This window comes from Trichosurus vulpecula, chromosome 2 (genome assembly GCF_011100635.1).
Source record: "Trichosurus vulpecula isolate mTriVul1 chromosome 2, mTriVul1.pri, whole genome shotgun sequence".
Classification (NCBI taxonomy): Eukaryota; Metazoa; Chordata; class Mammalia; order Diprotodontia; family Phalangeridae; genus Trichosurus; species Trichosurus vulpecula.
This window is the reverse complement of record NC_050574.1, coordinates 353,214,028-353,358,206: the sequence shown is the minus strand read 5'-3', so window position 1 is coordinate 353,358,206 and position 144,179 is coordinate 353,214,028. Positions and strand designations below refer to the sequence as shown.

The 144,179-nt window shown below is 37.6% G+C and overlaps 1 protein-coding gene across 1 annotated transcript; it reads right to left on the bottom strand.

Annotated features, from left to right (window-relative positions):
• Positions 1-28,627: 28,627 nt before the first annotated feature.
• On the bottom strand, positions 28,628-100,832 carry IFT57 (intraflagellar transport 57). The gene is made up of 11 exons (XM_036747832.1): positions 100,365-100,832; positions 98,034-98,196; positions 93,409-93,527; positions 92,109-92,199; positions 86,425-86,493; positions 71,705-71,827; positions 39,407-39,478; positions 38,691-38,822; positions 32,274-32,336; positions 29,980-30,046; positions 28,628-29,043 (listed from the first exon to the last, which is right to left on the bottom strand). The coding sequence occupies exons 1-11, from the start codon at positions 100,580-100,582 to the stop codon at positions 28,865-28,867; spliced, it is 1,296 nt and encodes a 431-aa protein (XP_036603727.1). The 5' UTR covers positions 100,583-100,832; the 3' UTR covers positions 28,628-28,864.
• Positions 100,833-144,179: the final 43,347 nt, after the last annotated feature.

Sequence of the window (144,179 nt, the reverse complement as noted above, 5' to 3'; positions counted from 1 at the left end):
AAACAGAGGTTAAGTGACTAGTCCAGGGTCACACAGCTAGTAAGTGTCTGAGGCTGGATTTGAATTCAAGTTTTCCTGACTCTAGGCCCTATCCTCTGCTGCCTCCCCTCCTCCAACATTTAGCAGTGAAGATATGGCAAATCACTGGTAAGACTGACTTTTTAGAAGAGCAGGTCCTAGGCAAAATTGTGGAGTAGGCAAAAATTTGTTTCCTTTAGGTGCCACACCTTCGGGTACCACATAGCCAATGCTTTGTTTTCATCCTCCAGGAACCCAGGGCCTTTCTGCTGCCTGTCACAAGCACCATTTCCCTCCCTGCCTCATACCAAACACGACTACATTGACCCAAAGCAGACCCCTCCCACCACCTTCTACGACTACTAATCTGAGCTATACCCCATTTTCTGAAGGCTCTACTCTCTGCTATTTATATGTTCTAGTGTCTAAATTGCTAACAGCCTTAATGACTGTTAGCGTCCAGTGTGTTGCTATTCTTGGATAGGAAAGTCCTGGGACTTTCAATGGGGGCTATCTCCAGTGGTCCTGATCTATATCTTACCAATGGACCGGGATGGCTCCAGAGGAGAAAATGAGGCTAGTGACCTTGCACAGCCCTCCCTCACTTAAATTCAATTCACTTGCAAGTCATAGCACCACCTTCCTGAAGTCATGGTGCTCTTCAAGAAGGAAGGGCAAACAACAACAACAACAAACAAACATTCATAGGAAATCAATTGCATTTTAACCGGAGGAAATGCACTAACCCAAAGGGATAATGGGATGCATTGATTCTCAGGCCCTGTGGAACGTTGGTAAGGGATCTGAGGATAGACTGGCTTTCTACGTCTCGCCCTGATTGTAAGATCAGAAGATTGCACTTAGATTTCCATAAAGGAAGCAAAGATCCCAGCTGGAACTGACGTTGAGCTTCCTTTTCAGGTTTAACTTATTCCATTCTTAAGATAGAAGACTTAGTCTAGGAGTGTGCTGGCACCAGCTCTAACCTGCTCGTGAGCCTACTGTTAAGTTTTCAGAGTGAGCATTTACCTGTGATAATCATTTAATATCAATTTAGTAACTTCAATAAGGGCCAGAGCCTGAACTAATAATCAACCATAAGAAGAGCCTGGACCTAACAGCTTCTTTGTTCTCTGAGTTTACTCAGAGAATACCTCCTCCTATGTCAACAAGGCCAGATGGGGCTGACTTAAGAGCATTCTTTCCTCTGTCTATGGCCATTAAGGATGAGACCCTTAGGATGAGACACTATCTTGAATAATGTGACTTTTTCTTATCTTAATATTTTATAGACATATACTATGTTATGGTATGTTAATGGTAAATTAGACACAGATCCTGGGTTGTAATTTCAATTGACACTTTGTCAACTCTCTTATCTTAATGTATTTATAACCTATTCAATTTAGAAAAGTTCTTTTCTTGTATCATGGTTAAACATACATGGAGATCATAAATTTGAGTAGCACAGACATACTGAGTGGTGACTGTTCTAAAAATGTACTTGAACCTTCTCATTCTTTTGTTCAGACAGTCAGATTTCATCTGGCTCCATACATGTATGTATGTTTCCAGCTTTAAAGGAATAAACAATAGTTTATTTGCCTCCTTTAACCAAACTTTCAGGTTGACACCTCTCAGAAATGGGCAGATGCTATAAATCAGGGTATGAGAAATTGTTTTGACTTAAGAAGGTGATAGATAAAAATGTTAATAAAGCGGATTATATTTAAAAGTATGTTATGTGTAATTTCACCGCCCTAGAAAGTTGGTCATGTCCAAAAAGATGTCTCAATCTTTATTCTGAGTCCATCACCTCTTTCTCATGAGGTGGGCAGTATATTTCATCATAAATCCTATGGAATTGTAGTTGCCTATATTGATCAGAGTTCTCAAATCTGTCAAAGTTGTTTGTCTTTTCAATATTACTGTTATTGTATAAATTGTTTTCTTGGTTCTGCTCACCTCACTCTGTATCAGTTCATACAAATCTTCCCAGGTTTCTCTGAAATTGTCCCCTTTATCATTTCTTATAGAATAATCATACTCCATCACATTCATATACCATAACATGTTCAAACATTTCTCAATTAATGGGCACCTCTAATTATTTGCCACTGCAAACAGAGCTACTATAAATATCTTTGTATATATGGGTCCTTTTCCTCTTTCTTTGATCTCTTTGTGGGTATAGAACTAATATTTACATTGCAGGGTCAACGGGTTTGAACAGTTGGTTAGTTTTTTTGGTTATAGATAAAAATAGCTTTCCAGAATGGCTAGACCAAAAGGTTCAGAGCTCCACCAACAGTGCATTAATGTACCTGTTTTCCAACGGCCCCTCCAGCACCGTCATTTTCCATTTTTTATTTGGCCATATTTCCCAATCTGACGGGTGTGAGGTAGAACCTCAGTTATTTTAGTTTGCCTTTCTCTAATTGTTAGTGATTCAGAACATTTTTTTTCATATAGGTAATGATAGCTTAGATTGCTTCCTCTGAAAATTGCTTGTTCATATAAATGGATTTCTTCTCCAAAGTCAATGAATTAGCAGGTCTCAGAGGTGAATACTAGCTTGTTTTTGAGAAAGAGGCCAATAGTAATCTAAAAAGTAAATATTTAAACATCACCCCCAGGAGCATTTTTGTCCTTGGATTCCAGAGCTGTTGTCTTGAGGAAAAATAAAAAGGCTGATTATGACTCATTTCAATTGGAAAATCTGAAGTAGTACAGTTTCTTCACAGGTCATCATGGGAAGGTCTCAAGGGTACTACAAATTAATGTAACAGTAAAGTGAGAGAGCATCCTACCTCACCCTCCTTTCCCCATCTTCAAGCTCTCTTGACAACATTAATTAGCCTTTGAAATACACATGGCCTTTCTGTCCCTCTGTCACTGGAAACTTAGGTCAACTTCCATGTCACCATCCACAAGTTAAAAGCAGAGAGTTCTCCCTCAAAGAATACAGCTCTGACCCAGTTTTTCCTTACCCTCCCTTTTCTCTACCCTTCTACTCTGTCCAGAGCACATATCCAGTTACTATAAATATAGTCGTTTTGTCAGTACTGAATAAGATCTTACCTTTGTATAGTACTTTAATGATTATAAAGGAATTCCTTCAAAACAGCCTTTACAAGTATTCTGATCCCCATGTTATTGATGAAGAAACCTCTGAGAAGTTAATCTGTCCTTGATCACATAGCCAGTAATTCTCTGAGGCTGAATTCAAACTCACCTCCAAGTCCAGTGCTCTTTGCAGTTCTTTAAGAATCATGAAAATTGGTAGCAGAATTACAGAATGAATTAGCCCAAGAACTAAAGGCAGAAGTGAAGAGAGAACATTCAAGGCATGGGGGACAGCCAGTACAGCAGTAAAGAAATGGGACCTGGAATGGATTGCAAGAGGAATAACAAATAGGCTAGTGCAGAAAGATCACAGCATGTGAGGAGCGGAGGAAAGTGTAAAAGGATTGTCAAGGAAGGAAGGAGTCAGATTATGAAGAGTTTTATATATTAAACAGAGGACATTAAGGAGTGAGTGTGCATGCGTGTGTGTGTGTGTGTGTGTGTGTGTGTGTGTGTATGTGGTGATATAGTCGAATCTGTGCCTTAGATAAGTTCCTTGGCAACTGAATGAAGTACCTGGGTGGTAAAGGCAGGGAAGCTATTGGAGGCTATTATTATAATAGTGTCAGCAAGAGAGGATGAGGACCTGGACCAAGGTGGGGGTTGTATGAGTGAATGGGGCCCTGTATCGGGGGGCATGTTGCACGAGTGAATGGGGACCTATACAAGAGGTGGGGATTGTATGAGTGAATGGGGACCTATACAAGAGGTGGGGGTTGTATGAGTGAATGGGGCCCTATATGGTGGGGGGTTGTATGAGTGAATGGGGACCTATACAAGAGGTGGTGGTAGTATGAGTGAATGGGGACCTATACAAGAAGTTGTAAAAACAAAATTATGACTTGTCAAGGGATTGGATATGTGAGATGAGTATGAAGTATTGAGGATGACACTTCTTAGCTTGCAAGCATGGATGCCTGCAACAATGCTAGGATCTTCAACAGAAATAGAGAAATGAAGAATAAAGGAGAGTTTTGGCAGGGGAAGATTTGTCAGGGGCAGGCAGGTGGTGCAATGGATAGAGTGCTGGGTCTGGAGTCAGAAACACTCATCTTTCTGAGTTAAAATCTGGCCTCAGACACTTACTAGTTGTGTGACCCTAGACAAGTCACTTAACCCTATTTGCCTCAGTTTCCTCATCTATAAAATAAACTGGAGAAGGAAATGGCGAATCACTCTAGTATCTTCACCAAGAAAACCCAAATGGGGCACAAAGAGTCAGACACAACTGAAACGGCTGAACGACGATAACCAAAAGGCAGTTGGTGATCTAAGACTGTGGCTCAAGAGAGAGGCTGGGTCTGGATACATAGATCTGGGAAGTATCTTCTTAGAAATGATAATTTAACCCATGGGAGCCAATGAGATCACCAAGTGATATAGTATAGAGAGAAATGAGAAGAGCATCCTTGGAGGTCACCTATGTCTAATGACCATAACATGGATAAAGAACCAGTAAAGCAGGCTGAGATGTGGTCAAACACATAGGAGGAAGACTAGGAGAGAGCAGTGTTACAAATACCTAGATAAGAAAGAATATCCAGGGGAAGAAGGAAATCAACAGTAAAGTAGGTTAGTATCTGGCTTGTTTCCAGGTCTTTGATACCAGTTGACATCATTCAAAGGTCATGGAGAAATGTCCTCCTGCTTTCAAAAAAACGACAAAAGGGATGAGGATTGAGAAAATGCTATTAGATTTTCCATTGAAGAGTTCATTTAACTTTGGAGAGAACAGCTTGTTTCTATATGTGGATCAACGAAGACCAAAATCTAATAACATAGGCTATCTTATGAATATCTACTGACATCACTGGTTAATGAATTGGTATGTACCTGTCAGCTTTTTGTTGGGTGAGATGCTGGGACTGCTCTTAGCCAATTTAATACAAAGATAGAAAAAATGTGATGCAATATGATACTATATGATTATGACATGATATGTGACATGATTTGATAGGATATGCTATAATATATGATATGGTGTTATTTATGATACCTCCCATTTATTTAGCCCTTTGAGTTTTAAAGAGCATTTTCACATACATTGTCTCATTTGATTCTCATAATAACCATTTAAAAGTGGGCTATTCAAGCATTATTATTCTTATTTACCAATGAGGGAACTGAGACTCAGAAAGGTCAAGTCACTTAGTTTACAGTACCAGTAAGCAATGGATCAGGAACTTGAACCTGGGTCTTTGGATTTCAAGACAAAGGTTCTTTCTAGTACACTTTAGGCAGCAAGCTTAGTAGTGAGACTTAGTGGTGAGACTCAAGGATGGAGAAATTCCTGCTTGTGTAAATATATCAGTGACAAAAGTAGATTCAGTGTGATTACAGATGGATCTTTTGAAAAGCTGATCCTTCTACTACTTTTTATACTTGGATAAATAAAAAATTAGTTTTACTGATTTTTTTAATAGCAGTAGTTTCCAGATATCCTATCCCCCTCTAACTCTACCTCTCAATGAACCTTCCTCCATAAGAAAGAAAAGGAAGGGTTAACCAAACCAATTGAGGCACTGACTACATGTAACCATGTTTACAAGGTTAGTACCTACAATCTCTGCCTCTTCAAACAAGGGGGAAAGATGCACTTCTGAATTTCTTCTCCAGGGCCAAAATTGATCATTAGAATTACACAGCATTCTGCTTTGTTTTATTGGTGTTTTGTTGTTGTTGCTGACAATGTTGTCATTGTTTATATTGTTTTTCTGCTTCTTTCACTGTTTTTAATAGCTCAATAATATTCCATTACATTCATATGCCACAATTTATTTATCTTTTTCCTGACTAATTAGCATCTACTTTGCTTCAGGTCCCTGATGCCAGGCCGTATTGATTTGAAAAGCATTGGGAAATGTCCCACTCTCAGACATTCCTGTTGCTGGTCCTGGTGGGGCACCTCAAATTTCCACTTAATTCATTCTTTTTGGGCTAAGGTACCGAGGGTAACATAAGCCACTGGATAAGAGGGGTGGGGTGGCTAAATGAACATGTCAACTGCTAGGACTGTGTTCTATATGGGAAGAGGGGAGGCAAAATGGAGGAAATCTATACTACAATTTTATCTGGGGGTGGTCTTGCTTAGATAGAGTGTGAATGTCTTTGCACAGATATGAGATAGGATACTTTTTGGCTTCCTGCTGGTCTTTAAGCCACAGTGGCCTTGTCTTTTAAGCTTCATGTGCAAATGATCCCAGAGGCTATGATGCAATCTCACAGTGAGTCTTATGTAACGAATATGCAAATAGAGAATGCCAGCCTCAAGACCTTTTGGAACAGCACTTTCACTATATGAATATATATATATATGTGTATATATATATATATATATATATATATGAATGCATACATGTTAATATATATGCCTAAGATTTATTCAACCTAAATATTTTTAAGATCTTTGTTAAAATTCCAGGTGGTAATATCTCATCATATGAATACGTATCTCTTATTTGCTTTCGGCTGAGAACAGTCTGGGTTAGAATTCATTTAACATGCCATCTTTGAATATTTCAGTATTGAGAGACTAGACCAAAAGATATTCACATTAGCAAACCATTGCTCAATCAAATGATTATCATTTACTCTGGCTAATCCAAACTTTGCCTCCTCCATCAATTCAACAATACAACAGCACAAATAGAAGACAGAATAATTGCAAGAAGGGCAGACTTTGAATTATGAGAGTCAATCGGTATCAATACTTTGCTTAACAGAATGCTTCAAAAGATTAAAACATGTCATACTTTGGGGTTCAATTTAAATTTGCTTTTAATTATGTTATCTCAGTGTTGGCACACACATACTGCTGTTTTCACTGGAAAACATCAATTTACACCAGATTCCATCATTGTCATTATCATCAAAAAACATTTTTAAGGCATGCATTTTCCTCCAGTCCTGAGCTAAGTTCCTACAAAGCAAGGTGTTAGATAAGAATTCTTGCCCACTGAGAAATTACAATATCAGGATGACAACACTATTGTGAACATATATAAAAAGATATACAGGCGATTGAGCAAATACACATGTTAAATACACAAATAACATATTAACAATTGTAAAGTGCTTCACACAGTGCCTGACACATACTATATAAATGTTAGCTATTATTATTGTTATTATCATTATTATTTTTGTTAAGCAGAAGCAGTGGCATATACTGAGCCACAATAGAAAGCAGAAATTTCATGGAGGAAGTGAGGTTTGAGGAGGATTTGATGGAAGAGAGAAAGCTTGGTGGGTTGGCAAAAAGGATTATAGAGTAATAGATTTATTTTTAGTTGAAAGAGCCTCAAGGCATGGTCTAGCTCCATTTCCTCCTTTTGCTGATGGGAAAACTGAGGTCCAGAAAAATAAAGTGATTCATCCAGAGTCATACAACTAAGTATGAGGGAAAGCTGGGACGAGAATTTAGGTCTCCTGACTCCCAGCCCAGTGCTCATTCCATGACATCCTAATGCCTCAGTCAAGAGTGTTAGAGGTATAGGGTGTAGCCCATCAAAGCTCCATATCCAGTAGAAGTTACCTTTGAACCTGCTGGAATAACCAAGGAAGGGCAAACCAAGCAAACACTGGGGTAACATAGAAGGGTACAGTAGGAATGCAGATGACTGGGAGTCAAGAGTCTTCTTGTCGAGATCCTAGTTCCGATGCTGCGTGGCAAGTTACTTCATTTAACTAGCTAAATGCATTACCACTAAATTTCAGTGAAAAGTCAGCTGTCCAGAGTACAAAGCATTTTACAGGATGACTGTGTATCTAAAGGCCTGCTTATGTTTGAGAAGGGCATGAACTATTAAGATGTAAAGGGATATAGTGGGTAGATCATATGCTCATAGGACTAGGGCTGGAAGGGGCCTTAGAGGCCAACTTGTCCAATGCCCTCATTTTGCAGTGAGGCCCAACGAGGCCGAGTGACCTGCTGGAAGTCATTAGGTTAGAAAACAGCAGAATTGGAACTTAAATTTCGGGTCTTCCTTCTCTAAATACAGAATGCTTTCCATTGCTCTGTCCCTCCTGGCCACTACTTTCATAGGGAAGAAGTTCAAAGAAATAAATCAGGACCTTCTTTTTCAGGATGGTATTGAAAGTTATCCTGACTCAGTGTCAATCTGGGTTGAGGGAGGCTTCATCCAGTCGGCAGCTTTATTTACCTGCTATTCATCACATGCCAAGTCATTCCCTATCATTCTGTGCCTAACAAATTGTCGCACAGTTGCTACCTTGGGGAGGATGCAATGGCCCATCCCCTTTTGCTGACATAGACCTATCTGAATTGTCTTCATCTCCTTACAAAAGTTATCAGTAAAAGCTGGCCCCATCTTGAAACCCTTGCTGATCTCCAGGAATCAGCCTATCAACAAGTTACTACCACGAAGTACTTTTAATCAATTCCTTTAATTCTCTTTATCCTGAGCTTTGCCTCCTTAGCCAAGGTGAAAGCTCAAAGAATTTTCCTTTTAACAATAGGATCAGACTTTATTTTTCCTTCCTCCACCGGCTTCTTCATTCTTCTGCCACATTTTCCTGGACCCAGCTTACACAAGGAGAACTCTGCTTCCCAGACTCAGCATCTCCACTCATGCTTTATATTTCATTTCACCTTCCTTTCCATATCTCTCATGACTCTTTCTTTTCTCTTTGCCCCATATCCCATCAAATAGTGAGAGTATGTAAGTCTTTTTGAGGTGGTTTTAGTCAGGCTTGGAAGGGAATGGCCTATGATATACTTTATTAGAATGGTCTATGATATGCTTGATGAAAATATGAGAAGGCAGATTATCACAACAGACCAGATTCCCACATCACTCACTCATTTGGGTTAAGGCACTGAGGGTAACACATTAAGCCTAGGAGTAATGAGCTTGTGAATCATGGGGTATTCTACATGAGACAAGAGGAAGCAAAATGGAGAAAATCTACACCACAATTTTATGTGGGAGTGGCCTTGTTTAGCAGAGTGATTTTCAAAATCATACAATTGATTGGAGAATACAACATACAGTTGTGCTTATCAGTCATGGATTACCAAAAGGTAAAATGCAGACTTAAAGCCAATAAGGCATATCTCATGCATATATCAAACTCATAAAGGATTCCTTGTAAGATTGTAAGATGTAACCAAAGAGATAACTTTGTTTGGTGACCCCTGATTATTGATCCCAAGCAAGGAATAAAACAGGTAAATTTAAAGGTGTTCATCACTGTCATGGCAGATGTGCTGCACTAAGTCCAAATTGAAGATGGATTCCCTATATCAGGGATTCTTGGTTTGGGCTCTGTGAACTTTTAAAAAAAATAGTATTTCAACATGATTGGCTTTTTATGTATTTAAAAACATTATTTTGAGGAGGGGACTATAGGTTTCACCAGATTGTCAAAAAAAAAGTCCATGATGCAGAAACCAACCTGGAAAGCTTTGAAATTATACACAAAGAAGTTATATGGGCAATTCAATGAGCTAGTCAATTAGTAATGTATCTGACACAGGCACAGTGATTAGACAGTGAGATGGGCCTGGGATTGAATGGGAGAGGAAGCTTGATTGCATTTGGGAAATTGTGTAGGATTTTTAGTGATTCCTAAGCTGTTCTTTGACACAAAAATCTTTCTGTATATTCCCAATATTCCCCCAGGGATCTTGAGTGGCTTGAGTCATGGAATAAATACCAAGATAGCTAAAGAATCAAAATTACAGGTAACTTAAAGGGAGATGGGTGACTCAATAAAATATGTGTGGTGGACATAAGTACCTTGCAGTATATTACCAGTGATGACATATGTCCAAAACATGACATAAAATATCATTAAGGAAATGTTTGATCAGAAAAGGAATTGGGCTGGACATAGAGCAAAAGAGAAATAATAAATAGTTTGAAGCTATATATACTAGTAATTAGTGCTCAAGTAATGTTAAAAGACCTAGTGCATTAGGTAGAACCGGTAAGCAGGATTCCTGGCCAGTCATAAAGAAGAATTGCAAAAGATGAGAAGGCCTGTGATCTGGACTAGTGTGGAGAAGACCCACACAAATGAGATTACGAGTTTCTTCAAAGTAAGGATATTTATAAGAATTGCTAAGGTAATTTAATTTAGTTTGAAAATATAACTAGGTTGAAGATGCATATGCAAGTTACATAAAAGGTTTAAATAGGTTTTGTTTTTGGTCCTGATCTGTTATTTAATTGACCCAGGAAGGAAACTCCCTCTACCAAAGCGGGTTGGCAAAGTATTATTTATAGTCTTAACGAGTTTCCTGAAGCACTGAGAGGTTGTAGTTTGCCCGTGGTCACATGCTACTACAAGTCAGAGGCAGGATTAAAACCCAGCTCTCTCTGACTCCCAGCTGGGCTTATCTTCTATTCACCATGGTACTCTTTTATCTTAGGTTCTACGTATACATATCTCTCCATGGTGGCTCTGTGGTTAAGAGTGCTGGGCTTGTACAGTCAGGAAGTTAGGAAGCCCTGAGCGCAGATACCGCCTGAGGAACTCACTAACTGTATGACTTTGGGCAGATCACTTCTCCCCTCTCAGCCTCAGTTTCCTTATAGGTAAAATGGAGATAACAGTAGTACTAGTTTCACCAGGTTGTTGTGAGGATCAAATGAAATTGTATATGTACAATGCTTTTAAAACCTTAAGATTTACATAAACGCTAGCTATTATGCAATATATATGTATATATGTGTTGTGTGTACATACATACACACATAAGTATATATATATACACACACACACACATATATACACACACACACACACACACACACACACACACACACACACACATACATACACACACCCATAAATAGTTTGGTTTAGGCAAGTTCGTGTATGAGTTCTATAAAAGGTTACTGAAGGAAGGTAGATGGTCCGTATGACCTTTAACAGTCACATCCTCTCACGGGTCATTGAAGGCACAGTCAATGATAGGATCATGAGCTAAATGTGTCACTAATCTGACCTACTATGATATTTCATATACCTTTACACTGTGATAGTGGTGAGGAATAGGAGAGTTGCGAATGTCAGAGGACTATGAGCTATTCTTCAAAGACAGATTATCCACAGCAAGACACAATCAAGAAGGTAGAAAAGGGAGTAGTGACAACATACTTATGCTCAAATTCAGAGTGAAAGATCAGGATTGAATGAACCAAAGCCAGAATGCCCTGCCTAGGGGTGACGGGCGTCACTGTGAAGTCCACTGAGGTAGCTTGTTTTTCATTTTGAGGTTTGGTTTTTAATTACAATTGTACAAGAATACATTTCTGTGTTCCTTGGTCTTTTTCAAATGACATTTATGAACACCCAAGGTCGACGCACAATATTTTCTTTTGTTCCAACTCACTGTCTCATATTCCTTCACTTTGAGAGTGGCCACAGGGCTTTGCTCTTATTATTGGGTGTAACTGTGACACCAGGGGAGTCATGCCGAAATTATAGCATCCTCTTTGGTATCATTGAAGTGTTGCTTCTTGTCGTGAAAAGCAAGGCCAGGATGGAAATGCCAATAGCAAAAAGTCTTGGGTTTGTTACTTAGCATTCCATTACCTCCCACATTCTCATTTGAATCAAGACATTATGGCCCTGATGTTATTGAAGGCATGGTACTGTGTATTGATGAGATAAATTTTGAAATACATTTTGAGTTTGCCAGATGAAAAGTCCTTGACAAATACCAGGTTACAGAATTATTTAGACACATGAGTTGGTGAGTATATATTAAAGTCATGGATATTTCTCATTTTAAAAAAATCTTAAGAAGGACTTTAAAACCGCAGGCCATCTCTGACTTAAGTTCAGGAAATTATCCAACTTTCGCTATAAAATTTATTTTTAATATTCTTTTTTACCTTAGGGATATTAAACATTATTAACTTAAGCATATTAATATGCATATATATTTTATCTCTCTCTCTATATATGTGGTGGTGGGAAGTCACTTAAATCTGTTTGCCTCAGTTTCCTTATCTGTAAAATGAGCTGAAGAAGAAAATGGCAAACAACTCTAATATCTTTGCCAAGAAAACCCCAAATGAGGTTACAAAGAGTCAGACAGGCCTGTAATGACTGAGTAACAAAAGACACACAGACAGAAAGGGGGACAGACAGAGACAGAGACAGAAACAGAGAGAAAGGGGGAGGCAGTGTGGAGAAGGGAAGACAGACAGATAGACAAAGTTGCAGGAAGAAGAGTGGGCTGGAGGTTCTAGATCTGACTCCACCGGTAACTAAAGAACATTGGGAAAATTCCTTAACCTCTTTGAATTTTAGTTCCCTCATCTGTCAAATCAGCCTAACAATATCTACTTATTTAATGACCTTACCAGGGCATTGTGAAGGTCAATAAAATAATAGAGGTGAGAGTGAAAGTATTTAAAAAATATTGGGGGGCCCATTTGGCCTAGTAAATTCATTGGGTAGGGACTCCTTCCACTGATCTATAACTTAAAATTCAGTTGTTGGAAGCATCGAGAGGTAAAGTTAAATCTATCCAAGCCCATCCAGTTAGTATGCTTTAGACTCAAGAGTTCAATCCAGGTCTTCCAGGTTCCAAGGCTGGCCCCTCTTATATACTAGAGTATGCTGATTCTCTTTGAAAATGATTAAGAATATATATACATATATATATATATACACAAATACATATATAATATGTACACACACATACATATGTATATAAATGTGTGCATATATACACATATAACCACATGTATATGATATAAAATTTTACTAATGCCTATGTAAAACATTTTAATTGAATTTTCAAATAAGCAGACTGGAATTAAGATAGTTTAGGGGAAAAAAAATGAGAAGTGAGGATTGAGCTCTTAGGCGGGAGGGAAAAGATTATATTAAGTCATGGATCCATCATAAATCAGAGCAACAAAAATGTATACTCCAGGCTTTTCTTCAAGACAAAGGGGAGTTCTGATCATGCTTATAACGGTAAGTCATATAGGAACCTATGTATAGATCTATGTGTACATGTATGTATAATATGTATTTATGTGAACTAATATATTCTATATGATTATTTTAACACTTTTAACACTCCTGTGAAGTAGGTAGTCCAAAGAATATTATCCTTATTTTGTAGATGAGTAAACAGAAAGTCCTCTTGGGAGGAGGTAGTGCGGCATGATCGATAGAGCACTGGACTGGGCCTTAGAAGGACATTGATTTGAATCAGCCCCAGCTATGTGACCTTGGGCATTTAACTTTTTCATCTGCAAAATGGAGTAATAATTTCTGTATAACTTATCTCACAGAGTTATTTTGAGCAGCTATTATTATTTGCCCAAGGTCAGATGGCTGATAAATGGTGGCTCTGGGACTTGAATCCTGGTCTCCTTACTTCAAGTCAAACTATCTTTCTACAAAGTCTCTGTGCCCATAAGTTCCAGATTAAATTCATGGGCCATATTACATAAATCACTGCAGGCAAAAGTGATTTCATAAGGCCAAGCTAAGAAGTAGTCTCTTTTCATCATGACCAATGGTTACTTCCAAAACACAGAAAAAAAAATAGCTGGACAAGGCTGACCATTTGTGAACTTATGAGGCTGTGGTAATGGAATACTTCTGTGTCAGATTTTGGTATATAAACACGAGGAAAACCAGTTTGCTCCTGAATTTGAAAGAAAGGTACCACCGATAATTCATTGTCAGTATTTCTTGCAGCTTCCCGGTATTTCCTATCTGCTAAAGTAACAGGCAAGAAAATACCTGCTGTGCCACTGACTCCCTGTATGATTTTGGAGAGGGCATTTCAGCTCAGTCAATTTTTGATTTGCACTTAGAAAACATAAATAACTATAAAGAGCTTATAGTAATATGTAGTGAATGCCAGGCCTTAGAAACTAAAACTTATCTAGTTGTATCCCCGGTGTTTAAGATAGTTCTTTGCACAAAGAGCTCAATAAATGCTTTTCAATTCATTCACACACATACCAAATTTATTTTGTCCTCACTATCAAAGCATCATCTATATCTATTAACACATTTCTATTTTGATAATAAAATCAAATGTATTCTCAGGTCATGAGAATAAAATACTTTAATTTTTGAGAAGTCTTTCCCTTATTTTATCCCATATTATCTACTGATTTATTTTTACAGGATTGTGTTGCTTTGCAACAATTTTTTGTTGTTGCTCAGTTGTTTCATTAGGGTTCAATCCTCATGTCCCCATTTGTGGTTTTCTTTTCTTTCTTTCTTTTTTAGTATTTTATTTTTCGCCAATAACATGTAAAAACATTTTTCTACATTCGTTTTTGAAAACTGAGTTCCAAATTCTCTCCCTCCCTCCTCACTCCTTCTTCATTGAGAAGGCAATTTGACATGTTATACATTTGTAATCATTCAAAACATATTTCCAATATTAGTCATGTTGTAAAAGAAAACATAGACCAAAATAAAAACCCAAGAAAAATAAAGTAAAAAAAAATATGCTTCGATCTGTATACAGACTCCATCAGTTCTTTCTCTGAGGATAGATAACATTTTTCATCATAAGCCCTTCAGAGCTGTCTTGGATCATTGTACTGCTGGGAATAGCTAAGTCCTTCTCAGCTGGTCATCTTATAATATTGCTGTTACTGTGTACAATGTTCTCCTGCTTCTACTCATTTCATTTTGCATCAGTTCATTTAGGTCTTTCCAGGTTTTTCTGAGAGCATCTGGCTCATCACTTCTTACAGCAAAACTGTATTCTATCACAATAAGATACATTTGCGTTTTTCTTGGCAAAGATATTGGAGTGGTTTGCCATTTCCTTCTCCGGCTCATTTTACAGATGAGGAAACTGAGGCAAACAGAGTTAAGTGACTTGCTCAGGATCATACAGCTAGGAAATGTCTGAGGCCACATTTGAACATGTGAAGAGAATTCTTCCTCACTCCGGGCCTGGCACTCTTGTGCCACCTTGCTGCCCTTGTAACCCTTAAAATGTAGCATAAATGTGATACTTATTTTACACTGTTAAAAATAAAAGTCAATCCAAATTAAAAGAGGTAGGGAAGGAAAGGAAACTGGGTGGTAAATGATGTATGCTTAGCAATCCAATTTAGCATATTTGATATTTGAAATAGTGAATCCAGTCATGAACATATGAATATGCTAAAATATTCAGTGTCTAAAGAAACCACAGTGGGCTTGGGAAAAATTGGGCAATAAGCAATGAAAATTGGAGAGAGTCTAAAAGGAATTTAGCTCTACCTGCTGTTCTTTCTGTGCCCTTTAAGTTATGCTGGAATACCTGCGATAACATGGGCTTGTGGGCAACTGGCTGTTCTGACATGCAATCTCTGAATCTGTAGAGGCATGGTCAGTCAGTTCAGTTCTTTTGGCATGCTCAATGGGCAGCTGCCACAGAATTAATTAGATCCGCTTTGCTGTTAGCTACTTGGATAGTCAAACAATGCACGAACCAGGCCTAATAGTTATTTCAGTTGCAAGGGCACAGTCTCTGAATATTTGCTGTAGCGGACACTGAGAACTTATTAGCCTGTTGGCACGATAAGAAATAAGTAAAAAGGAAGTGGGAGTGGGTAGCTAGGGAGCTAACAAACACTGGTTGAATGGAGATTAAAATGAGTTGTCCATGCAGACAATGAATTTTTTTTTAAGCCCAGTTACTTTCATAACCGGTCCAATCTAGTCAGTGCAGAAAAGACTTGGTTTTTAGAAACAACAGAAACATCAACAAAAGCAAGAATGGACTGGTAACCCTTTATGTAGCAATCACTTAGTTTCATTCTGGGGCCTTTCAGGAGGCAAGAAAGCATAAACTTATAGAAGATCCCTGCCAGGAAAACCATCTTCCTTCCTCAAAGGGTTCAGACTCACAGTCTTTCTTTCCTCTCCAACTTCTGCCTTCATACTTACTGTTATTCAGCCAGTTCTGACACTCTGTGACCCCGTTTGGGGTTTTCTTGGCAAAGATACTGGAGTGGTTTGCCATTTCCTTCTCCAGTTCATTTTACAGATGAGGAAACTGAGGCAAACAGGGTTAAGTGACTTGTCCAGGGTCATATAACTAGCAAATGTCTGAGGCCAGATTTGAATTCAGGTCTTCCTAACTCCAGGTCAGACTCTATCCGCTGGGCCACCTAGCTTCCCAGCCCTCATACTAGGAGACTTCAAAGTACATATTGATACTCCCTCAAACACCTTTACCTCTGAATTCCTAAACTTGCTCATTTCTCATGACCTAGTCCTCCATTCTACCTTAGCTACTCACAGAGATGGTCTTACCTCTGATCTTGCCATCACCCATAAGTGCTCTGCTTCCATGTTTATAAACTCTGAATTTCCCATATCTGATCACAATCAGTCATTATTCTATGTTATTCCATCTCTCCCTCTGCCTTGCTAACCCTGCTCTTCTTCATTATGACCTCTAACTGCTGAGGCAAATGGGGTTAAGTGACTTGCCCAGGGTCACATGGCTAGGATGTGTCTGAGGCCACATTTGACCTTGGGATGATGAGTCTTCCTGACTCCAGGCCTGGCACTCTATCCACTGTGCCACCTAGTGGCCCCTTCCCAGGTAGTTACCCCTATATTCTCCTCCCCTCCCCATCTTGGACTACCCTTAGAGAACCAGTTCATCTCGATACTGTTTCTCTTCTTGATTCCCTTCCATCATATCCTATATGACCCATCTTGTCCTGCCAAAACAGCCCTGAATTACCCTCACTACCTTCTGCCTTTGCTTCTGCCCATGTGCAGTCAAAAAAGCTGAAAAAAGATCCCCAAACTGTACTGACTGGTGTTATATATATATCAACTGCTGCTTATTGCCGTAAGGTAATCTTTTACATTTCCCTAATTGACTCACCAGACCACTCACCACAGTGGCTTTTCCAAACATTTTTATCCTTTCTCAAACCTCTCATGGTTCCCCTTTCTCCAACCTCTCCACTGAGAACTTTGCCTTATGTTTCACTGGAAAAAACTGAAGTTCCTCACCAAAAGCTTCCTCTTCTCTCCGTTTCCTTCCATTCACACCTTCCAAATTCCCTGTGTCACTACCTACTACTTCCGCTCATTTCTTATCAAGTGGTGACACTTTCTTTCCCTTGCCATGTAAAAGAGAGTCCATTTCATCCTGTCTTCTCCAGCAGACTGCCCCCTCTATCATCATCACTCTCTTACTTAGCCTCAATAGCTACTTGTCCAGTGACTCCTTCCTTACTGCCTACAAATAGGAATCTCTCATCCTCAAAAACCCCTCATCTCGCCTTCCTTTTGTGGTTAAATTGCTTGAGGCCATCTAGGTGCCTCCACTTCCTTTCCTTTCATTCTCTTAAATTTCTGCAGCCTGGCTTCCAACTGCAAGATTCAACCAAAACTGCTTTCCCAAAGTTAACAACCTCTTAAGTGACAAATTAGGTAGCTAGATGGTGCAGTGGATAGAGTACCAGGCTAGAGTCACAAAGACTCAGCTTTGTGAATTCAAATCTGGCCTCTGACATTGCCTAGTTGCGTGGTCCTAGGCATGTCACGAACTGCTTGCCTCAGTTTCGTCATCTGTAAAATGGGCTGGAGAAGGGAACAGCAAACCACTCTGGTATCTTTGCCAAGAAAATCCCAAATGCCTCAAAGTGTGGGATGTGACTGAAAAATGATTGAATAACAAATGATAAATCTAAAAGCATTTTTCTCAATTCTCATCCTTCTTGACATCTTTGTAGTCTCTGAGACTATCAATCACCTTCTTCTTTTCTTTTTTGGTAAACAGTATTTTATTTTTTCCAACGACAAGTAGAGATAGTTTTCAACATTTATTTTTCTGTAAGATTTTGAGTTTGAAATTTTTTCTTCCTCCCTCTCTCCTATCCCCCTCTCCCCAAGAGAGCAAACAATCTGATATAGGTTATATATGTGCAATCATGTAGACATATTTCCACATAAGTCATGTTGTGAAAGAAGAAACAGAACAAACCTCTTCTCCTTTTTCTCTAAGTTTTTGTGACCCTACTCTGGTTGGTTGCTTCTTCTCCCAGGTCATCCCCATTAGCTGTGGATGTCCCACAGGGCTCTCTCTAAGCCTTCTTCTCTTCCCCTCATATTGTTATTTGGTGATCTCATCTGCTCTCATGGATTCAGTTATTTCTATCATATCAGTATGTCTATGTAATATTAATCATCTCTATGTTGTTGATTCTCAAATTGACTTACTTAACCTAACCTCTCTGCTGACCTCCAGTATTGCATCTTCAACTGTTGATTAGACATCTCAAACTGCAATGTCCCAAAGACATCTTTAATACTACATGTCTCAAACTGAACTCATTATTTCCTCTCCCACCAAAATCTCCCTTCTTCCTAATTTCCCAATTACAGTTGAGAATATCACCATCCTCTTATTCAGCCAGGTTGGCAACCTAAGCATCATCCTTGCCTCCTCATTCTCTCTCAAACCCTCCTCCCCCAATCCAATCTATTCTAAGACCTGTTGTTTTGTAACACCTGTTATATACTCCCCCTTCTCTCTTTTGACACTGTCACCACCATGGTCCAGGCCCTCATTACCTCACACCTGGATAATCAAAAGAATCTGTCAGTTGGTCTCCCCGCCACAAATCTGTCCCCACTCCAGTCCATCTTTCACTCGGCTGTCACTGATCTTCCTAAATCACAAGTCTGACAATGTTACTACCCTACTCAATTCCTTATTACATTTAAAATCTGTTTTTTTCAACAAAATTTTCATTTAGATCCCTTCATAACCTGCCCTCTTCTCCCCACTCACCTCCTAGTTTTCTAACATCTTACACATACTTTGTGATCCACTGATAAAGGCCTCTTTGCTATACCTCACACAAGACACTCATCTCCAGACCCTAGGCATTTTCACAAACCTGGAATTCTTTCCCTGACCATCTCTACCTCCTGGCTTCTGTAGCTTCCCTGAAGTCAAAGCTAAAATCCTGTCTTGTAGAGGAATCCTTTCTAGATCCCCCTTAATTCTAGTGCCTTCTCGCAGTAGATTATCTGTTCATCTGCTTGTCTATGACCTAACCCTATCACTTGAGGATTATTCCCATCTCGCAGGGAGGAAGTAATTGGGAGGAGCTGAGGTGACTTTTAACCCACCTCCTTATTAAAATGTATACCAATCAGGATTGCCTTACCTTTGTTAGGGGCAGTCCAAATGATGTATGGTCAGGCCAATCAGAAGAAAAATACATCAGTCTTTGGTCATTGAAGCCATTGACCCAATTTACTGGTTACTATTAGCCTAACTAATAACTTGCTTAGGCTTAGAACCATGTCTCTCACTTTACATTAATTTTAAAAGGTAACAGTAGCTTGATTGTACGTAATTTTTTTGCATGTTGTCTCCCCTATCAGATTATGAGCTTCTAGAGGTCTAGACTGTTTTTTGTTTTTCTTTGTATCCTTAGAGCTTAGCATAATGCCTGGCACATAGAAGGTGCTTAATAAACATTTGTTGATTGACTAACTGGACTTCTTTTCCCTCATACAGAAAATGAGGGAAATAATCATTGTACACAAAATTAAACAGGGTCCTCTTACCTCTTCGGAGGATGTGGCCTGAGGTGAGCCGCAAATTAGGGAATATGAATGCCAGCATCATAAGCACATCTCCCTGGCTGCCAATGCAATTCAATCTAGCAAACAGGTATTAGAGATTCACCATGCAAAGGCTGCATGCTAAATGTTAGGGCTACAAAGACAAAGAAACAAATGGGTTCCTGCCCTTGTGGAATCTGCATGGAGGATTTAATATGAAAACAGACAAGTGTATGTGTAACATAAACAATGAAGAGCATAAGGAAAGGTTTTCCATATGTGATACATGAACTGAGCCCTGAATGAAGTTAGGGATTCTAAGAGGTGGAGGTGAGAAGGGGCATTATAGCTTTGGGGGAGTATATATTTTATCAAAGAGAAAACGGAGTCATGAGCAAGGGAATGACTTGTTTAGCTTTATTCTTTCAGAGGATCATTTTGGCAGCTTGAATGAGGATGACTGGAGTGAGGAGAGACTGGGGTCAGGGAAACCAATTAATTGGCTATTACAACAGTCTAAGCAAAAGGGCATGAACTTCAAGGAAAGCAAATTGTTTTGGGTAACAGAACATGGTAATACAAAGACAGTTTGTCAAAACCATCCACGTGTGTTAACGGTTTTAATGTTTAATACAAATGGACAGCAAGATATTCCTGGTGACTACTACAATAAAATTTCTAAGAAAAATAAAATAAAATTATGTTTGGTACATCTTTGCTAAGGAGAACTTTCAACTTGATAGTTGATTATGGTGCCTAGATTGTCCACTACTATTTTCTAACTCCCAGGGCTATTAATATCATTGATGGAAGAAGAAGTCAAGGCCCAATAGTGGGAAGAGTAGGAACTGCCACAGTGCCAGGAGGGAAGACAGACTGATGCAGGTGTCCAGAGTCCTCCATACTTCATTTGTGTTCCTGTCCTTATCATGTGTTTTCAACCTCTTTTCATACCTTTAGATACCATTCTAATTTTTTTCTTCAATGCCATCAATTTTCTGTTCTTTCTGGATACTTCTTCTAGATGCTCTCTTGGTTTTAGTTTCATTAAATAACTACAGAATACCAAGACTGAAGATAAAACACATTTCTGTAAAGTAATAAACAAATGAAAAATGACAACATTCTAAGTGACAAGAAGAAAGATGCTCATAGCTAGGAGAAACACTGAGACTGGAGAACCATTCTAAGGAAAACAAGTAGGGCTGAGATGCTGGGAATACTAATGATATATTGATAATATATGTAAATTGCTTTGTGAATCTTAAAGCGCTATGTAAATGTTAGCATTTTTATGTTGTCATTATCATCATACCTAGAGCTTGAACAATCCAATTTACTTACCCTACCAGGATCTTCAGGCCCAATTCTCATGAGTCTATATGATAGAGAGACCAGGTGGCTGGCTGTGACCCTCTGAGAGTCTCCTTAAAGAATTCACTTCATTTGAAAAAATAAAGCACAGGATCAAAAAGGCCTTCTCATGTTGTAGCCAGTGCATAATTTGTAAAATTTTAACTTGGATACCAATAGCAGAAGAACAAAATTATGATATTTGATATCTTGAGATTTTTTTAAAAGAAAATGTTGAGTTGTATGCTCAGTTCTTCAGAAATGCCTCCCCTTCAAAGATTCTTGTTCAAAAAGGAGGCTTGCTTTTATAATCAAGACTTGTCAAGAAAACACAAACTGTCTTCAAAGCCAGTTTTATCTTTTAAAATAATATTTTACCATTTTCTATGCTGGATTTTAGGGTTCATGATTTCGTTGTTAGTTCACTGAATTCAGAAAATAGCACAAGTCGATCAAAACGCAGGTTGCTGTTAGACCCTGAAATAGGGCGGTATATCGTATCTACTATAATAATATTGTCATACTTCAATGGAACAATGGGCTAAGTGGTTTGCCCAGGGTCACACAGCTATTAAGTGTCTATGGCTAGATTTGAATTCGGGTCTTCCTGACCCCAGGCCCAGCACTCAATCCACTGTGCCCCCTCGCTTACCTTAAGAGTTTTAATTCTTAATTACATTATTAAATACTGTACTTTGTCTTGAACAGGAGGACCTCCGTAATCTTAGTGCACTGGTACAAATGAGGGTAGCTGATACTACCTCTAATAAATCTTGTTTCATATGAAAACTGAATTATCCAATCCAATTAATTGGATAATTCAGATCTCCAAATCTGCCAAGTTAAAGTATTATGCATGGGGGCACTATTTTAGGGGGGAGGCAGCCAGGTGGCACAATGGATAGAGTTTTGGCCCTGTAGTCAGGAAGACTCCTCCTCCTGAGTTCAAATCCAGCCTCAAACATTTACTAGCCGTGTGACCCTGGGCAAGTCACGGAACCCTGTTTGCCTCAGTTTCCTTATCTGTCAAATAAACTTGAGACGGACATGGCAAACCACTCCAGTATCTTCGCCGAGAACACCCCAAATGGGTTCATGAAGAGTCAGGTACGAAGGAATACTGAGCAACATTCGACGAACGCCTGATTTAACAGATAATCTTTCTATTCTCTCATTTGCCTGCATTAAAAAAAAAATTCTCAAGGGAATCAATACTAACATTGTGCAACTTTAGGGTAGGCCTCCCTTTCCAACCAGGCCCCTATTCTCACCTCTGTAATTATAAGTAGAGAAAAATTCTGGGGCTATTTAATCTACCTGCTATCTCATGGTATATATTTTTTCTTTTCCTCTTCTTCCTGAGAAACAAATTAAATAAAAAGGCTCCCATCCCATTGCATTGATTGTTATCTTCTTGAGTAATGAAGTAATTTATACATAGTGATATATTTTTATCTGTTCTGTTGATCCTCAATGAGAGTTTGGAAGGAAGGTGGAATTCAGTATGCGGGGGAGGGTGAAAAATTAAATAATGAAAATAAAAGGAGAAAAAGGTTAAATAATGTGATAAAGAGGGGGAACCTGATTAATTACACATATTACTCCTACCGACTTGTCACCACCGTTGCTTTTCTCTAAACTTAGGGCATTCTCTACATCCAATAGAGAATCTAACACCCACAATAATATCTACCCATCCTAATACCTTTTATTTTGTTTCAGGGATGGCTGGCCAATTTGTTGCCAGTAGCCCTTCACCTGAAGAGTTTGTCATTTTTTCTTTTCCTTATGCAATTCCTCTTTATTATATATGAGTCAAGTACAAATTATGATAAGATATGGCTATTACCTGCTCCCCTACTTACTCTTGGGAACACCTACCCCTACATTAGGTAAAATGTCAAGTATCTTCTGGTGGCAACAGAAACTAGATGATACCTCTAATAAAATAATTTTCTCCACAAAATCTCATATAGCACTAAACAACTAAACATCAAAATTCAATATAGCTAGGACTTTTAAAAAATTTGTAATTTTAAAAATTTATATTTCTTCAAGAAAAATGAAAGGTAATTTCAGATAACTAGGAAGCAGAGAGAAGAGTCACTTTTTCTTCTTGGAGACAAAACTAATGCAACAGCATCCTCACGACCTCCTCAACTAGCTTTAAATAATAGGACCCTATGCTGATTACAAAGACCTATTCAATGCTCATATTACATTTTTTAAATTTTGACATATACATGGGAGACACATGCTTCTCAAAATCTGACATCTTCAATCTTTTAGCCAATTAATTGTATATCGTCTACTGTAAAATATCTCATTTGTGAAAACCCATCTGTTTCCTTCCAAGATCATAAATAGTAGGATCCCAGATTTAGAGCTCTCAGGGATTTTAGAAGCCATCCTAAAATGCTTTACCCCTTCATTTTTCAGGGAAGAAAACTGAGGCTCAGAGAGATTAAGGGACACGCCTAAGGTCATACAAAGTAGGTTGCACTCAATATATATGTGGATTATTCTCACAAGATTTTTATATGGCCAGGAAAAATGACCTGAAACATTGTAAGAACAGAGATAACACCTTGTTATCAAGAGAGGCTGAAGGGTACTTTTGGCCAAGACAAATGTCTGAATGGGCCTGGTCCCTGACAAAAAGCTGACAGTTGCTTTGGAATGAATAATGATCAAGAAATCCATTGAGAATTTACAGTTACTCCTTCCACCTCAGAACTGCACAAAGTCTGTGAAGGAAGCTAAGCCCACGGACAAAGGAAAGGGAAGCCCTCTGGCCAAGCAAATCGAGTGCATCATGAAGGCATCTGGAGTAAATGAGGTTCCGAGAAAGTCCCAGGGTGGTCTGAAAGCCCCAGTACAGAGACCCTGAAAGTCCTAGGGAGTGGCTGGAGGCAGCGGCACTCACACTTAGACAGAAAGCCTTTCCTGCTCCCCCTTAAATATAGTGCCTTCCCTGCAATGTCTATTTCCAATCTGTGCTCTATAGAGCTTGTTTGTACATAGTTGTTTTCATGCTGTCTCCTCTATTAGACTGTGAGCTCCTTGAGAGCAGAGACTGTTGTTTGCCTTTCTTTGTATCCCTAGAATTTAGCACAATCCTGGCATGTAGTAGACACTTAATGTTTTATTGAGTGACTGAGCTTATTATGCCCATGGTCTCTGAGGTCCCTAACACTCTGTTATGAGACACTGAGAGGGCCCCGAAGTTCCAACACTCTGAACTTCAAAAATAAATGGGCAGGGAGGAAAGGGGTATACTAACCCTGGGAGTTGGTCAGTTCATGATCCCAGGGACCCAGGGTGAGAACAAGCAGGGTGGACCATCTCACCCAAAAGTACAGTTGGCGGGGAGGGGCAGAGGTTTTTCCTGAAACAAAGGTCCAGTTCAGGAACTAAAGTTGGAGAGATGAGTAAATCAGAGAAAATACCAACCAGTATCAAAGATTATTGCAAATTTGGCGATTCCTCAAAAGGAGTAAACAACTCAACAGCTAGGCAGCTAGGTGGGGCAGTGAATCGAGTGCTGGGCCTAGAGTCAAGGAGACCTGAATTTAAAGCCAGCCTCAGACACTTAACCTCTGTGTGTCTCAGTTTCATCTGCTATAAAATGGAGATGATAACACCCAGGGTTGTTGTGAGGATCAAATGAGATAACTGTGAAACTTTGTGTATAGTGCCTGGCACATAGCATTAAATATTAGCTATTTTTATTATTATTAACTGCAAGCAGAGACACAAAAGAAAAATTAATTTTCCATGAGGACTACATAAATAACTACAATAAATTAAGTGAGATTTTAAAAAAATAGAAGCTCTAGAGGAAAGAATTAAAGAATGAGTATCTTAGAAGCCCCAAGAAATGGAATTCCTAAAAACTCAAATAGACCAAACAGAAATCAATGACTCCATGAGATAGCAAGAAATATTAGAACAAAATAAAATGACTGGAAAAAAAGAAAAAAAATATAAAATATCTGATTTAGAAAAGTGACCTGGAAAACAGTTGGAAAGAATTTAAGAAACAATGGGCTCCCTGAAAACCATGATTAAAAATAAAAATCCTGGACACTTTACCTCAAGGAATCATAAATGAAAATCTTCTAGATCTATTAAAACCAGTGGGCCAAATAAAGATAAAATGAATCTACCACCAGCTTCCTGAAAGAAACTCCAAAAGAGAAAAGCTCCAGAATAAACAACTAAAATCCAGAGCTTCCAAGAAAAAGAAAAAAATGTTGCAAATAGCTAAAAAAGAGTTTAAGTATCAAAGATCTAGAGTCAAGATCACATACCATCTGGCAGCTTCTATTAAAAATGAGAGATCTTGGAATATAATATTATAAAAGATACAAGGTAACAGACTTACAACCAAGAATAACTTACCCAGCAAAGCAAAGTATATAGCCTTACAAGGGGAAAAAATTAACTTTTATTAGAACAGAGAACTTTTAAGAGTTTCTGATGAGCTAAATACAAATTCTGAAATATAAACACAAGAATCTAGAGAAACCTAAAAAAGTAAATTTATTTGAACAACTGAAGAAGCACTAGGATGATTCAGTGCTAACAATTTAACAGGGAGAGAGAAGAAACAAACATCCCTTCAGAACCTTAAAGTCTTCAAAGGGTACTGAGGGAGTTAAATGAGATAAGCAAAGGACTTGGGGGGCAGCTGTTTAGTTATTTTTCAGTCATGTTCAATTCTTCATGACCCCATTTGGGGTTTTCTTGGCAGAGACACTGTCATTTCCTTCTCCAGCTCATTTTACAGATAAGGAAAAGGAGGCAAACTGGGTTAAATGACCTGCCCAGGGTCACACAGCTGTAAGTATCTGAGACTAGTTCTGAACTTAGGAAGATGGGATTTCCTGACTCCAGGCCAAGTGCTCTATCTACTGTACCACCTAGCTGCCCTACGTGGGGATAGATTGGTTCTATTCTAAATATCTGAAGATGGGAAAGAAAAGAGAATAAAAAGGACAGAGAAGTGTAGAAAGGAGGATGAAGGGGGTAGAACTTGTTGCTTCACATAAACGTTGTGTATAAGAGTACACACACACATGATGGGGTGAGGGAGTGGGTAGCAGATGCACCTAATACTTATCTGAAATAAAGGTAGGCTTCACACATACATAGACGCACACACAACACACATACACACACACACACACACACACTCCAACAGAAAAATGAACAGGGGAGGGAAGTTTTAAAGGATGGAACAGTCACAAACAAAAGAAATTTTCTGATTCTGAAGCAGGGAATTAAAAGGAGGAATAAAAAGAAAAGCAAAGAACTTGAATCTAAGATAGTGCCTTAGATAACCTCTTAGACAACTGGGAAATAGCTGAATAAATTATGGTATATGAATATAGTAGAATATTATTGCCCTGAAAGGAAAACATGGACAGGAATACTGCAGAGAAACACAACTTTGCGACACTTAACAATTCTGATCAATGCGATGACCAACCATATCTTGAGAAGACCTGCGATGAAGCCTATTTGTTACCTACCTTATGACAGGGGAGTGATGGACAGAAGATGCAGAAACATACATTTTTGGACATGACAACTATGTGGAATCATTTTGCTTGATGATGCTTGTTACATGTTTCTCCTCCTCTTTCAGTTTCCAATGGGTGTGTGTGTGTGTGTGTGTGTGTGTGTGTGTGTGTGTGAGAGAGAGAGAGAGAGAGAGAGAGAGAGGGAGAGAGAGAGAAAGGAATTAAGAAAAATGATAAAAATAAAATCATACCAACATTTTTAAAAACTGCACAGAAGAAAGTTAAGAAGAAACCACAGGAAAATAGGGCAGTTTTGAAAGTAATGTCTAGAATTTTATTATTTATTTTTTACAAAGCAAGCATTCTGAAATAAAGATGAACATACATAAGCTTCTTTTTACGTTCTGTGCATATGGAAATAATCTTTTTTTGGTGGTTAAATTCAGATTAAAAGGAAATTTTTTTAAGGAGAAAGGTTTAAAACAGGGAAAATATGCTTTCTAAATGTGTTTATCATTGTCACTGACAGAATCATTGATGGTGAAGTTCTCTAGACACTCCTATTTGTGGATGACATTGTGTTGACTATATCAAGCCTCAGAATATTGCAAAGTCTACAAAAAGAGATCCACAATAACTCTAGAGTTTGCCTTTCCACCCAGGAAAAACTATGTGGATGAAGAGTGGCTATTGTTCAGATTAAGTGATTTTTCTAAAACACAGGTCTGATCATGGCATCCTCCTACTCAATAAACTCCAGTGGCTCTATATTGCCTCCAGAATCAAACACAAAATGTTCTGTTTGGCATTGAAAGCCCTTCATAATCTAGCCCCCTCTTACTTTTTCAGTCTTTGTATACCTTACTCCCTGAAAAGTATTCTCTGATCCACTGAGATTGGCCCCCTAGCTGTTCATGAACAAGACCCTGCCTCTCTTTGCTCCTAGCATTTTCTCTGGCTCCCCCCAAATACTTCTCCCCCCTCCCCCTCCCCCCACACTTGAAATGTTCTCCCTCCTCTGCTCTAACTACTGACCTCTCTGGCTTTTTTTAAGTACCAACTAAAATCCCACCTTCTACAGGACTCTTTCAGCAACCCCTCTTAATTCCAGTGCCTTCCCACTCTTATTGCCTATATATCTTGTACAGAGTTTGCCTTAAATTTATCTGTTTGCTTGTTGTCTCCCCCATTAGACTGTAAGCTCCTTTTGTCTCTTTTTGTATCCCTAGCATTTAGCACATAGTAGAGGCTTAATAAATGTTTTTGAATTGAATTGAATATACAGTTGGATATGTAACGTACAGCATTTGTCTATATATACAGATATATACACACACATCATATAGATATACACACATATGTATACACACACGTGTATAAATTTCCACAGAAATTGAAAACAGACAATGAGTTGGGCCCAGAATTGAAAAGAGGGAAAAGAACAGGCTTGACTGCCTTTTAGAAACTGCAAAATTATTTTAATGATCTTAAGATTTCCTTTGAAACAAAAGGGCATCTAGATGGCACAATAAGTAGAAAGATGGATTCGGAGTCAGGAAGTCCTCAGACATTTACCAGTTGTGTGATGCTGGCCAAGTCATTTAACTGCTGTTTCAGTTTCATGTTCTGTAAAATAGGGATAATAACAGCGACTACTTCCCTTGCAGCAAATTTATATGATGGGGGTCAAGGGTCACATAGGATAAGTAGGCTGCTTTTTATATCATTGTAAGGAATTCTCGCATCATGAAATCACAGATGCACTGGAGTGTTTGAGTACATTTTGTGTTATAGTTATTTGTGTACCCTTATCTCCACAATTAGAGTTTAAGCTCCATGTAGTCAGAGAGAGATTTTATTTAGTTTTATATCCCTTCTCCTCAACCCCAACATGGTGCTCCCCATGGAACAGGTCTTTAGGAAATGTTCATTTAACTTATTACTTCTATTCCTGCTAAAGGTTTATGAGAAAAGCCCAGAACCAGCCATACCTCTACAGCTTTAGCATATGTTAACAAGAAACAAAGACAAGGCCACTAATAAGAATTTCTAATTATTTTATTAAAATTATATTCCATCTCAAAGTCGAATTCACCATCATACAATGTATGTGAATATATGTGTATATATGCATATATGTATATACACACACAAAAATAAGGTATCTTAGACATTCTGATAATATTCAGTGAAGCATAATAATTATTTTTTAAATTAAGCAATATGAAATATAATTGGACTTAAGAAAAAACGGAGCAGAGAACAAAGTACAATAAATTTTAATAAGAACCTATTGCAGATTCTGGAATGATTGTTGCATGCATATCCCTAGTCATATTTGACTTCTCCTTTAGTTTTGACTGGAGTAATGTGTGTTCCACTACACCAATTCTAATGTCCATTTGGACTGTTTCTTGCTTCAGTTTGGTTAAGCTCTGTTTAATCTTTACCAAAGGAGCTGTAAAACAAAAATAACATGGAATAAAACTGTACTTTTGGGGTGTTGGTCTACTGTTAGGTTTGCATAATAACAATTTAATCTTTGCCTTACACAAAAAAGAGAGATTAAAAAGTATAGCCAACAACTCACTGTTGTCACTTTTGCTGTGGCATTTTGGACATCTGTGACATTTTCCAAATCAGAAAAGACCTTCCTTTTGATGTACTGTGTCTGATCCTTTTTTTTTCTCTTCTAGGGAATAGGCTACTCTTGAGGGGTAAGGATGAATAAATAGGATTTTATGTGCCCCTTTTGAGTTATCACACATGGAAATGGGTGGAAACTAGAAGGAGAAAGCAGTGAAGGGCAGTTACCTTCCATGTAAGGGCAGTAGGGCTGCTATGGTGTGGTACAATGTGGAAAACATATGGGCCCATTTGGGAGAGCTTTGGGCAGTCTTAGGACTAGCTCACTGTGGGGCCTGATTTTTGGTGAATGTTCCCTCCTGCCCTTTCATGTGTACTGTGGGAAGAAGAGCAACGTAAGATCTCATTCCCACTCCTACTTTTGTGTCCATCTGTACAAAGAACCAATAATCTTCTGGCTGTACCTAGAATAAAAATCTATCTTTTACCATATGCTACTATTTTGTTTAATAAACTGCCTATTTATATACTTTTTGCTCTCTCTTTGACTTCATTAAAAAGACTAGAATAAAAAAATCAAAGCGAGTCAGTCAACAAGTTACTAGTGAACTGTGATCAGGAAAACAATGCTCTGAAAATTAGAAATCTCTTTTGTACTATGTATTTCATCTCCAACAAGTTAAACAACTAGTTCATGCAAAAATTATAATCATTATCTTAGTAATACTTTACTAACTCGATTTTTTATTTAGTAATCTTTCTTCTCTTTTATTGACATATTTTTTCCTTAAAATGAGCATATACTTACCACCATCAGTCATGCTGCTGCCCTTTTCTTCCATTTCCTGTTTTACCTTTTCTAATTCTTCTGTAATCTTAAATTGAAGGGAAAAAGGCTTTCATGAGCTCTGTATCTTTAATGACCATTTAAATATTCTGAATGCTTATGGTAGGAGGCAAAAATCGAGTTAGTTTATTAAGAATGAGTAATCTGGTCATGATTCCAGTAATAAAAAAGAACTATGCACATACTCAGCGTGGTGACCTTTGGTTCACCTCCTTTGGGATATCCTGCGTGGGAGTGGTAACAGCCCTAGCCCCATGTCATTTTGGGGATCTTTCCCATTGTACAATCTTGCAGTTGCCTAATTAGCATATCAAGACTGAGTCCTATGCCCTTTTACATCAATCAATGGTATCTCTTAATCCCCTACCTCGGTAGAGATGATTTAGTATCAGGCCCTGGCTACACAGAGAAAGAAGGAACTTTCAGGAGTCCCGTATATTCCTTATAGGAGTCCCTCCACCATCCCTATGGCCGAAACTTTCCACCTGAGGGCAACACATTCTCTGGTGTCCCTTCCCTTGTCTGCGCTACTTCTCTTGGTATATGCTGAACCAACCTGCTTCCTGCCAAGACCCTCACGGAAAATCCCCTGGATATGGCCATCCTTTTGCCCTGTGCTATGCAGTCCCTGTCCAACTCACTCCCCTCCCCCACCTACTTAGTAGAGCCGCTAAAGGACAGGACACACAGTTACACAGATTTTTCATCTTCAAAGAATTTTACATTAGCATTAGCATTCACTAAATTAGTTTCTCATTCACTTTTCCAAGCTACAAGATGGTAGTGTCTATCTACTAAAATTTAGGAACTAGGCGTTCAAGATGTGACTGACATATGTATATCCTATCTAACAATCAGTTATTAATTTAAACAGTATAAACATCTAAGGAGGTCTGGGATTCCTAAAAGCCTCATATTTATCTTTTCAGTGTTGAGATTATGAGAAAAAAGATCTTCTTTTCCCCCTTAGTTTGGTATCGTATGAAAAAAAAAAAACCAAAAAATTTATGTACATTGTGGCAAAATGATAAAAGAAAAGCTTAGCAAAACATTGCCTGCTAAAACAAATACTGTTTAGAATTCTGTAATATTAAAATGAAAAAATATGCTTTTAAGCTGTATCTCGTTTTGAGACCTTATCTACAAGCCTACATCTGGACTGCATTATTTCTGTCTATTATCAGCAGTAACATAAACTTCCATTAGAAAATGTGGCCAATTACTTATTTGTTAATTATGAAAAATGTCTGATATAATCTAGACATAATTATTGCAACTTAATAAGTATTATTTTGTCATATTTTAGGATAAATAAAATACTCCCAAGGCATATAATACTCATTCAAATAATCAAGTTAATTTTTTCATATACCTTAAAGTTACAGTTGGGAAAACTACCTCTTCTAGAAAATTAAATGATTCCCTGGAATCCTTAAATTGTTGATTTCCCTAACATATCTGAGCATTTTTTCCCAGAGAATGTTTTATCTGATTGGGTGCACCACAGAATTAGATTCATAGTGTTTCTAATGCTATATATCAAAATACTCTAAAACCATTAGCAATTTTTTCCTCATTTTTCCCAGAGGTAGGTTTAACCCTATTAAGAAGTATAGTTTATGAAATATCACTGGATTGAGAATAAAGAAAATATGGGGTTTAGTCCCAAGATGTCCACTGATCTTGGTAAATTTAAATTTACTGTTTCGGGTTTTTCACTAAAAAATGGGAAATAGAATCTAGAACCCCCTCAGTTCTAAGAACCTAAAAATGAATTAAACAATAGGTGTGAATGGCATAAAACCCTCCGAAGGAAGTTACTATATTAATATCTCTCTTCTCTACTTTATGGATGGTGAAACAGATGAAAATAGATTAAGTAAAAATCCTAGATCGCAGAAGGAATGAATGGCTATTAAAAACATTGCTTACATGGTATAGAATTCTAGACTAGTGTTCTACTTCTTATGCTATATATTTCTCCTAGTTCTGATGTAGTATGTTATGATTTATGCAATTAGAGAGTTAACCAGATAATGAGCAAGAATTTTCAATTAGAAAATTAAAGGTTTTTCTTCTATAGAAGATTATTAAAAGTCACAGGACATTTATATAATTAAAAATGGCTGCAGAAACATTAACCAATGCAGAAAGCAAGTATTTATGCCCATGGCATGACTTTCACACAACTTCAAACAGCATCTGAAAGCCTAGGTAACTGTAGGATCAATATATTAGGAGCGCTGTCTATGTACCTCAGAAAGAATTCTAGTTCTTTCGGTTACTCCTCCATTTCCTTGCTGGTATCTTTCCCTCGCCTGAAAAAGAAGACATTTAATTTAGTCACACGTCCAAAATAGAAGCACAAGATTACTTAAATACGGCCACTTTGCAGTTGCCATTTCTGCATATCATTACATGACAAAAGCCCCTTTTTTTGGTGGAAATGTTTGTGAAAAGCAATAATTAAGTGCAGCTATTTTACATGGTTGATGAACACTACGTCCATTAGACATACATCCGAACTACATACAGTACGATAAGATTACAACATCATTATTTCAGGATTTTGACTGTACAACTCGCAAAAGCATTGTTCAATGTAAAAACCATTTCCTATAATTCTTAAGCAGTATGGGAGAATGGTTTGTGTTCACTCTGATCTGCACAGCAAGCAGGGAGAGCTAGTTCTAAAAATCAATTAGAATAGATCATCATGATCAGCATTTTACCAGCTTTAACTAACAGGACGACTGTAATCAGTTTGTATATAATTTTAGGGAAGAAATGTTAAGAAAAATAGTTAATATTAATGTTTGACAGTTACAGAATGGTTTTAATCTATTTCCAAAGCATTTTTGAAGAAATAACAATACACTTAAGTATACAACATGTGGTTAATCAGGTAGCAAGAACATGGAAATTGTCTCAAGTAAAAAGCACTATCTGCTTTGTCTTTATGTGGGGAACTCCTGAAGATGACCGCAGTGGCTTTGTTTTTTTCCTATTTAACAAAATTCCTTACCTTTTCTCCCTTCTCTACTTTCACTGGGTACAAGTACCTGCTAAAGTTGGAAATATACATTTTATTTATTTATGTATTTACCATCATTCTACTCCAGTTTCAGCAAAGCAGAGAGATAAGCCCCACACTGAACCCTTTTCACCCCAACTTTTAGAAGAACTGCTACTACAAAATTCTGCCAATCTTCTTTAAACTGCGGACTTTAAAATAATTTTTATTTAATTAACTGATGTGTCTTGGATTTGTTTTGTTTGGTCATTTTTTAGTCGTGCCTGACTATTTGTGACCCCTTTTGGTGTTTTCTTGGGAAAGATACTGGAGTGGTTTACCATTTCATTCTCTAGTTCATTTAACAGATGAGAAAAACTGAGGCAAAGAGGGTTATAAGTGACTTGTCCAGGGTCACAGAGCTAAGTAAGCATCTTGAGGCTGGATTTGAACTCAGGTCTTCCTGACTCCAGGCCCAGCACTCTATCCATTACACCACCCTACCACCCACCTGGCTGCCCCTAGCTGTTTTGGATTTAGTCTTGCTTTTGTGCCATTTATTTTGTTGTTGTAAGGTATTAAGGTAAAAAGTGTCTTCGTCCTTTTCTTCAACCCTTCTTCAGTGGCTCTAAGACCTCACTGGTATAGATACTCATCTCACTGGGGCAGATTCAAACATCTCCATGTCTTCTCATTCTTCCCAATTTTTTCCACTGCTTTCTGTAAACCTTCTATACAGTGTCTATCCAATGTTTTAGATACCAATGTAGCACTCAGGTCTGTCCATCTGTTATCTGTCACTCTTAATACATAACCAACCCATTTTCTCTTCTAGTAATACATATTCTTGACAATGACTATTACGCTGCCTTTATTCTGAGCCAAATGCCTCTCCATTTAATACCTTTTTGTGACTGTCACATAACATCACTGCATCATATTGAGCTTGCAACTCATTAAAACCCTCAGGTCTTTTTCAAACAAACTGTTGCCTGGCTGAGCCTCCCTTATATTTGTGAAGTGGATATTCTGAATCCAATATAGGCTCTACTAAATTTCAACTAATAATAAGATTTATCTAATTGTCCTAATTTCTTAATTGCTTTTTAGTTCCTGATTCTATGATACAATGCACTAGTGACCTCTCCCATTTTGTGTCTTCTGAAAATATAATAAACATGTCATCTAAGCCTTCATTTAAGGCACTGGTAAAAATGTTGAAAAGCAGAGGGCCAAAGACAGGTATTCTAACAAGCTGTCATGAACCCACTACTCTTTGAGTTCAGTCATTCAGTTAAGTTCTGACTCATCTCCCCAAGGAGAGTATGACAAGACTTTGTTGAATGCTTTGCTGAAATCTAGGTAAACTATATCTATATCTTACATTCCCCTGATCTACCAGTATAGAAACTCTCAAAAAAGGAAATGACAGTAGTCTACCACAACCTGTCACGGATAAAAATATGTTGCTTTTTCTTTCTAAATGCTTACAAACCATTTCTTTAATAATAAGTTGTAGAATCTAGCGAGGAAATCAGTCCAATTTACTGGCCAGAAGTTAACAGACTCTGATATCTTCACTTTTTAAATAACAAGGACAATCACCAGTCCTTCTCCAGCCCTATGGTACCTTTCCTACTCTCAAAAGTCCTTTAAAGGTCACTGATAGAGGCTCATTAATGGCATCCTCTAATTCTTTCAATAACTAATCATCTGGCTTTGTATATTTTGATTGCCAGACACTGCCCACTTACCTTGGGGTTTACTGGATTCCTTCCTTCCTTCCTTCCTTCCTTCCTTCCTTCCTTCCTTCCTTCCTTCCTCCTTCCCTCCCTCCCTCTCTCTCTTTCTTTCTTTCTTCTTTCACAAAACCTTAAACCCAATTCACTCTGAAGCTCATAGGTTGGACCACAATAGGTCCCTGCCCAAGCTCCACTTAATGGCTGTATTTTGGGCCCTTCTGGCTTACAGTGAATGCCAATGGTAACTTTCTCTTTGGAACAGCAACCCTGAGGGTCTTCCCCTCCCAGCTTAATTTTTTTTTCTTTTTTTCTAATTAAAGGGGCCATCCCTTGACTCACTTCTTAAAGAGGCCTATTAACTGAAGCATAACTCTAAGTGAGTACATGAAAAGGCCTGAGCCTAAAAGGGCCAGGGTCTCCCATTGCATCCTGGGCCACCTCCAGTCATCCTGATGAATACTTGGCCACTGGACCCAGATGGTTTTGGAGGAGAAAGTGAGGCTGATGATCTTGTACGGCCCTTCCTCACTTAAATCAAAGTCAACTGCCAGTCATGTCATCATTTCCCTGATGCCATGGTTGTCTTTGAAAAGGAAGGACAAACACAATCTGGCTTTGGTGACTTGAACTCACCAACAGCAGCTAGATGCTCCTATTCTCTCATCTTTGACCAACTCTCTATTAACTCTTTTATTTTGTACTGCTTGGCCCAAATTTCTTTGGCAGAGAAAACAGAAACAAAGTAAGACCTGAATAGTTCTATTTTTTTCCTTTTAATCTGTTATGTTATTCATGTTAGAAATATTCTATTTCTCCTCATAGGCTTTTTTGTTGCTGTTGTCCTTAACATTCACCATCAACCTCAGCTCATTCTGAGCTTTAGCATTTCTGTTACTATTCTTTTTTTTTTACTATTCTTTTAAGACATGCTATTCTTATGTATTCATCTTCCATTAATTTTCTTGACTCAATCTTTTAGTCAGGTCTTTTAAAAATCTAAATTAGTTGATGAATCCCTTCTGTCTCCTCTTTGGTTTCTTTATGTGGATAACTCTTTTCTTCTTTATTGTAATTGTTTTTATGTCTTCAGAATTCTATTCAAGGGCTTTCCGTCCTATAGAGGATTTACTTCTCTTACAGAATTTTAGGCCATGGGAGCCTAACTACCCACTTCTGAACTTTGAAATCCAGTCTCTCCAAAGCTGGGATGCATGTCAGACCATGTCTGGCTTTCTTCTCCTCCCCTCAACCCAACACAAATAACAAGATGGAATGGTCACTTTCCCAAAAGGTCCCTATTATTTCTACTTCAATAACCAGTTTCTTCTTACTGGTCAAAATCAGGTAACAAAATAGGTCCCTCTATTTTCTCTGTCTTTTGAAGAATATTACCATTAACTTGACTTAGCTGCTCTGATTTGAAGAGAGAAAGCTCTACCAGATGACCAGATAATTTTATCCCCACTTACAGTTTAAAGTCTTTTGAATCAGATTTGCAAGACTCCAGGCAAGAATATTTTTACCAGCCCTCACTAGGTGCCCTCCATCTCTGGCCAAGAGCCTATTGTTTCTGTACTTGAAGACATGGTCCAGAAATCCAAATCCTGTTCTCACATACTATCTTCTTACTCAGCTGTTCACTTTGCAAATCTGTTTTCCTTTCCAAAATCCCTCCCTTCAATTGGCAGGAGTGATAAAAACACCACCTGTGCCCTAAAGGTTTCCAATTTTTTGCCCAGAACTTTGTAATTCCTAGCAAAGCTTACTTCGTTCCTTATGGAGGTATCATCTGTCCTTTTCTGAATCACCAGAAATAGGTAGTGATTGTCAGGTTTAAAACCTCTCAGTTACATGAATGTGAAAATGTGGCATGTTGGAGAAAACTACCCTGCCTGTTCCCTGCTTATGTTTCCTTCAAGGATGCCTTCAATGTATACAAAGATCAGTCTCAGAAAGATTTTATAAAGATGAAAAAAGCAGATATATGGTTCCATAGCTATAGATATTTTTAGTTGCCTTTTTTGGGGTAATATTGCTTGTAATTTTTTCCATTCTTTCAGGTTCTTGTCTTCTTTGGGATAGCTTGAAAATTGATCTCAGTACTTTAAACATTGTATCACTGGTAGGATGAATCTCTTCTGCACTTCTTTATTTAGCAAAGTCTAGCCATTTTTCTTTATCTTAGTAAGTACATTCTTGCTTCCTCTTCTTATACTGGGTAGTAAGATGGTAAAGTCAAATGTGCAAATGTGGTGGTTCTGTTATTATCAATTAGACTAGATTGAGTCTTTGCTTGCTTTAGAAATGCTGGCAGATGTTCCACTTCACATCTCTTTTCTGTCTTTTCAGTTTCATTTATAAATGTTCTCGGTATGATCTGGCTTAGCTGGGTCTCATTCCAAGATCACTCTGGAAGCTCATTTTCCCTTCAAAGACCTTTCACTGTCCTGTAAGGTGTCAGATTTACCATAATATTTCGTAATATTTTATAGATGAGTTTGTGTTCTAAGCCAATGGTGTCAAACTCAAATAGAAATGGGGGCCACTAACCCTACATAAAGATCCCTGTGGGCCGCATATTAAGAATCACATACTAATATTACATGGGTTTTTTCTTATTTTTGTTTTGATATTTCCCAATTATGTTTTAACCTGGTTTGGGCTGCACTTGGGAGTGACGTGGGCCCCACATGGCCAGTAGGCTGCCTGACTGAGACCTCTGCTCTAAACTGCTATTGCCTTTGTTTGCCCTCTATTTCTGCTTGATAAGAAGATCAAAGGCTTGTTAGTTGAAGTGTTTTCTATGGTTTTTTCATGTTCAACTGGCAACCAACTTAGGTTCATTAAACTTTTTTATAAAATTTTAATACTGGTCAAAATCTTTTGTCATTCTCTTCTTCCATAACGTTTTGTAAATGATCTGATACTATACCTTGTCTTTTGCTGCTATATCTCCCACTGTGCTTGTTAGGAGACCTAGTGCTTGTTAGGTGTTCCAAGGTGTTCCAAGTATTTTTGATTTCCTTGTTGTGGTGACTGTTTTGCATGGCTAAACTTTTCTAAGAAATGGTGATAATAATTGTCTAAGAAACGATGATAATTAGTTTTGTCTATTTCCCATTTTTTCTCTCTGGGCCAACAGTTTATTAAACAGGGTGGGTTGTAGGTGCTCTAATTAGGCATACTTGTCTTCTCATCTTTATCATTTCTTTTCATTTACTTTTAATTTTGCTCTATGTAGTTGATGATTTGATTATACCAAAACAGCCAATTCTGAGATGACTTCCTTTTTGGTCCTTAGGTGTTTCTGGTCTATTAAGAGTCAATTTAAATTTTTTATTATGTTGTTTGGCACTGCACATCGTTGGGGCTTAAGACTATATGACGAACTGAACTGAACTAAATGATGCATGGATAGGAGGAGCCTTCTGAATCATCTGTAAGCCTTTAATTTCTTTTGTTTCTTGATTCCTAAGTATATTTCCCAACATTACTTTTGCCATTCTCTACTGTGCACCAACCTTTATGTTACCATCACCCAATATTAAAGGAAAACAAGGAAATGCATTTTATCCTTTTTTCTTCTGTTCACAAAGCAAGTTAATGGAAGACTTGGAACCTGAACAAGAGAGTGCCCTGTCCTGAAGTTTGCTGCTCTAGATCATGTTCTTAGATCTCTATTTCATATGGATATTACTTCAAGGACCTCCAACCAGAAGATGGGTCTTTAAAGAGGAAATTAGCATAACTGACAAACTGGATAATTAGGTCCGCTGCCTATTTAGCTTCCAGGATTACCAATTGAATGAATATGTCGCTACTGTAAAGAACTTCAAGTTTCTTAAGAGAAAGGTGTTAAGCTAATGCCAAGGATCAGGATCATTAACCAGAAGTCCTGAGAGTCATTCTCAAGTTACCTCACTCAGCTGGGCTTGAGCAGCACGATACTCTTGAACCAAGTGCTCAAGCTGATTGTTGATGTATTTTTCTCGGCTGCTGATCTTTTCCAGGGTCCTGCTGATTTCGTTATGGAGTTTGTCCAAAAATCCCTAGAAATTTCATGGGATTTTCAGTAAGAAAGAGCCTTCACAAAAACCTTGTTCAGAAATCCAAATGAAATATGTTTATCATTCCATAATCCTAACGCTGCTCAACTGCTCTAAAGACATGTATGAAAAATATTTCTGAAATTTTTGGTTATGAAAAGTTTAGTAAAGATATTTTAGGCATATTTTGCAGACTGTGAAAAAGCACCTACGTTTATGTATAAGTCAACGCATTTTTCTGTCTCGATGTATGTCTGAAATGTGCATATGTATTATTAACCTTGTATAGAGTTGCAATGGAAATATGTAGAATGAATATGTCCAAACTAGGGCTTAAAGAAAGTTCCCTCAGCGGAGGAGTGATTTTCCATCCCCAGAGCTCCTACTGTTCTATTATTTCTCATCCCCTCCTTTCCCAGCCAAGAGTGTCACTCTGATAACGACACAAAGTCGGCTTTTCCTATATACTATTCAGCTAGATAACACTCCTTACGGGACTGGGTTCTATCTTCTGTTTCATTTATGTCATCACAATGAGAATTTTTGTATGAGAGGAAAGATTTGGTGACTGACAGTAATGTACTTACCTTTGTCTCTTTTAAAGCAGATTCAATTTCACTTTTGTGTTGATGCATTTGGTCAACATGGATTCTCCAGTCCTAGCAACAAAAACACATGAAAACATCAAGTTTAGCAATGGCATAGTGAAAAAAATACTTTTTTTCCCCTAAAACAAAGAGAATTATATAGCATTTCCCTTCATCCCCCTTTTGTTGTTGTTGTATGGTGCTGCCCTATATGTTAATTACTGTACTTAGGATATTTCATCCCAGAAATGGTCCCATTTCAGGTGAGGAAGTTCCTAAATATAGTTTACAATCAGATTACAAAGCAATATGTGTAAAGCATTTTAGGATAAAAGGTTCTAAATAAATGTAAATTATTTTATGTGTTCACAGAGTGATGTCTGACAATTTGAATATAAATTACTATTGCACTGCTGGTGGTTAATATTTATGACTATCCATCAACATAAAAAGTATTATGCAAGAAAAGAAATAATTATTTAAGCAATTAAAATCATATTGCCAGGAACCTCTTTGGACCAAATATCATATATCAAAAGATCACGTGTCCCTTGGGATTAATACTGAGCCCTTGTTTGTAATAAGATACCTTAAATCAATTTTTCTTATGAAGCTCCTGAAGATTGCTATAATTCTTTTTTCTTCTCAATTTCACAAAATTTATCAAGTTTTATGTATGAGATGTATGTACGAGGGCAGCTAGGGGGTACAGTGTGTAGAGTACTGGGCCTGGAGTCAGGAAGACTCATCTTTCTGAGTTCAAATCTGGCCTCAAGACACTTGGTAGCTGTGTGACTCTGGGCAACTCACTTAACCCTATTTGCCTCAGTTCCTTATCTGTAAAATGATCTGGAAAAGGAAGTGTCAAACCACTCTAGTATCTTTGCCAAGAATAGGTTCAGGAAGATTAGGACATGACTTAAAATGACAGTGTGAGTGGTTTTATACATATATACAAAGGTATGAGACACAACAAACCATGGATGCTATTTCTTCTAGACTTCTCAACTTCCTTAAATCTGTTTGGCTAATTGATGTGACGGACAGGTATGCTTGTTGAAATCTACACTGACATTTTAGTTGTACTAATCTAGTATTTTAAAAATCATAGATTTAAGGGGGCAGCTAGGTGGCACAGTGAGTAGAGCACCGGCTCCGGAGTCAGGAGGACCTGAGTTCAAATCTGGCCTCAGATGCTTGACACACTATATTAGCCATGTTACCTTGGGCAAGTCACTTAACTCCAACTGCCCTCCCTTCTCCCCTCCAAAAAAAAAATCATAGATTTAGAACTGAAAAGTTCTATACTAGAGATTATCTAGTATGACCTATTCATTGGAAACTGAGGCCAGAGAAGCAAAAGACTTGCCCAAGCCCATATAGATAGTGAATAGCAAAGTTGGGATTTGAATAGGTCCTTTAATTCCAAAACCAACAACAGTCTCAAATGTTTTATTTTTTCAAGGTTTTTATTATTTAAAAAATCCTAACAGTTTTTACAAAAGGGACTTTAGAAATATCCTCTGATCATGTGCCTATTAAAAAAAGTTAGGTTTCTACCATGTAGACCATCGTATTTTATGCTGTGGTGCTTAGTGGAAAATGATTAAGACCTACAAGCTTAGTCTGAGAGGGGAGATAAGATGTGTATATAAAAAAGGATATAAAAAAGCAAAAGAAAGCAGCATGGGGCAAGTACTAAAAGAGAGTCATAAAATACCAAAGGAGTTCAGGGAAGGGTCAGATTAATTCTGGCTGAGGAGATGAAGGAAGGCTTCAGAGTGGAGGTGGCATCTGTGTTAGGATTTAAAGGATAAGAAAGATTTCACTGGGCATGATGTTGCAGAGCACTGGAGGTGTAAAGAAGAATTTTAGCAAAAGAATGGAGGCAAAAGTGTACAGAGAATTTGTGGGGAATAACAAATAGTACAATTTGGCTAGAATGTGTGACAGGGAATAATGAGAAACAAAGGTGGAAAAACAGATTGGGACCAGATCTGGAGGGCCCTGTAGGCCATGTGATGAAGTTACACACAGACTAGGTAGTAAGTTATTACAGATTACAGTCCAGATTTTGGTAAGACAAGTCTAAACCAATTAAAAAATGTTTTTTATTGAATTCTATGTACAAAGGAGTGAGACTAGGTAAGGCAGAGAAAACAAAAATGAATAAGGAACTTTCAGCCTTGTACAGCAAAGAAAATATTTACATACTGCAAATATAACATAAAACAATGGTGGTAAAGGCGAGAAAAAGGAGGAAACAAATGAGAAAAAACAAACTAATTCATTAGCTCTGGCCAGGGTTACCTGGGGAAAAAGAGCAGGAATCAAAGATAAGCCTGGGGTTTCACGCACCTAGGCATGACCTGGGTGACTAGGAAGATGGTGTCATCACTAATAAAAATAAGGAAACAAGAAGTAATAGGTATGTTGAAGTAATCTAAAGAATATGTATAAAGAATTCTAGAACATGTTTCATATTTACTTGGATAACTTCTTCCCCTAACCCTCCTACATCTATATCATTTTTTAATAAGAAATACACAAAAGCATTTCATGAAAAACTTCTACTCATTTTTTCTTTCTGCTTTGTAAGCATAACTCTGGGTGCGGTCTATGCAATAATTAGGGTCAGTGATGGGCACTTCTCCTTTGGGTTCTCCCGTCTCCCATCCATGGCCCTGGCCTTCCTAGTAGTGGTCTTCACATATGTCCTGAGTCCTCTGTCTTAATGATGCTGCTCCTTGTCTTCTCCCTTTTCCTACCAAGATTGGTGGCCCTTTCTCTATTGCAAAAATTGCTAATCCCAGCTTTGCCTATGGGTGTCAGCAGGGCTACTTGGAAACCTTAAGTATGTCAGCTGGCAACATTCACTTTGTCCCAAATTAAAGGAGCATCAGATACTTTGTATTGACAGGTTATGGAGCAAAGAACGAGTCAGCACTTACATTCTCCATTCATCTCCTTTTTCTACCCAATCTCTGTCTCTCCTTCACCTACGTGGGCCTAGGTTTACTGAGTTTTCAATAAAACAAAAATGGTTTGCAGTGAACTATGGCAAATATGACTGAGCAGATTTGGCCCAGGAATAAGGCCTCACCACTCCTGCCAAGAAACAGGTGCAGTGAGTTGCCTGAATCCTTTCTTTTCCTGTACCAAAGGTACCAAATTCTAAATAAATACTAGCTTTAAGTCATTTTGAAGATCTCCTTTTTTGTCCTGTCTCTCTCTCTCACAGACTGCTAGCTTACTATCACCGGTCAGGTAAGTATTTAACAAAATACTCATTCTTAAATGATTAAAAACAACTACAACCCTGAAGCAGGGCTAAGAAATGGAAAACTGTTTAAAAAAACCCACAAAAGTAAACAACCCCCATAGATTCCAATTAACTTTATCTTGATGGCTGTGTGATTCTAGGTGCATCAATGTTTTTTAAGTAAATGGAAATGTGAATCTCGATGATAAAAGTGGCCAAGGGTGGTACTGGACTATGACATTATGCTTAATTAATTCTACCACCATCATCATTTTGAGACGAAAATACTAAGGGAAAAGATGGGAAATTATGATTGAACATTGTAATGGATGATTTCACACCCTATATGTTTGGCTTCAGCCTAAATCATGCAAAATTTTTTAGCATTTGCCACCATCCGTAAAAATGAAAACTTGGTAAAGAGTCACAATCACAGATTCTAAGTATGTACTATGCTAAAAAAAAAATCCTTATGGAAGGCTACATGGAAAATGGAGAAACTTAAGAAGGGGTTGACTGATAGGGTTATAGTGACAACAACTATTTTAACTATGGCACTTCAGTTTGACTTGAATTCATAACATCTAGATTACAGAAGATTCTAGGAGGAAAGAGAAGGTGTCATAAAACTATAGCACAGGGCCAAATCCAGCCTGCCCTACAGCACTGAGTTAAGAAGGATTTTTACATTTTAAAATACAACAAAACTTTATTTTAAAATGTAAAAATCAATCTTAGCATTTGGGCTACAGCTCATCAAGCCCAGCTTTAGAAGAACATCACCACGGTCTACATTATCAAAAGGTTTATAAGAATTTTTGCAGTAAGAACAGGAAAGAAAGTATGGATTTCGGAGATGTGCCAGGACTTGAAAATAATTTGGATTTGTGATCAGGGTTTTCTGCAATGCCTCTGAGTCATGAGGAATGGAGTTTAAAATAATGACTATATCACTTTTGTATTTGTATCACCAGCACTTAGTAGGCACTTAGTAAATGTTTGACTGACAGCAAACTGATATACAAGATGAAGAGATTATGATTTATATTTGTACCATGCTGATTTTGTAGTGATCAGATAAAAGGGGCTATTTGAAAGACAGGGAATGGATCTCAGTGTATTACTCCTATTAGAGGTCTAAGCATCCTTGGTCCATATTTTTTAGAAGATTTTATGATATCCTACTTCTTTGCCCCTAAATGAATGGAGGATGACTAAGACTACTAACATACCTTACATTTGTCCAGGCTTCATACTTTTTAAAATTACCTTCATACACACGATCTATTATGATCCTCAAAACAACCCTAAGAGACAGGGCCCAACTGTGTACTAAAAAGAAAACTAGGCCTGATTTTGGGTCCTGGCTCTATTATCGCCTCCTTTGGTAACCTTAGGCAAGTCACAGTGTCTCCCTGGATTAATCTAATCATCTGTACAAAGAAATATTTGATTTATCTAGTTTGAAGTGTTGTTATAAGAATTATGATACCATCAATGTAATGTGCTCTATAAACCTTAAAATGCAAAATGAGTCAGCTAATGATAACAGCTAACATTTATATAGATAGCACTTTAAGGCCTGTAAAGAGCGATATATATTATTTCAATTTGAACTTCATAACAACACAGTGAAGTTGAACTTCTATAATTCATATCCCCAGTTTAGAGAAGAAACTGAGGCTTGGAGATTAAATGACTTGCCTAGAGTTATCAAGCTGCTACTAAGTGTCTGAGGTAGGATATGACTGAGGGTCTTCTTGACTCCAAGTGCAGTATTCTGGCTACTCTGCCTTTAAGTTACTATGATTATGGTTATGATTGAGAGAAATGATTATTTCTCTCTTGTATTAATAATAAACTAATTGAATCAGGACCAAAGTTTTTCCTTGTTCTACCTCATCCAGAAATCAACCAGTGTGGGAAATCTTGGGCCAAGACTTATCCAGGCTAAGACCAATCAAAGACAGTAAAAGAAACTCTTAAGTTTAGGTGAACGGGTGGAGGATTCTTGCTCATTGTGTTTACTCAGGTCTGGGAAAATGTGCATTTCCCCTTTAGTCAGACAAGTGATATGGAAACTGATATCTCAGATCTGGGTGCACAGTGTCACTTACTTCAAGACCCTCACCGGCATATAACCCACCTCTCATTATAATATTCATCCACTGATTAATTATTAACCAATTAGAGTTGACTGCCACCCTCAGGAACCACCCACTCTTTCGAGGACATATAAACTGTGAGCCCAGGGGCCACCTCCAATAGTCCTGATCTATATCTTGCCACTGGGCTCAGATGGCTCCAAAGGAGAAAGTGAGGCTGGTGACTTTGAAGAGCCCTTCTTCACTCAAATCCAATTCACTTTCAAGTCATGGCATCACCTTCCTAATGTCATGGTCCTCTTCGAGAATGAAGGACACACAACAATAAACTGTAAGCCCACTGCCATGATGGGTCTTTGGCATTCAAGAGTGTCACTGACTTCTTTCATTAGTAAAATGCTAACATTATTAATAAAATGACTAATTACTCAGAAATTATGTCTCTCAAACTTTTGATACCTCACATGATAATTAAAGTGTTTTATAATTCTAAAGGAACATAGATTTGTATCATTATCCCCCCTCCCCCCAGAAGAAACAGGCATATTGAGAGTAAATGATTTGTCAAAGTTTGCAAAATGAGTTAACGAATGAGCCAGGACTAGAAACTAGGTCTTCTTAATACAATGTTTTTTTTTCTTTTTTACCATGACACTGAGCTGCCCCCCTATTTCTCCTTTCTATCTCTATCATTCAATTTCTATGAGAAACAAATTCTAAGTACTTCCATAGCTCAATGTCTCAGTTTCCTTAATTGTAAAATGAGAGGATTAAACTCAATTATGCAGCAAAGCTTGAAGAACATAATGTAAATATCAGCTAGCACTAGTGGTGTGCAAATTACTTGGGGCAAGCCAAGCTATAAGTTTTGTAATGGTTTCATTTTGTGATAGTAATGGTCATATGTGTGAGCTTCTATTAATATTAGACTGAATGAGAATCTGTGACTTTGTACAGATGAAACCAGAAAGAGATGGGTTTCTTGGTTTTTATTCAGTTCTCTGCCAGCAGAGTGCTAGATTTTCATGTCATACAAATATCTCATTGCTCTTTCTTGTTTATTTGTTTTTAATTCTATGGTTTTAAACAATGGATAATATTCCAAAGAAGTGTGTGAATTGTAGATCTTAAAGAGCACACCTCAAGGACAACAGAGATATTGAAACAACTGGCGTGGGGGGGAGAGGCAGTCAAGTGTTTCAAGAATCACTCAAGAGGCTGAAACCAGATCAGTTGCGATGAAGTGCAAAGGATGGTGTCATAAATGGAAGGGGAAACATATCCTCTAAGAACTGAAAAACTATTGATGTCAAACAGCTTAGTTAATCCTTAAAAAGTAAAAAGAGACCTTTTCCAAGGGCTTTGGAAGCTGGAAGGGCAGTGAATGATTCCTTACAGTAAGGATTAGGTTTCTTAGAGTTGGAGGAATAGTGAGAAGACCAGTTTTAGAAAGTTATGAACAAGCAATACCTGTCATTGGCAAGGTAATATAAAGACTGGAGTACTGAAGATTGGGAAAAGGTAATTTTTATGGATGAAACTCACTTTTTCATTTAAAGTTATGCCAAAACAAATGTAAGAAGACCAGGTAATACTGTAAGCCTTGGCCATTGTCATCAGACTATAAAAATAGAGCTAAAATACATTTTGGTGATTTTTTTTTAATGGTGAGTGGACCTAGAAATCTTGTTCTCACATATAGTGAATGATGGACTCTGAGAAATATATTCATATATTGAGAGGCAAAAATTATTCTAAAATTATTGAAATTCTCAAATGGAAACAGAATCCTACAACATGATTTGCAACATGCCACAAGGCATTAAAAGTTAAGAAATTGATCCAAGAAATGGAGATAAATATGCTTGAATGACCTGAGAACTTGCATGATTTAAATTCCACTGAAAATCTGTGAGTTATTATCAATGTTAAATTTGGGAAAATGAACTGTTTGCCAATGATATAGTTAATATTCAAAGTGACCAATATGTATCTTCATGATGAATTAAGTAATATGTAAAAATCTTATGAATTCAATGCCAATTCATGTAAAATAAATAATCAGAGGTAAAAAAAAGAGCATATTATTAAGTTTTTTAAAAATGTAAAAAGTTTGAGGGTTTATTTTATGTCAATGAATTTAATTATTTTCCTTTGTCCTAAGTAATTCACAGGCCAAAACAAGATTACAGATTTATAACTGGGAGGAACCTTTAGAGGTCATCCAGTCTAACCCCCTTATTTTACACATGAGGAAACTGAGGCACTGAATTAAGTGATTTGCCCACTGTCACACAAAGCTAGTGTCTGAAAGAGAATCTGAACCTAGGTTTCCCAACTCTAGGGCCAGTGTCCTAACCACAACACCATCTACATCCTTATATATACGTATGGTGGTTTCTATATCCTCCTTTCTATCTGTCCGTCATCACAATCTGTTTACATGCAAGCTCCCAAGAGGCAAGGACCATACTTCTTTAAGTGTTATTGCATAAAGCCTAGTGTGTAGGTGGATGCTTAATGAATTCTGAAATCTGTCTACTAAATGTACCACTCCATATATTTGGTGTCTTCTGCTAGGGAATGAATCAACTGTAAAAAGCCAAATCACTGAAGCTTATTTTTTTAAGTGCCAAAAGCTTAATTTAAACATTTGTGATAGAAAGCTTTCTGAAATGTATCACCTATTTCCCTGTCTTCTTGAATAATCTTTTTCCTGCTTGTTAAGGTTCATGATTATGAACCTCAATTACTGTCCTCAGAAATAACGCAGTAACTTAAAGGTTGAATGAAGTGTACACAGGTGTTTATCTTGCCCCTTAAATGGCCTCACACTACTGTGCTTTTTAAGTCCTGGGAGCTCCATTTATACTCTTCCTTTGTTGGGATTTAACAAACACTTACTGCTGTTGTCAAAGTACACTTTTGACTTTGCAAACCAGATGAGCAAGTTGATTGAAGGGTATGTATTAAGAGTTAAACAGGCTTTTAAATGAGGGCCTTCTTTCCTTCTCTTCCTTGTGAATAACAGCTCATCTACATAGCATTTTGGGTGTACAAAGAGTTCTGGACATACCTTATTTGAGTCTCACAATCACTCTACAATTTGCAATTTAAATGTTGTTCTGCCTGTTTTATAGGTGGGGAAAGAAGATCAGAGAAGTTAACTGACTTGCCCAAGTAAAGACTCAATGGCAGGGTCTAGCTCTTGTGACTCCAGTTTCGTTTAGTTCCCTTTCTATTATGACACTGCGTAACCTTGAAGTGAAAACATTCTGTGATGTCTATTTTGCTTGCTCAGGAGTTTTTATTTCCTTCTTCTTTGGTTTCCCACAGCCACCCTCTTCCCCACATCAGATCCTTAGAGCTAATCTTGTCCAACTCTGTCATATTTTACAGCTGAGGAAACCAAGGCACAGAGTGGTTAAATGACTTGCCCAGGATCATAACAGGCAGAACAAAGATCTGAGCTGTAGCTCTGATGCCAAATTCACTGTTCTTTCAGCTGTACCATTCCTTTGATTCAACATTATTATATAACCTCAAAATGAGAACATATCCCAGTTTGGCTGTAGCAAATATTTTTGGGGACAAGGCTATTATTCTTTTATTTCCGAGATCATTCATTTATTCAATAGGCATTAATTAAATGCCTACTGTGTATACGAGACACAAACCTTTCCCTTCTCTTCAGACTTCTTTCCCAGATAGAATAATGACCTCTATTTTCTCTTTGTACAAGGGGCCTTAAGAGTCTCTTTTGTTTCTGTTTCTGATCCTTAATAAAAGGAGATTTCAGATTCACTTACTGCGGGATTTTTTTGTTGATATTCAGTTAAAGATCTGTTTCTTATAAGTAAATTATTTAAGGAATGAAAAATTATGCTGATCATGTTATGAAACAATGATTTTTGAATGTAACTTTTCTCAGTTTTTAAACTGGGCACTTTTTTCTTTTTGTCAGTAGTACTAAGCTTCTTGCTGCACACCCCTGAAGCTCATATGCAAGATTTTTACTTTGGACATTTTCAAAAAATTGCTTCAGGAATCATCTGAGCAGGCCCAAGGGGAAGGTTGAAAGAGATTTTGAACTAGTTGAAATATTTCTTTTTCTTTCTTTCTGAATGTTCTTATTTATAAAGCGAGAAGCAAGAAAATGAGGTGAAGGGTATGTAGCGGGGGAATGTATAGTATCAAAATAGTCACTGTCATTTTCAAAGTTGCCTATAATTAACCTGAAGCTAGAGACTCATAATCTCAAAATAAAAATGCTTTATTACTTAAACGATTTTTGTTTCTAATGTAGGTTATGAGTTTGTTATCTTTGTTCAATGCCATCTGTTACCAAGGAAGGGATTTTCATTTTTTGATGAAGATATTCTATACAGCCATCCTGATTCCCATATCTCTTTCTAGAGCTGCGCAGCTTTTTTTTTTTTGCAAGGTTTCCAGTGACATGAAAGGGAATTCCACGTCTGGAGAATCGACTTGGCAATGCAGAAAGGGAGTGAATCAGGCTCAGATAAGGCAAATTAAAATCTGATAATTTTACAAGGTGTGGAATAATTATTTATTGCATATCAAAACCTAAATCACCTTTTAAATGAGAACAACCTATGCAGACATCAGTGGCAATTAAATCTGACAAGGAGCTGAGTGTGGTGCAATGTTATAAAAACTAAAAGCTCTCAATTCTTAGGAAAAGCCAACCACACACACTGGCAGTATTAACTATGAGACTACTGCTGCAAAGAGAAAAATAGTCAAGTCAGTAAACGTACACTATTTTTCTTCGCTTTTTTTTTTAATCTTTTTTTGGTCTTTTTAAAAATTCTGAAGTTAAACACCAAATAAAATGGGCATTTCCATACACACAGTAGAACAGAAAAAGGTTATATGTGAAATCTGCAGATCTCTATTATATCAATCCCATTTTTCTTTTAAATGTGTAACAAATTCAGTTTTAGCTTTCAAAGCTGTCTTGTTTGTCTGGCCTTCCATCTGTTCTCTGTATTTTTTTTTAAAAGACATCTCAATGCCTTATTTTTCTTTTAAAAAATGTACATTCTTTAGGACAATCTGCATAACAAATGGTTCCTGTTTCAATTGCTAATTTGTATTAAACATTTTAAAAAGAAATATTATGTTCCATACTTTGACAATAATAAAATATTCAAGTAGCCTGTAAATATTAGTAAATTAATATTTAATTAGCTAATCTCAAGTATGAATGCCTATTTATATGATGCCGGTAGCTTCCCCTTGAAGCATTTACATAATAGGTACACCCTTTACTGGAGATTTCTTTAAAATCCACCATTGATATTCACTCTCCAGTTACAGATGATGGTAATCTCTAAAGCAAAACACTGGTTCTCCTATTTTCAACTTGGAACTAGTGATAAATGGAACCTTTCCATGAACCATTTGAAACATTTATCAAAATCAGGGTAGATATTCTGGAAGGCATTATCAGGCTATCTTTAAATACCAAGTATCCTGGATATTTGGAGAGGCTGTAACAAAAGCAACTGAAAATATTCTCCAGTTACTCAAGGCTGGTTGGATTTTTCTCCACCCCTTTGCTGTATATTTTTACATGTATAACCTTAATTATAGGATTCCTTCCCACTATCCTGAAATGCTTCTATTGCACAGACTCTGCAAAGAAGGAAAAGGTTTGACCTTGATGAGGCAACTTTAACTTCACTACTGAAGCTTCGTTCAAAAACTCCTTGTTTTGTTTTGTTTTGTTTTTATATGTGTCAAGAAAAGCTTTCTGCAAAATCTATTTTGCAGTCCATGACTGAACGTTTTCCTATGTTCTCAGACAGCACATGTTTGTCAGTTGACTAATCATCCATGCTGTTCAAAAGTATGTGTCTAGTTAATTTAAGCAGTTTATTTTGATAGTGTTCACCTCCTTTTGATTATAGCAGGTGTTTCAAGGATAAATTTGCTGAAAATTGTATTTTGTTTAAACAACAGCATCATGTACATTTATGGCCCTACTATATTAAATAACATTTATTGTCTGGAAGCAATAGATACAATTACAAACATTTGTGACAGTAATTGGTGCTATTACTCCTGCATGAAGTCTCACAGAGACCAGCTTATTGCCACCTGTATTTACATTTCTTTGTTGCTGTGTAATTCTCAGGCTTGAATTTTTTATTTGGCATTTTATTTTTCCTCAAATTATGTGGATATTTCTCAGCAGAAGGTCTGTATACTTATAAATTTACCAGGGATAAAAATGTCATCTTGCCATTATTCAAATTATAGGAGGAATTTTATTTTAATGAATAATGTCCAATTCTATATAATAAGGTTAGTTCCACATCCTGGCAGACAGCTCACACTAACACTACTTTGCTGATATGGATACAAGAATGCAGGTAAAAGAGAATGGGTAAAAAATGAACTCAACAAGCAGTTAGTCAATCTCAGCCTTTACAGGAAGGTTTTTATTTGCATTTCAACACCTGTATGGTGTTAAATATTTTTAAACAAAATTTGGAATGTTTTTTCAAGATGTTGCTAGTGTTTTGGGATTTTTGTTTGTTTCTTAAGAGTGATTCCTGACTGATGATGTTTGGGTGGGTGGGACTGCAAAATGAGAGTGTTCTGTTCAACTTATGGAGGAGACGAGAGGGAATGTGGGTTTCTTTGTAGTGCTCACAAACTTTATAGGATCACACATTTAGAATTGGAAGGGAGCGCAGAGGTGATCCATTCCAACTTCCTGATTTTACAGATGGGGAGATAAGGCCCAAGAAATTTAAGTGACTAGCCCAAATCACAAAGATAATAAGTGTCTGAGTTGGCAATTGAACCAAGGTCATCTGACTCTAGAACCTTTGCCACAACTAGTACCATGAGGCTTGACAGGCAGCAAAGTGCCCAAAGAATGGTTTATTGCCAAATCTGCCAAATGAAATTGTCACAGTCATTGATAACAGAATTTCAGTGCAGAGAGGAACTTGGAGGTCATTTAATACAAAGAAACTGAAAATTACCTCGAAGCTCAGTTAACAGCAAGGCTGGGGGCTCAAATTTCCACCAAGAACTATGAAGTATATCTTGAACTATCATGTAAATTATTTCACTATATTTTATATGAGGTAATTAACAGAACAGTCCTAGTAAAATGTACTGAAGTCAACAGATCTGGCTGTAATCTTAGTTGGGTCAGTACTTCACTGTGTGACCAACAAGACCGAAACTTTCCAGGTCTCAGGGTCCATGTTTGGAATGGATTATCCAACACTAAGCTCCCTACCAATTCAAAGTATAACAATTCACATTCATAAAGAGCCTTAAGTGATTTCCAAAACAGTTTATTCACAACAGTATGGTGAGGTAGGTAACAGTCAATCAATAAACATTTATTAATTCCTTACAACATGCATGGCATAGAGCTAAACATCAGGGATAAAAAGAATAGCAAAAGACAGTCTCCACCCTTAAAATGCTTACAACCTAAGGAGGGATGAAAAGGTCTGGAAGAGTGGTCATGGTGAATTGGATAGTGAGTTAGTTAGGGATGAGTATAAGGATTGCCGTGAAGCTGTGAGTGGACCTGGTCAGAACAGGTTTGTGATTTTCTCCAGCTTCATTCAATAATGCATGTACATATATATATGTATACACATATATGTGTGTGTGTGTGTGTGTGTGTGTGTGTGTGTGTGTGTGTGTGTGTGTGTGTATGTATAGGAGCAAAGGCAGAAGATAGAATGATGCAAGGCTGAGGTTTGGCAAGGCAAGACTGACAATACAATAAGGGGGCAAGAGACTCAAAAGAAGAGGGCAGTATAGAGTTGAACTGGCTTACCAAGGGATCAAAATGGGGAAGAGAAGAGAATAGAACAAGTGTAGGTGTGATGGTATGGGAAATAATTGAGGGATTGGTGGTCATGGCATAGATAAAGAACAGGGATGAGGGTTATAAGGCAGAGGGAAAAGGTGCAATGACAACAAATTGTTATCAGGGAAGGGAATTTGGAGGTGATGAAAAGATCAAGGGTATTAAATCATGTGAAATGAGTAAATTGAGGAACAAATATCCTTATTTTATCGAAAAGGAAACTGAGGATTAGATAAATTTATTGGTGGTCACAGCTTGTATGTCAGTAAGCATTAGAACCAAGACTTAAAGCTAGGTGTGCTGACCAGAATTAGGCCTATAATTTTTACAGTCCCTAGTATTCAAGTACTAACAATTAAAAAGTATTCTTTACTATACTAATACCAACAATTTCTAACACTCCTCAACATTACTCACCCAATGTTTTATAAAATATGTGAAAATAATTATATAAACTATAGTCAAGGATCAAAGACAAAGTGATATTTGCTCTCTTAGTCAATAATCTCTATATATTGACCTTCTTCCCTTCTCACTTGCCCCTTGTGTGCCATCATAACCTCTTACTATTTGAAAATGCAGTGCTATATACTTAACATCTCTTTTAAGTAACTAATACATGAGGGGCTATGTGGTGTCATACATGGAAGGTAAAGAAGAACTGGGTCATAGCATTAGGAAGACTTGTGTTCAAGTCTTATCTCTGTTATATAATAGACACAGAGCTGGAAAAGGTCTGGACCATCTAATACAATTCCTTCATTTTGCAGATGAGAATACTTAGACAAGAAGGTAGGTTGACTTTACCAAGTTCACACATTAGGGATGGGATCTGAACCCAGATCTTCTGACTCCAAAGCCAATGCTCTTTCTACTGTACAATGCTATCTCTCAAGTAGTTGTTTAACCACAGGAAATTCAATTAACCTCTTAGTGCCCCAGAGGACTCTCTAAGACTATAAGTTATAATAAATGCTACACAATTATAACAACCAAGACTCCTGACCCTGGAAAAGAACTGAGAAAATGCACTTCTTTCCTTGCAGAGGTGGGGGTTAGAAGGATGGGATGTTAAGTAGATAGTCAGACTTTGTTAATATGTTGATGGTTTTTCCTTTTCTTTCTTTCTTTTTTTGTACTTTGCTGTAAGGGAAGGGGAGGGAAGGAGAAAGGGATATGAAGGGGATGTAAAAACAAAGGACAGCAATAACTTTTTTTAAAGGGGAAGGAAAAAAAGACTATTATAGGAGAGTTAACAATCTGCTTTGGTAGAGGAAATTTTCACATTGGAAATTCCCTAGATGAATAAAATCACAGGTCCAAACCAAAAAATTGTCAACACTAAAAACATAAACAACACAGTATATTTTTGGTATGGCATCAAAATTGGCTTCCATTTTTATGATCTTTTATATAGTTAAGCAAATCTGATGGCCTTTCAAGTTTATCAAAATGAAATCCTATTTGTAATCCTTTGAAATCTCATTCCCTTTATGTAGTGTCATTTTATGCAGAGCCATAACATCTTTTACAAGTGGAAGGCAGACTACTAGGGCACTGGAAAGAACACTGGCTATCTGGACACAGAAGCCATGGCTTTGAATCTTGGCTCTGTGGCTTCCTGGTGTGACCTCTGCCAAGTTACTTCAGCTCTTGGGCTTCAGTATGCTTCCCTGTAGGTTACACCAGTTAATTTCTAGCTCTCAAGCCTATGAGCCTATGAACTAAGTATCTTATTTGTTTTAATCACTGGTTCCTAGGGAAGAAGCTGTGATACGTGGATGGATTAAAGCATTGGACTTTGAAATCCAAGGAGGTTTTCTTGAGCAGGTTCACATCTTGCTCAATGCAATTTCTTATGTTTAATCAAATGATGGAAAGTATGGCAGTTTTCAAAAGAAATATAACAGCCTTACGCAAGAATGCTTCCTGCAAAGATAGACAAAAATGGTCAAAGCTGGAAGGGCTATGGGGAGACAGGGACACCACTATACTATTAATGGAGCTGTGAATCAGTCCCTCTATGATGGAACCCTACCTCCCTCCCCAACTGGAATACTGGAAAAGTAACTAAATTGTACCCATCCTTTGATCTAGATATACATATTATACAAGGAAGTCAAAGGCAGAGTGAGAGATCTCATACTTACAAAAAAATTTATGGTAGCACTTTTTAGAATACCGAAGAACTAGAATGAAAATAAAAGTAAGCCCCCAGGGAAGTGGCTTAAGAAATTGTGGAATATTAATGTAACAAAAATTATTATTGTGCCATACAAAATGAGATATATGGATAAATATGAGAATTCATATTCATGAACTTAAGAAGACCTCTACGAACCAATACAGAGTGGAGTAAGCAAAAACAGAACAATTTATAATACTTTGACCACAATAATTTAAAGGAAAATAGTATAAAAACTTCAGAACTCTGATCAATGCAATGAACCATCAGACTACTGACAGTGAAGCATGCCTCTTGACTGTTGGCAGCGCAGTACTGATTCAAGAATAAAGTATACATTTCAGATGTGGCCAATATGCTGATTACTATTTTGTTACTGTTCTATTGGGTAGTGGGATATGGAGTCACTAGGGAGTGAAAGTGTCATTAAAAAAGAGTATCAATAAAACATTTCCCCCCAAAAGAATGCTAGATTCAAAAGATCTAGGTTCAATTCTCAGTTCTGCCACTGATGAGCTGTGTATCCTTGGCTAAGTCAAGCAACTCAGCCTCAGTTTCACCATCTGTAAAAGAATCTTCACTTGGTAAAGTGGAAAAAGTCCTGTACCTAAGAGTTAGAGGACCTGGGTCCACAACTCAGTTCTGCCACTGCCTTTCCAACTGTGGACATGTGACAAGTTATCTGTACATCAATTTCTTCATCCATAAATATAAAATGAGGGGTGTGTGAATAAATGACCTTTAATGTTGCTTCTAGCTCTAAACTTAGGATCCTACAATCTTTAATGTTTAAACTATATGATCTTCAAGGTAACTTTTAGCTTTAACATTCTGTGATCTATGATAACTGATACTTCAATAAGGATTTTTTTTTTTTGCCTTCAGGTTTTAGTTGGAAAGCAATGCAAAACTAAAGGCCAAATGAGATTCCAATTGCTCCCTTCTTAACAATATATATTTTCTAAAAAATCTTTTGCAAATAAGATCAAGGAGTATGTGTTTTAAAATTATTTTTAAAATTATCAAATTGTTTGTAGGTTAAGTTTAGAATCCAATATTGTTTTTTTCAAATGTAATTTAGTGGTAGGAAGGAGAGAGAGACCAAGAAAAATATGTAAGCACAGAAAAAATGCAGGGAAAAGGTCTGAAATCATTAGAAACTTTTAAACCTTTTGGGTAAGAATCTCTATATCTAAATTCACCACAATGAACCTAAAGATTTACATAATTAAGAAAGACACTTTTGATGGAATGAAGGAGGTAGCCAACCGTCCTTTTGAGACAACAAAGAAGGAAACGTTTAATTACAATTTGAGGGGAAAAAAAAACTAAGTCATTAATCAAAAATTTTAATTCTCATATCCGTTGGGCATTAAAGCATGTTAAAACATTTGTTCAATGCATCAAATATCCTATATTAAATCATTATAATTTATAATGTTAGAAATTATTTCTGCATAAATGAAGAAAGAGAGTCATGCAGGCATTCACAGAAAGTTACCTCACATTTTCTATTACTCATTATTTCCAATGAGTAGCAGTAGGGTATCAGAATGCTAATTTTCCCCTCATCTCTGGTTAGAGTCCCAACCCTTGTCCAGAAATATCACTATCCAAATAAATGCTAATAAATTTAATCATTTTAAGCAACTATTTTCCCTTACTTCAGTGCATGAAGTAAAATGAAGGTTAGCTTTATCATTAAGGCTAGAAAAGGGAACATAAAATGACTTTGTTGCATTCAAGATACTTCATCAAATATTTAGAGATTCAGAATTAATGAAAAATAAGAAGCTTCCAAATAATCTGAAGATGTATCATCATTCTACTTTTTAAAAGTACACCTTGAAAATAAAGGCTTCTTTGCAAACATTTCCACAACTATTTAAGTGAGCAGCAAAGAGGAAACAGTGTAGGAGTAGAATAATTTAATTTTTAAAAACAGACCATCATCTAGGATGACACTATCCTTCAGGTATCTCCTAAAATTATGAGCTGACATCATGCTAAATCCAGGCAGGTAAATAGCTGCCTGGCTAATATTCCTAACCTGCAGTTTGATTTGATTTCAAACTAATTCTTGTATTTCCTTACAATTTTATACATTTTATGTACTAGCATTTAATGTGTTAGAGATTCATTTTTGACATTTTATGTGACATCTCAACACTTAAAATTATTATTGATCTTTTGTTTATATATCATATTTCCCAATATTTTCTTCCCTATTTCCTTCCCAGAGAGCCATCCCTTTTAATGATGAAGAAAAAAAAAGAGAAGCAAAACATGGTTCAACAAATTCAACAAAATAATCTTCCACATCTACAAACACAGGAGAGGAGAGGTACAATCTCATATCGCTTCCTTGGGGCAAGCATGATCATACATACAATAGACTGTTTACCTTTTTTGAGAGCAAACGTCCTACCACCTTTTAGAGTAAGAATGCCTGTGCCTAAATCCAAGAGTAGCTGACATTCTTTTCTACTTCTCTAACTGAGCCTGGTAGTCTTTTTGAACTGTTAGGAATGTTTGAAGTTTCCTTTTGTTTACCTTCACACGGAAAGCCTGAAGTGGGGGAATTTCAAGTGCTCTTTGGAATAAAGACCCAGATGAAATGTCTGGGCCTCTTAGGACTTCAGAGGATCATCAGCGGGACCCTAGAGAATTCTGGTGTGCCCTGTGTAGAAGGGGACCTTTTTTGTCCAGATCCAGGTGGATAGCTTCATGCATTGAGGAAGTCAGGGAGGAGTTTCCACTGAGGAGAGTTTTCTCATCTGACTAAATTGAACAAGTTGACTTCAAGTCCCAAATCCTTGCGGGAAGAGCTGCATGTAGTTTGGAAAGCCCCATGTGAACTGGGTTTCCATCTGAGAAGGGAAGACAGTTTTCTTTGCCTTACTTTGCTCTTTCTTTTGCTTGTGGGTTGAGAAAGGCCCTGGCAGACAGGCAGGGGTGCACTTTGAACGCAATCCTTTTTCCCATTTTAGGACAGTCATCTGGGGAGGCATAAGCAATGATCTCTCAATTGCTTCCCCAGTGTTATACAAACAGCCAATGTTGCAAGATCATATGCAATACCACATGTACTAGTGAAATATTTCATGAAGTTTACCAAGGTTTTCTTCTTGCTAAATCTTAGCCTTACAAGGCCTTTCTCAATTGAATTATAACCCTAAGCACTGGACTTAGGATACTCTGGTGCTTGGATGGATTGTTAATCTATTATGGCAGTACTCTTGAAATCAGTAATATACCCTTCATCTGGCCTCTCCATTTTAGGTTAGAAACATATTCAGATTGGTCTCTGAGGACTGAAGGGCAAGGTGCCATTTACCTCACACTTTGGACCATTTCGCAGAGAGAACAAACCAATTATTTCATCATCTATGATCAACTCTCAATTATACATGCTAATAGAGGGGACCGGTGATATAGCAAATTCAAGAGGCTATGTAATAAAAAAAAAGTCTTGCCTGTCTGATTCTGGAATATATAATATACATCTTGGTGACAATGGATTTATTTTCCTAACTGTATTTCTCTTAAACCAAAGTTAGGTAGGAATAGCCAAGATGATAGAATAGAGGGAGCGTTCTAGTAGAACTCTCCCAAGAATCCCCTCCAAACAACTTTAAAATAATGGATTGAGGAGCAGTATAACCAACAAAAGGTCAGAGTGAGACACTTTTCTAGCCCAGGACAGCTTAGGGGGTTGAAATTAAGATGTCTGTGGCACCGGAGTAGGGACTGGCTAGGAGTGAAGCAACGACACCAGTTATGGGCCTTGGAAGCAGCAGCAGCAGCAGAAACAATACCAAGAGCTCTCACTGCCAAGAGATGATAAGGGTACACCTGATTAGAATACCTGATCAGAAAGAGATTACAGGGAACACCTGTGCTGGCATTAGGTGCAGGACTAAGTGTTGGTTGGCAACTCCATGGCTCATTACCCAGTCCCGGGTCCCAGTTCCAAGGGGAAAGGAGTGTCACAAGATGTAGGAACCCTAGTTCCAGGTCACAGTTCCAGGGCAGGGAGGGAGCACAAAAAATATACTGAAGAAAATAACTCCCACCAAATCAGAATTGGCCAAATGGAAAAAGGAATACAAAACCTAATTGAAAAAAAATTCCTTAAAAATACGAATTGGGAAGCTAATGATTCCATAAGACATCAAGAAACAATAAAACAAAGCTGAAAGATTGAAGAGAGAAGGAATAGGAGAAAATATGAAATATCTCATTGGAAAAACAATGACCCGGAAAATAGATTGAGGAGAGATAATTTAAGAATATTGGACTACATTAACCTAGACATCATTTTTTGAGAAATTATAAAAGAAAACTACCCAGAACCAGAGGGCAAAACAGAAATTGAAAGATCCCAAAATGAAAACCTCTAGAAATATTATAATCAAATTCCAGAGCTCTCTGGTCAAGGAACAAATATAGTAAGCAGCAAGAAACAATTCAAATATCATTGAGCCACAGTCAGGATCACATGAGATTTAGCAGTTACCATGGCAATGGAGAGGAAGACTTGGAATATAATATTCCACAAGGGAAACTCAATAAAAGGCTTTATAAGCATAGGTTAAAAATTTATTGGAAAACTAAGTAATCTAATCCTAAAGAATCAGTGGGTCAAAGAACAGAAACAATCAATAATTTCATTAAAGATAATGACAACCATGAGACAAAATAACAAAAGGTGTGGGATGCAACCAAAGCAGAACTTAGAGGAAAATTTGCTTCTAAATGCTTGCATCAATAAAAGAAAGAAAAGATCAATGAACTGGGCATACAACTAAAAACACTAGAAAAAGAACAAGTTAAAAAATCCCCAATTAAACACAAAAACAGAAATCCCGAAAATCAAAAATGAGATTAGTAAAACTGAAAGTAAAAAAAAAAAGACAAAAATCCCCAAACCACTGAACTAATAAATAAAGGTAGGATCTAGTTTTATGGGGAAAAAACCTGATAAAATAGATAAACCACGTGTTCAATTTAAAAAAGAAAGAAAAAAACCAAATTACCAGTATCAAAAAGGGTGAATTCACTGCCAATGAAGATGAAATTAAAGTAATTTTTTCAATTTTGCCCAATTATATGCTGCTAAAACTGACAATCTAAGTGAAATGGATAAATATTTACAAAAATATAAATTGCGCAGTTTAACAGAAGAGGAAATAGAATGCTTAAATAATCCTGTCTTAGAAAAAGAAATTGCACAAGCCATAAATGAGCTCCCTAAGAAAAAATCCCTAGGACCAGATGGATTTACAAGCAAATTCTACCAAACATTTAAAGAACAATTCATTCCAGTATTACATAAACTATTTGATACAATAAGTAAAGAAGGAGTCCTACCTAATTCCATTTAAGGTTTATAAAACTGTACCTCTCCTTTGACCCAGAAATACCACTACTAGCTTTGTATACCAAAGAGATCAAAGAAAAAGGAAAAGTGATAATATGTACAAAAACATAGCAACTTTTTTTGTGGCGGCAAAGAATTGGAAATTGAGGGGATACCCCTCAACTGAGGAATAAGTTGTGGTATATGATTGTAATGAAATACTATTTTGCTGTAAGAAATGACAAAAGAGATGGTTTCAGAACAACCAGGGAAGACTTATATGAACTGATGCAAAATGCAGTGAGCAGAACCAGGATACAGTAAAAGCAATAATGTAAAGATAATCAACTGTGAAATACTTTGCTACTCTGATCAGTACAATGATCCATGACAATTCCAAAGGACTCACGATAAAAAAATGCTGTCCACCCCTAGAGAACTGATCTAGTACTGACAGAAGCACATTTTTCTCCCTTATTTTTCTTGCTAATATGGAAATATCCTTTGCATGACTTCACACATATAATGGAGCATCATAGTGCTTGTCTCCTCAATGGATGGGGGAAGGGCTGGAGGGAAGGAGAGAATTTGGAACTGAAAATTAAAAAATGAATGTTAAACTAATGTTAGAATAAGGTTTAATTCTATGAGCACTGGTTGTAGCAAAAGGTGATAGTTTGAATGTGCTAAGCAACAGGAGCTTAGTTTCTGCCAGATTACTTTTCAGTTTTCCCAGGATTAAAACTATGGATAACCCACAAAATGGAGAGTCTGCATGCAGCTAAAAGACTGTCATTAGGTTGCATATGGTCAATGCTTGGGCATTGTAAAATTCAGAGAAGAAATAAAAAGGAGCTTTACCATTCTGTATTTTGTTGCTGGCAAGCAAAGACCAAATCTGAACTATCTGCTAGAAGGCCAAGAAGGTAAAGAGTTTGGTTAGGTGCCAACTAAACATGGGACTAATTTACAACTGATCCAAGGCCACTTAAAAGTTAAATCCATAATGGATTTATATAACTGCTGCCCTTTATTACTTATCTTCCCCATCTCCACGATACTTAAAAATGAATTTAAATGTGAAGAATGAGATACATGGATCCTAAAGAGAATTTAATCCATTCCTGTCTGCATGTGGGCATGTGCACAGGCACACATGCACATGCTTAATGACAAAGTTGTAATTGCTAATCGCTCCAGCAGTTATGTGTAATGTAAGAGAATGTCATTTTAGCCAAAGTTTTTGTTTTAGCCAGGAATTGAACAAGGGTGGAACCTGAGGTAGTATCTAGCTCCTGAAATTCGAAGACGAAAGTGAGTGCTTGAGGAGATAATTACCTAAAAGAAGCCTTAAAAAGGTGTTTTCATAAAAAATTTGTTTATTCGGAGTGTGAAAAGTACAGATAATTTGTATTCATTAGCACCTTGTAAATGGTCTAGTGTATAATTCTATTTTACTATATCAAGTTTAATGGAAGATGTCTGACTTTATTATGGTACTTTTCTAACCAATCTGTAAAATATAAAATTTGATCTTCTAGCTGCATTTGCTCAATCTGAAATGTTCAGAAAGAAAACGTTTTTGCTATCAATTGGAAATAATTGATTTAGGCCAAATTGCCTGAAAACGAGAATTCCTAAAGACTGGTGATTATCTGATAACTTTGAATCATTATATTTTTACTACCCAAATGCAAACTAAAAAGTGATGATGTACTTCAAGAAATAGTAAATAGAAATAGCAAAGAAAAAAATTTTTTTAACTTAACAATATGGCTTTCTTGCCTAAACCCTGAATTTTACTACTTAAAATAAATCTGTTCTATTATGTCTGGTAAGTACAAAGTTTTCAAATTGTCTAATTCTTCCTAAAAACTAGAGTACATGGATCTGCTAAATGTTGAGGTAGAAAAACCTATTTAATATCTTTAGCATATACTTCTTTTGCCTTTCTTTGCATTTCCAGAGCTTAGCACAATACCTAACATATAGTAAGTTCTAAATAAATGCTTGTTAAGGATAATGATTTTTTTTTGCTAGATATAATATTTTTCTGAGTGGTGAAATAATGTATAATGGGTCATGTAGGATTGAAGTTCCATTCAGAGAATACTTGGGGCAGTAAGGGGTAGCTACGTGGTACAGTGGACAGGGCACTAGGCCTGGAATCAGGAAGACTTGCCTTTCTCAGTTCAAATATGGCCTCAGACATTTACTGGCTGTGTGACCCTGGGCAAGTCACTTAACCTATTTGTCTCAGTTTCCTTATCTGGAGAAGGAAATGGCAAACCACTCCAGTATCTTTGCCAACAAAACCCCAAACATGCTCAAAATGAGGAAGACATGATTGAAAGGGAAAAAAAAAAAGACTGAACTTGGGGCAGTGTAACAGAAGGGAGGTCTTTTCACTGGTGTGTCTGGATATCATAAAGGAAGAGGAAAGAACTATTTTAAAAGGAATTTTATCACCAAATGTTCTCCCTTCCTACATTTAGTGATAGAATTCCTTTATCCACACTACAGATGAATAGTAAGTACTATTCTCTGCGTAATTATTAAAACCAAATTCTTACGTGAGGTTTGTAGAACCAAGATGAATATTTTTGCTAGTTAGGTGCGGAAATACTTGTTTATTAAATATTGTTTGAAATGGTTCCTTGGTTGGTTGATTAAAACATATTACAATGGCTACATGATACCACTATACTTACTTCTTTCTTAGACAGCAGCTGCGCACATGGGCAGCTAGGTGGATAGATAGAAACCTGGACCTGGAGTCAGGAAGACCTAAGTTAAAATCTGGCCTCAGAGACTTTCTAGCTGTGTGACCCTGGGCAAGCCATTTAACCCTGTTTGCCTCACTTGCCTCAGCTGTAAAATGAGCTGGGGAAGGAAATGGCAAACCACTCCTGTATCTTTGCCAAGAAAACCCCAAATAGAATCATGAAGAGTCAGACATGACTGAAACGACCTGACAACAAGTAGACATGGTAGCCAGGAAATCACTTGGCAAAGTCTGTTACAATATTCTTTTAGATGAGATGAAGAGATGTGAATTTGGTAATAATACAATTAGGTACATTTAAAATTTTTCTCCAATATACCCCCTTCTCTCCTCTAACACTGCTATGACCCTGGTACAGGCCCTCATTTCCTCATGCCTGGATCACTGCAATAGTTCTCTAGTTGGTCTGCCTGCCTCAAGTCTCTCTCCATTCTAGGCCATCTTCCACTCTAGCTGCTAAAATGATTTTCCAAAAGTACAGGTTTCACCATGTCATTTCCCTACTCAATAAACTTCAATGGCTCCCTACCACCTCTAGGATCAAATATATAAAATATTCTGTTTGGCACTTAAAGCCCTTCATAACCACAACCCCTCTCCCCCGCCCCTTCCCAGTCTTCTTGTTGTTACACATCCTTGTGCACTCTTCAATACTCTGTTCTCGTTGAACAAGGCACTCCATCTCTATAGGCATTTTCATTGGCTGTCATTCATGCCTTCTTTCCTGAATGTTCTCCTTCCTCATCCCCACCTCCTGGCTTCCCACAAGTCCTGGCAAAAAACCCACTTTCCACAGGAAGTCATTTCTAATCCTTCTGAATTTGAGTACCTTCTCCGTGCTGATTATTTCCTATGTATCCTGTATATAGCTTGTTTATACATAATTCTTTGCATGTTATCTCTCCCATTAGACTGTGGACAGGGACTATTCTTGCCTTTATTTGTATCCCGAGCACTTAGCACAGTGCCTGACACATAATAGGTGCCTAATAAATGTTTACTGACTGACTAGACACAAAGAGTACTGATATGAAAAAGACAAAGAAATTTTAGCTGACTAAAAGCTGGGCTTTAAAAAAAATCACCCAAGGTTGCACTAATAGAAATAGAAAAGTACAATTAGGAGGAGAGGGCTCACTCCTCATCCATGCTCTTGTTGGCTTGGATAAAGACAGGTGGTATGAAGTTATTAAGAAGGTAAACTAATATATTAGAAAATAAAAATAAGATCCCCAAAGATCACAATTTGCTAGAACAATGTTAGATTAACTTTATATTACTTTCAAAAGTGTTTAGCTTGTTGGTGCTTCATTCTGAATTTCCTTCAGTTCCCTCTAGATTTTACAATGTTTCCATGGGTTAAATGATGTGCATCTGATGCCTCCTCCCTCCCACCTCTTTCTCCCCATTTTTGTATTCTTCTTCTCACACATCTTAATCTTAAGAAATAGCAAGTTCCACCCTCCTCTTCCTTCTTTCTATGCTCCATATTCTTTTTACCATCTTTTCTTTTTCCTCTCAGAACAGAGCCAATCCACCCCCAAGGTTCTCTGTTTATCTTATTTCACTTTTCCCTCCTGTGAAGATATTAAGCTTCTGAATTTTTTCAAATTCAAAAATTTGTTACTTAAGAACATGAATAAACTTCCTTGTTCTTGTTTCTTCATCCTTACAGCATGTTTAGCATCATGTTATCATAAACCCCTTCCAATCGCTCAAATAAATTTACTTTTCTATGTTTCTCCTGAGCCTCATGCTTGCATTTCAAAATCCCTATTCAGTTCTGGTATTTCCATTAGGCTTGCCTGAAAGTCCTCTTTGTCATTAAAGGTCCATTTTTCTTTGTGGAATTATACTTAGATTTGAGGTTTAAGTAATTCTTGGTTGTAAACCAGTATCTTTCACTTTCTGGAATACTGTATTCAAAGATCTCCTCCCATTCATAATACTATATCATTTATAGTCTTATAGGATTCTAACTGGCTTCTCAGTATTTGAATTCTTTCTTTATGGCTGCTTGATGTATTTTTTTTTCTGTGATATAGAAGAAGCTCTGGATTTGGACTATGTCATTCCCAGGACTTGGTTTTTTCCAAGAAGTTATCAGTGGATTTTTTCTATCTTTACTTTGGCTTCTGCCTCTAATAGATCTGGGTTGTTTTCATTTATGATTTTCTGAAGTATATTATCCAGGCCTTATTTTTTAATCATGGTTTTCAGGATATCCAATGATTCCCAAATTATCTCTCCTGACCTATTTTCTAAGGGAGTTTTTTCTTACATATAAACATATATACATACATATGTATGTATATACATATATATATATATATATATATATATATATATATATAATATCTCAGATATCCACCTTAGAGTTTCTATTTTAAAAATATTTTGATTTCTAACATTATTTTCTGTCTCGTGGGTGCACTGAATTTTGTTCAATCTAATTTTCAGGAAATACGTAAGGTTTACGTCTTTCTCTTCTATTTATTTACTTTCCAATTCTTTCCCATAGAACTTTTATTTCACTTTTGAATTTCTTACTTCATTTCTACTAGGTATTCATGTAATCCTTATGTAAAATCCATTTCTTCCTAACAGTCTCTGCTTCCTTCTGGTTTGGATTTTTTGGCATCTCTGGATCTATAATACTTTTTATAGTGTTTAGTATCTTTTTTGGTTTACTCATCTCTCTAGCCTTAGTTCTTAAACTGGGGTTTTAAGTCAGGAGGAGGCCCCACCCCAGGAGTGCTTTTGGTGGGGTGCTTGACCTACTTGGTCTTCACCTGAGTCACTCAAGTTCCTCAACTGACTTCTGCCTCAACGGGTTAGTCCCTCATGAATCTTCAGGGCCCTCTACGTTGCCTCATGACTGACTGCAGAGCCTTAGAGTGGCCCATAGTACTGACTGGTACACAGTGGTGCTTTTGTTCCCAAGGGCTTCTGAGGTCCATGCTATGGATTTCTGACCATGCTGGGACATTTTCAGGGAAGCCCTCTGCTCCTGCTGTCTCCAGACAGAGAACCTTGCAGGTTATACATCTCTATCTCATCTCTGGTTGCCTCAGAAGGCTGCTAGCTAATTTGCCTTCCCTGGCACTGGCTTTGCTAGAAGGCTTTCTTTCCATGAACAAATAGTTCATGGGCTTCTGGCTGAGGTTTTTGTGCAGTTCTTGGGTGGAAAAGCCATTCATTATAGTGTCTTACTGAATTTCTTGAAGAGTATTTGGTCTGTTGTCATACTTAGGTTTTTGCTTTAGTAGTTATGTGGGATCTGGGGTATCTGTTGCCATTCAAGATAACCATCATGGCTCTAGGTCCCTGGTAGTCTTTAGTCATTCTTATCCAAGTCTTAGATAGATAGCTAGGAAGCTAAAGTATTTATTAAATTCTTGTTATATTCTAGGCAGTGTGCTGGGCACTGGGGATACAACTAAGAAGCAAACAAGGGAGTCCCCAAGGAGCTTACATACAAAAGGGGAACACAAAAAGGGGAGGTGGAAAGGCAGGAAGAGTTGAAGGCAAAGGGTGGGGAAGAAAGCACTAAGAATGAGGATAGGAGATACTAGCCTGTAAGTGCAGAAGAAAACTGGTTCCACACAAGATAAAGTGAAAGGGCACCTATGAGCCCAGAGTGGTTCCAAGGGATAAAGTCCAAAGTTCCCATGGAGATGCTGGATGCTGGCCAGAATGGAGTCAGCATGGACTAGAGTTGTTGGCCAGAAAATGACTTTGTAATATTTTATAATATTTTTTAGGTTCTTTGTGGCTATGAATGCCTAGATGAATCGCCACAAATAGTTAGCAGCCAAGTCTTTTTTTTTTTTTTTAAACAAGGCTTGGGAGATTCTCTGCTATGGCTTGGTTAATATGCCCTGGGAATATGGCAGACCACTCTCTTGTTAACAGATTGACAAATATCTGTCATGCTGCCCCTGATCCAAGAGAGTCACCAACCACTACCATTCTACTTTTCAGACCCTTAAAGGATGATTTCTCACATGAAAGCTCTTGCCATTTTTATGCTAATAAAGGCCTTGGATGACAAATATCTGCTTCTTTTTCAAACAATCCAGAGCTCCTGCCCCTCTTCAGAACTTCTTTGGCTACAAATATAGAGTTGTCCTTTCCTTCCCTTCCTCTTCTGGATGACAGTCTTCTAGGCTCCAAACTCTTGGCACAGGTTAAATTTTCTCTCTAATACTTCAGATACTTTCTCCTCCACCAGGCCTCCACCTTCTAAAGTCAATCTTTGAAGGGTCCCACTAAATATTCAGTAGGTGGCACCAGGTAGTGGTGCTTCCCCAGTCCCTCAAACCCATGCCCCAGGTTGTTTGTATCCGATGCCCACATGGGCAGAATCCTACCCCAGTGGCACCATCCTGCCCCATTCTCATCTAGTCCCAATCAGTACCCACACCTCAGCCTCAGTTCTCTGCACTTTCAAAGTTGTTGCCTTCCTCTGGTGTCCTTTATGGCCCCTTTTGCCTTTAAACACAATCACATCGTCCCATCTTAAAAAACAAAAAACAAAAAAACTTCACCTGACTCTATCCTGTATTTCTTTTTTTCTTTCTCAAACTCCCAGAAAAATCCATCTACACTAATTTCTTCCCCTTCCTCTCTCTCTCACTCACTCCTCACTTAAACCTTTGCAGTGTGGTTTGTGACTTCATCACTCAACTGAAATAGTTCTCTCTAATATTATCAACAAACTATATTAATTGCCAGATCTGACAATCTTCTCACAAACCCTCATTTTTCTTGACCACTGCTCTATTTGACATTGTTGACTGCCTTTTCCTCCTGGTTATATTCTACTCTCTGAATTTTTGTGACTTCATTCTGTCCTTTTCTTGAGTCTGACAACTCTTTCGCTTATTGAGACCTCTAATCATAAGTGTTAACCTTGGCTGTATCCTTTGCCCTTTTCTCTTCTTTCTTTGTGCCTCATGTCTCAAATACTCTCCCTCTGTACTTCTGCTGCACAGAATTCTTTCAAGATTTAGCTCAAGAACCAACTTCTACCTGATTCTCCCAGTTGCTACTGTACCTCTCTCTCTAACTACCTTGAATTTATTTGTATTTATTTTCTTTTTTATTTATACTCTGGTATGCTTACATACGTGTGTGTGTGTGTGTGTGTGTGTGTGTGTGTATGTTCTTGTATCCCCTGATAGAATGTAAGCTCTTTGAGAGTAGCAAATATGTTATTTTTTGTATTTATATCCCCAGTATCTTGCATCTAGTAGATACTTAATAAATGCTTGTTGAGTGACTACAAAATGCTCCTTACTGAGATCATTAAAAAAACTATTTGTGGGTGCTTATACTTTTTAATCTCCCAAGTACCTTTTAAAAATATTTACTAATATCTTTTATTTTTACATCATCTAAATCTTTCTCCATACTCTGTCCTATATATAAAAAAAGAATTTTTAAAGAGGAAAAAGAAAGAAAAAGCAGAAGAGGGGAAAAAAAACATGCAGCAAAACCAATTAATATATCCAAAAATATAAAAATACATGCAATGTTCCTCACCTATCAACCTCCCACTTCTGCAAAGGAGTGTGTGTGTGTGTGTGTGTGTGTGTGTGTGTGAGAGAGAGAAGGGGGTTGGGGAAGGAAATATGGTGACTTCTCACATCTCTTCTTTGTAGTCTTGATTGTTTGCAATTTTGCAATATTCTGCCTTTCATTTTTGCCAGAAGTTCTTATATATTATATAAGTATACATATAACATACTCATATAATAAGGAGTTCTTTCTCAAAGATTTCGGGTTTATCAAACACCGTGTGATGGAATTCCATTATTTCCGATTTTCCCTTGTCCAATTCCCCCCATTCCATGCATCTACTTTTCCATTTTTTAACCAATACTATATAGATTTGATGACTGCTGCTTTAAAATACAGTTTGAGGTCTGAAATTGCTATTCCTCCTTCATCTTTTTCCCTTGATATTCTAGACCTTTTGTTTTGACAAATGGATTTTGTTGTTATTTTATCAATTTCTGCAATTTCTCTCTTTGATAGTTTAATTGGTAAAGCATTAAAACTGTATATTAATTTTGATCATATTGTCAATTTACTGGAGAAGTAAATGGCAAACTACTCCAGTATCTTTGCAAGAAAACTCCATGAACACAGATGTCCATGGGATCACAAATAGTCAGACATGACTGAAATGACTGAACAACAAAACAACAAAATTGTCACTTTGCTAAGCCATAAGCACTAAATATTCTTCCAGTCTGAAGAGGAATTAACAACTTAAGTTGTTCTTTATTTCTTTAGGAACACTTTGTATTCAGTCTACAAGTATATTTTGTATGCTTTGGGAGCTTGATCCCCAAATATTTTAACGTACTGAAACCCCTTTTTAAAGTTCTTAACAGTCTTTATCACCTCTTTATAGCTTGACAGCCACACCAAACTTCCTTCCTCATGTTTCTACAACTTTATAGCCATACACTGCTTCCTTTACCACTAACTTTTTTCCCCACCAATTTGTTTAACTTGACCCATTTCATATTAAGGGCCAAAAGAAATATAAATCCCTAGTTACAAATTCAAATACCTCTGTCACTGAACTTGTTATTCAACTTCATTACTTATAATTTGCTTTCCTTAATACTTTGAGAACATTTATTTTTCATTTACAAAGCTACTGATCACCCACAGAACTCACAATTTAAAATTCTTTATCTAGACTGTCGTTATATCTTATTAATAGAGAACAGTTACTATGGCTTTTTTACTGAGCAGATAAATGGCTTTTAATTTCTCTCTGTATAATAGCACACCTGTCCTAATGCTAAGAGCTAAGGGGAATGTAGCATTCAAAGTTGTCAAAAAGGAACTTAGAGAAAATCTGCTCCAACTGCCACATTTCATGGATGAAGAGACAGAGGCCTAAGGAGGTTAAGTTACTGTGTCCAAAGTCACACAGGTAAAAAGTGGAGCGAAACCTAGTCCTCCGATTATAAATCCAACATTTTGCCACCATATCATTTGGTGTGTTTTCCCTCAAAGCTCTCTAAAACCTTCTCCAAAATGACACTATGGTAAGTACATTTTTCTTGCTTTGTAACTGACTCATTCAGCACCCACCTCCTATGGTCTCATCATTTTATAATCAACTACTGCCAGATACTCCTTGAAGGCAACAAATCTTTTTTTCCTTCTTTGAACATTTCAACACCATTTAACCAAACAGAACATATATAGTTTTTAAATATATTACAAAAACTTAGGTCAAAAAGTCCACACGGTGCTTGAAGGGGATAGAGGAAGTGTGCAGATAAAGGCTAGGCCATCAGACAAGTCCTGGCAAGTCTTCAGTGCAAGTCCATTGTTCCTGAACTTGATCACCAGACACTGACCCTGAAGTAGCATATCTGTTTCAGGTCTCATTTTTTTACCTAGAAGTTTTAGTTAATCCCCTTCAAAGACAGGGTTTACAAAAGCTAGCATTATGAATTTACTTATTTCCTGCTCTATGTCTACAATGTGGATAAGCTGCTACAAGATCAAATACAGGTCAAATCTTATTATGCAAATTCTTTTTAGCATATTGTGATTCTGTCCTATTAAATTATAAGGAGAAGCAGGCATTAATAGGGGTCTAGAAATCCTTTTGTTATACAGAAACTTTTTGTGTAGAAAAATTTGTTGCTACAGGATTTAATCTGTATTTAATTTTCCAAATGCTATTATACCCATTAACATTTGTGATTTATACTATTTATTATCAGTTGTACTATGTAGCATGTTTGATGGAAACAAGAGATATAAATGTCTTTAATACACATATATACATACATTGGTCATATGTTTTAAATATTCATACTTAAGTAATGAAAGAGATCTTTAAGTTTGAGAGTTTGCTTGTAAAATTTTCAAAAATCAAAATTTTCCTTCATGATAATATTATTATTATTGATTTACTAACATGCTAACATTTTACTATATTATAGTACCTGGCATCATAACAAATTAACTTTTAATTTAAGAAGTAAATTTCTTCTGATATAACCAAAGTCTTGGACAAGATTTCTCCCCAAGAGGACTAAGCTCTAAATGAAATTTCAATAAATTAAATTAAGATTTCCAATATGATCTAATAAAAGAAAAATAAATTCCTATTGACATACAGGAGATGTGAGAATACCTCTGGAATAAGCAAATATGAGTCATCTTATAGAATCATTAGATGACTGTTAAAACAATGTACTCCTTTCCTAAACCAAGCTGGTTTAAAGGGAAAGAGGAATAAAACTAAGTCAAGTCCAGGAAACCTCTAGAAATCCTAGGAAATTCTGTAGTCGTCATGGGAGCTAGTTTGGTCAACTCTAAAATGAAACAGATTTGCAGGCCCATTATGGAATAACATTGAGTCAATACCTTAAAAGATCATTTTTCCTTTCAACCAGTTTGGAACTCCAGAACAAATCTGGAACAAATTTCCCAGTGCCATTCTGCTTTGGGTGTACAATGGAGCAAAAGAAAGAAAAGAAGAAAGGAAAGAAAGAAGGAAGAAAAAAGAGACAGAAAGAAAGAGAGAGGAAGGAAGGGAGTGGGGAGGAGGAAGGTGCCTTTGGTTCTTTCACCTAGGCATTTGTCTGGCTTGTTTTGGGAAGGGGAGGCAGAGACACGATCATAGTAGTACTGACAGGAGCAACTAGCTCTGCCATCATGCCTCTTCTGTCTCTCCATACCTTATTATCAGTCCGAATCGTGACTTTCAGTTGTGGTAGTACACGTTCCACTTCTAGACTCCATTCTGCAGCATCTGTTGTAGATTCCAAAATATCTTCTTGTTTGGCAGACTCGTTCATATCCTAAGAAAAGAAAGATATTACAAGATTGAGAGTTTATAAAAAGATATGGTGAAATTTTGAAGCATTTTAGCAGCAGTACACAATTTAAATCAGGCACAGTACTACTGAAATTATAATGGGAACAGAAACTATTCTATCATCCCACCCATATCAAAGGCAAAATTATTCAAAACTCTGTGTAAAGTAGCAAGAGTAAAGGAATCACAGGATCATAGTTTTAAAGGGGGAAATGACCTTGGAGTGTATTCTAGACCAACCTCCTTAGTGAAAAGATAGGGAAACTGAGGGGCAGTGAGTTTAGGTGACTTGCTTAAGATCACCCAGGTAATAACTGGCAGAGTCAGGATTAGAACCCAGGTCCACTTCTTTGAAGGGAGGCAGTATGTTTCAGTGGAAAGAATTCTGAACTTTCCCACTATTCATGCAGTCTTGGGACTAGAGTTTGAATCTCAGTAGGTCTGTTTTGTTGCTGTTCAGTTGTTCAGTCATGTCTGACTCTATGTGACCCTGTGGCCTTTAGTCCATAGGGTTTTCTTGGCAAAGATACAGGAATTGTTTGCCATCTCCTACTCTAGTGTGCCCCCATTTTATGGATGAAGAACTGAGGTGAACAGGGGTGAAGTGACTTGCCCAGGGTCACAGAGCTAGTAAGTATCTGAGGCCACATTTGAACTCAGATCTTCCTGACTCCAAGCCTGGAGCTTGCTGCCCCTGCCCCTAGGTTGGTCTACCTAGTCTTAAGTAGGGGGCTGAACTTAGATGGGAAAGAAGGAAGCATGGCATAGTGGAAAGGGAGCCAAATTTGAACTCTAACACCTGGATTCAGTTCTGGGTTTGTTGCTTTTTATCTATATCACACTGGGTAAATCACTTCCTTTCTCTATGTTCTCATCCATAAAAATAGGCAGATTACCTTGAAGGTCCCTCCTTTCAATCTCTAAATCTTTGACCCTAAAAATGCAAAATAAAATACATTCTGATACTCGAACTGAAAGGGATTTTAGATGTTATCTAACCCTATCACTAAAAACAAACTTGGGCATAGAGTGAGAAGTGACTTGAACAAGCCGCCCCCCCCCCCCAAGTCACAGAGGCAGGATTCAAAAGTCCAGGTCTCTGACTCCACATCTAGCATTCTTTCTGCCCTGACCCTGCAGACTGGCAGTTCAGGATTGTCCGGGTGCTTGAGGTCTTTAATGGCTCAGGGACTAATTCTCACTTTGGAGGCTTAAAACTACACTAAGACTTTTGGGACACCCTGTGTAAAGAAAATATAGGCTCTGGTGAGTGTCTAATGGACAGTTATATACATAATGTCGTTCAGTAAGAATTTCACTTAGTTAGCCCAGTTCATAAGCTGCTCCATGCTCTAAGATGGACACTTTAGGAAGTTGCATTAACCTTTTCAGAACACAGGGGTGTCATTTAGTTCATTTATGTAGTAATTTGCTAATCAGTAAGATACCCTAGTGAGCTGAAAGCCTTTAATGCAGCTGCTCAAATTTCCTAATTCATTTCTAGAAAATAACTTATATATTACCAGAATCTAGCTAATTACTTAATGAGGAAGGGGAGAAAAGAAAAAGGCTAGGGTCTGTAAACCAGCATTAACTCAGGACACTTCACTTACTTCCTGTTTGTCCCATTTATTTGACTACCATTTTCCCCAAGAGAAATTCCTAATGCCTAGTAACTTGATGCATTAACTAAACAAGCCATAAATCTGACAAAATATACATAATTTTCAAAGCCCACACCTTGCACTGGTTATATTATTCCCTTAGAAAATTATACTTCCCAACTCATTTGTTCTCTATTTAGTAAATGTAATTTTATGCAGGGTTCTGAGTAGAAGAGAAACAAGTAGTTGCTTTGGTTTAATCAAAATGATCTATTGTGACGACAAAGCCCTCCTATAAATCAGCATTCACAGGAATAGGTGCTACTCTTGGGAAACAGCCTTTTTTAGGGAAGAGCCGCTGTACGAACAGCTAAGCCTAAAGCCAGATCAAAACTGCCAAGAATCCTTGGACCACAGCATCATTCTTGATGCTGAGTTTTCTTAACTAATTACATCCTTACTTTTAATTATTTCTAATAAAAATACATCACACATTCATTTATTCACTCAAAAAGGATTTATTAAGCATCTAATAAATGCCAGGTATTGGGGATACAAAATAAAAAACAAACATGCTCCTGTCCTCAAGGAGCTTACTGTCTATATAGTGTAAGCTTATATACACAGATAAGAATGCTTACATACACAGAGAAGACAGTAAAAAATAATTTCACAATTTTTTTGTTTCTTCCTTTGCTGCCAGCTGACACTAATTATTCTTGCCCACAGTAGGCTCCATACCTATCCATTTTGCTTCTTGCAATTTTTATGGCCTTGGAAACCAAATAATTAAGTTTATTAAAATTATGTGCATAATAAGTGTCAATGCACTCTGAATAAAGGACTGAGAAACTTTCCTATGAGTAGAATTCACACGCTTTATTTAGTACGAGGATTTTGTGACACCTATTTGGTGATTCAAAGGTCTTCTTAGCTTCCTCCCAAATTTTTTCTTAACTTTATTCTAGATAGGTGAGATAGCCAAGCTCCAGATAGGTGAGGGATTACTACTGGGTGACAGGACTTCTCTCTTCATGTTTCAAGAGCAAATGGAAAGCTAGACTCAGGAACAATAATATGCTACTTGGATTAAAAGGATTTCCCCAGAAGATATAACTATTTTTAAGTAAACCAAAGTTTATGTTGGAAGAATCTTAAAATCTTGCATGTCTTTTTAAGTGCTGTATTTTTCTTTAATTCAGTGAGTTTGATTCATTGCTTTCTTGCTATATTAGGTTTTACATGATTTAACAGTATATTACCATGAAGATAAATGTTTAATAGTACAAGTTAAAATGTATATTCAGATCTGTTCTGAATGATTCAAATTAAATACTAGTTGTAATCTATCAAGGGAAGAAGATGGATAGAAGCTCATGTCTTTAAATACACTTGGTTCATAAAAATTAAAAAACAAAAAACCACCCTCAAGTTTCAATGCTCATAATACAAAATTTTATTCCAAATTGAGTAAACTGATCATTTGAGAAAATCACATTCTCATAACAAGAAATGTTTTTTAAAAAAGGAAAACAAAAAAACCCCAATATAAAACCACCACTTTATTATTTCAATTAGAAATGTTAACTGACCTTTAAAAGGTTTACTTCCAAATTCACCTTTTATTAAGTCAGTTACCGAGTGAGAGTGAGATGCTTTAGATGGTTAGCCTGAACAGGGCAGAGGTACTGAGATAATTAACAAACAACAAGTGGAAAAGGAAAGAAATCCTCTCATGCACTGGGGAGATAATGTGAAGGAGTTTGAGGAAAACATGGGAAAGAACTGAGCAAGAGATGAGATATTCTAGAATAGAGGGAGCATAATCAGCATTAGCTGTAGAAAATAATGGATATAACAAAGTACCAAGGCACAGCATATAGTTAAGAGTTGGTCCTTAGAAATGCCAGGCCCCACATGTATGCACAGCGAGTGGCTTAAATTGTGCAAATATGTGACCAAGCTGCTAGTGTGTTTTTTTTCTCCTATTCTTTCCTGATCATAACCCCCCTAAAGCTGTGACCAGGATATTCAGTATTAGTCTGTTCTGTCTTCTAGGCACTCTGAGACCATACTTATTAGCACATCCTGACCTCAAACTTAACTTTTAAATAGAGCAAATTACTGCTTATTCTGTGATTTAGCAAAAAAAAAGTTTTAACCATATTCTTTGCAAAATAAACAAACCAAAAAAAATAAAGAATTACTATATGGTTAGTAATGCGAGGAAAACAAAATGAGGTCCAGATACATTCAATCAATTAAAAAAAACTACAACATTTTATTAGGCTCCTACAATGTGTCAGACACTGTTCTAAACACAAATACAAACAGAGACATGAGACAGCACTTGCTCTTAAGGAGTTTACAATCTAATGAGGAGGAGGCAGGAACAAAGTGCAAGTAAATATTTATATATATATATATATATATATATATATATAAAATAAGCTATATACAGGATAATAGGAAATAATTAGCAGTGGGAAAACACTGGCATTAAGAGGGGTTAGGGAAGGCTTCCTGTAAAAGGTGGGATTTTACTTGGGACTCAGAAGAAGCCAGGGAGGTCAGTGGTCAGAGTAGAGGAGGGAGAGCTTTCCAAGCATGGGAGAGAGTCAAAAGAAAATGCCCAGAGCTGAGAGATGAAGTATATTGTTACTGGAACAGCCAGGAGGCCCATGTGCCTGGATTGAAGAATGTGTGTTGGAGAGTATGCTATAAGAAGACTACAAAAGTAGGAGGGGTTAAGAGGGGCTTTGAATGCCAAATAGAATATTTTGTATTTGATCCTGGAGGCAATACAGAGCCACTGATGTTTATTGGGGAAGTAAAGGGGGTTGGGGGTGGGCACAATGGAACTGATCAGACCTGTGCTTTAGGAAAATCACTTTGGTGGCTGAATGGAGAATGCTCTGGAGTGGAAAGAGACTTGAGGCAGGCAGACTGACCATCAGGCTATTTCAGTAATCAAGGCATAAGGTGAGGAGGACCTGAGTGGTGGCAGCGTCAGAGGAAGGTGTGTGTATTTAAGAGATGCTGAAAAGGCAAAATTGACAGGCTTTGGCAACAGCTTGGACATGGAGGGTGTGAGGAATCCAGGATAATTCCTTGAGGGGCTGGGAGGATAGTGTTGCCCTCTACAGTAACAAGGAGGGTAGGGGAGTGGGGAGAGGGCTTGGGGGCGGGGGAAGGTAATGAGCTCTGTTTTGACATTTGATCTTTGATCTCTAGGAATTTACAATATTTTGGGTGTGACAAAATATATAAAAATTATATATAAACAAATATATGTCAAAATAATGACAATGAATGGTTATCAAAATTAATATTAAAGACAGTTACAGAAGAGATTGAGATGAGGAAAAGGTCAATGTGTGATTGGCAGGCTTTATAGAGGTAGTAAGACTTGAACTAGGCTTTGAAGGTTAGAATTCAGAGAGGGGAAGAGGAGAGGGCTTTCCAGGTAAGGAAACCAATGCATGCAAAGACACCGGGGCAGAAGCAATAAGACCTACTTAGGATATACTAAATAGAATGGCCTGGAGGAACAGAGGGTGGGCTGTGGAGTTGTAGAAAATAATACAAGATAGATAACGTAGACTGTGAAAGACCTAGAAAGCTAGCCTTTGAGAAATTTGTATTTTATCCTAAAAGCAGTAGGTGGTTATTGAAAGTGTATGAACTAGTAAAAGTGTGAAAGTGAATTTTGGGAAGGCCTAACGTTTAAGTGCTTAATTAACTGTTGCTAATTGATTAATGGTGAGAAGCAGTTCATAGAGAGCTAGCCTTGAAATCAGGACCCAGGTTTAAGATGATGCAGCTGAAACCTAGTATCTTTGTGACCTGGTATGAGTCACTCCTCCGCCTCAGGGCCCCAGGCAACTCTCTAAGACTATAACTTGTTTAAGAGTGGCTAATCTGTATCAGAAGAGAAAGTTTATGTACTGGGAAGTCCCTATAATGATGAAATCATAGGTAAGCCAAAAAAAAACCAAAAGGCTGATGGAAATGTGAAAGATGAACTCATCTCTTCTCTCCTCAAGCTTATCACACCTTTCTCTTCACTTTACGTTTTAGATCAGAACCTTAACTTAAAGTACTTACTTTTCTCTTTAGTGAGAAAACTGAGACTATTTACACCATGAGTTCTCTCTTCTGTTTCTTTTCTCAAAACCCCTTTCCTCCAGTCCCTAATAATGAAGGGTCCTCCAGCTCCTTTTCATGTGCACTTGGGCCCATCCATCTTTTCCAGTATATTACATCTCTAATCATCTCTCCTCTCCCCAGTCCTCATCATTTTGCTACTAGTTTCTTTCCTGCTGCCTTCACATTTGCCCAAGTCTTCAACAATCTTCACTAGACCTACCCAATCCCTTAAGTCATCATCTTCTATATCTTTTTTTCTCAGCCAAACTCCTAGAGAAATCAACCTACTCTCATTGCCTCCCCTTCCTCCTCTCTCTCATACACTCCTCAACCCTTTGCTACCTGGCTTCTGACCTTATTACTCACATGAAACTGCTCTCTTCAAAATTACAAAGAGCTATTAATGCCAAATCTGATAGACTTTTCTCAATTCTTTCTTCTTGACCTCTCTGTTATACCTGTCAATGCCGACCTCCCTCCCTTCTGGAGGCACTCTCGTCTCTGATTTTGGTGATACCATTCTCTCTTAGTTCTTCTACCTATATGCATTATTCCTTCTTAGTCTCCTTTGCTGTTCAACATCTATATCATGCACCCTTACTGTAGGTATCCTCCTAGGCTCTGTCCTGGGCCCTGTTCTTTATACATCTCCTCCCACGCATCCCACCACTCCTTCACTAGTCCCAATCCACTTCATAAACTCAGGCCCCACATCACCAATTGTCTAATAGTCATTTCAAACTGGATATTCTGGAAACATCTTAAATTCAACATGATCATAACAACTCATTATCTTTCCCCACAAACCTATTCCTTTTCTAAACTTTGCTCTTTCTGTGAAAGGCACAATCAGTCTTCCAGTTTCCCAATTTCATAACCTGTCATTATCAATCCTTACTCTCCCCTCACCCCACATAATTAATCAGTTACCAAAAATGGCTATTTCTACCTCTGTAACATGTCTCACATTTGACCCTGTCTCTCTACTTAATCACCACCTTAGTTCAATCCTTAATTGTTTTTTCCTTTAAGACACAGCAGAAATCATCAAAACTACTTGGTACTGACTAAGAAATAAGAGTGGATCAGTGGAATACGTTAGGTACACAAGACGCAGTAGTCAATAACCACAGTAATCTACTGTTTGATAAACCCAAAGACTCCAGCTTTTGGGATAAGAACTCACTATTTGACAAAAACTACCAGGAAAACTAGAAAATAGTATGGTAGAAACTAGGAATTGACCAATATCTTAAACAGTATACCAAGATAAGGTCAAAATAGGTACATGATTTAGACACAAAGTGTGAGACTATGCGCTAAAATAGTTCACCTGTCAGATCTATGGAGAAGGGAAGAAATTATGACCAAACAAGAGCTAGAGAACACTATGAAATGCAAAATGGATAATTCTGATTACATTAAATTAAAAAGTTTTGCACAAACAAAGCCATGCAACCAAGACTAAAAGGAAAGCAGAGAGCTGAGAAATAATTTTTACAGCCAGGGTCTCTGATGAAGGACTCATTTTTAAAATGTATAGAGAACTGAAGCAAATTTATAAGAATACAAGTCATTCCCCAATTGATAAATGATCAAAGGATATGAACAGGCAGTTTTAGGATGAAGAAATTAAAGCCATCTAGTCATAGGAAAAAATGCTCTCAATCACTATTGATTAGAGAAATGCAAATCAAAACAACTCTGAGGTACCATATCACACCTACCAGACTGGCAAACATGACAAAACAGGAAAATGATAAATGCTGGAGAAAGTGTAGGAAAATTGGAACACTAATGCATTGTTGGTGGAGTTGTGAAATGATCCAACCATTCTGGAGAACAATTTGGAACTATGCCCAAAGGGCTAAAAAACTGTGTATACCTTTTGATCCAGCAATATCACTACTAGGTCTGTATCCCAAAGAGATCATAAAGAAGAAAAAAAGGACCCACATGTACAAAAATATTTTTAGCAGCTCTTTTTGCGGTGGCCAAGAATTTGAAATTGAAGGGATGCCCATCAATTAGGGAATCACTGAACAAGTTGTAATATATGAATGTACTATTGTTCCATAAGAAATGGTGAGCAGGCAGATTTCAGAAAAACCTGGAAAGACCTGCTGAGTGAAATGAGCAGAACCAGGAGAACACTGTATACGGTAACAGCTACATTGTGCAACGACTGACCTTGATAAGACTTAGCTCTTTTCAGCAATGCAAGGATCTAAGACAATTCCAAAAGACTCAAGATGGATAATGCCATCCACATGCAGAAAAAGAACTATGGAGTCTGAATGCAGATGGAAGCAGACTAGTTCATCTTTTTGTCGTTGTTTTTTTTGTTTTTTTCTTTCTCAGGGTTTTTTCCCTTTTGTTCTGATTCTTCTTTCACAACATGACTAATGTGGAAATATGTTTAATATGATCAGACATGTATAGCCTATAGCAGATTGCATGCCATCTTGGGGAAGGGGAGAATTTAAAACTCAAAATCTTATAAAAGTGAATGTTGAAAACTAAAAATAAATAGAAAAAAAAGACACAGCTGCAGTAGCACCATCTTCTTTCTACACAAAGCCTTTCTAGAACCTGCCATTTGCTTCAGCAATAAGGTTGAAAAAAATAGGTAGACATCAGATTGTTTGGCTTCGATTATCTGGTTAAGGACTTGGGACTCTGTTTTATACTCCATGAAAGACCACTTAAGGTTTCTGAAAGGTAGAGTAGTAACATAAAAGCTAAGAGTTTAAAGTGGAAGCACTGGTTAGATGCATTGGAGGAAGGAAAGGCTAAAGTTAAAAGGTCTAGTTGGCTGGCTACTGTTGTTTGTCCTTCATTCTCGAAGAGGACCGTAACATCTGGGAGGTGATGCCAGGACTTGCAAGTGAATTGGATTTAAGAGGGGGAGGGTTATGCAAAGTCACCAGACTCACTTTCTCCTCCAGAGCCATCTGGGCCCAGTGGCCAGATATGGATCAAGATGACTGGAGATGGACCTGCAGGCTGCTGTATAAGTCCAGCCAGAAGTGATGTGGTCTAGAATGAGGGTATTAGCTTTTATTCATAATAAAGAAGGCATAGAGCTGAAAAGGCATTTTGGACACTTGATACAACTTGGTAACTGGAGATGTAAGATGAAGTACAGGTACTTGGTACTTTGACTCCAGGGCTTCCAGTCAACAACAGCATCATCATCAACAAGTCACATATACTAAGATTTTTATATCAAGTTTCTGGAGGACTGTGAGGTCCATGTGACACAAAAGAATGCTGCTATCCTAGTGCTAGCAAGATCCTCCAAATTAAGTACAGAGTTCTACCTCCCAGAGCTAGAAGGGACATAGAAAAGTCTGATTTCATGCCTTTTCCACTTCCATAGCTTACTATTCAGATGAAGGTGAGAATTCAGAGTTAAAAAAAAAACCTATTCTGAGTAAAAAAAATAACCTAAAACCACATTAACAGGGGCAGCTAGGTGACACAATGGATAGAACTGCAGCCCAGGAGTAAACAGGACCTGAGTTCAAATTTGGCCCCAGACACTTACTAGCTGTGTGACCCTGGGCAAATCACTTAACCCTGCCTGTCTCAAAAAAGCTAAGCAAAACAAAACAAAACAAAAAACTACATTAACAGATTGAGTGAAACTCTGTACTTTCCACTGAGTGGGGCAAGAATTATTTGTCCTCCTAAAGCAAAGGAGACAGGTTTTCCTCCCCAGTTTTTTACATTTGTGTCCATTTCCAGATATTTAGGTTTTAAGAATGAGGGGGAAATTGGAGAACTAAAAATAATTTCACCACAGTTTTTATTCCACCATGGAGAATAAGAAAGCAAAAACTATAAAAGCATAAAGTGCAAAAAAGGCTATTTTTTAAAAATTAACAAAAAGACTACATTTTTCCTCTTTGACTGCCATATTATTGAAAATCTGTACTAGTGACATTCCAGCTAAAACTAAAATAACATTTCCATTCCAAGCCCACATTTTTACTTTCTTACAGCTTTTGCTTTTCAAACTGAAATTTCACATTCTTGGTACAATGATATTTTTGCTAAGCAATTAAAAACCAATTGTGTTCAAACCTTTTGAAATGCTTAGTTTTATTCTGTTTAACTCAGGATTTGGTTTCTAAAATCTCAAATTTAGCATCTCAATGAAGAATAGTGTCTAAGACATGTTTGAAAAAAATGTTTTGAAATGAAGTGATGGGCATTTTAAAATAGCATTTGGAGTATGCACTGCTTCCTTACATTTTTTTTTTACAAGAGAATGAGAATGCAATGTCCCAATGTGATGCTGTTAAATGTGAACAGATGCTGCCTCCCTCTCCCTGCGCTGCAGAAGCTACTGCCTTGGAAGCCCTAGCCCAGCCTTCATTCTCATCTTCATGCAGCCTAAATGCTCCTTTAACAATGCCACCAGAGACAACCAATCGCAAAAGACTCTGCCTATTTTCCCACTAGTGATTTCAAAGTTGACTTGGGCTCTGGATGCAAGGATCTGAGCACTACTCATAACATATTTCTATTGGAAGACAGTTCCAAATAATGAGGTCACAAATACTTTTTCAAATTAACCATATTTTCTGGTTTTACACATAATGCATGCACTATTTTCTTTAAATTTTGCATATTTCTTTCCTTGGTAAAGGTACTATTATATTCATTTTTACTAAACTCTCTCTTCTACCTTGTAAGTCCTCTTAGTTGAATCATAAAATCTTAAATCTATTATGAGACAAACCTAAATAGCCATCCTGTTGTGAAAGCGTAACCTGTGTGATCCTAAGCTTCAGTCAGACACACAGCTGTCTCAGGCAGATGGCTTTAGTGGGCAACATGGTGAGCTTGCCAGATTTTTAAAAAATGAAAGAGCTTTCTGCCTCATTAGTACTTGATGGCTGACCATCCACAAACACCTGGTATTCTAGACTTCTTGCTCTTATGGAATAGCAATCATAGTCTTTTCTGTTAAGGATATTTACTATATAACCCAAGTCAATGATATTTAGTACCTAGAGGATTTTACAGAGCTACAAAGTGAAAAAAAATTACCTAAACTTACCTATTCTACGTAATGGGAGTAGGGCAAAGAAGGTTCTAGCAGGGTCACAAGCCAGTGGTGATCAGGGTGGGAAAGCCATTCTGCACCAATTAAAACTGTTTCTATCTCACTTCCTATATCTGATTGTTTTTTTTTCTAAGGGAGAAGTCATGAGACATTAATGTCTGATACTAAAAATTATGAAGAAATGCATTTTCTTCCTTCAAATAACCATTTGTATATCCATCTAAACCACTTTTTCTTCTTTCTTATAATTGTAAGTGTATCATCTGTATCCTATGACCCCCCCACATCCACCCTCATCCCAGGATCACAAAACAAAAATATTGTTTAAAAAAGATGGCAAGGTAATGATGCATTCAAATGGGAAATGGTAATTAATGAGAGTTCCAATGGTTGTTGGATTTTAACTTGGAATTCTTTGGCTTATTTGGATTTAAACGCTAGGTTAACAGTTGTAGTCAGTAGTTTGCTGGTAAATATTTAACAATTGACTCTCTGGTGGATAAAAGTACACATGACACCCTTTAAAGTTTAATCTGCATTAACATTTTTTCCATAGAGTTCTTAAATCTGGACAATTAACAAAACTTTATATAAATCAAGTCCTGATTTGTAGCATTTATTGATATTTGGGATAAACATTTGCTTGATTCTGGGTATAAATGCTCACAATGAAAATTTAACTATTGAGCCAGTTTGAGCTGGCTCCAGCTCCCCTCTGGTTACATTTCAAACATTCATTTGTCCTTTCAATTTAAGTTCAACAAATGTTTATTGAGTCTTTACTATGCACAAGGCAGTTGCTAGGTACTTAGGGAAAGAGAGAAAGGCATGTTTCCTATGACCATGGAGTTCATGATCTAGTTAGGGGTGGTGATTAAATAAAATGGTGGCTACATTCCCAAGATAACCAATTAAAGCTAATTTAACCCACAGGATACTAAAAATTTAATAGTTCTGTACTATACTTAGTACTATAGAACCCAACCAACATGTTTAACAATGTTTCTATGTGGGGGGAAAAAAAGGCATTTGGAGTTCTAACTTTGAATGCGACCAACACATTTCTTCTGACCCCTAAATGAGTAAAAGTCCCAGTTTGAACAAGGACTTCCTCAGCTCTAATCTACACCTTGGCTCCCATGGTTTTTAGATTAAGGATTCCAATAGGGCAGAGACTGGTGGATGAATGATGGGGATGAGGAGTAAAAGGGGGCTTAGAGGGATAAGAGGAGCAGAAAGAGGGCTTTGAGAAGACTGGGGGTTGAAAGCTGTAGGAATAGGACTCTTGATGGTATTACTCCCTATTGTCCCCAATCACTCCTTTGTTGTTCTTGTTTTAACTGTGGAAAGGTTGAGGACATGAGTATGTCTTTGACTACCTGTTCCCATATGAATAAATGTATCAGATGTTGCTTTGGTGATCCTTGTCCTACTACTAGGCATATGATTTTGACAAGACCATGCTGTTGGATCAGTGTCTCCAATTTGTAATCATCCATAAAACTGTTAGTGATCAAAATAAAACACTTTTTTTTAACAAATAAAGGTTTTTACTTCTTAAATTATATAAACTTAAAAAAAATCACTCCTCTTATTCTTTTCTTCCTATCCCCAGCTCCAAGTTCCAGCCCCTGGAATTCTGAGAGCAACACACTCAAAGGATTTATCCATATATGGTAGAGAATTTAGATATTCTTCTAGTCTACAGTATGCTCAGGATGAGTCGCAGTCTTCATGGTAGCACTTATTCCCTCTCTCCAAGAGCAGAAATTAGCCTCAGTCCTCAGCTGCCAGCTGGTATGTGGTCCCCTCACAGATAAGCTCCTTGATAGTCATAGCCAGGATGTTAGCAGTGATCATTATCACACACTAAGAATTCTCCAGTAAAGTTCAGTTATCAGGGAACATGTTTCATTTAAATCAGGGGGTGGCTGGCATTTTAGCAAAGTATTTGGCAAAAGTCATGGTCTTTGTTCCTCTAATTATCCCTCCCTTCACTATAATTAAATGAACCTTGCTTCTCCTCCTGAGCAATTGCTCAGTATCCAAAGATGACTATATTTCCCTTGGGCCCACTGGCTCCCCGGTTAAGGAAGTGCCAGTGGGGTATTACCAACAACTCTTTGGATATAAATTTACAGTGTATTCATGTATATTCCAACCTTAGCTTACATTGTATATAGCCTAGTAATCACAAATATTTCATGCTAATCTATGTATATAATGCTGGTTTTTGCCAGTGATCATAGGATCATATATTTAGTCCTGGATGGGTCCTCAAAACCCATCTAATTCAAATCTTTCATTTTATAGATGAGGAAATGAGATCTAGAGAGGTCAAGTGGTTTGCCCAAGATCACTCAGGTAAACAGAAGAAGTGGGATTTGAAACCAGGCCCTCTTATTCCAGAGAGAGTGCTCTTTTCTCTTTATTGGACTAGAGGCCCTTTGACCTCGCTTGTTTTACCACATGTTGAACAAATGACGAAGAATTCCCTTCTCAGATCAGCAACCTGGGCTTTTATCACTTTTTTTCTTCATGTACTGTTGAGCTTAGTTCATTCGCTTTCATTTTTGGTAGTTCCCCATTGCTGACTTCCTCCTCTTTTCTGAACTGTGAAACACATGTCCAGTAGTCAAGTGTTTGAAAGACAGCTGGGTTCACTATTATATTCTGCTAAACCCACAGCACAGTCTAACAATTTATTCTGCAGGCCTTCGCTATTGGCTCATTGGCTTGTTTCCCTCTGCAGCATTACCAACTCTGATCATTTTTTTTCATCAGGCAGTGGGAAGAACACTAGACCTGAAGAGAGAAGACCTGGACTTGAATCCTGGCTCTTGAGATTTTTACCCTTTTCCACCTCCCCCACAGTAACACCAGAAGCCACTGAAGATTTTGCCCTGGACATCCTGGGCTGGGCAAGGGGAGAGAATGGAATGGTAAAGTGACAGTCCAAGGCAATATGAGTTGAAGAGGAAGATAAATGACAAAGAAGGAAAATCCACAATAGGGAGGGAAGTGCCTTTACTATGGCTACTAAGCTAACCAGTCGAATAACTGTTCAAACGTAAGGCACTGAGTTTGTCTATAAAAAAGGCCTACTCATTGACTTTCCGGTTTATCAACCATCAATAAATAATTCATTCAACACACAGGGCACTATGAGAGATACAAAGAAGTATAAAACAAAGTCTCCACCTTCAAGAATTTTATTAAATAAGACTTTTGCTTATAATAATACTAACTAATGATACAAGGCAGCACTTGATAATGTCAAATGAGCCCCAGACACACAGTATTAGTATTTATTTGGCCATTAATAATAAAAACAAACTTGCATTTATAAAGCATTAAAGGTTTATAAACTGATTTCCTCACGACAACCCTGTGAGGTAAACAAAATAAATATTATCATCTTATTTAAAAGAGGAGAGAACAAGCTGCTCAGAGGAGTTAATTGCTTGGACATGGTCAAAGAATCACTAAAGAAGAGAGCCTTCTTTCTACTGTACCATGTTAACTAGATTTAACTAAGCCTTAAATTAGTGAAACTATATTGTTTATTCATCTTTTGTTATAATTATATTTTTAGATATGTGAAAATAATTAAAGAACTTTTGAAATAAAATCTCCAAAGGACAAAACATGTGGTTCTATTAATTTCAACTTATATCAAAATATAAGTAGTGATTAAAACTTAATTACTTAATGTTTTTTGTTCATGAATCAGTAATGGATATAACTCACCAATCGGTAGGTCTGTGCCTTTAAAACATTGAGATCAATAAAGTTTTCTTCATTGTCAGTCTCCTCTTCCTTGGAAAAGAAAAAAATTTAATAAATTGTCATCATGAATCATAATTTTAAAATATTATATGACTATACACACGACATTATGTGGGGTTTTATCTAAGACTTCTTGCAGAATTTATGTCTGTCATCTAGGAACCATCCTAGCAAGGTTCAGAGACTCTTCATCTACGGGTAGGCTTCATCTGTTAGGACTGAGATGGGCTTGATGGACACTGTCAAAACCACAAATCCTTGATGTGTAAGTTGCTATTTCTTTTTTGAAAAAAGAAATACCTACTAGCCATATGATGGGCCCAAAACGAATGGATAAGGAAATTTATTGGGACTCAGTCTTATGACAGAGAATATCTATGCCAGTTCTAGAAATGAGTGGTTTCTTAGTCATTGGAGGCTATTTATAGGGCTGCAGGATTTGAGACAGTTACCATGGAAATGAACCAAGGCATTGGTTTAAAAAAAAATACAGTGTCAATACTATAAGAGAGTAATCAAAACTTTCTGGAATCAGTTATAAAACAGAAAAGTACATCAGTAAAACAAGCTGGATAAAGAAGACTCAGAAACATTTTAACTCAATAATACAGTGCTTGATAAATCCAAGAACATAAATTACTTAGGGAAGAATTTCCTATTTGACAAGAACTCTTGGGAAAATGTAAAAAAGTCTGGTAGGAATTGGGTTTAGACCAACAACTTAGACCACATGCCAAAATAAGCTAAAAATCCATATAACCTGAACATTATGAATACAGAAAACCATAGGAAAAAATATGAGAACCAGATCACTTAACTCATAGCCATAGCTAGGCAGGAGGAGACTTCTTAACCAAACAAGGGATAAAGGTTATCACAAAAGATAAAATAGATAACTTTGATTAAATTTAATTAAAAAGGCTTTTGAATGAACAAAGTTAATGCAACTAAGATAAGAAGGGAAGCAGTCAATTTGGAAAACAAATTTGCACCAAGTATCTCCAAAAAGGGTCTGATATCCAAGACATTATATACGGAACTGATAGAAATATATGTCTAACAACTATTCCACCATGATGTATTCAAAGGATCTGACCTTTGAGAACAAACATTTGTCAAAAGAATTATGAACTATTAAAAACTATATGCGAAATACTGCTCCAAATCACTAAAAAGAGACATACCAATCAAAACAACCCTGTGGTTTCACCTCATAAACAGCAAATGGACAAATATGAGAAAAGATGGGATTAGTAAATGCTGAAAGGGCTATGGAAAGACAGAAAAAAGATGTACTCTTAGTGGAGCTGTGAAGTGGTCTAACCAATTTGGAAAGAAATTGCAACTATGCTTGAAAAAGTGACTGAATTTTGCCCACACCCTTTGACCCAGAGATTCCTCTGTGACCCCCAATGAGGCCAAAGAAGAAAAAGTCCTATATATACAAAAATATTAAGGTAGCAAAAGACTAGCAACAAAGCAGATGCCCATCAATTGAAGCAAGGTAAAATAAACTGTAGTATATGAATATAATAATATAACCTAAAAAGAGGATGATTATAAAGAATACAGAGAAGCACAAGAAGAATTATGTTAGTGAAATAAGCAGAACCAGGAAGACAGCATACACATCAACACGTAAATGGAAAGAGCAATCAAAGCAAGAACAACAAAAAAAACACATATGCACAAATCTAATTATAATAATTTTCATAATTAAGTTTGGTCCCAAAGAAGAAAAAAGAAAATGAACCTCTCTCCCTTTCTCGCAAAGATTGAGTAATATGGGAATGCAAGATTGTATTATATATTGGCAGATTTGGTTTATCTGTTGGTTAGTTTTGCTGAGATGCTTTTTTCTTTTCATCTCATTGTTTTCATATTTCTTTCTTACACAGGATAGCTTTCTAGGCAGGCAAGGATGAAAAATTTATTTGTAAATGAAGGTGATATAAAAACAAGAGTAGAAATAAAAATTTAAAAATCATATCTATATATGTGTACATACGCATATATAGAGGCATATATCCGTCTCTTTCTTTCTCTCCATATACGGGGCGGGGGGGGGGAGGGGGGAAGGGGCTACCTTCATGGTTTCCTAGAAGCATTTAAAAACAAACTTCGAAAACATCACAATCCTTCCAGATTGACACGGGATGTTCTTCAAAGAAACTACAATTCTTTATAATAGAATCAGAGAATTTACCTTGGGTTTCCTACAATCTAGTCTTTTGATCAGAGTTTAGGCTGCCTAAACTATTCGACCTAGAAATTTGCTACTATAACCCGGTCACATGCTTAGCCAGTCAATCAGTTACTCTAAGTGTATTTTTTAATAGCCTGCAGAAACAAGTCCAATACTTCCCAAAATTTTTAGCCCTATAACTCCCCCAGAAAATTTCTAAGTTTGGTACCTGTTATTGGGAGTATATGAGAGATAGAGGGGGAATCATGGAAGTAGTGTTAAGGATCGTTAAGGAGTCCCCTGAATTTGAAGTATAGGAGGGAATGCTGATTAAAAAAAAAGTGCAAACAGGACTGGGAAAAAATGTGCTAATATAGTAATGAAAAGTGGGAAAGAAGTGCAGGGATAAAACTGAATGTGCACAGACAGAAAGGATCTGAACCTATAAGCAAAGCCTAGCTAGGGAACTCGTTTCCATGAATTCTCTAAGGCAGCGGTGTCAAACCCAAACAGAAATGGAATCCCTAAAGGCCACCTACCGACTCAGAAAACCACAAATTAACGCTTATTTATGTTTTACTGCATTTTTGTTTATTTTTTTAAAGATTTCCCAATTTTAATCTGGTTCCACCCACGGCAGGGAGGGAGAGAGGCGCGGTAAGAGGTGTGGGATGAGGAGGGAGGAGTTTTGCAAGCCCTACAAGTTCCACATCTCTGCTCTAATGCGGTCTTAACCTTTTTTTGTGTCACGGACCTCTCCCAGAATAATGTTTTTAAAGGCATAACACATATGGAAATACAAAGGAAACCAACGGATATTGAAATAAAGATGTATTTTTTCTTATCAAAATTTGTGGATGCCCTGAAATTAATCAACAGAACCCTCAGGAGTCCTTGGACCCAGTTAGGCACCCCTGCTAAATGATTATCTCCCCTCTTTCCCCACTAATGCTGCTCTAATTTGGCTTTAAAATGTTCCCAGAACTTTAGAATGCTGAGGCGGCCCAGAGGCCACAGCAATAATGTGCTACGTTTTTATTTATGTCAAACAGCTTGTAGTGGAGGATCTTTAAATATTAAAAATTGAAGTTCTGGGCCTAGACTTAACCTTTGACACCAGGGCAAAAAAAAAAATTAACAGGAAAGTAGAAGGAAAGAGAAGTCTGATTTAAAAGGGAGAGTGAAAAGATTTTTAAAATTATATTCTTTATTTGACTCAAAATACTTGATAAGGCTTACATATACATCTTAAAACTTTCAATTTATAATGCAAAAAAAAGATGTCCTTTCAAATGACACTAAATTCGTAGATAAGAGTTTTCAGTAATATAATGGCTTTTCCATCTTCAGTCAGTGAGTAGCAAATTTCCTCTGATGGACGTTTGCTATCTTAACTGCTTTCTTACTTCTATATTCAGTTTTTGGGGTATTTTACTAGTTACAGGGAAAGAGTACTCATAAGTTTTGATCAGTTCAGAACACAATAATTTACAGACAGAATAAATTAGTTCTTTAATATATTTCAATCAATCACCAAATTTCAAATATCTTTCCATATTCAAATTGTCAAGTCTAATCTATCTCAAGTTCTGGGCAATGGACTATCTGAGAAGGTCTCTTTGTTGCCATTGGCCTGACAATTTTGATCTGTTGTAGCAAACATAGATTTAAACATCAGAGGCCTGGTCTTTTACTTTCATATTATGAACAGCATGTTAAGCATGCACAAAGGCCCAGATGGTGTAGTGCAATTTAAATAAGATCTTTTATTTGAAGCCCTCAAGAACATTTGACCAACACTCACTGATCTGAACATTTCTGTGGGGTGGTATTGTTATATTCATTTTATAGACACAAAAAGCACTAAAGAAATGAAATTATGTTATTAGGGCAGAAGAATAGAAATTAAGCAAGGCTTATGCATCTGGCTAGAACATAAGAATGTATTGAGGGGAATGACATGAAATAAGCCTATAGACTGTGGTAGGCTGAAGCCAGATTGAGAGAGCTTTGAATGCCCAGTAAAGGAGCCTGCATTTTTCCCCTAGAGGCAAGAGAGAGCCACTGAAACTTTTTGAGGAGGACCGTGACATGGTTTAGGAAGATTATTTTGGCAGTAGCACAAAGGACAAAAATATCTGTGGAGAATAGATTGGAGAAGACTGAGAGTCAATTAGTAGGCCCAAAGAAGAGGTGATGAGAAGTTTAACTATCAATCAACAGGCATTTATTAGGAAATTTCTCTTTGTGAGGTGCTAGGGACACAAAGCTTTCTTTTGAAACAAAACAAAGATGGTGGCTATGTAACTGGAGAGAAGAGGAGGGGTGAGAAAAATGGGAAAAATGGGTGGAAGCAGAATCAAAACTTGGCACCTATTTGAGTCTGGAGAGAGGGAGAAGAGGATGTAGGGAGAAGGAGGGAGGAGGGGGAAAAAGAGAAGGAGAGAGGGAGGGAGAGAAGGAGTGAGAGAAAGAAGTCAAAGATGACTCCAAGCTGTGAACTTGGATCAGTGAAAGGATGGTGATAGACTCCCTGGGACATCTATAGCTACTGGAGATGATAAACTGGAGCCCAGGAGAAAGATGAGGTCTGTGTGTTAAGATCTGGGAGCCATTAGAATGGAGATATAATTGAATGCATGGACACCAACAAGATCATCGAGAGTGAAAAGCCTTTTTAAGTTTTTAGCCTTTTTTGTCATGGATCCCTTTGGCAATCTAGTCAAGTCCATGGACTCATTCTCAGGATAACGTTTCTTAAATGCATAAAATAAAATACAAAGAGTTACAAAAGAAATCAATTATACTGAAATAGTTAACAAAATATTTTTTAATCAGGATTACAGGCCCCAGGTTACTGACTCCTAATATAGAAGGACAAGAGAGCAGATGATAGTTCCTGATATACAATGATGTTTAGCAAGTGGGACCTGGATGACGATCCAGTAATGGAAACTGAGAAGGAATTCAGACAGGTATGGGGAGAACAAGACAGAAATATTGCAAAAACCCAGGGAGGGGAATAGAAAGACAAGGGTTTTGCTAATGAGGAAGAATAGAAACTCCCTTATGAAACCACTTGATAAAAGAGGGAGAGTGACCTGAGGGCTGGTAGATAACTGCAAACAATATCTGCATATATGAAGGAGAGGATATTAGCAGAGGGAGGGCCTGGAAGTAGCAGTGAAGAAACAAGGACCATATGCCTACTCTTCTGACTTGGACCTATATTTCATGTTTTTCTCTCCTAAAAGTCACTGAAAAAAATAAATTCTAGGATATGATAACTTCCATCAACGTATTTTTAAAGTGCTTAACTCAGTGCCCACCATATAATAGGTGTTTAAAAAAATGCTTCCCTATTCTGATAAGGAAACAAAAGACCTTTATTAACAGGAAAGAAACTCAGAGCTAGTGATTAATACAATCAATTAAAAATCTGATGTAAACAAGCACATACCACAATTTCTTCCTCTACTTTATTTACTGTCAATTCTGCATCATCTTCTGGAACTGTTTCTTCTTCTAATTCTTCTACTGGGTATACTGGTCTGAAAGAAGACAGTTAAATTTAATATGTGTATTTACTTGAAAAATAAATCATACAAGAAATAATAAGGAAAATTCTCAGAACAGAAACAAACTTTTATTAAAATCTTCTAACTTCTGATATAAGAGATTTAGAAAGCAGAAGCCAAAACAGTGCTTTCAATGGAATTTTCCTAGATGTGACATTCAGGAAGATGAAAAAATATGAGTGAGTATTTGTGCATAACTTCCAAATGATCTGTGTGTGCTAAAATAATATTTATGTTATTATGTTATTAAATTAGTATGCTCCTTTGTAGTACTTTAGAGTTACCTCTGTGGTAGGTAATGTAAGTATTACAATCCTCATTTTATAGATGAGGAAACTAAGGCATAAAGAAGTTAAATGACTTGCCCAGGGTCATATAAACTAGTAAATTTTAAACTTTTAAACTTTGAACTCAGGTCTTTTGACTCCAAGATCAATGTTCTTTCCACTATCTCACAGTACTAATACAGATTCTCATCTATGATAGTTAAGATTTTATTATTCTTACTTGGAGTTGATTTATTGACTGGCCCCTCTAATTTTTTTTTCATCTATTGCTGTTATTCAGTCATTTCAGTTGAGTCAACTTTCTGTGACCCCACCTGGGGTTCTCTTGGCAGAGATACTAGAGTGGTTTGCCATTTCCTTCTCCAGTTCATTTGACAAACAAGGAAACTGAGGCAAACAGGGTTAAGTGACTTGCCCAGGGTCACACAGCTAGTAAATGTCTGAGGCCAGATTTGAACTCAGGCAGATGAGTCTTCCTGACTCCAGGTCTGGCACACTATCTATCTATGGACTATGTGATTTTACAAGGTGCTTTTTTTTTTTAACAACATTTATCATTCCTCATGTGTAAAATGAGTAACTTGGACTATATGGTCTTAAAGGTCTTACCTAGCTCTAACAATCAAATATAAAATTCACACATACCTGCCAGAATGAGTTTATATAGTTGATCACAAAAGCAAAATATCTAACACTTTACTTTAAAACTAGTATAAAAAGTCACTAAACATTTCAGCTCTATATTGACTTTTTTTTCTCTTCTCTATTACCTGAGGTGTTTTTCTAGTATGAAATAAAACAACAGGAAGCATTTCTCATGAGATCATTTTTTAAGGTTCTGAACAGTTTGGTTTAATGTGCTGCTTATATAAGTACTAATATACTGTGATCTTACCTTTTCCAACTGAAACCAACATATTTTAAGGCTTCTTCAGCTAAACAATCAAGAACATAACATACATGCTCTCCATGACCTGACTTTAATTTTGATGGAGGAAAATCTGCAGACCTCCCCTAAAATAAAAATAGAGTATTTTCTTAATTATATTTGAAATGTGATGAGACCAATGACATGCTGCATATATGTATGGTTTGTGGGGAGGAAGGTTAAACACTGTTTTAAATAATTATACTGCTAGTCCATCTTTTTTTTTTCTTCCCCGTCTCTTTTTCCTAAGACACAAATAACATGCCCTAAATTTGGCAAGAAGTCAGTTCATCTTTTCCTGATGAGCTGACTAGGGAAAATCATTATTCCCTTAGGCCAGCCTACACACAAAGGCAAAACAACCAGTTGAAAAGTGAAAAAAAAATCAATAAGCCTGCTGTTTGATCTATACAATGCCCACTGGTTTTACAGAATCTCTCAAACCCCAACACTGAACTGCCAAAATCAATTTAATTTAATTCAAAAAAACTTTAAGTACCTACTATGCAGAAGGGACTTTTCTAGGCACTGGGGATATAAAAACAGTCCTGACAGTATCTGTAATGATGATTTATAATTGAATAGGGAAGACACATCACCACATACACATGTAACTGATATAAAGGATTACCCAAGGCACAGAAGTTATAGCAGACATAGTCTCAGTCAGGAAAATCTGAGTTTAAGTCCCACCTCTGATTCATACGTGACCCTGGGCTTGTTACTTAACTTCACAGTGTCTCCAAGCAATTCTATAAGATCAGAAGTTGCAAAAGCAGTTGCTGGATCTGCATTGGGAGGTAAGGTTTTTTCACCTAGAGTTCCATATACCACTGACATCACATTCCCAGACCAAAAACAAGGTAAGAGGGAAGGGAGGGGGGTATCAGGAAATGCATCAAGGAAGAGGTGGCACCACAACTGGTTCTTGAAAGATGAAGCACTTTAACAGGCAGAGACTTAGGGAAGCAAGAGATATTCCATTCCCAGTAGAAGGAATAGTTTGAGCAAAAGGTATTGGACACAATGACAACAGTACACAAAGAGCAGTCTGGCTAGAATGTAGCTTAAGTTAAAGAGAGTATATGAAATAGGGCGAGCAAGTGAGAAGTCAGATTGGGGAGGATCTTGAAATGTCAGGATTAGGAATTTATTTTGGAGGGGGGAAGGCAGGGCAATTGGGATTAAGTGACTTGCCCAACGTCACACAGCTTACTAGCTGTCAAATGTCTGAGGGCACATTTGAACTCAGGTCCCCCTGACTCCAAGGCCAGTACTCTACTCACTGCGCCACCTAGCTGCCCCTAGGATTAGGAATTTATAAATTTGTGGACAATGGAGAGGCAATGAGGGATAATATTATCAGAGTGATACATTAAGAAGATAATTAGGATCCCATATGAAGGATGGAAAGGGGGACAGACTAGAGGCCAAAAAATAAGCCATTTTATTTGCCATTTAAGGCCTATTATAGTCTTAAGTATTTGAAAGGTTTTAATGAAAATAACATAAAAGATGGGATGGTAAATTGGGGCCACTCACAGTAGCAACTGGAATGAGGGCTCCCAGAGGTATTTAAAAATGAGTAAGACATGATCAGCTTTTCCTAAGCCCTTTCAATTTCTTCATGGAAAATGTCTCTACAAATGCATGCCTATATGGTAACTACATACACATTAGAGACTAGAAAAAGAAACCCACACTCAAGACTTATGTGCCCTAAGGATATTTATTAAGGGCTAGTCTTTTATAGCCAGCTAGAGATGGGAGTGGGATCCAGATTTGGGCAATGTTTTGGCAGTTCAGATTGGGGTGGAAATAGAACCTAGGTTACTTTCCAGCTTCCTCTGAAAAGTCCTGTCTCCCATAATTGTTGAGCTTGTTCTCTTTGTTTCCAAGGTTCCAGGAGGGTGATCGGTGGGGGGAGTCAAGAGTGTTACCTGACATCTGGTCAAAAGACACACTTTTGTATCTTTAAGCATAGTAACTGGTTGAAGGAGATGGGAATGCTCACTGACTTCTCAAAGTCAGGTAATGCATGATATCATGCAAGGTGTCATGGGATTATCTGTGTCCACATGGACATTTTATAAATGAAGTTATTTGGGAAAAAAAGAAACTTTCTCAGCAGATTTTAGAGCTGAAAACATGGAATCAAAGCATAAAGCACTTTGTAGAAGTGTTCCTCTCTTTTCTCCCCCTTCATTCTACATGTGGAATGCTAATTTAGATTCCATAAGGGGGAAGGGAGAATAAACTTCCAATATACAAAGATCCAGATAAGCAGAGAAAGCCCTAACATAGCAATATAGTCATGTATAAATGTGATCATTTACATCTCTCAGTGTAAGGAAGGATAGATTTTTCAATTTAAAAAATTCACAGAGGCAAAATTATATCCTCATACACATAAGGAGAAGGATATAGAACTGGAGTCACCATACATTAGGGAAAACATTGCAGCACTTACAAGTGCTTGGCCCTGCCAGGTGGAAAAGGTATAGGCAGACTGGAGAGGGGGTGGGCCAAGAATATCATGTGAGAGGCTATTCTAATAGTCGAGGCAAGAATTGATACCCTACCCTCTCTGGGTTGTCTTTTTACATATGTCACTGCTCTTCTCCACTTTCTGTGCTAGCTCATCATCCGCTTCATGCCTCTTACTTTTCATTGTACTCCAAGACTGAGAGTTTCTCTTGCATCTCTACACTCTCACTCAGTGACCTCATTAGTTCCTACAGCCTTAATTATCACCTCTCTACAGATGACTCCCAGATCTATATGTTCAGGCTAATCTATCTTCTAAGCTCTAGTCCCATATCACCTACAGCATACTGGACATTTCAAACTGGATGTACTGGAGCCATGTCAAACTGAGAATATTCAGAAGAGAACTCATTATCTTTCCCAACAATCTCATTTTTCCACAGAACTTCCCTGTTTCTATCAAGGGCACCACCATGATTTCAGCCACTGTTATTTCTCAATTCCTCATTCTCCCTAACCCCCCCAGAGCCAATCAGGTGTCTTATACAGCCCTTTTTAACCTGTACAATATTTTTCACATCTGCCATTTTCTGATATAGTCACCATGCCTTATTTCAGGACTTAATCTCTTCTTGCCTCGATTATTACACTGGCTTCCTAATTGCTCTTTTTACCTCATCATTCCCCACTATCTTCTACACAGCTGCCAAAGCAGTTTTCCTTAAGCACAGATATGGCCATGTCAGTCCTCTATTCAAAACGTTCTAGTATCTCCCTATTGCCTCTTTGACAAAAGTATAAACTTAGTTTTTTTAAAAGCTCTTCACAGCCTCATGTGAACCTCTCTTTCCCTTCTAATCTTATACATTACTCTTGCTCCTGTATCCATGTTCCACTCCGTGTGCCCCCTCCCTGACTCAGCAATGGCTGTCCCCCATTCCTAGAATGTACTTCTCTACTCCACCTCATAGAATCTCTCATTTCCTTCACAGCTGCGCTCAAGTATCTACATGGCTTTCCCAATGCTCCCAACTACAAGTGTACTTCCACGCTAAGTTGTATTTATTTGTATCTATTTGGTACATATATCTATACATACATGGCGTCTCCCCTCAATAGAATGTAGGCTCCTTGGGAGCTGGGGCTGCTTCGTTTTTGGTTTTTGTATCCCCAGTACCTGTAATAGTTCCTGACAATAAGTAGACACTTAATAAATACATGTTGATTAATTGATTGGTTGCATAGATAAGATTTTAACCGAGGTTAGTTAGAGTGAAAGTAAAAGAGATGGATCTGAAAAATGTGAAGATAGAATTGGCAGGACATGACAAATGATAATATGGAGGGGAAGAATCAAAGATGACTTCAAGATTTCCAGCCTGTGCGACTATGTGGATGGCAGCACCATCAACAGGAAGTTAGGGAGAAAGTTAGTTTTATGTGTGTGAGATGGGAAAGGTGTAAAAGAAAGGGAGAGTGAGGCCATGTGTATATGATGGAGTGTTAAGGAAAGCATAGAGGTAGGTCAAGTAGATATAGCCTCTGATTAATTTTCATAACTTTTACAATTAGGTATGATGATAATCTACAATTTCTCTGATGGAGCAAGTTCATGAGTTAATTAAATGCTTGCATTATGTTTACCACCTCTATTAGCAACACTACTACCCCTTCCCTGGAGTAAGAAGAGAAATAAAAAGCATACTTGCATTATGAACCAGCATCAAAAGATGTGTCAAAATATAAACTGCTGTTCAGTTGTTGGATGCTGCTTATTTTTTCATAAAGGTGAGCTAAAAATCCATATTTTACTTCTGATTGAGAAATTTTTAAGATTAAGAAAAATAATACACATTTTTGTACTATATATCAGTGTAAACTGACAATTTTTGGAAGCCAGCTATAGGAACCTAGAGATGCTTGAAACTATGTTGATCATACCTTAAATGTAACTGTAATACTTTGATATATTTTGATATATCCCTTCTGAAAAAGTTAGAAATTTATAAATAGGTACAAGATTACAGTCTGCCACTTATACTGAATTAGCAAATACAGTGAGCTTAAAATTCACAATTCGAAAATACAAACTCTTTTGCACTTACAAATGATCGAAGCTCAGATAATATATTAGATATTGTTGCATTGGGGTCATCATATTCCTGTGGCTGTTCAAAGGGGCATCCTGCTTTGTTAATTAGCCAAGCAGCAAGAGTGCAAAACATGTAAAACTGTTCACCTGGGTTGGTAGGCAATGCAAAATAATGTCTGTTTTAAAGGGGGAAAAAAAAGAAATCTTAAAAGAGCTGCAAAATAGTTAACACCTATGACATTTCAAAAGGATGTTTTATTTTAAAAGCAACATTAAAAACAAACAAAAAGCTAACAAAAGATCTCTTTATCAATTTCAATATACCACAGTAACATTAAAGTTTCTTAATACAGAGAATGACAGGTGTTAGAGCTACAAGGGAATGTAGAGATCTTCTTGTGTTAGAAATGAAGAAGAAAAAGAGGTACCCAAAGCGATGAAGCTAATTTTTAAAAATGTATTTATTATTCTGTTTTAAACTACCAAGAGAAGTAACACAACTAGTTACTGACAGAATTGGATTGGATAACTTAGGTCTCCTGATAACTAATTCTGATCTTATCACTACTATATGGCCTTTCCAAATGAAAGGATCAGAAAAATCATTACTGTTATTACACATGAAATACCTGAACTAGTATGTCTATAGCACAAGGAAGAAAGGATATGAAATAAAGAAGTGTATCTGAAACTTAACAAGGATTAAGAAGATCCTGAATCCATCATATGAGTTAAAATGCTTTAAGATATCACATTCCAACTCTAAAATATACATATTCAATGTGACTTCAAACCCCTAAGTCCAACAAAAAACAGTCCCAGATCTGAGATCCTATTAAATTTAATAAGAAATTTCACAGCAAGATAGCTAGCAACAACATTAAAGTAATACTAGTTCAAGAATTTTTCCTGCCTCGGTCATGATCAACAACTTTAATTTATAAAAAAGCATTTATTAAGAGCATGCTAACTATGTTGCAGTTCAGTTTTTATCATCTTTTTTTCAACACATAGCCCATTGGTGAATGGCTACAACAGAAAGAGGGGCAAAGGGAGATGATGACATATTATAAATACAAGTACACACATATCTCTTAAACCATTCCACTGCTTCTCCCAAGATTATTATGGTTACATATGGTTACTACATCTCCACTCTCTTGGTCAAAACTGATAAATGGAAATGAAGAAACTCAATATGTTTCTACACACATATTTAAGATGCACTCAAGCATCCTGATCCTGATGCACTGGTCAGGTAATAGTGATATAATCGATATTAATAGAAACACAGGAACATATTACTTTCAATCTTAAAAATGTATTTGGGCAAAGTGTCAAATCTTTGGCAGTACAATTATTTTGCACAGAGTGGGCACTTAAGTGTTTGCTGAATTGAAATATAAATGAACCACATTATCCTAATCAATCCAGTCTAACACGTACATCATAATATATGGTGACCTATGACTAAAACCAACATTATAAGCATGTTGTTCTTTTCCTCCAACTTTTCATTGATTATGGATAAACTATGCAAGAGAGATGACTTATATAAAGACCGGGTAGTTTAAATTTTGGATGACTGCAGGAATGAAGAGTGGTGTTTTGAGATAAGCCCAGGAAAATTATTTGGGCTTACTACACATTAAGTAAAGCAAGGTTGCTTCCAACTGTAAGAGTCGAATTCTAATTCGAGTTCACCTGTACAACGCAAAAAATAATCAAAACTAATCAACATTATTATGGAAAGAAATTTATAAAACCAATTTATTTGGCTAAATCTAGACTAAGTGGGTTGGTAAAATAGTGGTAGCTATCTATTCTTTCCAAAGAAAAAGAGGCACTGCCTTGTGGCCATGATAGCTTCTGAATTTTTTCCCCCATACAAAAGTATGTTGTTCCTCAAACTTCAGAGAACACTGTGCTCTGCCCACAGGATGGAGATTTATATACCAGGAGCCTGGTGTACACGCCAAGAAAGAATAGACGTAGTGCCATGAGCTTTGTCCATATCCCCGACGAATGCATTTTCCAGCCTCTCCTTGCACTGTGCCTTGTAAATGTGACACATTTTGAAAAATATGCAATCTGAACTCTTGCACGCTCTCTACCCCCTCTCACCTATGCCCCCAAACTCCTCGGGTTTGGAACTGCCGTCCTGGCTGGGCGATGCAAGCGCAGAAGATGGGGGTCACGGATAAAAGGGGTGTGCGCACGTGTGCGTGAGAATACGGAAGGGACCGGACACGATCACCCCCTTGGCCCAGGGTGCCTCGAGCTAGGAGCTGAGAGCCTGGGAGCGGGGGGAAGGGGGGGCGTGGCCGCGGCCTCAGGGTCCTACCTGGACAGGGGCTTCAGGTTGTTTCTGCGCAAGATCTCCTCTTCGTAGCGCAATAGCTTCAGTTTCTCCACCAGGTCTTCCATCACCACAAACATGTGGTAGGCCGCGCCAGGGCCCCGTTCCACGTACAGACCCTCCCCGGCCGCGTCCCCGCCACGGGGCCGAAGCCCCGGGTCCTCTACGCCTACCGGCGGCACCACGGCCGCAGCCACAGCCATTTCTGGGGGGGGAAGGGACGGGGGTAGGGAGGTCGGGGGGTAGGGGGAGGGGTGAGACCAGTGGTCCGAGTCCGGGGCTAAGCGGCCCAAGAACCTCCCCAGCAGGGCCGCGCTCAACTCCGCCGCTAACTCCGGGCGCTACCGTCGCCTGGCAACGCATCAACCTCCGGTGACGTCACGGCCCCCTCCGGAGTCCCGGAGCTCCGCCCCTTCCTTGTGATGTCCACGCGCCCTGGAGCTCCACCCCCCCGGGAACCCTGACGTTCCCTTGGCCCCACCCACTCCACTCTGTGCATAAATGAGTAGGCGGCGGGCGGGACCAAGGAACCTTTCCCGGCGTTAGGGTTTGCGCCCGCCCTAAGATCTTAAGCAAAGTGAAAACCTAGTCCCCTCCTCCCTTTCCAATCTTAACTCTTACTTCCTCGTACTTTTTGATCCAGGGAACGAGACACTCCATCACTCTTCTCTGGGCTTTTTCTCTAGCTCGTCACCATACCTGGAATGATCTCCCTCCTGCGCTCCACCTGTTGCCTTCCCAGGCTTCCTTAAATCTCAGCTAACATCTTACCTCCTGCAGGAAGTCTTACCCAACCCTTCTCAATCATTTTCTATTTAGCCTGTATATCTATCGCTTGATTTGTATATATTTGTTTGCATCTTTTCTCTCCCATTAAATTGTAAGCTCCTTGAGCGCAAGGGACTATCTTTTTCTGCTTTTTGTATCCCTAGCGCTTAGCTCGGTGCCTGGCACGTAGAAGGCGTTTAATAAATGTTTATTGAATTGGTTAGTAGGTAGGCATTGCGCAAAATAAGTTTGTAACTCCTAGTCAGGCAGAGACGCCAGCTTTCTACGTCTTGGAACTCCGTGAATTTTCTGTATGCTTCGAAGCTCTCTCTTCATTCTATTGGCAAGAAATGATGGTCATTTTCTTCTTCAACAGATTTTGCAGGCTCCCAGAATAAAGAGGAAGAGAATAGGACATTCTCTTGAACTGACTTATCACTGAAGCTCTCAATTTAGGGGATAAATGCAATGTGGGAGGCAGCGAAGTCGTGGGGAAAGAGAGGAGAAAACACGAGAAATTTCTGGTGTTGGCGCATTTTTGCCTCACACAGACCAGGGTTTAAGGAGAGTGGAGAGATCTACAACCTACTACCAATTTACCTGTTACAGCAGAAATTAGTGGAGGGAGAGTATTTGCAAGACTCTGAAAAGTGGTCTTGTGAGGAGTACCCCAGAAGGGTTGTGATTGAAAAATGTCTGCAAGATAATCCTAAAAAACAAGTTTTAAAAAAGTTATTTTAGCTGTTTTAAGAATAAAAATTACTTAGCACTTAAGAATAAATATTACTTAACACTTAGTGAGCTAATGTCTTTAACTGGTTCCAAGGGTGAGGAAAGTTCAAGTTCCTACAGGTTTTCAGCCACAAAGATTTCTGAAACCTTTTAAATTGGCCATGCCACTTAATGGTATAGAAATTTCCAGTTGAAGTCCACAATGATTCTTGAAAGGAAAATAGTCATTGAAGCTGTTAGATTTGCTCTTGAGGGAGTATTCCAGCTTCAAATTCTATCGGCAGGCAATGATGTATTGTCTTCCCATGTGCTTTCTGTCTAAATGTGTGGGAGAAGTATAGTATTAGCTAAGGAATAAAGCATCCTCTATAGTTTTATGTAGAATTTTTTTTAAGAAGTAGTTACATCTTGAGGTGGAGCGTGTAGGGGAGAGCTGGGGAGAAAATTTGGAACTCAAAATAAGAAGTAGTTGCAGGACATACAAAGGAAATGTTTGAAAAGTTTTAGATTACAGATTAGAAAGACAAGAGATTAGAAAAATCTCTTGGCTTTTCACTATGTTTAAACTCATTTCGGTGGATAAAGTATTGTAGCCTTTCAAGCCATCCCTTTTAGGTCTCATCAGGATTTTTTATCCATTAATTTTCATTTGCTTTTACTTGGATACAGTAGCACTTGACAGTGATACATTTTCTCTGTGCTCCTGGGAGGTAACAGTTATTCATCATGGGTAATTTCCATTTTCCTGAAGCTATCTTCATCTCCTGGCATTAGTTGGCCCTTTGGATGCACGCCCTTTTTTGTCTTTAATGCTCAGTAGCTCTCCTTGCCTTTTCCAGGTGAAATGTTTAGTTATAGCTTAGAACAGGGGTGGGGAACCTGTGGCTTAGAAAGCCACACCTGGCCTCAGGTTCCCTACCCCTGGCTTAGATGCACCATTTCTTTCTTGTTGAGACAATAGTGGATGCTTTCAAAGAAAAAGATTTATCAATAACCAGACTTCTGGTAATGAGCCTCTCTGCATAGTGCCTAGTTGATAGATATAGTAGGGCCTACTTTAGGAACCTTTCCAGTTTGAGAGGAACTGCCCAAGCTTAGGGTCAGCTAACACAGCTCTCAAAAATACAGAATCATCTGAAGTGTATCGGCTGATATTGTTTCCAGTTTTCATCCATAGTTAAGCAGCTAATAAGGAAAGTAGACAACCATAAGTAGGGCGGCTATAGGTTTAAAAAAAATGGTACCAGGGAATTTGCCATCCAAAGTTGAGGCAGGAATAAATGTACCACGTTGGGAGTTGGTGGTGGGATTGGAGCTGGTCAGAAGGCTCAAGCTACTCTTCCTTTCTCTGATTCTTCTGATCCCTCCAAATACTTAATTACTGGTGATTAAGCAACAAAAAGTATAATAGTACACAGTATTAGGACATGAAAGTCCTGGGTTCTAGGATGAATGACCCTAATACTTAATTGCTGTTACCTTGGCCAAGTCACTCAATTTCTCTACTACTCATTTTTTGTTTTGTTTTCTCTATAAAATGAGGGAGTGGAACTAAATGTTCTTTTAGGTCCTTCTAGCTCTGTCTTAAAACTGTGAAGCTTGTCTTACATGAGCTTAAATGAGTGGATTTGACTTATTCAAAGCCCATTTTCAACTCTGATTCCAAATAAAAATAATAATAATAATGATGATGATGATGATGATAGCTAACATTTATGTGGTGCTTACTAGGTGTTAGGCACTATGCAATTATAATTATTATCTCATTTGATCCTCACAACAACCATGGGAAATAGGTGCTATTATTATCCCTATTTTATAGATGAAGGAAACTGTAGGTAAACAGAGGTTAAGTCCAGAGTCATAAAGTCCAAATTTGAACCTCAGGTTTTCCTGACTCTGTAAGGGCAAGCAAAGTGCCTTTTGCTAATTAGGTCACAAGAGGTGTGAAGCCCTCTAGAGATGTCAAGCCCCAGAGCCCTAAACAGGGTACATATTCTCTAAGGTTAGCATTTTGTTTGGGGCTTTCACTCACTGGAAGAGTGTCATGTGATTTGACTAGACGAGACTCTGGACAGCCATTGTTAAGAGCCTCCCGGCTTTGAAAACCCAGATGTTGGTGCTTCTCTCTCTGGTAACCATGTATGTATAGCTTTGATCAGACAGCTAGAAGCCTGTCTGTTGATTTGTTATTTGCTCTGTTCATATTTTCTCTGTTTGTGATTTCTGTTTGTATTTGCTCTGCAGTTCAGGGTACTGGCTTTTCCCCCCTGAACTAAGTGAATGATATATGAATGTTTGATTAAAGTGAGATTGTAAACCCCTTAAAGTTGCTTTCCTTAGAAAAGCAGATTAAAGAGCCTGTGCTAGCAGGCCTCCTGTATGCAGGCTTTGTTGGTCTTTCACCCCAATAACAGCTGCTATCAACATTGTTGTTACAGACTGTAGGCCCAGTACTCTATACCATGCCACAAAAGTAGTTGAAGGTCAAATGGGAAACTGTGAAATAGTATATATACAAACATAAAGTTTTAGTATTACAATCAGTAACTTGTGAAAATTCTGGATAACTTGAAGCTGTTAACTTTTTGTAACACATACTCAAAAACAATGTTTACTATGTATAAAGTATTGGGGGACAAAGGGCTGACAGGTCCCCCAAGAGTACGGAAAGGTAATATAGCCATACCAATAGAAAAGTAAACAGTAACCCAATTCAAGGACATAATGAATTGATATATTTAGCAGACAGATCTACCAGAGACAAATACAAGAAATATTAAACAATTTTATTCAACAAATGTCTCTTCAATTCCTTTCAAGATGAAGGCAGGGTGGAACAGCAGAGTAAGGGAGGGACTAGTGCATCAGGAATATAGCAAGACTGCACAACATACTGCCCTCAGGTTGCTTACAGCCTGCCAAAGGATTTCAGGCAGCCCCGAAAAATGTGGAGAATGAAAGGAAAGATGTAATGAGTGCTTTGTCCATGCGCTGCTTAACCTGCCTTCCACTAGTCACTATTGTGCCCGCGGTATGGCAGCAGGCATGCCGTGGTAAACCGTTTCAGCAGATGGGCTAAACCTTGTTGAGGTTAACCAAGTGGTCTCAAACCCTTTGGTGAGTTAGGGGGGTGTCTACCCCAAGCATATGAAGATTTCCCCTGGTGGAATGGGCAGATGAGAACAATTTGTTCCAACAGCCATGAAGGCAGCTAAAGCAGTCACTGTGGAGCACTTAGAGCTTGGTTAGATATTGAAGATACCAAGGTCATCCATTGCATCTTGAGCTATCACCAGTCATCTTGATTCTGTCCTGCCACTGGTCTGCGATGACTCTGGAGGAGAGAGTGAGGTAGACAACTCTGTGCAACTCTGCCTCACTTAAATCTAATTTACGCATGAATCAAAAGACATCACTCATACTATTTTACAACCATTGTGTCTGTCATGTAACTTGGTGGGTAGGTGGCCACTGTTCACTGTTTGTCAAGTGACCCGTGGCAACTGATCATCATCAGTCTGTCTCTAGTGACTAGACTATCTGTGACCCGAAGCAGTTTAGTCTATTTTAATTTTGGACCCTACCTACTTCCGAGTTGTGCAGGTCTGGACTACAGAGTTACAAAGATAAGTAAAGTATTGTGTCTCACCTTAAGGACTTTATAAGCAAGCAGGGGAGATAAGTCTTGTAAGTTTTGTAGATCTAAAAAGCTGTGACAAAAGATGTTTAAGGAATTCTTTCTGCCCTTGTCCCACCCTACCGACCTTGTTTTTAGTAATGGCAAATGCCAAGCTTAAACTCTTTACCCTTGGAGACTTTGTATATGTGCGCAAAGTTAAATAAGCAATTGGAACCTTCCCATAAACCTTTCTGTTGCCCAGCCAAAAGGCCCTAAATGCATTGAATGAAACAAGTTGACCAAAATTGGTGGGGCTGGACTCAGTGACCTCTGAGGTCCCTTTTAAGTCTATGAGGTAGGCCAAGGACCCAGCTCAAGGCTCAAACTTGCCTAGCTGGGCTTGTTCTAGCTGCCACATGGGAGGAATTAGAATTCAGCCATGGTGGAGAGGGCTAGCTTTCCCCTACTCCTCATGGGAAGTCCCAGAATTACATACTACATAAAAAGCTTGGGGATTCAGAAGTAGAGAAAGCCAGAAGGTGGATGGCTTATTTTTGTTTTTATTTATTTTGTTAAATGGTTTCCAATTACATGAAAAAAATTTTACTTTAAAAAAGTAACACTTTGAGTTCTAAATTCTCTGTCTTCCTCCTTGAGAAGGTAAGCAATTCGGTATCTATTATACATGTAATGTTGCAGAAGAAAACAGACCCCCCAAAAAGATCAAGAAAACCAGAAAAAAGTTTTAAAAAAAGTGTGTTTCAGTTTTCAATTCAGAGTTCATTAGTTCTTTCTCTGGAGGTGGGTATGATTTTTCATCATGGTTTCTTTGGAATTGCCTTGGATCATTGTCTTGAATAAAGTAACTAAGTCATTCACAGTTGATCATCCTTAAAATTTGCTGTTACCCTGTACAATGATCTCCTGGTTCTGCTCATTTCACTTTGCATGAGTTCGGATAAGCTTTCCCAGGTTTTTCTGAAACCATTCTGCTCATCATTTCTTACTGCACAGTAGTATTCTGTCATAATAATATACCACCACTTGTTTAGCCATTCCCCAATTGATGGCCAGTCTTTGCCACCAGAAAGAATAGCCATGTGCAGCTGAGAAAAAGGCATACTCCTTTCCACTCCCATTCATTTTTCTCCAAAGGTCTATCATATTTAACTTTTCTAAGATTCTATTCATCTCCTTGACTTCCTTCTTATTTATTTTCTGGCTAAATTTATCTATATCTGAGAGGGGAAAGTTGATGTTCCCTCACTAGTATAGTTTTGCTGTCTATTTCCTCCTGTAATTCATTTAACTTTTTCTTTAAGAATTTGGGTGCTGTGCCATTTGGTACATATATGTTTGGTATTGATATTACTTCATTGTCTGTGGTTCCTTTTAGCAAGATGTAGTCTTCTGGCTTATCTCTTTTAATTAGGTCTATTTTTGTGTTTGCTTTGTCTGACATCATGATTGCTATGTCTGCCTTTTTTACTTCAGCTGAAGCCTAGTAGATTCTACTCTAGCCCCTTATTTTAACTCTGTGTCTGTCTCTGTGTTTTATATGTATTTCTTGAAACAACATATTGTTGGATTCTGGTTTCTAATCCATTCTGCTATCTGCTTCCATTTTAAGGATGAGTTCATCCCATTTATTTCACAGTTATGATTGCTAACTGTGCATTTCCCTCCATCCTATTTTCTTTTATTTATCCTCTCTCTCTTTTATCCTGTCCCTCCTCTAAAGTCTGTTTTGCTTCTGACCACTGCCTTTTTTCAACTGTCCTCCCTTTTATAATGCACCTTTCTCTTAACCCCTTTTCTTCCTACTTTGCTGTTGGGTAAGAAAGATTTCCATTACCAATTAAATATGTGTATATCAATAAATATGTGTATGTAAATATATATATATATATATATATATATATATATATATTTTTGCCTCTTTGAACCACTTTAGAAGTAAGTGAGGTTCAATCATTGCATTGCCCCCTTCTTCCTTGCGCACCTCTTCTATATGTGATAATTTCCCCCATCTTTCTCTCCCTTCTCCCAGGGCATCCCTCTTTCTCACCCATCCATATTTTTTTTTACATCATCCCAACATAATAACTCCTTTGCCCTCTTTTTATGTAGAATCCTTGTAACTGCCTCGATCTGTCCTCGATCTATTCTCTAGGTCAATTGTTTTTCTAATGAAATATTTCACATTTTCTTCTACTTTTTCTATTCTTTTGACTTTTGTTTTGTTATTTCTTGATGTCTTATGGAGTCATTAGCTTCCGCTTGCCCAGTTCTACTTTATAAGGAAAAACTTTTATGTCTTGTGTTGCCCTTACTAGCTTCTTGATCAGGAATATTGTTACATCCTTGGGCAGCTAGGTGGTACAGTAGATAGAGTTCTGGGACCACGCAGGAAGACTCCTCTTCTTGAGTTCAAATCCAGTCTCTGATACTTACTAGCTGTGTGACCTTTGGCAAGTGACTTAATCCTGTTTACCTTAGTTTCCTCATTTGTAAAATGAGCTGGAGAAGGAAATGACAAACCACTCCAGTATCTTTACTAAGAAAACTCAAAATGGGGTCACAAAGAGTTGGACATGACTAATAGACTAAACAAATTACATCCTGAACCTCAACTTGTCAGTACTCTCTTCAACCAACCCCAATTACTTTGTTTTTACTTGCATGTGTACAAGTTATTTCCCCTCTATAGATTATAAGCAAAGCTCTTTGAAGGTGAGAACTTTGATTTTTTGGTGTTTGTATCCCCAGCACCTAGAAGAATACCATAATAGCCATTTAATAAATGCTTAATGAATTTAATGGTTTGATGCCTTTTGTGAGTAGCGATTTCTTGGTAGACTTGGTAGACTTCATTGAATCAAATTGCTCTTAAGCCCTGTAAGGTAATGGTGACTTTTTAAAAGTACTTGCATGTCTAATGAGGGGGGGGTAATTTGGAGGGTCTAAACTCTTGTCATTATCATGTAGGTAAAAGTTGGAAGAATCTTTTGTTTCTTGAGCAGTGGTTTTACCAAGGGAACACAATCCTAGTTTTCAAATGGGCTATCAGGAAGCTCCAAGAATATGCTGGCAACATTTGTGAGAAAAGGAATTTTGTCAAACCTTTAAAAAGTCTCTCTCAGTTACCTGAACAGCAATTACCAGAACTTGGAGAAAAGAAAGAGAAAATATTCTCTATTGCTACTTTAGAAAAAGTTCAGTAAATAAAATAGTCATGTGTGCAGTATTTTATAGTATCTTTTACATCCAGATATAAGAAATGGGAGAAAGACACTAAGAAGCAGCACAGATCATGAACCCCTAGACTTGTTAGGGCTGAGGACAATGGCCCCAAGCCTCCCACTCACTTCTTGCAAAGACTTGGGGAAATCCTCAACTCAATCTGACTCTTCCATTACTCTTTCTTGAGATATGTCTTTTTCTTTAGAAAACCTCTTTTCTTTTCTTTTTCTTTTAAAAAGACACAAGTCAGCAAAAACATCAAACTGTGGAATGGATAGCTGGGTACAATAGAAAAAGCCCTAGACTGAGATTTAGATGCACTATCAGTTCTAGTACCTAGTCTGCTACTAGCTGGGTGATCATGGGCAAATCAGCCTCTCTGAGGCTTCTTTTTCTTTACCTTAGAATTCTGATCTAAATCTGTAAAAATAAGGAGCTGATATTAGATCAATGTTTCTCAACTGCTGATTCACAGCCAATTTTTAATGGCTCCATAAAACTTTTACTACCAGAAAGCCTTGCTACTTGCATCTCTGAGCTTAAACTGAACCCTTCTTCACTGCTTTTCCTTGACCGAGTACTTACCAATATGTGTTACGAGATCTTGGGTGTTGAGGCTTCAGAGGACAGAGTAGTCTGGGGTAAAGAATGTAAGTATTCCACAGTTTTGGTTGAAAAATACTGAGCTAGGGGCTCTACCATTGTACAAACTGTTTGGGCTTCATGGATTTATACCTCATGTGGTATAACTATAAAATGGTAGGACAGGTTAATGTTGTCTGCCCCCCCCCCACCAGTGGAATATAATAACTGCCTTATAGTCTAAGACTCTTTTTTTAATCTTTGTAACTGTAGGATTTATCATAGTATTTGGTACACAGCAGGTACTTAATTAATGCTTGCTGCGTTGTTTTCCAGTTATGTTCTTAATTTTTAGCTAACATACAAATTCAATTTAATGAACACTTACTAAATGCTTACTATGTGTAAGGCACTGGTAGGCACTTGGAAGACAGAGAAGAAATAAGACATAGCCTCTTTCCTCCAGGGACTTGCCGTATTATTATTAGGAGTTTACCATATATTAAAACAGACAGCTCAAAGAGAATGAAGCTTAAGCCTGAACTTATGCCTTATAGAGCAGCTATCTCCCTCAAATTAATTATTTCTGGGAAGTCAGTGACATAAAACTGCTGTTCAGATCCTCACCACCTCTTGCCTAGATTATTGTAGTAACTTTTTAATTAGTCTCCTTGTTTCCAGACTCTAGCCTCTTTAATTCATTCTCTACACAACAGCCAAATTGATATTCCTAATGCATTTATTGTTCAGTCATGTCCTACTCTTCGTGATTCCATGGAATTGTCCATAGGGTTTTCTTGACAAAGATACTGGAGTTGTTTCCAATTTCCTTCTCCAGTGTGTACTCATGTTACAGATGACTTACTGAGGCAAATAGGGGTTAAGTGACTTGGCCAGGGTCACACAGCTAGTAAGTGTCTGAGGCCAGATTTAAACTCAGGTCTTCCTGGCTCCAGGTCAGTACTCTATCCACTACACTCCTTAGAAACCATGCCATTCCCTTACTTTCACATTAGAAAGTCTTCAGTACCTCCTTGTATAACTTCTGTGATATAATACAAACTGCTCTATTTGCCACTTAAAACCCTCTTGATCTGGCTTCAACCTGCTTCTCTACTTCCCCTCATACCCTATGGGTCAACCTACCTGGCCAATTTGCTGCTTCCTAGTTCCCAGGATATAGCACCTGGCATGCAGTAATGGCTTAAATACTTTCACTATGACATTTGATCTCCCACCTCCCTGCTTTTGCACAAGCTGTCCCCTAGGCCTAGAATGTTTTCCCTTCCCATCTCTGCCTCTTGGAATCCCTCATTCTCCCTAAATCTGAAGTCAAGAGATAATCTATTATGCAAAGCCCCTGTGAGCTCTATTACCTATACTTAGCTCTAGGGTTCCTTCCTTAATAATGATATATTTATTTATTTTTCCGTATATATTATTTTCGTGTAGGTGAATATTGAGCTTTCTGAAGGCGGGGAGTGTTTTGATTTTTTTGTCTCTGTATTCCAAGAATCTAGGACAGTACTGGGAACACAATAGATTCTAAACAAATACTTGATGAGTTGAATTGAATTAAGTGAAGCAAACTGTCTCTTTGATTTCCTGGCCTGGAATTGGTGATTTGAGTCTTTTTCAGCCGTTGGCGTTGTCTTAGGCTCTTTAAAATTTAAGACACTTAAGACACAATCTGCTATTGCATAAACTCAGCTGGAAAAAAAAAAACAGCAGATAAGTAACTCCTAAATATATCTCAAATATTGGGCCTTTTCTCATGATAGGAGTTCCATTCTATCAAATGTGCTAGTGGCAGTTTAATTTGTTACGTATCGGGCTGTTAACAAGGAGGATTGATCTGATTGCCAGAGTTTGAAGGTTAAATGGAAATTTAGTTTTTACTCTGTGAGGGACAGATTAAGAAGATTCAATTTATTTCACAGTCAGAGGAAATTTTTTTAAAAAAGAAATTAAATTCAAGACTCAGGAGTTGGGTTAACACACACTTTAGAGGGGAAAGGTGCCGGTGGTATCTTAGTGATACTCCAAAGGATTTGAATACACTGAAAATCTTGCTAGAAAAGTCAGATCATTTCCTCTCTTCTGTAGGAACCCTCATATATGCATGTATGTATGATGCAGAAAAGCTTCAGGGTGATGCATGATGACAGGAAAGACCTTTTGAATAACAAGCCTACAAATGTGTGGCTTTTGGAAACCTGTCCTGTAGGTTTGGAAGCTTTTTGCAGTTAGAGAAACTATTTAGTACATTGGCAGGGGTAAGGAAGAGGGAGGTATTCTTAAATTAGAATTTAATCAGTTCTTTTGGTCCTCCTGGAGGAGAGAATTAGTCCCTGTCTAGAGCTGCCCACATTCTTTGCCTTGCAAATGTCAGCTTTCTGGCTTCTATAGCTTACTACTCTGTGATATTCATCAACCACAGTTATGATTTACAAATCACTTTCCTTACACCCTTGTAAGACAGATAATACAAATATTTTTATTTTGTAGAAGTAACACAGATACCTGTAATTTCAGCTTTATAAAAAATGAGTCACCAAAAATTGCCATGAAGTTTTTAAAAATTCATTTAGAGAAGGGTCACTTTAAGCCTCCCTGATGTATTTCAAATTGAATTTATAAAATAATTGAGTCTTACATGGTTAGTGTAATGCTGTTCAAGGTGATAAGCAGGTAGAGATGGATGAGCTGATGGGAATAATAAACAAGCCAGAAGTCTGTGACAAAGGGAGACAGAAAGGTTTATTGTGTGGTCACTCCTGAGTTCCTCTATCCCCTTCTCCATACTCATTTCTACATAAAGAGAACCAGACTTCACCCCTCCCTGGGGTTGCCTATTTGTTACATCTATACTGCAAATGGAATTTATTACTATCAACCCTGCACTACTCGCCCAACTTCCCTAGCTTTGAGACAGTCTCTAACTGAAAGAGCATGTACCTTCCCGATCAACAGAATAAATACCATTGATCCTGGAAGAGTGAGCAAGTGTCTATTTACAATGCAGAATTGTCAGTCTAAAAATGATAACTGTGGCAGCGTCATTCATGATGATCATTACGTCCAATACTTGAAAATTTATTTCTTTTTAAAATGTTTATAACAAACCTCTAATTTTAGAAAAATCGAAAAATCGACTGTCCTGGTCTAAATGAGTGAGATCTGGCTTCCTATGAAAGGTACTGAGTGTTAGGTGGTAATTTCAAAGGATCAATAGTGTGACATGGCCACCAAAAAATACAATCTTCAAAAAAAAAAATTCTGTGCCTTCCTCATATCTTCCTCTACCATAGAAATTGTAACTCATACATACCTCGGTAGTTGGTTGTTGTCCATTCTTGAAGAGGACCAAAATAACATTACTGTGTTAGAGTTAAGTTACGATGCATCTGACTGTGGCTGATCAGACCATTACGAGCTCAGCATGCTCTACCACAGGTTGGGCACAAATAGTCCATGTCAACATTTGGAGTGGTTCTCTAAATCTGTACATCTTGTATTTCTTTAGAGCTATTTCAATTCTGCTTTGCTTATAGAGCACAGCTCCTTCCCTGATAAGGGCATGTTATGCCGGGCGGTCTTGTGCCAGTGTCTCCCATGTCACACAATCAATTCCAAAGTTCTTAAGAGAGACTTCGAGAGTATCCTTGTATCACTTCTTCTGACCTCCAGCCCTGTGTGAGTTCTCCATAAAATATTCTTTTAGGAAAACATACATTTGGCATTTAAACAACTTGGCCGGCCCATCGGAGTTGTGTTCTCTAAAGCAGAGTTTGAATGCTTGGCAGTTTAGTTTGAGAATGGACCTCAGTGTCTGGTATCCTGTCAGGCGATCTGCACCTGGTAAATAGTTTGATGAATGAACAAAAAACATCTATTAAGTACTTAATACTTGGCCCTTTGTTAACTCTGGGGATGCTGTGCTGTGCTCAAAGAGCTTACTTTCTTACTTATCTCAAATATTGGGCCTTTTCTGTGATGATCCTAGACAATACTTAGGTTTGGAAAGTTACAGGGATGATGAGTTGATCGACATGCTCCATCTAGGAACAATGGTAGAGTTGATCATGGTTCATAATTCCATTAAATGGGAAACAGGAAGATAGCAAGGCAGTTGGTGAGGCTGTGGATGAAAGAGTTCCTGAATGATGATATCATAGGTCCATTTGCGAATTGACTTTAGTTCTGGACTATTACATAGGAAAAAGGTGGTGGTGGGGGGCCTGGACTTTGGACCCATCCTCCTTTGAACTTCCCCAGGAATTCCAGGAACCCAGCCCCTGAAATAAGATCCCTGATGTTCACATGAAACGAATAATCCTTTTAACTGCCCTTTCACTGTGGCCCTCTTTGTCTTCGCCTGACCCCACCCTAGACCAAGACTCCTTGATTCCATCTAGACCCGCTCCTTGACCGCTGTATATCAGTATCCATCTTGCCCCCATTAGATGGTTCAGATTCTTAAAATCTAGACAATAGCATGGATTACTAATATTTTGCGCATCCCAACCAGTATTTTAATAAACCTTATCTCTGACTGAAAGAAGGCTCGAGTTGAATTCTTTCTTTGCATTGCCCTTGAATTTCAGGGTTCCCAGCACCCCTAGACCACAACAGCCTTGGACGCTAACTAGCTATGTGCAAGTTTCATAACCCCTCTTTGCCCAATATACTGGAGAAGCAATTGGCAAACCACTCTAGTATCTTTGCCAAGAAAACCGCACGGACAGCATGGCTCCTGGGTCACAAAGAGTTAGACAGGACTAAACAACAAGGACCACTTCTGCATCACACCCTCTAACCATAGGTATGCCTCAGGTCTCTGTCCTGGGCCCTGTTTTCTACTCCCTCTTTCATTTAACTTGGTGACCTTATCAGCTCCCAGGGATTTAATTATCATTTCTATGCCAATGCTTCTTATCTTGCCCCATATTCTCAACTAACCTCCGTTCTTAAAACTTAGAATGCCTTTCAGACATCCCAAACCGAATGTCCAGTCTTAATGTCTTAGATTTAACCTATCTGAGCCAGAACTCATTATCTCTCCCCTAAACTCCCCCTACTTCTCACCCTTCCGACTGTATATAATTGTTTGCATGTTATCTCTTCTATTAGATTGAAAGCTCCTTGAGGGCAGGGATTTTTTTGCCTCTTTTTGTATCTCTAGTGCTTAACATAGTACCTGGCACCTAATAAATGTTTATTGATCCTTATGTACAGTTTAATGGTCACCATTTCTATTTGAATCGACACCACTACACTATACCATGCTGTATACTATAAACGTTGTTGGATTGTAAACTCTTTGGTGTCTCTTTGCCTTATTTTATATTTCACATTCCCAGTTGCTTGCACAATAGGTGCTTAATAAATGTAACATTAGATATTTAAAAATAGAATGGTCTTTTTTGTAAGGTAGAAAGATTCTAAGAATCACAGGATCATAGATAATATGCATTTATATAGCACTTTAAGGTTTGTCAAGTGCTTTGCATATATTATCTCATTTGAGAAAGTAAAGTAAAGGACAACTCAGGCAGAACAACTGGGTGAACTGCTAATTATAAAGTGAGTAGGTATTTTGCATGTATTAGGGGCCCCATAGGCAACAGTCTTACTGCATATGACCAATATATATTAGAAATCTTAACCACAGTAAATGTCCTCGTGTCATTCATTCATATAAATGGGTAGGCTGTCACTTAAGCTCTTTGTCATTTGCTCAAATTGAGGGATTCTCTGATGTTTGGGACCCTGGGAAGAGTTCTGCTTGAGCCAGAACTCGTTCAAATAGAAGTAAGATTCTTCATTCAAGTCAAAATTATGGCCTTGAACTGTGTTCTTAAAGCAGTATGTTAATTTCTGAAGTCGTAGCCTCCATGATACTAAAGTGAGTTATGGTCTTTTGAAATCTAAGGAATTGAAGGCAATTTCAGGAAGATGCTTAGCTATAAAGGAACACTTCAGCAAGATGGAGTAAAGGTTTTGTTTCGTTGTAGTAAAAATTCTTTACAAACTGTGGTCAGGTGATCCCCCACTATTCTTTTCTTTTCCTCAGGCCTTGAATGTTGGTGGGCCCTGCCTCACATCTTTTCTTCCTTAGTTTATAGAGTGTGGAGGTAGATGTTCATGTACCAGGGCGACCAGTAGGCAGGCCTACAAGAACTGTCCTACATCCACCAAGATGTTCTTGGAACTGGGAGGGGTTTAGCCTTGGGAAGAAAAGGCTAGTGGTGAGGAACAAGTAGGTAGTGGTAGACGTGGTAGCTGTGTTCAAGGGCTTGAATAGCTGTCAAATGAAAGAGGGTTAAGAACATTTGTGTTTGACCTTAGAGGGAGAGCTAGAAGTAATAGGTAAATGGGGTAAATTTAGGCTTAATGTAAGGAAATACTTCCTACAATAAAACAAAAGTGCTAGCCTGGGAAGTAGTGGATTTCCCCTTTATTGGTGGTCTTTAAGCAAGAGCTTGAAGCAGTTCTTTTGGGGGACCTGGATTGGACTAAATGAGGTACATTTAAACTCTAAAATTGTGTGCTTCCGTGATATAATATGTAAACCATATACAGGCATCCCTCTAAACTAGGGAGGAAGCCAGACGTGGAAACCAATGGATCAAAGCCCTCCAGGAGTCTAGAGATTATCAAAGGAAGGAGAGTGTGTTGAATCAATAACATGTGCTTTTTTCCTGTTGGACTTATCCTGAGAAGGGGAAGAAAGATCTAATGAATACCTATAGCATACAATGGCCAAGCATTTAGGAAAGATGACTTCCATTGTTACTGTCTGCCAAGACACTGAGAGTTAGGTGTTAAGCTTCCTGGGGTAGATTGACACTTGCCCTCCCTCCATCTCAGCTATTACTACTTATTCAGTTAAAATCTGCTTTCTACCCTGAGCACTCTCCCATATCAAACAAAAATTTGCTCTTTTCTCATGACTGGTCTCTTCCTTGAACACAAGCACTTTTTATATGCCAACTGATTTTTTTTTCCCTAGAGCACTTCAGCAGCAAACTAGTATTCCGCAAGGAAGGTTGTAGAAAATAGATGTTAACAGAGGTTAGTCCCATAGGAGCCAGTTGTTTAGGCCATGAAATCAAACAGAGGACCCATCCTAGTGAATACAGAAACAAGGTTTTAGACAGTTTTATTTCATTTGAGAGCATAAAAGAATCCCTGGGCATTATAGAATACAAAGACTTGAAAATTAGCACCTCCCCTCCAAAAAAAGACTGTTAATTAAATGCAAAGGAGAAACGGCTTTTGAACGACAAAATATAACATTAAAAATATATTCTATATATTCTATGCTGGGTAGCAGTAAACCAAGTAAGGAATGAGCAAGCTTTAAACATGATAGTCTTTTTCTTGCCATACAAACTACTACTCTCTGCTGCTGAAATTTGCTGGTTGCAGGGACAAAAGGGCTATAATGAACCTGGGTGAAAAGGGTATGACCTAAGCTGAGATATAAGGGAAATGCCTACAATGCAATAGCATTAGGAAAATACCATGAAGGTGGAACATGGAATATTTTTTGATATTTCCTTATATAGGCAGTGGTAGATAGTGTTCACTCCTTATGGTGGCAGTGTGTTCTTCCTCAAAGGATGGAGTAGGCGAGGCAAAGATGTTGACCTTCATTGCCACCAATTTCTTTTTTTTTCTTTTTGAATAGCATTTTATTTTTTCCAATTATGTGTAAAGGCACTTTTAAAAAACATATGTTGTTTTATAAAATTTTGAGTTCCAAATCTTCTTTCTCCCTCCTGTCCTCTTTCCCTCCAAAATGGTAAGCAATTTAATGTAGGTTATATATGTTCAATCATATAAAACATGTTTTTACATTAGTCATGTTGTGAAAGAAGAAATAGAATGAAATGTAGAAAAACCATGAAAAAATTAAAAAAGTGAAAATAGTGTACTTCAACCTGCATTTAGACTACCATCAGTTTTTTCTCTGGATATGGATAGCATTTTTCCATCATGAGTCTTTTGGAATTGCCTTGGATCATTGCATGGCTGAGAAGAGCTAAGTCAATTATAGTTGATCATTGCATAACGTTGTTGTTACTGTGTACAGTGTTCTCCTGCTTCTGCTCACTCTACTCGGCATCAGTTCATGTAAGTCCTTCCAGGCTTTTCTGAAATCTGCCTGCTCATCATTTCTTATAGCACAATAGTATTCTATTACATTCATATACCATCACTTGTTAAGCCATTCCCCAACTGATGGGCATTCCCTCAATTTCCAATTCTTTTCCACCACAAAAAGAGCTGTTATAAATATTTTTGTACATATAGGTCTTTTTTCCTTTTTTATGATCTCTTTGGGTTATAGACCTAGTAGTGGTATTGCTGGATCAAAGGGTATGCACAGTTTTATAGCCCTTTGGACATAGTTCCAAATTGTTCTCTAGAATGGTTAGATCAATTCACAACTCCACCAATAGTCCATTAGTGTCCCAATTTTCTCACACCTTCTTCAACATTTCTTATTTTCCTTTTCTATCATATTAGCCAGTCTGATAGGTGTGAGGTGGTACCTCAGAGTTGTTTTAATTTGCATTTCTCTAATCAATAGTGATTTAGAGCATTTTTTTCATATGACTATAGATAAGCTTTGATTTCTTCATCTGAAAATTGCCTTTCATAGTCTTTGACAATTTATCAGTTGTGGGATAACTTGCATTCTTTTTTAAAAAATTAATTATTTTATTTTTATTTTTCAACATTCACTTCTATAAGATTTTGAATTCTAAATTTTCCCCCCTTCCTACCCTTACCCCTCCCCAAGACAGCATGCAATCTGATATAGGTTATACATGTACAATCATATTAAACACATTAGTCATGTTGTAAAAGAAGGAGAACAAAAAGGAAAAACCACAAGAAAGAAAGAAAACAAACAAAAAAAGAACAAAAGTATGCTTCGATCGGCATTCAGACCACATAGTTCTTTCTCTGGATGTGGATAGCATTTTCCATCATGAGTCTTTTAGAATTGTCTTAGATCATTGAGTTGTTGAGAAGAGCTAAGTCTATCAAAGTTGGTCATTGCATAATGTTGCTGTTGCTGTGCACGATATTCTCTTGGTTCTGCTCACTTCTCTCAGCATCAGTTCATGTAAGTCCTTCCCAGCTTTTCTGAAGTCTGCCTGCTCATCCTGAGGAAGTCAAAAGAGCCCAGGAGCTGCTCTGCTTGCCCAGCAGAGAAACATAGTAGTCAAGGGCAATATCAGTTTAAAACAGTCTCATTTATAAAACACCAGGGAGAAGGTTGAAATATGCAAGGGAAGAAAAAAACTTGTTAAAAAAAAACAACACAACTTAAGCCATATTATCCCAGAGGGATTCTTGGAGGAAAACAGTGGAGGACCACAAAGATATGAAATGGGACAGATTTGTTAGTTTCTATAATTATTTATTGTCTTTATCAATGACATTGAAGCTGCTACTTTTGTACTAATATTTTAGCCTTGCTATAGACATCAGTGGTGTCAAACTCAAATAGAAATGGATCCTTGGAGCACCTGCATATTGACTAAGAAAACCACAAATTAACATTATCTATGTTATATTGTATTTTTATTTATTTTATTAAAACATTTCCCAATTATATTTTAATCTAGTTCAGGTCTCACTCCTGATTATTGTTGTTATTTTTGGGAGGTGCTGCTTGTGACCTACTGGTCATGAGTTTGACATTTCTATATTACATAAAGGAAATAGAAATAGCACTTAAGAAAATTAAATTGGGAAGAGTGGCTGAGTCAGATCAAGAACACACAGAAGAAATTAGTACTTAAGACAACATAATCTTGAAAACACCAAAGTACTTGTTTTTATTTTTGTTTTTTATGAGATAGCTCAGGAAGGAGAAAAGAATGGGAAAAAATCATGGATGATATCATTATCTAGAAGGTGACATCAATAGCTACTGATACATATAGCTGCTTTCTCATCCTTTAAACATCATAAGAATGATCTATTCTATTCAGATATCAAGGCTATCATTTGTGAACATGAAGCAAAAGTTCACAAATAATAACTATCCACATCAGACTACATCTTAGAGGGATGTAATGGATAGAAAAATGCAGAAAAGACAAGGTGTCACCATGTCACCATGATTGTTGATTTACCCCTTACCACAAAACGACTTTATACAGCAAAATGCATTCTTAAAGTCTATCTCCTCAAGGAGACTGTTGTACATATATCAAAAGCATTAAAGATTCTCTGATAGATGTAATCACTAATCATAGAGAACTCTCCTCACCAACTTTTAGATCATCAGTATCTAGCAAGGCATAAAAGACAGAAATGTATACTCAGCAAAAGTGAATTATGGATATGATCATCAGTGCTATAGAAGATATCTTGTGCAGTGTCCCAAAGGAAAGGGGATTGATTACTTATAGAAAATAAGGTTCCCCTCCTCCCCACCAGATGCTCTGGTTTGTGGCTATAAGTAGAGTTTACAGAATATTTCTAACCACAATCTTTCTGCAAAAAGAGGCCTAAGTGATAACATCTAAGAAGTATAGGAAAGGACATGGGCTGATCATATGTAGCAACAGCCAGGGATAACATCTGAATAGCCTGCAGGGTACAAAAGTACCAATAAAATGGAAAAATGACTTACAAAAAGGAAAATCTATCATGTTGGGATGGATTTATGGGAGAACATGGACAAGAATTGCACAGGAGCAGAAGGTATGGATTGATTGTGTTCTGTACCAATCAATAAAAGTAAGACCCAAATAGTTGAGATCATAGATCCACTAAAGCTTATGCAATCAGTTTCTAAAAAAGTTTGTAACAGGCTAGAGTGAAGTGCTGGATTGAATAAAATGAAATTTGTTTTCAAATTATTATTTATATCTTTTGTTTTGTGTTAACTTCATTTATAAATATAGCCTTCCCTAACCATCACTGAGTAAGACATCTTTTGTAGCAAAGAATAAAAAAACAGGATGGGGGAAAAACCATTTCAGTTAAACCAAAAGTCCTACTATACACTGCCTTTTTCAGAAAGTGTATGGAGTATTATTTTCAGTTCTGGGTGCCATAATCTAAGAAGAAAAGGCTAGAGACATCTATCTTGATGATGGTGATCAGAATGGGGAAAAGACTTGAAACTACATGATTGAGGGTTTATGGACAGGACAAAAGAAATGGCGTTTTGTTTAATTGGAAAAGAGGAGTCTTGAGAGTTAGGGCTTGGTCATTTGGCTGTTTTCAAATATTGCTAGGGCTGTCTTGTGGAAAAAGGATTAGGATGGTTTTCCTTGTTCCCAGAGGATAGAACTAGGAGCAGTGGGTGGGAATTCAAGATGCTTACTCAGGAATAGAATTAAAAGGTTCTGAGGACCCTTTTAACTCTGAGATTATGTGACTTGGTAAAACTTCAGAGGGCCACATTTGTGCTTAATAGGAATATATTTCTTAACAATTCAAGCTAAAATAAAACAGACTTTTTTGAAAGGTGAGCTCCCCATTACTGGAGATCTTCAAGTGGATATTGTCAGTTCTAAAGAACTTCATATTTAAGTATGGGTTAGCCAGGATAACTGCTAAAATACCTTCTCGCTCTAGGGAATTTTATAAGTCATTAAACCTCTTTGGCTCAGTATCATCTACTACACCTATTTTGCAAGTGTAATGGGGTTTACATTTGATTTTAAAATATCAATTCAACATTCATTAAGTTCCTACTATGTGCAAGGTCCTATGATATATGCTTGGCAGCAAAGTGGCACAGTGGATAAAGTGCAGGGCCTAGAGGCAGGAAGACTCATCTTCCTTAGTTAGGCCTCAGACATTTACTATCTGTGTGACCCTGGGCAAGTCACTTAATCCTGTTTGCCTCTGTTTTCTCATCTGTAACATGATCTGGAAAAGGAAATGGTAACCCACTCCAGTATCTCTACCAAGGAAACCCCAAGAAGAGTTGGACAGGACTGAATAATAAAAAATGGTATGTGCTGGGGATATAGAGATGAGTAAGACATATTCCTTGTTTTCAAGGTATTTAACTCGAGAGATAAGCATCTCCTGAATATACTGGACAATGATAATATTTTATCAACTTACTGAGCTTCATATATGATGCTCGGATACCTCATGGAATGGGGAAATTGTGTGGAGAGAACTTTGGAGTAGATATCAAAGACCCTGGTTTCTAACCCACCTTGGTATGACCTTGGTCAAGTAACAAAATCCTATAAGTTTCAGTTTCTTCATCTATAACAGGGAAATAAGAGCTGTCCTAAGACCTTTGAGTTGTTATAAGCTTACTAAAATGAAAAAAAAAGGTAAATGAAAGATTTTTTTAAAAAATAATTTAAAAATATTATCTAACTGGGTCCTGTGGGAGTTGTGTTTTTCTTGTATAACTGTGAGGTGTTACTAAGAAGTCAACCAGGGGGAGGGAGTGGAGGAGGAGGCTATAAAGGGTGGGAGACAAGCGTGGAAATTCTCAGGTCATGTACTTTCCACGTACTGGGCCAGCTCCCAGGCAAGACTTTTCTCCCTATAGCCTCAGACACACACATACTCTCTGGAGCATCACCTTTGGTTTCTTTTTTTTTCTTCCTAATTTCTATTAAAAATATTGGGGGGCAGATAGGTGACATGGTGGATAGAGCCCTGGAGTCAGGAAGATCTGAGTTCAAATCTGCCCTCAAACACTTATTAGCTTAATCCTCATTGCCTCAGTCCACTCCCACCCCCAATTCTGAATTTAAAAAGCACCACAGAAAATGAGTATTTATCTATATATTGTGGAAGAGTAGAAGGTTATACCTGAAGCTGAGAGTCTCTGTGATGCAGAGCTGGCTGTTCTTTTTAAGTATATAATACATTCAACATGCAACTTTCGAAGCTATCCTACTTGTCTGTGATTTTCTGTTCTTTTCCTTTCCTTTTTGTTTTGTTTCTCTCTCTCTCTCTCTCTCTCTCTCTCTCTCTCTCTCTCTCTCTCTCTCTATCTCTCTCTCTCTCTCGCTGTCTTTCTCTCTCCCTGCCTTCCTTCCATCTTTCTTTCCTTCCTTTCTTTTCTTTGAGGGCAGGGAGCCCTATGCCTACCTTCCCCCACAAAAAGAAAACCAAAACCCTTATAACAAAATTACATAGTCACTCAAAACAAGTTTCCCATATTGGCCGTATCCAAAAAATTTATGTTTCATTCTGCATCTTGAGTCTATCATCTTTCTGTGAAGCAGTATGTAGCATTCTTCAATATCAATACTCAAAATTATGGTTACTTATTTCATCCAGCTCATTGATCTAAGTTTTTATGTCTTTTAAAGTTGTTTTTCTTTACCATGTTGTTATTGTATAAATTACTCTCCTGGTTCTTCTTAGGTCATTCTATAGGGTTTATACAAGCCTTCCAAAGTTTTCTTTGAAATAGTGCCTTTCTCAAACAGTTTCCATTTACTGAACAATAATTATTTCATTACATTTGTAACAATGTATAATTTGTTTAGCCATTTCCTTATTGATAGGTACTCCCTTAGTTTCTAGGTTTTTGCCACTACAAAAAAAGCTGATATATATTTTGACCTAAGGGTCATTTTCTTCTTCTTTGACCTCTTTGGGGTATAGATTTAGGGGTGGGATCACTGGGTCAAAGGAGATGCACAGGTTAGTGATTTTTGGAGGGAGAAGGAGTATGATTCCAAATTTTTTTCCAGAATGGCTAGACTAGTACACAGCTTCACCAATTATATTTGTGTCTGTTTTACCAAAGTCCCTCCAACAATTGCAATTCTCTTTCCACCCTTGTTTCAATGATAACGAAAGTTTAGATTCTTTTAGTCAGAGGGGAAGTAAATGACCCTGACTCAGAAGCCCAGAGGGATGGCCCAGAGAATTTTAAAATTCTCTGCCTGGTATTGGATTTATTGAGTTGTTAGTGAGAGTAAAAATAAAATCAGTAACGGCTAGGTCTGCCCCCAGGTGTTCTATTTGACAGCCAAGACAGGATGTGTGAGCCTCGCTTGTTTTCTGTGAAAAATTAAACCTCCTCAGTTCTGCCTCCTTTTGTACTTTTGGCCAGCAATTAAAGTCATATTCAGCAAGAGTATGAAGAATGAACTCTTTTTAGCTAAATTAATCAAGCTTTTTAAAAAATTCCATTGCAATTATAAATGACCAGCATAAAGGGAGTAGAAGACATTAAGGCTGAACCTCTGTCTGGAAGAGTAGATAGGGGAAAATGGAGAAGGAAGACACCTCTCACCTTCTTGGTCTCATACCCAAGGAGGGAAAATTAACTATCTCTGTCTTCTCCCACTCGGGTTACTGAGGTGCCTGATCACTCTTTAGACCAGCCCATCTCTACCAATATTGCTACTTGTCTCCAGAGCTCAATGCCTCTACTCCCCAAGCCCTATCATTTAAATTCTGTGCAGTGCAAAATCTCAAAATCTTAAAGGATTTTTTTTCTGTCCATACTCACTTGGCCTAAGAAGTGAAATGAAAGCTACATCTCCCAAGATGCTTTGCCATCATTTACATTTACCCCCATGAGATTTTAGCACCTGCTTTAACAGTAAGTTTTATACTAGCACATGTCTGATTAATTTACATAATTTGTTTCAGTCTCCTGGGTAAGCACTCTCATTACTGGAGAACTTCAATAAAGGTGGTCTGGCTGCTCCTAAAATGTCATGGGGAGGTCCTTTGGAGGAAGCAAATTCCACCTTCTTCCAAGCAGAGTTAGAAGAACTGGGCTGGATTCTGACATAGGTTATTCTTATTGAGTAAATCCCCTAGTAATATACTTAATAATATATTATTTGGGATAGTACCCAAACCACTTGATTTTCCTGGATGTGATGAACCTTTTTCCTAAGATAAGATAATGCAGTGTTTGGCAAGGTTCCTAATGCTAGAGTGATGAAAACAGTAGATCACCAACGAATAACCCTGATTTATCCTTTCTATAGCAGTGGAGCAACCTTTAAGAGACATATTAAGAGGGAGAAACAGGTTTCTTTCTTTTTTTTTCTTCAAACAGTTCCCAAAACATGGAGAGATCTGTAGACCCCTGGATGGTGTGGAGAAGGAAGAAGAGAATACTTCTGGAGTGATCCAAATCAGAGGGGCGTATAGCTAGAGCAACCCACCTTGTCGAGGTAATCGAGGTTACCCTGTTAGTTCTGTTAAGTCCAAGATATTTCAGATTATTCTTCATTTGGCCATGATTACTGGAATTGATTCTAGAATCTAGATTTGGTAGGTAAAGTCCAGGTTAAAGACAGGCTCACCACAATAAGGACCAATGGTGAATGGAGGGGGGATGGGTAGGAGGGCAGCAGAGAGTTGTATTAAGAAGGCTATTCTGTTTCCTTGAGATTCTGTCAGATTTTGGGTAGCCGTCCAAACGTGATCTGCATGTAAGAGCTCTCTGGGGAATCTGAGCTCCATTAGCTCTCATTTATATGTAGTTTTGACAGTTCTAGAGTAGTGTTACAAGTACGCCTGGGCAGTATCCAGCTTCCCTAGGCAGGCATTAACCACAGGAACCATAGTGCAAAGAGAGCAGGAAAGAACCAAGGGTGGAAATCATAGTTTGTACTCAAAAGGATGTAAATGGAGTCATGGCAGAATTCCACAGTGCGTGATAGAATAACCTATTAATCTTATTGACTTGATATATAGCACTGGAGGTACTGTTTAAAAGTCTGGTCAATACTCTTTTGTTGTCGTGTTTTTTTAGTCATCTTCAGTTGTGTCCGACTCTTGGCGACCCCATGTGGGGTTTTCTTGGCAGAGATACTGTAGTGGTTTGCCATTGTCTTCTCCAGCTCACTTTATCGATGAGGAAACTGAGGCACACAGGGTTAAGTGACTTGCCCAGGGTCCCACAGGTAGTAAATGCCTGAGGAGTTGACCCTCCATGCCAAAATTACTCATTTCTCACAGAAAGGTGAATTTTTGCCACAATAAGAGGTGTCTAGTAATAACTCACATATGTATGATCCTTGAAGGTTCTCAAAACTTTTTTTCCTCATAACCATCATGTAAAGTAGAAAATGGAAGTATTATTCCCACCATTTTTTAGGTAAGGAAACATGTGCTAAGGATGTGACTTGCTTATTGTTACACAGGTAACTCATAATTGGTGTCTGAAAGGAGATTCAAACCCATGTCTCCTCGCTCCAAATCCGGTACTCTGTTCATAGCATATTTGATGTAGGCTCCAAAGGACCCAAGGGACCATTGAATCCCAACTCCCTTATTTTACAGATGAGGAAACTGTCACACAGACATTAGGTGACTTGCCCAGGGTCACAGTGAGAGTAAGTGTTTAAAGTAGAATTTGAATCTGGATTTTTCTAACTCCAACTCCAGTGCACTATCCACTCCTCCATGCTACTCCAGGGCACAGGCTGCCTTGGGAAGTAGTGAGTTCCCCACCAGGTCAGGTTTTCAAGCATTGGCTGGATAAACATCTGCTGTTTGAGATGCATGCTTGAGTTAGGGGGAATAGTGAACCATTTTGGTCAGGGTGTCCATAGTTAACAGTATTCCATCGTGTCCCTAGAGTGAGGTCAGGTCCATGGTGAAATCTAGCATTACCTAGACAGAAGGTTATAGAAATAAACAGTGTGTATGTGTGTGTGTGTGTGTGTGTGTGTGTGTGTGTATCTGTGTCTGTGTGCATGCGTGTATGGCAGGGATGGGAGGGCAGAGAGGGTATGAATGCTGAGTAGAGGTGGTCACTACATGAGCACACCAATGCATTAAGAAGATTAGTCATGCAGCCATTTTGCAAGTTGAATTTAGAAGAGAGAGACTAGAATCAGGAAGACCAGCTAAAAAGCTGGCAATGAGAGGTATCTGAAGATGCTCTTAGGGATAGAAGGTTTTAAAAATGCAACTCATTTTTGATTCTGCAATAGCAGGGAAATAAACCAGTGGCTTTTTTTTCACCCATACCAGGCCAACATTTGCCAGTGTAACAACAATGTGGCTAGCAGCAGCTGTAGGGGTGTAAGACCCAACAAGACCAACAACAAGAGCTGCCAGCACAGGTTCTTTGATCTGCTTTACTAAGGAAGGCAACTGTAAGGGGTTAACAATCTCACTTTAATCTAACACACATATATAACTCACTTAGTTCAGGAGGAAAAGCCAGCACCCTGAACTTCAGAGCAAATACAAATAGAAATTACAAACATCCACAGATAGACATCGTCCGATTCAAATCACAATTCATAGTTACCAGGGGGGCATCAACATCTGGGTTTACAGGCTGGGGGTCTCTTAACAATGGCTGCTCAGAGTCTCTTCAAGTCACACAACACTCTTCCAGTGAGTGAGAGCCCCAAAGAAAAAACCTCTGAGTTTATACACCCTGTTCAGGGTCAAAAGGAATCACAACATGCAAACCCACATGACCTAAAAGCTTCTGGTGTCACAAACATGTGACTCAAATCCATGTAAACTAGGCTTTCCCTTGAGATAAGGAGGTCATCAAAGACCCCTGATTTAATCAAAGAAACAAAGGCCAGACTCATAAAGGGCACTTGATTAAATAAGTGCTCCAAAAGAGAAAAAGGTCCCACCTTCATTACCCATACAGCCAGGTATCAGAATCTTTGGTGTGGGCCAAAGTTTAAAAAGAATTGAGATGAATTAGGCAAAAGAACATACTCTGAGCCTGTGAGACAAGAGGTAAAAAATAGGTTAGAGGGGCAAGAGAGAGGAACGCACTAGCATAGGTCAACAGAATGTCACAGAAGCAGAGAGAATGGTGCCTTAGCAACTGAGAGTTTGCCTCATGCACAGAAATGGTCTGAGAAAGCATCCTTTTATGACCATGGCATGTTAAGCACATCCCATCTTCTCTTCACTTAAGGTCCTGAAAGAGACAAAAACACAAACATTGCGCCAAAACTTTTTATAGCAGATATGACACTCCTTCCCTTTTAAATGACCATCTTTTTTATCATCTAGGTGATAGCTTTTTGTGAAAATCTGTGTCTAGCAATACCAGGTGAATACATTTCAGAAGTTAAAGACCAGAAGAAAATTCTTGCTTCTTTGGTCTAACAGCTCAGGTTAGTCTTCAAGAGGAGCAGACGAAAACACCAGATATATCTGGAGGAGAGAAGATGCTTCAACAGCTCTACTAGTGAGTCAGTATCCTCTTTTCTTTACTCAGTGCTTCCACTCCCTTGGTCCAGGCCCCTCAGCACCTTTCACCTGAACTGCTGAACGGCTATATACTTTGGTAGCTGGACCTCCTTGCTACAGAATCTCCCTTCAGCAATTCAGCTTTCACATGGCTGCACACATAATCTTCCTAATGCATTGATCTTTTCATGTGACTCCCTGCTCAGAAACTTTCACTGGTTCCTCACTGCTTATAGGTGTGTGTGTGGTATTTGCGGTGTGCAGGGAGGACAAGCATCTCTGGTGTGATGGCTTCCCAAGCCCTTTTCAGCTCTGCTTTCCAACTTTGATGTCCACTTGTCACCCAACTTTCACCTGTGGCTCCAAGGAGCTGTATCATACGTAGCGGCGATACTCCAGTAAAATCATCTTGGTAGACAGGCTAAACCAGGCTGAAGGTTTGAGGCCTCAAATCTGTCCGTGAATTAGGGGGATGTCTATCCCAAGCATGTGAAGACTTCCCCTGGTGGAATAGGTGGATGAGAACAATTTGTCTCAATGGCCATGTGGGTGGCTGAAGGAGGCACTGTGGGACACTTAGAGCTTGGTCAGACATCAAAGATGCCAGTCATCCACTATATCCTGGGCCATTGCCATTTGTCTTGACTTTTGTTTTGCCACTGGACTTCAAAGACTTTAGAAGAGAGAGTGAGGCTGACGACTTTGTGGGACTCTGCCTCATTAAATTCAACTCAGCCACTGGTCAAGACATCACCTATTATGCCAATGGTTCTCTGAAAACAAAAGGACTAACAGCAACAACTGCTTATAGAATAAAATAAAAAATCTTTTACTTGGCTTTTAAGATCATGTAAGTCTTCCTCCGAAACATCTTTCAGGCTTTTGTCCACACTATTTTTTCATTTACTTTATATTCCAGATATACTGGTAATATGTTCTCTCCATTTTGTCCTTCTTTCTCCTGCCTTGGTATCTTTGTATAGTTGAGCGTCCCTCATGCCTGAAACATTTCTTTCCCATTTCTACTCGTTTGAAATCCTTGGTCTTTCTAAGCACAGTGTAGTTGCTTCTGCCTTTATCCTCCCTTTCTTAATATCCCTGTCTGCCAAGTGTACCCTATCCTTTCTGACCATCCCCCCTCCAATAATCTGCACTGATTGACATGCATGCCCCTTTCCTTAAGGGTGGGATTTATGGTCGTCGTTGTTGGTATTCACCTTTGTATTTCAGGGTCTAGAACATAGTAGGTACTTGGCAGTGGCTGAACTGAATTTGTGGAATCAATAATTACATGTCACCTTGGAAAGAATGTGTTCATTTGATTAACATGGAAATGCTTCATGGGACTTTTCTGCATTCTGAACCTTGTATAGAAGAGCTTCAATTATTGTAGCAGGAATTCACTTTGATCTAGTTCCACAATTCATAGACAAAAGGAATTTTTGTCCTGCATGCCTGTGGTCTGCAGTGCTTTGATCACAGTTGATGGGAAGAAAGAAAAAGACATTTAGAGGAAATTAGAGGTTGGGTGGACCTTAAGCTCATTTGAAGGGCGATGAGATGCATGTGAAGATGATATTAAAGAAGTTTTTAAGGTACAACTCAACTTCAATTCCTCAACAGCAGGGAAATAGAATTAATGGGTTTTTTCCCCACTCAAACTGGGGCAAACTAGGCCAGCTTTCAGAATCCCTAGCATGGGCCAAAGTTTAAGGAAGTTTGAGACTTCATTGAGAGAAGAAAAAAATAGGAAGATAACCATGCTTGTGTGAAAGAGTATTAAAACAAAACAAAATAAAACAAAAAAATCCTCTATTTTAGTTTCTCTAGAAATATAAAAATGTAAAATTTCTCCAGTTTAAAGCTTTTTCTTGACTTTTTTCCTTTCTTTGAAATGGAGAAAGGGCGATAGTCACCCAACTCTTATCTAGATAAGATTGACTCCCCTCATTTGGTATCGGATTGGTGCCTTGATCCACCTAGGGACAGTGTCTTTCCTCCTCCTCCTCCTCCTCCTTCTTCTTCCAGACTTGAATCTAATTTTCAAAGTATGCTATTATTATTATTTTTTTCTTCAACATCTGTAAAGCTGTGAACTCCAAGGAAACTTTATTTCTTCCTTGGAGTTGATTTTGAAGATTTCTCATGATTTCTAAGCTTGATTCACAGATTCCGCTATTCTTGTAGATTTGGAAAGATTAGCTGGAATGATATGATACTCTTTAAAATTGAGCACTTACAAATTTGGATTGATTTTAGGCTGATAAATTAATGAGAGAAAATTATTGTTCAAGAATAATTGAATGGTAAGGGTAACTGCTAGTGCTGTATCTTTATAGTTGTGAAAGCTAAAGTGCTAACCACTCTGTGCCGGTTTTTGAGTGCAATTAGTGTAGAATGCCAAATTTGGTAGATGAATAGAATGGTTTGTCCCATGTAGCTGATTTGGAGATGAATTCAATGGGATTAATGTTATTTGACTGGCAATGATTTATTTTTTCATATTTTAAGTCAGTGTTAATGTTTTGAGAGAAACGATTATTAATAGTCAATGATTTGGGGAGATGCAGAGTTCTCCCTTTTTCTCAAGTTTTCATTTCAAAGCTAAATCTCTGAAGGACATTGCTAATGATGAGACTGAATTAACTTTCTCCCTCAATACTGGTCAGACCCCATCCAACCTTACAAGGAATTTAATCTAAGGTAGGGAAACCCATTGTGCTCCACACAGGTACGGATCGGGATAAATTCTTTGATTAGATTGCCCAACCCTGGGCAATTTAGAAGAAAATGACATAGTCAAAGTTATATTTCCCCAGCCCCTCATTGTAATATTCATTCTCTCGTTAATTGTTAACTAATCAGAGATGATTACCACACTCAGAACACTCAGTCTTCCAAGCGCATGTAAACTGTGAGCCCACCACCATGAATCATGTTTGGTTCAAGAGAGAGACAGCCAAATGACCATTCCTTTACTAATAAAATGCTAGCATTATTAATAAAATGATTAACTATCCAGAAACTATGTCTCTTGAACTTTTTAAAGTCACAGTTTTATGTTAGTATTATGTTTATAAATTTCTTGCATTGTGTTTTTAGAAATCATTATACAGAAGTGCTGTTGAATTATGGAATGACGGCTCAAATATGATGAAATTTTGTATCATTAGGAGGTTAGTTTCTCCTTTGATCTGAAAACTGTGATTTTATAACTTTGAGCTCTTACTATTAGAGACTTTTGTCTGGAAGATATTGCTCTTCTGGTTAAAGACTACTTCAATACTCAAATATAGCTATACTCTGGCTTTGTCAAAAGAAAAGGAAGAAAAATTAACATGCTGTGTTAGCAAGGCAATAATCACAATATGTATGTTAATTGTAAATATGCTGATGTAGTTCTGTATCATAAAATATTAGAGACTCTCCATATAGAAAGTAGAAGAAGTAAACCATTTATTCAGACACTAGAGAACAAGATCTCAAAACCAATAAGTCCAAGCCATCATAGCAGCAAAGAAATTAATACACATTATCACAGCAAGGAACAACTCCGTCTCAAAACCATTCCCATCCCCTCCTGGGGCTTTGCCACCAACAAATACTCACAGTACAGCTAGCATACTTCTGCTCTCTCCCTCAGCTCTAACTGCTCTGAGCATTTTCTGTTCTACCCTTTCCTGCTCCTCTCATTCAGCAAGCTCTTCCCACCACATATGACTTCCCGTGACATAAGCAGATCACATGGGCCTATTAATGGGTGGGAAAGATCTTCAAATTTAAATTACCCTTACACATGGTGATTAGAAAAAAAAAGTATTTATAAGACACCTTGGGTAGTCTCACAATGGATGAGAAATTTTGTGAGAACTTGGCAGCCCCTCTAAATTTTCTGCCTTAGTGGAATCATAAAACCTTTTCAGCTTTGTGAAAGAAAATTATGGGAAGGTATCTATAAATGAAGATCTTATCAGGGTGGGGAACTGCAGCCTCAAGACTACATGTGGCCTTCTAGATCCTTGTGTATGGCCTTTTGACTGAGTCCAAGTTTTACAGAACAAATCCTTTTATTAAAGGGAGTTGTTCTGTGAAGTTTGGATTCAGTCAAAGGGCCATGCTTGAGGACCTAGAGGACCACATGTGGCCTCAAGGCTGCAGGTTCCCCATCTTTGGTTTATTCTTTGGTAAATGCAACAGAAGTGTTTTATACATGCTTCCCATTTTGTCACACAGAATATTAAAAGGAAGTGTACTCAGGGTTGAGATTCAACAAATTCAACAAATTGAGATTCAGCGAAATTAATGATTTTTATTGCTTCACCAAGGACATTCTTAAGTGAAGCTGGCATTTAATTTTGCTTTATTTTTGCTGAGAATGCATGGCAGTGAAGAATATAAGACTGCTAGTGTGGTTTGGTGCCAATGACTTGATTCATGCTAAGGCACCAACCATTTTACCCATCATTGCCTTTGTACTGTCAGGGCTCATGTCAGCACAGTTGTTCCAGGATAAACCATGAAATTCAAAAGAAGTTATTCAACACTTTGAATGTCTCAGCACCACTTGTTTGTTGCTAAGCATTCTTGTCCAAGATCTTCGGTGATTAGTTGCTTCTAATACCAGGCAAATGCAAACAAAACAGCAAGTCCAGCCATGTCTGTAGATTCATTCATTTGTAGGGCAAATTTTGCAGATGAGATACTGACTCAGTCTTCGGGTTTGTAGCCTCTGGAAAACTACTGTGTACTCATGAGAGAACGGATGAAAAAGCCAAATGACATCTTAATGTTATTATGAAAAAATTTGACCTTCAAGACCCCCTGAAAAGGTATTGGGGAGCCTCCAGAGATCCTTTGACCACACTTTGAGAACTGCTGGTAAATAAATCTCTTTCAACTCTAGTCATTCCCCTGACAGGTAGTAGGGTTGTATAAATTACCTGGAAGTTTTGATAAGCCTCAAGGAAGTATTTAACCAGTTAATATTTGGAATCAAAACCAGGACCTTCGCCTTCAACTCTTTGTCTAATCATTAATTGTTCATAGGTGTAGCAGAGATTAGCCTTTTTATTGTTTAGTTTGGAGACTAGTGGAGAGATAATGTCATGCAGAAGAAGACAAGTAAATTGTTCTTTACACTAATTAAGATAAGAATCCCTATAAAAATCGATGATGCTGCTTAGGTATAGTGGTTGTGAGAAACAGCACTCAGAGTTCCATTTCCACAAAAAGATATGTCAGCAAGGTTATTGGAACAGGACAAGGAACAAGCTGTAAAATCACAAAGATAGGCGTAGTTAAACTGATTAGATGAAGCAGAAACTGTTCCAGAACTAGAACTATTGAAACTGAACTTGTGGTTAAACCACAATATTGTAGTAAATGAATATGGAGAATAAGGGGAGGGGAAATTGTTTGATGAAATTGTATAAAATTGACTGCTAAACTCTGCTCGGGGTGTGCCTATTCTTAGGAACACCCGACTTGCAAGGTCGTATTAAAGTTTTCCTGGCTTCATCATCGAGTGGTGTTATTTCTAGAGTGAGCACATTTCTCACATGGTCTCATAGTTCCAAGTTAAGATGAACACTTGTTTTGAGCAACAACTATTTTTCTCGACGTTTTTCCTGGTCTGTTGAACTTTATATTGCTTTTCTAAACATAAAGGAAATGAAATACCAAAACGAAACAGTGGAACTCCTTCCCTATCACCTCTACTACCAGTAGATGGTAAACTTTGACCTGTGTTCCTGACACTGCCTTCCTAATGTAGTTAAGTATTGCTGTGAATAGAGAAGAGGACTTGGAGTCAGGGAGACCTGAGTTCAAATTTCAAATCTGAACTCAGACACTTACTAGCTGTGTGACCTTGGGTGAGTCACTTAACTTCTGTTTGCCTTTGTTTCCTCATCTGTAAAATGGGGATAATAATAACTCTTATCTTTTAGGATTCTTGTGAGGAGCAAATGATAAATCTTTAAAGTGCTTAGCAAGGTGCCTGATATATAGTAGGTACTGAATTAATGCTTATTCCCTTCCCTGAGAAGAAGTAAGAGGCACAAAAGATAGCTTATGCTAAGGCATAGAAACAGGAAATAGAACATTGAGTGAGGGGAACCTCACACAGGCTAGTTGGGCAGGAATTTAGAATGTAAATTGGAGCCAAAATGAAAAGAACTTGAAATGCTGAAATGAAATTCCTTCCCTTCTTTGTAGAGGCAAAGGACTAGGTATATGGAACATCGCAAATCCTGGTAACTTGATGGATATGTTGGTTACATTTACTGAACTACTTTACTCTCCCTTTTATTCTTTTGTCTTAGATGGCTCTCTAGGTAGAGGAAGGAAATGTAATATATTGGGAGATTATGGTGATGTCAAAACAGTATCAACACAATTATTTTTGAAATTAAAAAAAAAGCCAAACTGAGGAGTTTGTGTTTGATCCTAGAGGCAACAGCTAAAGTCTTTAGAATTTTTCTTGATACCTTTTAGTTTTTATATCACCTTCATTTCCTACTGTATTCTACCTCCCTGAGATCTATCCCTTATAATTAAGAATTAAAAAAAAAGGTTAACAAAATTTGCACATCAATCAAGTCCAACATATGCAGGGTTCCACACCTCTGTTCCCCTCACACTCCTCCACCAAACTCTGCAAAGAAGAAAAGAAGTATATTCTTATAGCTCTTCCTTGGAGACAAAATTTGACATTATAAATCAAAGTTTGGATTTTCGTTGTTGTTGTTTGCTTCAGCATTGTTTCTGTGTATTACCGTTTCTTCTTGATTCACTTTTCATCAGATTGTGTAAATCTTGCCATACTTCTTTATATGCTTCATATTTATCATTTCTTACAGTACAGTGGTATTCCATTACACTTATGTACCATAATTTGTTTAGCCATCCTCTAATAGATATCTGTTTTGTTTCTAATTTTTTTCTGCTACAAAGAGTAGCATTATAAACATTTTTCTAGATATGAGTCCTTTCTCCTTATTCTTGGTCTTATTGGGTGTATATACTTAACAATGGGATCTCTGGGTCAAAGTCCACAGACACTTTAGTCACTTTCTTAGCACAATTTCAAATTTCTTTTGAGAGCTGTTAGAACAATTCACAACTCCACCAATAGTGTAATAAGGTGACTGTCTTTTTACAAAACCCCAACCACACCATTGACTTCTCATCTTTTGTACCACATTTGCCAATTTACTAGGATGTGAGGTGAAGCCTTGAAGTTGCTATGACTTGCATTTCATTTATTGGTGATCAGAAGTAAACATTCATATGGTCATTAATAGTTTGCATTTTTTTCTTTTGATGACTGTCTATTCCTTTTCTTCCACCATTTGTCTAGTGGTGAATGGTTTTTGGCTGTATATTTGTGTTAGGAACTGATTCTTGAGTAAGGGAGTGATATAATACAACCTTTGCTTTAGGAAGATTATTTTTGACAGTGTTACAAAGGATGGATTGGTGGGGTAGGAACTGGCTGGAAGCAAGGAGACTTCTGTTTGTTTCAGTGATGTCTGACCCTTCATGATCCCTTTTGGAGACTTCTTAGACAAATGCAACAGACCTTGGGCCAAATCCTATTGGAAGACTGTTTTTGTAGGATTGCCAGCTGAGAATGGGTTTTTTGCATTTTTAAATAAAGTTTTATTGTATTTAAGAACGTGAAAGCCATTCTTTTAGAAATTTTTTTTCTTTTTTAAATTATAAGTTTATTTTTAGTTTACAACACTCAGTTCCACAAGTTTTGAGTTCCAAATTTTCTCTCCCTTCCTCTCCTCCCCCCACCCCCCAAGATGGCATGCAATCCAGTGTGTAGAACCTATGTTCTACATATACCTTCACATTGAACTTATTTACATAATAGTCCAGTTGTAAAGAAGAATTATAACCAATGGAATGAATCATGAGAAAGGAGAAACGAAATCAAAAAGAAGGAAAAAAAAGAGAGCAAATAGTTTGCCTCAATCTGCATTTAGACTCCTTAATTCTTTCTCTGGTTATGCATAGCTCTTTCTATATCATATATATCTATATCATATATATCTATATCATATATATCTATATCATAGCTCTTTTGGAACTGTCTTTGAACCTTACATTGATGAGAGGAGCCAAGTCTACCAAAGTTAGTCTTTACAGATACTGTGTGTCTGTAATCGTGTATAATGATCTCCTGGTTCTGCTCCCCTCACTCAGCATCAGTTCATAGAAGTCTTTCCAAGAAACCATTCTTAACTCACAAAAAGCAGGCCAGAGAATTTGGTCCTGTGCTGTAGCTTACCTTCACCTGGTCCAGGTGATGAAGGCCTACACTAGGTTGGTGGCTGCCTGTGTGAAGAGAAACACAAATGTAGGAGAAATGTGGAGTTAAAATTCAGAAGATCTGTTCTTTGATTAGACATAGAAGAGAAGGGAAAGTGAAAGGCTAAAGACATTTTTTTTAAGGCTGCAACCTAAATGACTATCAAGATAATAGTACTCATAACTTCAGTTTATATAGCAAGTTAAGCTTACAACGTGCTTTACAAATTATTTTTGTTTTATCCTCAATAATCCTAGGCAGTAGATGTTCTTCATATCCCCATTTTAGAGCTGAGGGAATTGAAGCAGACAGAGGTTAAGTGACTTGTCCAGGGCTACACAGCAGGGAAGTAGGGAAGGTAAGGGAATAGCCGTTTATATAACATATATAACGTACAACCTGTGCTAAATGCTTTTTACTAATAACTTATTCAGTCTTCAAAACAGCCTTACAGGGTACATGCTCTTGTTATCCTGATTTTACAGTTGAATAAACTGAGAAAAACAGAGGTTAAATGACAGTTAGTAAACATCTGAGACCATATTTGAACTCAGGTCTTGCTGACTCCAGGCCCAAAGCTCTATCTACTGCACCACCAGCTGCCTGTAATATAACCTAACTAGTAAGATATCATGTCATGTCACAGCTAGTAAGTGTCTGAGACTCTATCCACTGGGCCACCCTGCTACCACTTATAATGGATAGTCATGTACCCCATTAAACTAGGGAAGAAAGAGTTGTATTGCTGCTATAGACTATGTAGACTATTTCTGGGGGACTTTTGTTTTCTGCCCTCATTATCCTACTTGAAATGAGAGACACAGTTCAAGGGCTCTCACTGGGCTCCATCTTACTGATTTCTTCTAGCTCTGATATTGACTTTGGCTGACCTGGGGTTCTGCTACTGAAGGAATCATGGCCATAACTTTTAGACAAATTTTTTTTTTGTGTGTGGATGCCTTTCTTACTCTTAGTGCTATCAAAATATTCATGATTTCTGGAGAAAAAATGTGGGGAGGGACTTCTTTTATGAGCTTGTTGCTTGTTGGCTTAAATTCATCAGTCAGCTTCCCTGTTGGTCCGTCCTTTCACAAGTTTTGAGGAGGGACACCTGGACCTCACAAACTGAATTGCATAACTCGATCTTCCTGGACAGATGGGATAGGGAAGTCTTCTAACTTGAGCCAGTCACCTCCCTTCTCTGGGTCCCACCCAGTTTCTTCCTGAAAATTGAAGGGATTCGAGTAAATGACAACTAAGGTGCTTCACAATTCTATGTGTGACACCCTGTGTTCAACACTTTGGCAGTAGTAACATAATCTAACTCAGCAGCCATGGCAGCAGATGACTCAGGGTGTCAGTGTTCAATCTTGCTTTCTTGGGCGAGGATGGAAAAAGAAGAAGACATTTGTGAGGTGTTGCCCAGATGATAATTCAACAGGACAAACTTCAGTTGTTAAGACATACAGTAAATGACATATTGAATAGTAGAAAAAATCTGACAAGGCCTGTTGGTCAATCTTCTACAGTCTGATTCAGGGAATTCTCAATAAATAGATCATACATACCTAATATTTACCTCTCAGGATTGTTGTAAGGTTCAAATGAGATTCCTAATACTTGTATCATGAGGGATAGGGACAAGACCTGTGATTTTTATTGGTATTGAGATCTCCTAGGTACAGAAACTCCCTTCACCAATGCAGATTGACCCCTTTTCAGCAACTTATGGTCTTAAGAGAGTTGCCTAGTTGCCCTGAGAGGTTAAGTGACTTGCCCAGGATCGTATAGCCACAATCTATCAGAGAGAGGGCTTGAACCCAGGTCTTCCCAGTTTTGATGCTGGTTTGTTAGTCACCAAACCATGCTGCCTCTGTTGCATTATTATGTCCACTTTATAATTGGAGAAACGGAGGCTAAGAGAAGTTTAAATGGTGTGCCTGGGGTCATATGACAAGCAAGTGACAGAATCAAGCTGTGAATCTAATTTCTTTGATTTCAAATTGAATGTTCTTCCATTATACCACCTTAGTGGTCTGTTACCCTTTCAGCTTGAAGGTGAGGAAGCTGGTGACAGCTTAGATATGACTCCTGTCTACAAATAATTCAAACCATTTAATGTTTCCTATTTAAAGTGGCATTATGGACCCACTGCCATAGACTGTCATTTACAATCCATAGATAATTTGGGCAGAGCTGAGCTCACTGCAGCAGAAGCTTGAAGATGGAATGAGGGGACTTGGAGCAACCATACTAAAGAATTCCTGACTTGTGAAACCCATCTGTGGAAAGGTTTCTTGGTCACTTCCTATGGAAAAGCAAGTACCTTTGGGAAAATCACACTGAGTAGTCTGAAATGTAGAATTCTTTACATTAAAATGCAGTGCTGCTCTTCCAGCTTTGTGGGTAAGCATGCGGTAATAATAACTCTGGAGCCAAAGAATGACTGCAAGTATTCTATAATTAATTAAAGATCTAAGCTTAGCTTTTGGAAGAAATTCTACAAGTGAGTTTGTGATTTAAAAAATGAACAAACACTGTAACATTGTAGGCATGGAGGCAGTTATGGAACTTTGCCTTCTCTGGTAACAGTTGGGGATTTGATCATTTTTGCCTCGTTTCATTCTGTAGACAACACTCTTCTTGATTGGTAAGCAATTGTTTCCTTAGTGCCATCTGCCATTTAATGGCTAAGTCACCCAGTAAGGTGAAGCATCTGTGATAAGGAGAAGTACTTTATGCTCATGGTAATGTACATAATAAAATGCGTGCATACATATTTTAGCCCCAGGAAGGATTAAAGTACTTGCTTTGTTTGTGGAGAAGGCACATTACAAAATTACACATCTTTTATCTTAGGTGAGGTGAAGACTAGCCTATTGAAATGGTGAAAGGTGACAATAGAAGTTCAAATTCACATTTTTGATACTTCAGACCTTTTTTTTAGGAGTTTATTAGACAGTTTTGACCATCATTGTGGCACATCATATGGCACATACCCATGGAACATGCCGGGTGATACATACTATTGTGGTAGTTCATTATAACGTATTTTTGAATAAAATAGAGGCAATGTGGTATAAGAGAAAGAGTGCCACGTTGGAGTCAAAGGACCAGGGTTCAAATCCCTTCTTTGCCACTTTATATCAATTTGACCTTGAGCAAGTCACGTTTCTGTGCCCCATTTTCCTTGTGGGTAAAAGGAATCAATAACAACAAGCATTTATTAAGTGCCTCGTATGTGTTGAGGGAGAAAAGAAACCCAGGGATGTAGGAATCCCAAACCAAAATTCCCAGGGCAAGGTCACTTGGAATGAATTCATGATGTCAAGCATTCTTTAAGTCAAGGTGGCAAAAATTTATTAAGCTTTATAGTGGGCAAGAGTTCTTAGGGAATCTGGAACCTTAGAGGGGTGCAGGGAGAGCTTTTGTAAGAGATTTAAGGGTGAAACATGTCAATTAGATGTTTTGGGGTGAGACTAGGGAGTGGTTAAGGGGTGGTCAGTTCTTAAAGGAACATGCACTTTTTATATCTACTGCACAGACATATTACCCAGAGTTCACTGGGAAATAGCCCAAGATGGGGCTACTAGGGGGTGTAGTGAAATGTCACTAAGTTAAATATTGGTCAGGGCTAACAAGCAATCTCTATGTAGCTTCTCACCTAATGTATTGTTAGACAAAATACTATGTTTAGGATACATATTAGAAAGGTCAGTAAGTAGCAAATATGGTCATGACTCAGTGTACAGTCAATTATCAGCATCCAGAAATCAATCTATAGATAGGCATAGCTGCTTACTGAGGAAGGAGCAGAGATAAGCTAGGGCACGCTGCCCTTTAGCTAGAGAGAGACTGCCTGGGACAGAATATGTTTTTACAACTGGATGTGTTTTGGAATTGAGGTTCAGGCACAGGCACCCCATCAGTATGCACACTGTGTTAAGTGCTGGGGATAGAAACAAAGGCAAGAACAGTCCCTGCCCTCAAGGAATTTACAATCTAGAAGGAGAGTAATTGTTCTAGGTGACCTCTAATGTTTAAGCTCTAATAGAATCTGCAAATAGTTTTATACAAATTTCTGCAGTTTGTACAAGAGTGTGACTAGATGCTGTGGAATGTACATTTGCTATGTTCCTTTCAAGAACTTATTGTCTCTCTGTTATGGACAAAATTTATGCTGAGAATTGCTCTGATAAAATTTATGATATGTAGTGATTCAGTCTCACTGGCTAAGGTCTTTCCTTGGTCCACTAGAAGTCCAGTTTTATTCAATTAGCTTAAAATTATAGGACTTCATCATAAATTCTACATAGAAGGTGATCTCAGCACTTTATTGGAGGGTCTTTTAAATGGTAGGGTTCTACAATATAAGCAATACTAACATACATTAAAGAATTCAGAAAGAAACGAAAATCTGATATACACGAAAATATTCATAGCAGCCCTCTTTGTGGTATTAAATAACTAGAAACAGAGTGGATGTCCAGTTACTAGAGAATGACTGAAAACTACACCAGAGTGTGCTGGTAAATATTCAAAAGCACGGTTTTAAGTTTAATCTGAATTATTTACATTTTCTCCATCATTTTAATTCTAAGCAATCAACAAAATAACAAATTAAACCTTGATGTATAACATTTGCTGATTTCTAAGGTGTAATTGGACATATTGAAAAGTTAAGTGGTCTGTCAAAGATCTGGCACATGCTGGCTTCATCACCCCCTTGGAAATGAAAGTAATGGAATGATATTGTGTAGTACAGACTGATTAATGTGAAGAATTCAGAGAAACTGATGGAGAGAAAAACATTCAGGACCAAGAGAACAATCAATAAAATGATGACAGGAAAATAAATAAAATCAAAAAGGAAAATCAAAATCAGTAATGAAAGAACCACTGAAGGTCCTAGAGAAGATAATGAAACATATTTTCTCTTTTCCAGGAAAGGGATGTGGTACTACTAGGACAGAAAAGTATATACATTGTCAAACATGGTCTTTGACTTAGATGTTTTTATTCCATTGTTTAAAAATATTTTTTTTTGTCACGAACTTGACAAACAGCAGCAAACGTGAACATTTCCTTATACAAAGAAGAATGTAAGGAGAGGACTAGGTAAGTAACTATGACTCTATTATGTACAGCTTATATTTTCAAAGTATGTGTTAAATTTAATATGGTAGTATGAACATTGTCCTGCTTGTCTGTGTCCCCTTTATAATCTTCTTCCTGTTCTCTTCTGTATATATTTAAATGCCATGTTGATTTTCTTTTTTGGAAGGATATATCTTTATTGTTATGTGTCCCCACTCCTTCCCATTTACTTCTCCTCCCAAAAGCCCTTCCTTGTATCAAATGAGTATAGTAGAACAAAGAAATCCAAATATCTAAAATTGTATATCTCATTCCGCCCAACTAGTCCACCATTTCTCTGACAAGAGAATGGAAACATGATTCATCATCTGTCATCTGAAGTCATGATTGTCATTTGGAGCTCTTAAATCTTTCAAAATTGTTTTCCTTTACAATACTGTAGTAACTTTATGAGAAATTATTCTTCTGTTTCTGTTCACTTTGCAGAAGTTAATAGAAGTATTCTCAGGCTTCTCCAAAACTGCCGCTTTCATTATTTTTCATGGCACAATAATGTTTTGTTATATTCACATACCATAGTTTGTTCAGTTATTCCCCAATTGATGGGCACCCACTTAGTTTTGAGTTCTTTGCCATTATAAAAAGAGCTGCTGTGAATATTTTTGTACATGTCTGTCCTTTTCCTCTTTTAAAATATCTTTTTTGAGTATAGAACCAATGTTAGTATTGCTGGGTCAAAGGGAGTTGCTGGATCAGCTGGAACAATTCACAGCTCCACCAACACTGTATCATTATTCTTCTTTTCCAGCAGTCCTTCTAACATCAGTCATTTTTCTTTTCCCTCATCTAATCTTAGCTGCATTGGTTTTGCTTATGCAAAAACTTTTAAAATTTTATGTAACCAAAATCATCCATTTTATCATTTGTGATCCTCTCTATCCCTTGTGTGGTCGTGTGCTCTTTCCCTATCCATAATTTTGAATGGTAATTCTTTCTTTTGGAGCATTTTTCTCTGTAACTGTTGGTAGCCTGCATTTCTTCTTTTGACAACTGCCTGTTCACATTCTCTGATCATTTAGCTATTGGGTAAGGACTTTAATATATTTATTTGTTTTAGTTCTCTTTATATGTTGAACATCAGACCTTTATCAGAGAAATTTCTTGCAAAGATTTTTCCTCAGTTAACTCTTTCCTTTCTAATTCTAATTACATTGATTTTGTTTATAAAAATTTCAATTTATGTAATCAGAATTATTTATTTTATCACCTATGATCATCTCTCACTGGTCTTCTCAAAAGCTCAGCTTCTAATCATCATTGTAATAATCTTTACCTTTCTGATTTATTTTTGACATGAATAGATAGATTAGATTCCATAGATAGAGAGATAGATAGATAGATAGATAGATAGATAGATGATAGATCATGAATCCCTTTGTTACAGATGGTTTGCTGTATGAGTTGGCATAAATCCAATTTTTGCCAGGCAGGTTTCCAGTTTTCTCAATAGTATTTATCAAATAGTCCTTCCCCAAGTAGTTATGGATTTATTAAATAATATGCTATTATGTAAAATTGCTTCTGGGTCTTGTGTAACTAATTTGTTTCACTGATCAATTTTTCAACCAGTACCAAATAGTTTTGATAATTATTGCCTTGTAATATACTTTGAGATCTGGTATTGCTAGGCCCTCCTCCTTCCAACTTTTCCCCATCATTTTCCTTGAAATTCATGGCCTTTTATTCCTCTAGATGAATTTTATTTTGCCTAGTTCTATAAAGTAACTTTTTGGTAACTTAATTGGTATGGTACAAACTCTACAAATTAACTTAGGTGATATTGTCATTTTCATTATGTTGGCACAGGCCAATCATAAGCATTTAATATCTCCAATTTTTAAGTCTTCATTTCCATAGAAAGTGTTTTGTAGTTGTATTCTTACCATTTCTGTGTATGACATAATGGGTGGACTCCTGGATATGCCATACATTCCACAGTTATTTTGAATACAATTTTTCTCTTTATCTCATCCTATAGACTGATTAATGGTTTTTCTTTGTCACAAGGGTTCGGGTTTTCAGATACAAAAACAAATAATGAAAAGATCTCTACTTTCAAGAAATGTATAGTCTAATGTGTATATATGAGATGCCCCCAAAGTCTTGTTAATGGTTTATTAATGGTTTTTCTTTGTCACAAGGGTTCGGGTTTTCAGATACAAAAACAAATAATGAAAAGATCTCTACTTTCAAGAAATGTATAGTCTAATGTGTATATATGAGATGCCCCCAAAGTCTTGTTGTAGTTTTAGGTTTTAATAGCTTAATCATAGCTTTCAAATGTCAATAATTAAAAAATACACTGACTTTTAGAATACCTCATATATGCAAGTATATATCTACATGTATGTGTATATATGTGTATGTATATGTATCTCTCTCTTTCTCTCTCTCCATTGCTAAATGAGCAGGCAACCTCCTTTCCTGACTATATATGTGTACATGTCCTAGATGATTTTTTGCTATTTCTTGCATGTAAGTCAACTCTGGAAATACAGTACAGCCTAATTACATCCTCCATACATCTCTCCCTTCCCTCTTGGGTCACTGACAATTTTGATTCTTGGGAACTTTGAAGATACCTCAAGTTTTATGCTTAAGTTCTAAGACTTAACTGCTATTAAAAAAGAGAGAAATCATAGGACCCTAAGTCTAGAGCTGGAAGGGAATTGGGAGGATGTTTAGTCTAAACCTTTCATTTTATTGATGAAGAAACAGGCTCAAAGAAGTTATGATTTGCCCAGAGTACACCCAGGTATACTCACCATTCTTTTGAAGTGATATATTTAGATTCCTTATTTGGACAATATATACCAAACATTTTCAATCTTTTTGTCAGCATAAACACTGTGAATATTAATTATTGCAATATAAATGTACATGCTGATTATGTGGGATATAAAGCTGAACATATATGTATATACATATATACAATAATTATATACATATGTATATGACTGTGTATATGTATGTATATGTAGATATACATACATATATACATACATACACATACATATATGCATATACATACATACATACATACACACATACACACATACAGATATATGTATACACACACAGTTATTGCCCACTGAATTGTGGTGTGATTGACATTTAAATTTCTGAATAATAGCTGCTTCTTTTCTAATAATCTCACAAATTCATCAGATCCTCTAATCTTAGCTGAAACTGGGCTGCTGAG

Coding starts and splice junctions, on each gene's coding strand:
- IFT57 (XM_036747832.1), bottom strand. CDS start 100,582: ATGGCTGTGGCTGCGGCCGTGGTGCCGCCGGTAGGCGTAGAGGACCCG. Junction 93,528..98,033: donor TATCTGAGCTTCGATCATTT/GTAAGTGCAAAA, acceptor TTTTTATTTTAG/GGGAGGTCTGCAGATTTTCC. Junction 71,828..86,424: donor AGGCACAGACCTACCGATTG/GTGAGTTATATC, acceptor TTCTTTTCTTAG/GATATGAACGAGTCTGCCAA.